The sequence below is a fragment of the Marmota flaviventris genome, chromosome 1, assembly GCF_047511675.1.
Source record: "Marmota flaviventris isolate mMarFla1 chromosome 1, mMarFla1.hap1, whole genome shotgun sequence".
Taxonomy (NCBI): Eukaryota; Metazoa; Chordata; class Mammalia; order Rodentia; family Sciuridae; genus Marmota; species Marmota flaviventris.
In genome coordinates this window covers 50,880,163-51,024,341 of record NC_092498.1, presented here as the reverse complement: position 1 = coordinate 51,024,341, position 144,179 = coordinate 50,880,163, and positions in this window count along the sequence as shown.

The window sequence follows — 144,179 nt, the reverse complement described above, 5'->3', positions numbered from 1 at the left end:
ATAACGTGACCAGGCCAAAGTTTCCTTTATGGAAAGTAGTTGATTTTCTATCCCTTAAACTATGCATCTGAGCAGTCAAAGACCAACATGCATTAAAGAAAGGAAAATAAAAAGTGGATCTGTCAGAAGATACAGGTACTTAACTAGAGAGTCAGAATTTCTCATCTACAAAACGGGATGAACTGGATCGGATATCTCAAGAGGAATAAATATCTCAAAGTGTTGTTGTCTAATGTAATGAACTAAAACAGATTTGTTGTAGTGCCTGGTTCATTGAAGTAGCTCAATAAATACCTTAACAGACAATTGGTACCAGGGATATAAATACATCTAATTCAAAAATACTGGCAAAAATACTCCGTATCTCGATTAATTAGGTGAGGAATACTACTTTGCTTTTTTAATCCACCAAGCACCAACATCTTCAGGTAATATTCATAAAAGTTTTTATTTTATTTTCTTAAAGAGTGACATCTTTAGAGGGCTGGGGTTGTAGCTCAGTGGTAGAACACTTGCCTAGCATGTGTGAGGCACTGGGTTTGATTCTCAGCAACACATAAAAATAAAATACAGGTACATTGACAACGAAAAAAATTATTCTAAAAAAAGAGTGACATCTTTAGAGCATTTCTGAACTCTATACTTCAGAATTCAATATACAGGAATATATGACTTATTGAAATATCAGTGAACATACACTGTGAAACTTAAAAATTTTGAAATTACCAACATTAAATTAACACATATCTTCTCAGGTTTTCTGATATCATCTTCTAATTGCTTTTGCTTAGAGAATAGGCAATACCTTTAGCCAATGTGTTACACTGATCCTTCTGACAAATATTCATTGAAAGCTACTTTGTGCTAGACATTCTTCAAAGCTCTTGGGATACATCAGTGAAGGAGTGAAGGAAACCAACAAAGATCACTACCCTGGTGGAGGTGGGATACTCCACATTACAGCAGTAATTAGACGATGTGAAGTGCTTCGAGAAGAAGAAAACAAGAAAATAGAAGGACCAAGGGTGTGGGAAATGGGATATGGATTACAATGTTAGCTAGAACAAGCATGGATATGGGCATAAGGGAAATGAAGATGGGGGAGATGCGGGGCATAACTTTGCAAAACAGTTAACAGAAATCATTTCAGGAAGTGCAAAAGCCTAAAGTAGGAGTGTGAATGTCAGATGTCAAATGGTGCTGCCAAATCATAAAACAGAAAAAGAGCAGAGGAAGGTAGCCTTGGAGAAGTAAAAGGATTCTAAGATGCCAAGAGCCTCACAGGCTACATAGGAACTAATTTTTACTCTGAATGAAATAGGCAGAGAAGCAACAAAAATTTAGGTTTCGTGAGAATCATTCTGATTACTGTATTGAAAGTAGTCTACAGAGTGTGGGGCCAAGGGTAAAAGTACAGGCCAGTTAGAAAACAATTAGAGGAGTTCAGAAAATGAATCTGATATGCAGCATGAAAATGCTTCTCGCTGGAAAACGCAGCAATAGATAAAGGAATGAAGACTGAAGAATGTGGAGATGTGAGCACATTTAAAGAACATTCACTTTATGAAATAAGAATGATAATTGGCTTTAAATATACTGGAAATAAAATATTTGACAGTAGCATCATAAAAGATGGAAAACTTCAGGGGTCCCAGCAAGTTTGGGCATTGAGAATAGTATTAGCAAATATTAGCCTTTAAGTCAAGGGACACTGTTATTAAGAGTGGCTGTAAACAACTACTAGTAAAATATCATGTAATCAATAACCTAATAGAGGAGAAAAGGAATAAATATTAATTCGAAAGAAAAAAAACAGAAAAATGTAGGAAATAATAGAAAACACATAAGATAGCAAATTTTAAACTCAAATGGTAATTAATTGGTCTACATATTCTAAATGTAAAATAAATAAATAGTACAATTAGAAGACTAGATTAGTCTGCTGGGGCTACTATACCAAACTACCACAGAGGAGGGGCTTAAACAAAAGGCATTTATTTCTCATAATTTCAGAGGCTGGAAGTCCAAGATGAAGGAGCCAAATTTAGCTTCAGCAAGATTCAACAACTGCCTGGCTGAATCCTCTCTTCTTACAGGCACACCAGTCATATTGGATTAGAACCTACCCCAGTGACTTAATTCTAACTTCTCTCTTTGAAGAAACTGTCTCCCAGTTGTGGTGGCACACTTTTGTAGTCACAGTAACTTGGGAGGCTGAGACAGGAAAATTGCAAGTTCAAGGCCAGCCTCAACAACTTAGTGAGACCCTGTATCCAAAAAGAAAAAAAAAAATGGCTGGGGATGTAGCTTAGTGGTAAAATACCCCTGGTTTCAATACCCAGTACCAAAAACAAAACAAAACAAAACAAAAAAACGAAATAATAATTACCTCACGCCCCGCCCCCCCCCAAAAAAATCCCAAAACCTATTCCTCAATACAATCCTGTTTTGAAGGACTAGGGATCAGAATTTCAACATGAATTGTTGGGGAAAAGTGATTCACTACATAGTAAAGACAAAAATGAAAAACAACTCATGCTTACAAGAGATAAGCTTTCAATATAAGGACAGAAAAAGAGTGAAGTTAATAGGCCATGTAAATGCTAATCTAAAACAAAAAGGTGAGAAATGCTGGCCTAGTTTACTAATTTGGAAATTGGGAGGTACAATGTTCCATTGGAATTGTCAGACATGAGTCCCTCAGAATTTTTTTAAATTCTATTTTAAAAGAAATCTGATTGTTAGCTCTTGAAACCCATTGTCATTGAGATTTCCAAGGACTAATCAACTCTTTTATTTTTAAATTAGAATCACCAGTGCCTTGGAAGTTTTCTTAGACAATATGATAATGGACATTCACTTTTACAATTTTGAGCACTGTTTGGGAAATGTTTTGAAAGATCCACCTCAGGCTAAAAGTTCTAAATTTAACATAAGTGCATTTTTTTTTATTCCAAAAATCAAGATTTTTCAAATAAAAAAAAAACAAGAAGAAATTCTGGCTTAGCTATCCTAACATCACAGCCCAATTCAAAGCAAAAACTTTATTGAAAACAGATGAAAATATTTATAATCACAAAGTCATTAGTCTATCAGAAAATCATCACATAGCTCTAATTCTATTTAAGTGTTAAGAACAAAAGCTGCAATCTTAAAGGAAAAGGTGTTTTTCCCCCCTCAAAGAGAATAAGTAGACAAAAACAGAAAAACAAAATACAGATTTGTACCACAATTAAAATTTTGACCAAATTAACTATATTGAACTTTATATACAAAAAAGTTATGTGTCAACAGCATGCTGGAAGCTGGAGGGGCTATTAGGAATAAGACATGTGTTCCAGTACCCAGATTCCAACTGGAGTAAAAGCAAGTGAAGATAGAGAGGCATGGGGAATGTGCTGCTGGAGGGTGTGAGCAGAAGATAAGGAAAGGCTTCATAATGGCTGAAGAGAGTTACCCAGGACAAATGAAAACCAGAGAGCAGGTGTTTGGAGAACTGAACCTCTAAATGAGAGAGTGTTCCAAGACCCAGGAGGGAGAGAAAATCTAAAGAACTAAAGACCCATGTGCTTGCAGGTACCGTGTCCTTAAAGTACATATCTTAAAGTCCTCCCTTCTAATGTGCTTATTAAACATTAGATTCTTCTTAATTATTGAGCTGGGATTTTGTGCCTTTGCAGGTCTTTAGAGCTGGTTGGCTTCTCCAGCCTGTGTTCTCTTTGACATCTGTGATTTTTTTTTCCTTGTGGCATATGGTGGAGAAGGAAACAGATTTACACTTTCCTCTTTGGCAGAAAAAGTCATTTTATTTTTTGATTCTAAACTGAAAATATTACATAATGACACTATTTAAATAGAGTAAAAAAATGTCCCTTTCCTTATCCATGATCCCCCACTTCCAAGTTACTCAAATTTACTTAACTGTTGACTATCACTTGGAATGCAAGAATAATTCAGTTCTCTCATCCTCCTCTCTAGAGAAATTTCTTTATTAACTCAAAGGTCACTATTAGAATTATATCAACTCATGGTCCAAATGTCTACATGTAGGTCATTCATTCAAACAGTTGTTTCTCTTTTGGGTGTCAAAAAGAAGAACATAATTGTGCTAGTCCTTTACCTGGCAGAACTGCATCCCATGGTCTGGAAACTCTTACAGTTCTCTCCAAATTCAGGAATGACTTCAATTAAGAAAGAGAGCCCAGGCTGCATAGCTATTGCACATATATGGTTTAGAGTATTTGCAATGTACAGGAGGGTTGTTAAGTTTTATAGAAACTAATAAAGAAACAAAATTGACCTTTTCAATGCTTTGCCACTGCTGCTATTAAGAAGTGTAGAGTCTGAAAATAGAACTGTCATTGCTATTATTAGGATATGAATATCTCTCTATGTTGACAGGTGGACAAAACACAATGTTTTGCAAGCATTTCCTGTAATTTAATTGATTGTTCAAAATGTGATACCTTGGCCTTGGGTTGCTAGTCAGAAAAATTACCTTGAAACTTATATTACTCTACTCTATGTAAGACCTAAGGACATAATAGAGATTGACAGTTCTATTGACCACATGGAAAAGAGTACGAATGAGAGAAATATCTGCCTGGTTTCTTCTTACTGTCTTTTTACTGAAGTATAGAGTCTGCCAGAGTTTTTATTATGGAGAACCTATTTGTCATTACTTGTCATCTGTGCTAGAGTAATTTAGTCAGTAATCAAATAAGCCTGTAAGTCATTTTTATTTATGTATATAATGGTGAAATATGAATGTCTTAAGGCAGAAAGAATAAAAATCACAAACTCTAGTTGGAGTCTATAAGAAATACAATCTTGTATGTACTCAATCTTTTATCTTACTCTAATTTTCAGTGGTTTGACCATCAACAGATAATTTTTCTGCCTTCTTTCTACTGTGGGCTGCCTCTCTCTCTTCAAATCACCTCTGTTTGGGGAGTTATTATCCCCCTTTTTAAGTGACTCTAGTAAAAAAAAATAGAAAATGTGGAGTCGGAAGTGAACCCAAGACATATGGATGGGGAAAAAAAGAAAAAAAATTACAATTTCTCAAAACTGTCCTTTGTTTTCCCATCAGTCCTGACCTTGAACTGAAATCTTAAAAAGGATTGAAAGCTTCAACCTGATGATTAAAACTGTGATATGTTTTTTACTAAACTTTCTATTGAAGAGCATTAGTAATGCCACTTAAGGCGAAAAAAAAGTGTTATGACAAAAAAAAATCATGCCATCAAAACAAAGCAAGTTAAAAGAGCCAAGGAACAATATTTTCTTCAGGAAGGAGCAGTCTGTTTCATTTCCTATCACCAGTAAATGCAGAAGATAAACATTTGTCATTGTATTTACAAAGAAATAAGCATTTTATTTACTAAGAAATAAAATAGAAAAATATTTCTGAAGAGCCTGGAGTTCTCCCGTATAATAGGTTGTATAATATTTCAAATAATATTTTTTTTTTTATTTTTTCCTAACATAAGAAGCTTTTGAATGCTAAATCAATAAGATTTTTCTCTTATTTTCTCACTAAAAGAGCATATCACCAGCATGCAGAACAGTGCATTGGCTCATTTGGCTCTGCATAAGCCCTTCTGCTCTAGAGGGAAGAAAGGCCCTTCTTTAGTTTACAGGAACAATATAAGTGGAAATTAAAGATGAAAAAAGACCATCTGCAAAGAGGCCTGCTAGGGCGGCAGGCTCATTATTTTCTGAGCTAGTAAACTCTGGCATCTTCTAGAACCCAGTCACTTCCTATTATGTATACCATACGTTCAAGTCTGAACACCAGGCAGAAACTGGATGCATGGAATATCTGTGGTTTACAGGGTTACAGAGAGTGTTCTATTTCCTGATTTCAGAAAAGCTGGAAAATCCTTCGGTGGCTTCTCCTTATCATGACTGCATACTGAAAATGTAAAAGATTAATATGCTCAACAGAAAAACCTGGGCTGTCAGTCTCTTGCCCTTGTCTGCCAGAGCCTTGAAATTAGGTCACGGCTGCCAGGGGAAATTCTGTCTCTCAGGGCACACACATGAACATGTAAACAGACCCAGAAAGAAGGAAACACCTCCTGAAGTACCCCAAACAGGGGAAATGATATGCACTATTACAATCATGTCAACTCATAGTTTGAAGATCTCTCAATATGGAACCAAGAGACATAGTTCTGAGTTCCACACCTCATTTCCCTTCTTTCCCTTGAAAAGAAATAAAAAGGAACAAACCTCTTTTCTAATTTTTCTAGCTATTCCCAGAACCTACTTGAATATTTAAAGTTTAAGTCTAGGATATCTCTTAATGAGATCAACTGCTGACAGTTTTAAAACATACTAAGTTTTAGGACTCTATCTTTGTGTATGGGATTAAGTTCCTGAAAGAGGTGTGTGTGTGTATGTGTGTGTGTGTGTGTGTGTGTGTGTGTAACATGCATAAGGTATGGTTTCTAATAATTGTACTTTACAGTGTTCAAAATAATGGATTATAATTTTAAGTAGTAAAACTGAAATAAATGTTAAAGTGCTTTGCTAAAATTTCATAAGTTTTAATGATTAAATAAAGTCTTTTATTTCTAAATTAATAATTATGAGAGAACTTACAGCTGAGAAATATTTTCCTTTGGAAAAAAGAATCAGTGCATAATTGTGGATAGAAAAGTGTTCAGGATCAAGCATTTAAATTTTGCTTATATATTTTGCTTTATATATATATTTAGTTGTTGATTGACCTTTATTTTGTTCATTTATTTGTATGCAGTGCTGAGAATTGAACCCAGTGCCTCAGACATTCTAAGCAAGTACTCTACCATTTGAGCCACAACCCCAGCCTGCTATTCATTTACTTTTTAACCTTAGACCTCAATTTGTTCATTTATAAAATAATTAGGTGTGAATGGTTAGAAATAAATGATTTGTAGGCCTTCTTCCACCTGTAAAACATTTAAAATATTTTACCTGAAAATAATGAAAGGCTATGTGTTGTGGTGCATGCCTAGAATCCTATTGACTTGGGAGACTGAGGCAAGAGGATCACAAGTTCAAAGCCAGCCTTGTCAACTTAGTAATACCCTGTGTCAAAAAACTAAAAGGAGGGAATGGATTTGTGGCTCAGTGATAGAGTGCTTGCCTCATATGTGTGAGGCCCTGGGTTCAATCCTCAGTACCACATATAAATAAACAAATGAAATAAAGTTATCATGTCCATCTACAACTACAAATTATTAAAAAAAAAAAAAAAACTAAAAGGGGCTGGGAGTATAGCTGGGTGGTAGAGTCCCCCTGAGTTCAAACCCCAGTACCATAAAGGAAGAAGGAAAGAAGGAAGGAAGGAATGGAGGGAGGGAAATCTGGGTGAACTATTAATTCATTAATTCATAAACACTTCAGCAAGACAGTTAAATATTGCCTTGCAAAATATAGAAGGCAGCCAAATAAAATTTAGATTTCAACTCCCTTTCTTTTGCCACAATAATTTATTGCACTTGTTTCCCATGCACAGTGGTAGAGCATTCATCACAGGGAGAGAAACAACTCCTTTATTTCAGGAAAGGGTCCTTGCATTCCTCAGAGCTGAGGAACTGCTGAATACATAGGTATTTAAAATACCTATGGACCACTAATTAAAAATCTGAAAACTCACATGATAAATGTATCAAAACATAAAATTCTGATTGAGGCTTTGGGTGACCACAGTTATATTAATTGATATGTTCTCGTTTAAGTCCATGGTTTGCAGGACTGTCACAACAACCAAAACCTAATTATTTTAAATGCCATCCCACTGTGCAATTTTGTTGGAGTAATATCATAGCAGCTCTCAATACTCCAAAGAAGGCTTTACAGTCTCGGGAGTCAACAATATATAGCATGGAAAAATAAATAAAAAACTTTAATGTTTAGTGTTACTTATTAGATACTGGTGACTCAGAAAAGAGGGACCTGCTTACATGTGAAATAATTATCTACAGAGTACACACTGAGATTCCCAGCCTGAAGAGAATTTCTAAACTTCCCTAAAAATAGATTTTTTATTTTGCTTAATTTTTATATTTTGTCCCCCAATAAAATTACTAAAAATCAATCATTGTTGACATGGTGCTTTCTTATTATTCCAAAACCTTTGCATAAAACTGGAAAACAAAGGGTGGAATTCTATCATATTTCCCGTGGAACATTTAGATTCAGATCTAAACAGATAACATTTAGACCTACATGTTACCTAGATTTCTAATACTTTCCTACTGTGTCTGTTAGAGACCATGACTTGTCCTAATTATTAAAAACCATTGGCTATGAATACCTCAAACTTCTCTAGTGCATGCAGTTTCCAATCAAGGGTTTGCAGAGTTCTCCTCATCCTATTCTCTCTTCCCTGAGCATACATGTCCAATAATCCTTTCTCCAGAAGCAGAGACCCAGAGTACATACAACAGGCTCTGTTTTCAGGGGTGATGGTTGGGATGGCTTTGGCTGATATTTACCCCACAGTGTGTGGTGAAGAGGGGGAACTGAGAACATCTACTGAGAATAAAGTCAGAATTGGAAACCATAGAGAAATAAATTATTCCTGAAGTGTTAGATGGAAGTGTAATCATTAAAACTCATATGAGACAAACTAATGGACACAAGTTCTAAATGCTGAGTAAAGGGTAGAGCCTGAGATAACAAAAGGGTTGACCAGTGGGTATGATTTTGCAGATAGAGAGGAATAGAAGTTCTGATGTGCTATTATATGATAGGGTGACTACAGAGAACCATGAGGTACTGTACATTTCAAAAACCAAGAAGAAAGGATTGGGGGGTTTTACTAAAAAGGAATGATAAATACTTGAGAAGATAGATATGTTTAAACTGATTTAAACATCATACAATGTATACATGTAATGAAAGATCACATGATACCTCATTCATAACGGTTATGCTTTTACATATCAGTTAAAATAAATTTAATTTTTAAAAGCAAAGATTTAATAGATTTTTTAAATGCAGTTGGGGAGATGTTGGTCAAAGGATATCCTTCAGTCATATAAGAACCACTTTAAGAGATCAATTGTACAACATGATTACTTGTAGTTAACAATGTACAGTATCGTGTCTTGAAATTACTAAGTAGATTTTAAGTGTTCTCATCACAACATGCAAAAAGATAAGTATGTGAGGCAATGTCTGTATTAATTAGCTCAACTTAGCCATTGCATAATGAATACATACTTCAAACATGTTGTATCCAATAAGTCCATGCAACTTTTTATTAACTAAAAATTAAATGAATTTTAAAACCCAAAGATGTGGAGGAGAATAGCAGTAGAAGCTTTATTTTTCTTTTTGGTGTGCATGTTTTATTATTTGCAGTACTGGAAATTGAACCCAAGAGAGTTCTCCCTCTAAACTTCATCCTCAGCCCTATTTTAAAATTTTTTTCAAGTCCAGAATATTGTTAATTTGCCCAGACTGGGCCCATACTTGTGGTACTCCTGCTTCAGTATCCTGAATAGCTGGGATTACATCTACCATTGTGCCTGGCCTGTTTCTTTCTTTCTTTCTCCCTTCCTTCCTTCCTTTTTTCCTTCCTTCCTTCTTCTCTTTTTCAATATAGAACTCCAACATCCTCATGATGGGTATTGATGCCCCATTAGGAACAGCACCATATTGGGGAATTTTGTCACCATCCAGAAAATGATAATCAGCAGGGACATTAATGTACACATAAGACTTTTTTCCCAATCATTTATATAATTTCACATCCTGTAATTTATCTGCTTCTGATGATGGATACTAAGATCTATTTATGGCAGGTAGCCCAGCTCTCCAGGGCCCATTAGGCCTGGGAGCATAATACAGAAAGTGAATATAATTATTAATATTTTGTTTTAATCATATCTCACAGTAGGCTTATGAGCAAATTGAAGAAATAAGCAGTAGATGTTAGAAAAGATTTGGGGTTCAGAGGTGTTGGGATGCCCACGAGCTAAGACTGCTCTTTAAGGACTCCATGCCACTTTCCAAATATTTTACAGGTCTGGTATCAGACTATTTTGTCATTCATCAATATCTCAGAGGAGAACAAAGTGACCTACTGAACTATATCAAATCTGGTGAAAACAGTTCACATGTCAAGTGACAGAATTAGGACATAAAATGCAAGGGTACAAAGGCTGAATTAAATAAACAAGAGAAATATAATAAGGAAAAGTATTAATTTTATATCTGAGTCCAAATGTTGTTTTCAAAATTAGCAGATTAAAAATAGACAATGTAGAACAGCTGATAGTTGCAAAAATGAATATTTAAGCTAGAAACTATAATATTATGTGGCTCCCTACAAAAGTATGGTTTTTTTCCCCTATATTATCTATATGACTTCACTCCTCTGCTCAAAACTGTATGCTAAGCAATGAATGGTTAAAACAAGAAAGAAATGTTCCCAGGTGATTCTATGAAGTATGAATCATTTATGAGTCAAGAGTCTTTCCTGAACACTAAGGATATCCTTGGTGACATCAAAGCATTTAAGAATCTGAGGAAGAGAACACACTCGTGATCTGTTCAGTTTGAAAGAGAATAGTACATGTTGGTCAACTTAGACCTTTTGTAATTAGCTCTCTCTAATACATGTAATGATATTTCATTTCATTGAGCGAACATTTCGTTTGAACAACCTGAATACTTCGTAGTGCTGGTGAGTCATAGGAGTGTGTATAATGAACTGTGGAACTCTTTCTTCTTCTTCTTCTTCTTCTTCTTCTTCTTCTTCTTCTTCTTCTTCTTCTTCTCTCTCTCTCTCTCTCTCTCTCTCTCTCTCTCTCTCGGATGTTTTTCCTCCTTGTCCTTGTGCTCCTTCATAACCTCCTCAAAAATTATAGAAAATATTTACAGTTAGGAATAAAGGGGAAAAAAGGTCCTAGTAGCTATTTTTGCCCTCAACTTCAAACTTGTCAAAGACTTCAAGAGATGGAAATAATAAGAAGAGAGCTAGTATCTGTTTTCTTTTAATAAACAGAAACAATAATAGTAAATATCACCAAGAAGCACCAATGACTCAACAAGGTGTATGTGTGGTCGGTGAATCCTTTTTTTTTTTTTTTTAATAGGGCCAAAATTTAGAATGAATCAGTCACAGAAAAGAAAATTAGAAAATCATACCTTCTCAAGTATGAAAGGGCATACACCCCCCGTCAATAATGATATCTACATTTGAAATTTGAGTTTCATGTGATTGGATTTTAAAAGTATAAAAATCCTTTGATATACTTTATGGCATTTATTTCTATATCCTGTGTATTTCTAACTTTTAAATTATAATTGAAAAGATTACAGTGAAAACCAACGTTCGTTCTTAAAATTCAAAAACGAAATATCTAGCAGCTAATTTGAACTTGCTATATACTTAATTTGCAATGGCTTATCTGTATATGTATCCATCATAGCTCTTGAAAAGCAATCACCCTATAATCTCATATGTATAAAATATCTGGACAGTAGGCATGAATCCAAAACCTGTTAATAGTTTTCTTACCAGGTGTGTGAATAGCACTTAAAAATATTCACCATCATTTTTTGCTTCGACTTAATTTTTATCAGATTTGCACATCTTCCTGTGTTTCCTATTCTTTAGCATGGTCATAAATACAACACAAGGCAAAAAGAGAGATGAAGCAAATTGCATCATGCCTTTCATTGAGGAGACTTAACAGGGAAACATTTCTGAAACATGGAACTTAGTTCCTTTGCCTCTACCTGGGAAGAAGCATGCATAGTCTCTTGCAGAAAGTAGAAGTCATTTTGACTACTGTGTATCATGTTACATGTAAAAATGTCAAACCTAACCCCCTTTGATCCAGTCTAGTCTTGGACACATGTTGATCTAAAGTAATGTGATACATTACTGAGCATCATGGAAAATGTAAATTGATGTCAAGAAGATATCTAATCAGTGATAACTAGTGTGATGATGAAATATAATGTTTAACTATTATTAGCCAGGTAGCAGAGATATGTTCTAATCTCTATAAAGTTAGAATGAAGGAAATCACTAGGCATATAATACTTCTTTCTTAGAGACAATTATATTTGATGAAAGGAAAGAATGTTAAAATTGATAGGTTAGAGTCTAATTTTGATTGCTTACTACATTTTAGAATGGAAAAGAGGAAAAACAGTGCTTATTGCATTTTTACTTTCTGATAATACCAAATAAATTATTATACAGGAGTTTAAGGTATAAAAACTAAAGAGAACAGCAATTTTTTAGAATACTAAAATCAGGTTCTTGAAGCTATAGTTACTAAATTAGCATAATTTATAAATTGTTCAAGAAAATGTATTTGAGAATAATGAATCTGCTGAAAAAGAAATCAGGATAACAATTCTAGTCATCATAATCTCAAAAAAATGTCTATAATAAATCTAACCAAGGTGAAAGACATCAACAATAAAAATTATAAAAACATTGAAAAAAGAAATTTAAGAAGACACTGGGAGATAGAAAGATCACCACGTTCTTAGATAGGCAGAATTAATATTGTGAAAATGGCCATATTACCAAAAGCAATATATGGATTCAACATAATCCCCATCAAAATACATGTGACATTTTTCACAGAACTAGAAAACAGTCCTAAAGTTCATATGGAAGAATAAAGGACCCAGAATAGCCAAACATTTCTGAGCAAAAAGAGAAATGTGAGTTATTACAATACTGGCATAATATATTCAAATTTAATACTTGAGTCATAGTAACAAAGCAGCATCAGAACATACACACTGACCAATGGAATGCAAGACATGGAAATGAGCCCACACAGATTCAGACACATTAATCTGACAAAGTCACCAAAGACATATACTGGAGAAAAGATGGTATTTTTAACAAATTGTGCTGGGAAAACTGAATAAGTGGAATAATGAAACTAGTTCCTATGTCTCATTCTGCACAAAAGTCAACTCAATGTGGATCAGTGATCTGAGAATTAGACCAGAAACTTTGTAACTGGTAGAAGAAAACATAGTGGTGGCATACAGACATAGGCAATGATTTCCTCAATAGAATGCTCAGGAAATAATTCCACAAATTAATAAATACAATGGTTTCAAGTTTAAAAGCTTCTGTACAGCCGAGAAAACATGACTTTCAAGTAAGAACTCACAGAATGGGAGAAAATCTTTGCAAGCTATTATCTGACACCTTTGTCAGAATAAGTGTTGAATTTGAATTAATATCCAGAATATTTAAAGAACTCAGTAAAATCTTCCACCCTAAAACAAATGATTCAATCAATGCATTGGCAAATGAACCAAATAGACATTTCTCAAAAGAAATGAAAATGGACAAAAATATATGAAAAATGATCAACATCTTTAACAATGAGGAAATTCAGATCAAAACTACATTGAGATATCATGTCATTCAAATTTAATGGCAGTCAAGAATAAAAGTAGTAATAAACGCTGGAGAAGATGTAGAGGAAAAGAAACACTTATATACTGTTAGTGGAATTGTAACTCAGTACAGGCACTATGGAAATCAGTAGAGAGGTTCCTCAGAAGACCAAGAATGGAACCACCATATATGATGCAGCTATACCACTTCTTGGTATTTTTTCAAAAGTTTTAAAGTCAGCATAACACCAAGATACATGTATATCTATCTCTTATAGTAGCACAATCCACAATAACAAACCTATGGAACCAGCTTAGGTGTTCATCAACAGATGAATGGACATAGAAAATGTGGCATATTTACAAAAATGGAGTTTTTTTCAACCACAAAGAAGTGTGAAATTATGTCATATTCGGGAAAATAGATGGCACTGGAGAACAACATGTGAGCAAAATAAGCCAGACTCTAGAAGTCAAGGGTCTTAAGTGTTTTCTCATATGTGAAACTGAGGTAGGATAAAATAAGTAAGGATAGGTAGAAATGAGAAAAAAGGGAAGGAAAAAGAGATTGTAACTATAAATTAAAAAAAAAAAAACCTTCATGAATGCACTCACCTTCATTCCTGAGACCTTTTTTCCTTTGGGCCAAAATTCTTAAATTTCCAACAAATATTAGAGTACTGTAAGTCCAGTTAATTAGTGCCTATATATGTTGTTATTTTACTGAGTGTGTTCTTAGTCTTATTAAAAGAAACCTAAAGTGATTGTTAAAGACCCTTGATATAAATATAGTCCAATTGCTGTACATTAACAAGATAGCATCAACTTGAAAATTTTGAGATGAACCAGACCACCATGGCCTGCCCTGTGCTCTACAGTCAAAGGAATTGAGTTCATTAGGCTAATACCACGGCTTATGCCTCTCCTGTTCATCATTTAAAAGGTTCCTTTAGAAGAAGCCCCAGACACTCCTTCTCCCTTTGAGGGTATACCCTGCTCTATTGTTTTTTTTTTTTTTGTTGTTGTTGTTTTGTTTTGTTTTTTCCTAAATACATCTCCTTGCTTTTACAAATTTGTCTCTACTGTGCCTCTTTTGACATACCTGAAATTCCTTTATGTGGTATAAGCCAAGAAATAGGGAGGGCTGAGCTATGGACCCCTTCTCACTTCTGGGGATCTTCTCAGATCTGATGCATAGAGAAAAGTGGATATAAGTGTTTATATATATATATATATATATGGATGAAATTGATCAAATTTACTAGCATGTATGAATATGTCACAATGAATCCTACTATTAGGTATAATCATCATGCACCAATAAAAAAAGAAAAAAAAGAATATATTCATATCAACTTAAATGGTAGTCATTAAGCTTTTTGATCTCAGGTTCCTTTCACACATTTAAAAATTACTGAGACCCCCTAAGGGCTTTGTTTATATGTGCTATATATACTTGTAAATACTATATTATGAGTTAAAACAGAAAATTTAAAAACATTTAATTTATTTCAAATAATATTAAACCTACTATATATCAATGAAATAATAAACTTATTTAAATACTATGTTTTCTAAAATGAAGAGTAGCAAAGGAAAGGTATTATTTTATATTTTTACATTCTTAAATTATGGCCTTATAGAAACCAGCTGGATCCTTATATCTACTTTGCATTTAAATGGCAGCAATATTATATGCCATGTAGTTTCCGGAATCTTCAAGAAAACAGTGAAAGGCAAAAGTCTTAATATTACTATGAAAATAGTTGTGACCTTATAGACTTTATTAAAGATTCATAGGGACCTCAGGGGATCCTGGACAATGTTTTGAGAATGGCTGGATCGGAGAGTTAAGTTAAATACATGATACCATGTTTTTAAGTATTAGGACCTAAATGATTTAAACATTTTAAAACATTAGAACACTGTGCAACAAACATTTCAAAACATCAATGGTTTATAATATTTTCTTTGGATTTCTCTAGTATCTTATGAGGAAAATATAATTCTTTGTCCCAAACCCAGTCCATTTTTTCTTTCTTTAAAGGCAAAGTTGGGAAGACCTCTTTTAAAATGTCTTATTTTCTTGGGCTTCTATAGTTGCAAATTAAATATTTAGTAAGAAATACATAGCAAAATGTGCTGTGAATTATGTATCACTTTCATAAATAGATTTTATCAATCATAATATCACCTCATGCTATTGAAAAACAATGTATAAAAAAGATGTTAACTTGGAACCTATGCAACACACCAAGCACAGAAGTATTTGCCAAAAGCCTGCAATAATTCTACAGTTCCCTAGGGTTTCCTGGTCACTGTGTTAGAAACCTCTGAACTAAATGATCCCTAAGATACTTGCTAAGACACAAACACACACACACACAGACACAATCTTCAATATCAGCTTTAATCCTGAAAAATTAAAGCTGCTTTGGACTTTATGAGAAAATGTGATGTATAAATTCTTTGGAAGAACACAGAATCACCAAATCACAAGTTACGACTCCATAAACCTAGTGATCTAACACTGGTGGTGGTCTTGCTGTATATCTCAATAGAAATTTTCCAAAAAGCTAAAGAATGCTACATATTACTAAAATACATTGTTAACATGAGAGATACCAAACAGGATAGAAAGAAAATGATAGAATTACTACATTCTATACTTTAATGCAGAAAAATTAATTGATGGAGACTTTCTTGTTTAGAAATGTTAAATTTTTCTGTCAATTTGTAAAGTCTAATAAGTCTTAGTACCTTCCCTTTTTGATTCCATTATGAGATTATGGATAAAAATCTTTTCTCTGCCCTTGACAATTCCACTTCTGAAAACATTTCAGGCTTTTTTTTTTCATTTAATAATCACAGAACAAATACCAATAAAAAGCCATGTTACTACCCATGAAATGACAACCAAAAATGGACTGGCCTCAAGGTTTCAGATATAGAGACACAGGCCCAGGTAAACCTCCTACATGCACAACAATAAGCTAGGTGTTAGTAGAAACATAAAATGGTATATTAAACACTCTCTGCACTCAAAGAATTTAAATCACAGTTAAGGAGATAAACATAAATAGTAATGCAACATAATTTGTAATTTATACAGGTTAACTTACCTTGTAGAATAAAATAAAATTTGTCATTATTTATACTTTATATAAATAAAAAGATAATTCATCATATATATAAGTAAGATAATTTGTAAGAACATAAATTGCAACATAAACAAAAATTAAATAAGTGATCCAGCAATTACAAAAGAAAGGAGAGCAATAGAAGTGATTACTACCCCCCAATGGTAAGAAAGACTTCCAGAAAAGGGTGGGAGCACCTTCTGCTGGTGTCAGTGGATGAGTACTACCTGGAGAGTCAATTTGTGAAACACCCATGATCAACAAGAAGAGGCTTCACACAGCCATTGCTTTGAATTATGTGCACTTCTTGGCAGATTGTGAGGGTCCAAAGGTGAAATGTGGTCTTCCAACTAGAAGGGCAGATACCTGGAAATGTAAGCTCTCCTCAGTCAGGAAGCAGACCTGATCCATGGTGATTCTCCTGAAGGTTCATACAGCTAAGTGTACAAATCCCCACATTGCTTTAGTTGATTGAATTGTGAACTTCAGAAACAGCCTATTCATCCATACAACAAAATGTGGGTGAAGACTAACATGCATATGAAATGATGCAGCTAGAACAATGAACCAAGTAGGCCAAACCCTAGCACTCAGCCTGGTAAGTAAGGGAGACAACAGAAAACAAATAAATAAGCTGCGGATTTTAGTAAGTCTACTGGAATAAAATTAATATATATATATATATATATATATATATATATATATATATATATATACATACATACATACACATACATACACATACATACATACACACTACGAGAGCCAGTAATAAGATGTTCAACATCACTAGTGATTAAAGAAATACAAATCAAAACTACTCTAAGATTTCCTCTCATCCAGTCAGAATGACAATTACCAAGAATATAGGCAAAAATAAATGTTGGCAAGGCTCTGAGGAAAAAGTTACACTCATACATTGCTGATGGGACTGCAAATTGGTGCAACCACTCTGAAAAGCTGTATGGAGATTCCTTAGAAATCTTGGACTGGCACCCCCATTTGACCCAGCTATGTTACTCCTCAGTTGATATGCAAAGGACTTAAAATCAGCATACTACAGTGACACATCCACATCCATGTTTATTAACAGATCAACTCACAATAGCTAAGCTATTGGACAGGGGTGAGTGGGGTGGGGGGATGGTAGGGGAGAGGAGATGGGAATGGGAAAGACAGTAGAATGAATTGGACATAATTTTCCTATGTTCATAGGCACCAATCTAGGTTTTGCCCTTCAACAGATGAATGGATAAAGAAAATGTAGTACATATACACAATGGAATATTATTCAGCCTTAAAGAAGAATGAAAGTATGGCATTTGCCTGGAAATTGATGGAACTGTACACTATGTGATATAAGCCAATCCCAAAGAATCAAAGGCTGAATGTTCTCTCTGATATATGGATGGTGACTTCCAATAGGCAGAGAGTAGGGGAGGAGAGAAGAGTGGATGTTCACCTGATTGGACAAGGGTGAGTGGGGGATAAGGGTGGGGAGATGGGAATGGGAAAGGCAGTAGAATGAATTGGACATAACTTTCCTATGTTCTTATATGAATACAGAACCAGTGTAACTCCACATCATGTATGTTGATGGGCAGATAGCTCAGAAAACATACCAAGTCCCAGTTTTGTCCAAATTAAAGAGTCTTTATTCTGACCAGCCAGGACTGCTTCCTACAGGACCAAGTTGTGTCTATAAGGAAACAGTCTTGAGCTTCAATATTTTAGGGTATTTAAAGGCAAAAACCACATCCAGGTTGACATAGCTACAAGTAAGCAGGGGTACAGAAGCTGAATTGAGCAGTTAGTGAAATACTGCAATGGGTACATTGGTATTTCCCTTGGGACTTTCCAGATTGGCATAGCAGCAGACAAGCAGAAGGGAAGTGGGTCAAAATGACCCTAGTGGAGTGCAAGTTAGAGAATGTTTAATAATGTCGAGACCATCAATCTCTAACAGGGTACATTGCCTAATAAAAATGAGAACCAAAGACAGAACAGTTTTACATAATATGAAAATGCCATTTTGTGTTGCCAAACATGCTATGCCAGGTAACTATTAGTGGGTACAGAGGCAGGTATTTCCCATGGGAGAAGCATTTCTTACATGATATGGAGTCAGGGTAAAATAGAGTCTGTTTGGTCATTGCCCATATAGCCTGGCCCATAACAATGTACAACCACAAAAATGGGAAGTTATATTCCATGTATGTAAGATACGTCAAAATACATTCTACTGTCATGTATAACTAAAAAGAACAAATAAAATAAAATACATAACACAAAAGCTTTATTATAGTTATTTGCTATGGTTTGAGTTGTGTCTCCTGACCTGAGATTTATGTGTTGAAGCCCCATGGCCCAATGTCATGGTATTGGAGACTAGACTTTAGGGAAGTACTTAGGTGAGGTCATGAGGGTGGAGGCCACATGATGGGATTAGTGCCCTTATAAAACTAGGAAGAGGTACCGAAGCTCGCTCTGTATCACAGAAAGTGATCTGCAATCCAGGATCTCAGATCTCTCAGAACTCAGATTTCTATCCTCCAGAACTGTGAGAAAATAAATTTTTGTCCTTTAATCCACATAGTCTATGATATTTTGTTAAGGCAACCAAAGGAAACTAATACTCTAACATGGTTATTACTATTATTCCAATTCTCTATTAATTATCAAAAGAGATCATAATCCTTCATCATTAAGGACTTCAGTATGCATTTTCTAAGAATAAATGATATATCTTCATCATACTACAATTTCAAAAATCCAGAAAATTTGCCACTGATGAAATTTTATAATATGTAGCTCATGTTGAAATTTTACCAATTTTCTCAATAATGTCCTTTATAGAAATTTCTTTTTTCAGTGCAGGATTATACATTTTATGTACCTGCATTGTGTTTTTATTATCCTTCAATCTGACCTTAACCTTTGTCCTTTATGACACTGATATTTTGATGATATCCTTCAATTTGAGATTTGTCTGGTCTCCCATAGTAGATTTAGATTATGTATTTTTTAAAATATAAAAGTAGCATTTTTCCCTTCCCAGTGCCTCCCATCTAAAGGCATCTAATAATAGTTCTCCCCACTTTAACAACGTTGATCACTTGGTTAAAAAGATGTTGTCAAGATTTTTCAGCTGCAGCAATTCTTTTGCTTTAACAATTACTAAACATCTTTGGGACCATGTAAATTTCAATATTCCTTAACCAAGTCTCAGCAAATGGTTTTAGCTTTCATTAATGATCGTGGTCTGAAGCAGTTATTCCTATGGTGGTTTCAGAGTAGCATTTTTCTAAATATTCTTAATTTGGAATGATAATTTTCTAAGTACATTTAATGTGTTTCCATTATTGAAAAGAAGAATGTTCTTATTTGCTTTGGAACTTAAATTGTAGGACTACTATAGTTTGAGTGAGCAGGGAAAGCTATGCAAAAAGATGAGAATTTCACTGAAGGAAAAGATGTGAACTGAAGGTTTAAAATAGTTCAGGAAAGAGCATTCTGAGCACAAGAAGCTGAAAGTGTGATATTCTTTTCTGCCCCAAATTTTGCAACAGAACTCTAATTTGTAAATTAAACACCTCAGAGAGAAGCTGTAAACATTTTTTTACAGAGCTTTATTTAAGTAGTTGATTACTTGAAAGCTAACCACTTTTTCCGAGGTAACAACCTGTGACCATTTGCCCAGGACAATTCCAATGTATGTCTACTTTTCTGGGAGTCATAATTAAAGCTCTTTCCCCCCACCCAGGGTCCTAATTTGAGTGACAATTATTATGATTACCTTTGACCATGAATTCTGTGCCTGCCAAGAGGAGATGTGGTTGTACCAATCATACATTAGTTCATACCAAACCACAGTTACTCAATAGGTTTCTTTTTTTGCATTCTGAAAACAAGATAGTCACCTTCCTGTTTTGTTCTTCATTGCATTATTTCCTAACTGTTACAACAAAAGTGTCTTCACCTCACCTTTATTTCTTTGGCTACATATTATACCCATTTCCTTATTTTATGGATACTATACTAAATACAAGCTTCATTTATGTAACTATCTGTTACATAAAGGCAGCCATGGCTACCTTATATATATAGAAAAATGCCTACAATGAAAAAAAAAGAATAAAAAAGCATCTGAAACTAATGTAAAAGAACAGCCTAAAAGGTATATTCAAATGTTTTCTTTTAGAATATAGTTCTCCGAATTTTATTCCAACATAACATCAGGATACTAAACAGCTATAACCTTAGTGAGTTAGGCAGCTTTCCATCACTATAACAATTTTTTGGGATAATCAACTTATAAAGAGAAAAGTTGGCTTGAAGTTTTGTAGGTTTTAGTCCATTATCAAATGATCTTTGAACCTGTGATGAGGCAGTGAATCATGGCAAACGTATGCAGCAGAACAAGATTGCTCACCTCATCACCAGAAGGAGAAAAAAAAAAAGAGGGCTCATAAAGGCCAGGGTCCCACCATCTCTGTCAGGGCATGAACCCAATGATCTACCTTCCTTCAATTATGCCCCATCTCAAATACTCCATCACCTCCAAGTAGTGCTATCCTGAGAACCAAATCCTTGACACTTGGTCCTGGAGTGATAACTACCCAAACAATAGTACCTGCAATAGGTTGCTTTACAGCGCATTGAAACTACAATGGTACAATTATGACTTAACCTTTCCTTCTTGATTTGCTTTAGGATTGGCATAAAGATACATGTATGAACAGGGTCAGATGAATGGCCTCTAAATCTTCTGTAAAAGTATAATTAAAATTACATCCTTTATAAGAACATGACATTTTTGTTATATCTTAGAATCAGCTAATATGTCTACCTTCTAGTGAATTAACATGCTTTCTTTTTTAGCTAATGAGATTAGTGTAGCTTAAGGTCTTTTTCCCTTTTATTTTGACTATCACAAATTTCAGAGAAAAGTTGTACTTTCAATGGTAGATATCTCCTCTTGCCAGTGTTCTGAATATTTTCCCTTCCTTCCTCTATTTCACAGTCTCATTATTTGTCTCTAATATTGTTGTATTTGTTGTAAAAATCTTTCTTGCAAATAATCAGGTATGTGAATTATAAATGAATTTGTGGTTCTAATTTTCACCTTTTGATGAGCTTATTATAACTAAGATGAAAATGTTTGTAATATCGTTGCTAATGTCCAACATAGAGATTAAAAACTTAGATATAATTATTAATAGGTAACTATCAATAAACTTGGTATAATATCAAATTATTGCCAGATTGCAAATCAATATTTGCTCTGAAATTGGACAGTGAGACAGTAAACATATGCCACAGAAGTTCAGTTTAATAAACTATGCTATAGCAATATATATATATATATATATATATATATATATATATATATATATATAATATATATATAATATTACATATATATATAATATATATTGAAAGCTGTAAACTGCAGCATCTATCTACACATATGCAGGAACTTTTTCAATAAGAAACATTCTTGAACAGTTTTATCATTACTTTACATAGTGCCACAGGGAAAAAGCATGGAGCAATTGTTTTATCTATTTCAGACATTAAACTGTGCATAGAGACTTACTGACCTGTGCAGAGGTTAGTAAACAGAATAATCCCATGTAAATGAAGCAGTGATAAGGTAGTAACTATGACTGAGTCTCATGGGAGCATCAGTTACTGTGGGCAACTTTCTCCTAATTGAGTGAGACCAAGAGGGCAAAGCCATTCGTTGAGCATGACCCTGGATTTGAGTCACTTCTGTAGGGCTCTCAAGAGACAGAACCAAACAAATTAGAGCATGGACAAAACGTCATGCAAAACCACTTTCATTTAAGATGAGTTCAAGTAGTGATTAAAGGCTGTGTGATAAGGAAGGGAACCAGAGCTGCAGATAAGTTTGGACTTCTCAACTCTGAGACCTTGAGACAAGCTCTCTGCAGTGAGCCTGGTCGAGAACCTTCAGACACAGGAAGGCATTCATGGGAGTGAAAACTCATTAGCCTGGGTAAAGAGAAATAAAGAGTTAGCTGAACTAGAAACTGTTCACACTTATTGTTTAGTCCAGATACTAAGATGTAACCATTTGCTTTTTAAATCTTATTTTGGGGCAGTGGTTCCTAAATTTTGCTGAAACTTAGAATGAATTAGTATATTTTAAAAATAGGTGATACCTAGATTCTACCCCAGATGGTGTTATTTAATTAATATGGGATGAGACCCGGGCACTGGCAGTTTTAAAAGCTCCCCTTGTGATTCCAATGTGCAGCAAAGTTTGGAAGACACTGTTATGGAGGATAGAAACACCTGCCTTATTGCTGGGAATCAACCTGCTCTTCCAGAATCCTGTAGCCTTCTCCCTGATTTGAGGGGCCCATCCATATTTTCACTAAGAGGGGAACCCTAAACTCTACCCATGCCATGCTAGTACATTTACTACATCTGTAAAATTTTGTTGACCTAACTTTACCTTCTGTCTTAGATTTTTTAAGGACTGATGTTTGGGAAGAAAGAAAATCTTTGCTACAAGTAAATTTGGGAGACATTGTATGAAAGAAAAAAATCAGTTCCACAACTATGAACAAGGACTTATAGAAGTGTTAGTAGTTACCACACTGAATCTCTGTAAAATTATTTACATTAAAAAAAATTATCTTCACAAATATAAATACACGTCAAGAAAAGCAGTACTCTTAGATTTGTTACCATTTGTAAGCAATTGGGTACCATGGCACAAAGCAACATATTTCTATCTATCATGTTAAAATATATATATATATATATATATATATATATATATATATATATATATATATATATATATATATAAATATATATATATAAAACCAGTATTGGTTTGAGCAAAATTAAGCAGATTTGTTTAAGTAAAAACCCTTATAATTAATCTTCTTAATTTTCCTCATTCTTAAGCAAGGTTATAGTTTATTAAAAACTCTTCAATGAAATGTGTACATCAAAGAATAAAAACAAGTGTGTGCAATAGTACTGGACCATTACATTTATCTGGCTGCACTGTCCTTGCCTTATGACTTCCCCACACCCAGATGTTCTTCCACTGAAATCTGCTGAGCTCTATGACAAGCCTTGGGATTGGCTCTGCTGAACCCTATCTGTTGTCTTAACCTCCCCAAATCACTGTTGTGCTAGTTGGCTTTCCATTCTGTAGCAAATAACCAACTGCTAAGGAGAAAAGCTTTGTTGTGGCTCATAGTTAGGAGGTTTCAGTCCAAACCTGTTGCTTTGGTTCTGTGGCAGGATGTACAGCCACAGTGGGTGGCAGAGAAAAGCTGTTCAAGATGAGAAAGAGAGAGAGAGAGAGAGAGAGAGAGAGAGAGAGACCTATTTCAAGGGCACACTCCCCAGGGACCTGAAGACTACCCACTAGGCTCCTCTTCTTAATGGTTCCAATATCTCCACTCCATCCTTTCAGTGACATTAAAGATCCAAACTATAGTAACTGTACACCATGAAACTTCCTTCTTATTGTAAGGTCAAGATCCTACGCTATGAACTCACTCACTTCTCTCCATGTAATTTCTTTGTCTTCACTGATCATCCCCTTTGGTGTTGTATCAGAAGTCATTTAAAAAAATAAAAGAAGTAGCTTGTTTTAAGGATACTGCATTGACACCCCCCCAACACACTTTAAATTTCTTAAGTCTCTTTTCAACATCTTGATTGGGCCATTTATCATGTTTCTTTTAAAATATTCAGTCACTTCTCTATTTTATCATGTTTACCAGTAAATGATATGACTGCCCTCAGCAAATTTAAATCATTTAAGTTATCATTCCAATTGTGACAGTTTTCTTACTCTCCCCATTACAAAAAAAGTCACTTTATGCCTCTTAAAAAATGTAGATTCTGCTGGGCACAGTGGTACATGCCTGCCAGTAATTCCAGAGGCTTGAGAGACTGAGGCAAGAGGATTATAAATTCAAGGCCAGCCTCATCGAATTAGCAAGGTACTGAGCCACTCAGGGAGAACCTGTCTCTAGATAAAATACAGTTAAAAGGGCGCTGTACATATGGTTCAGTAGTTAAATGCCCCTGGGTTCAATTCCCAGTACAAAAAAAATGTAGATTATGTGCCTTAATTCTTTTGTTCATTAAAATCTTAAAACCACCTGCACACTGGATTTTGTGACACAGAAAAACTAGGTGTCCTCTTCCCCCTCTTCCTTATCCTCCTCCTTGTCCTCATTCTCCTCCTCCTCTTCCTCTTCCTCCTCCTCCTACTCCATACAGAGATGAACCTATTTATCTCCCTAAAAATATTCTCTTAAACACTTATTTCTTCACTTTTCTTCAGATCCCCTTTCTTCATTCATCTCCAAGGATTTAACTCCTACTTCTTTATAAATAACTTCCAAACTGAAATGGCTAATTCCTTCCTGCTGTTGTATTTGTTTTTCCATTTGGTGTATTTCTTCTTTGAGAGCCTGCTGGCATTGGACATGTGCCATCTCTTTTTCTCTCTTCTTACTAGCTTCACTTTCTGACTACAATGTTTCTGATCATAGTATAATTCTCTGCCTAAATCAGATGCAAAAAATTAAATTATCTTCCTTTACCTCCCTCCTATTTCTACCCTGTTGGTTACTATGTCTTAATAATTCTAACTTTAACATATATTTTCATACATATCCTCAGTTTTCATTGTTATATCTTTAGTTTAGGTCTGTATTGGCTCTTGTCACAAATAGTGCTGAGAAACTAATTTATTTAATTTTCCTCCAAGCTATTCTATATATTTCTCCAATTAATTTTTTCAAAAGATATTTTGCCCTTCTGCTCTATTGCTCAAAAACCGCCCTAGCTCTCCATTTCCTATTGAGTAATAGATGGCTTCAATCCACCTTGCCAGTCTGATCACATACCATTTGTACGGAAGTTGAATTATTTTGAGAATGTTTCTTATAATTTCCTCTAATGTGGCTTAAAATGAACTAATCAAGTGCTTCTTCTTTCTTTCTCTACAAGTCAGGACACAGCTTAAACAAAATTATTTTATCAAAGAATCCCATTCTAATTCTTCACACCAATTCTGGAGCTCCTGAAATATGTTAGTGATACAATGTGACCTAAGCATGCTTTATTCCTTTTAGACATTTGCAAGCTCTTTACTCCACTGAAATTCAAACTCCTGAACTTCTGTAACACACGGTTTCTTATCCAAGGTATTTACTCCATGTGTTAGTCAGCTTTGTTACTGTAACAAAAAAAAATGGCCATATTCAATTTCTAAAAACAATATTCTTTTAGTTCATGGTATTAGAGGTTTCATTCTTATGACCATTTATTCCTTTTGCTTCTTGACCTATGACAAAGCAGCACATTATTGCATCATCATGGCAGAGAACATATTGGGGAAAATGTTGTTCATCTCATGGCCAGAAACACACACACACACACACACACACAAACACACACATACATGCACAGGAAGACACATAACACCTTGGGTATTAGCCCCAGTGACCTAATACCTCCAACTAAGCCCCACCTCTTAAAAGTTTCAGCATGTCCCAAAGCACCAAGCTGGGGACAAAGGCTTTAACACATGGGACTTTGATGAACAATGTAGATCTAAATTATAGTACTCCACAAATAATTTTATCATTGTTATTTGTATATGAAACAAAGAATTATTCATAAAATTATTGCTTTCACAGAATCTTTTGAACAGCAGATACTCAAGAAGTGTTTAAAGGCATTAATTTAATGATAAATTCTAACTAAATCAAATTCAACCTCTATTTATTTTTTAGAAATGAGTCAATGCCTTTTTTCCCCTCAACTTCTTTCTTACATTGATTATTTTTAAAAGACTAAAGTCATTCAAATTATTTATGGCTTTCTAATTTTCCCACCTGGTTTGGTGCAAGTCTTACCAAAACTTACTACTCTACATGTGTTAAATATAAAACTTTCGGGAAATCAAGAAAATGTTAATCCGACTTACATACTTCATATGCTAAACTTCAGTGTCCTTTAAGGTCTCTGTATTTCATTGATTTCTCAACTGTGCAAAATTATTAATTTTTAACAAATGTAAGTTCTAAAAAATGGAAAAACACAGCATTTCTTTAAATCCTTCCATGTAGAAATATTGTATTGTCACTAGAAACACACTAACATGACCCTCTAAAGTTGTTTTAAAAATAGAATTTAAAACAGGATCTTGGAGGCATATTTTCACATCTGTATTAATTGCAGAATTGTGAAATAAATAAAAAATTTTGGCATCATTTGGATATAGGGTCTAAAGGGGAAGAAATTGAAAATGAGTTCATAGGGCTGGGGTTGTGGCTCAAGTGGTAGCACACTCTTCTGGCATGCGTGCGGCCCAGGTTTGATCCTCAGCACCACATACAAACAAAGATGTTGTGTCTGCCGAAAACTAAAAATAAATAAATAAATAAAATATTTTAAAAAAAGTAAATGAGTTCATAAAAACAGTTTTGTCATTAATAAAAAAAAGATTAGAAAGAAGATGTAGATGAAATGTTGGAGGAAAGATAAATACATGATACACAAGAAGTTGCCTAATGCTCCAAATTATGTTTTGTAACTTGATAATGGCTCTGGAAAATCAATATATGTACAGGTAATGACAGAGATAGAATTATTGCAGAAGTATTTATAGTAGTCAAGAGGTCAAAAGCCTAAATGTTCATCAACAGATGAATAAATAAAGATAATGTGGTATTTTCATACAATGTCATGCTATTTCATTTTTAAAAAGAAGAAGATCATCTCATATGATACAATTTAGATAATATTCTCGAGTTTCATCTAAATTGTATCATATGAGATTTATTCATATGCTGATGAACATTTAGGGTCTTTTGATCTTTGACTACTATAAATAAGAACATTATGCTAGTGAGATAAGCCAGTCACAGAAGGACAAACAGTGCTGAAACAATTTTTATGAGACACCTCAGGTAGTCAAATCATAGAAGCAGAAGGTAGGTAGGGGGTAGAGGAGGGGAATGAGGAGTTGCTATACAATGAAAAGTCATGTGAGATGAAAAAGTTCTGGACATCTACTGTATAACAACATCGTGCATTAAAATTATAGTGCCTTAAAATTAAAATTATATTAAAATTCATAGTGCATTAAAATTATTAAGAAGGTATATCTCTTGTTATGTATTTTAACACAATACAAAAAGAAATGCTGACCACACTATTGCATCTCTGAAGAAATAGGTATTTCCTGGTTTACCTAGTCTTCATCTTTTTGAACTCAGGCAGAGTATAAGAATCATTAGTCTCAGTAGCCCCCCAGACATGCCTATGTAAGGAAAGGTAAGTCAAGAGTGTTTATTGTAGAAGAAAAAATAAATGCTAGGGGAGAAGAGGAAGAGATTAGGGAGAGAGATATGGGAAAACATAGAAGGAAAGACATTTAAGATTTTCCAAGAGTAGGCTATGATTTATAGTGTATTTTAAGGTAGTATTAAAATTTTCACAATCTCCTTAGTATATTACTGATCAACTATCCACAAATGTTTTTAATTGTCATTTTCATTTATCTATTGAAGTTTTATTTAATCAGTTTATATTCAAATGAATCAGATAAGTCCCAATCTTACCTAGATTATAATCCACAAAGAGAAGCTAACTAAATAAAAGGGCAGGATATAATAAATGCATTGTTTTAAAAGTTAAGTATAATTTCAGAGGTAAAGATAAACATTTATCTATAACACAATTGGGAAAATACAATTGGAGCAAGGATTTCAAAATTAAGATTCTAAATGTGGACAAAATTTCACTGTGTAGAAATGAGAAGTAGAGGATCTTCATGTTAGGGAAAAGAAGGGTAGGGAAGGATGAAGAAGATGAAAATCATGTTTGTAGAAATGCATTTCAGCCAAAACAAGTTTTCCTATGGAGAATCAGGGTGACGTAACATGTAAGTATATCTGTTTCTGGGGAGAATTAATCTGAATATATCAATAGTTTAGAAGAAAAAAACCAAGGTTACAGCAATTATTTGGCTAAAATAGTATTCAACCATGCATTAATTTTTTTAGAGAGAGAGAGAATTTATATATATATAGATAGATATAGATATAGATATAGATATAGATATTTATTTATTTTTGGTGGACACAACATCTCTATTTTATTTTTATGTGGTGCTGAGGATTGAACCCAGTGCCCTGTGCTTGCCAGGCTAGAGTGTTACCACTTGAGCCACATCCCCAGGCCCTGCATTAATTTTTTTATTTATCATATATTGCTAACTATTTACTATGTGCCAGACCTTATGGAAACTTTTTGTCCATTCAGAGAAATAATATATTGTAAAGGATTTGACTTATACTGGTGGAAATAGAAAGGAGAATGATCAGAAATAATGTGTAAGTGAAATAAATAAAATTAAAAATTTTGGCATCATTTGGATATAGGGTCTAAAGGGGAAGAAATTGAAAATGAGTTCATAGGGCTGGGGTTGTGGCTCAAGTGGTAGCACACTCTTCTGGCATGCGTGCGGCCCAGGTTTGATCCTCAGCACCACATACAAACAAAGATGTTGTGTCTGCCGAAAACTAAAAATAAATAAATAAATAAAATATTTTAAAAAAAGTAAATGAGTTCATAAAAACAGTTTTGTCATTAATAAAAAAAAGATTAGAAAGAAGATGTAGATGAAATGTTGGAGGAAAGATAAATACATGATACACAAGAAGTTGCCTAATGCTCCAAATTATGTTTTGTAACTTGATAATGGCTCTGGAAAATCAATATATGTACAGGTAATGACAGAGATAGAATTATTGCAGAAGTATTTATAGTAGTCAAGAGGTCAAAAGCCTAAATGTTCATCAACAGATGAATAAATAAAGATAATGTGGTATTTTCATACAATGTCATGCTATTTCATTTTTAAAAAGAAGAAGATCATCTCATATGATACAATTTAGATAATATTCTCGAGTTTCATCTAAATTGTATCATATGAGATTTATTCATATGCTGATGAACATTTAGGGTCTTTTGATCTTTGACTACTATAAATAAGAACATTATGCTAGTGAGATAAGCCAGTCACAGAAGGACAAACAGTGCTGAAACAATTTTTATGAGACACCTCAGGTAGTCAAATCATAGAAGCAGAAGGTAGGTAGGGGGTAGAGGAGGGGAATGAGGAGTTGCTATACAATGAAAAGTCATGTGAGATGAAAAAGTTCTGGACATCTACTGTATAACAACATCGTGCATTAAAATTATAGTGCCTTAAAATTAAAATTATATTAAAATTCATAGTGCATTAAAATTATTAAGAAGGTATATCTCTTGTTATGTATTTTAACACAATACAAAAAGAAATGCTGACCACACTATTGCATCTCTGAAGAAATAGGTATTTCCTGGTTTACCTAGTCTTCATCTTTTTGAACTCAGGCAGAGTATAAGAATCATTAGTCTCAGTAGCCCCCCAGACATGCCTATGTAAGGAAAGGTAAGTCAAGAGTGTTTATTGTAGAAGAAAAAATAAATGCTAGGGGAGAAGAGGAAGAGATTAGGGAGAGAGATATGGGAAAACATAGAAGGAAAGACATTTAAGATTTTCCAAGAGTAGGCTATGATTTATAGTGTATTTTAAGGTAGTATTAAAATTTTCACAATCTCCTTAGTATATTACTGATCAACTATCCACAAATGTTTTTAATTGTCATTTTCATTTATCTATTGAAGTTTTATTTAATCAGTTTATATTCAAATGAATCAGATAAGTCCCAATCTTACCTAGATTATAATCCACAAAGAGAAGCTAACTAAATAAAAGGGCAGGATATAATAAATGCATTGTTTTAAAAGTTAAGTATAATTTCAGAGGTAAAGATAAACATTTATCTATAACACAATTGGGAAAATACAATTGGAGCAAGGATTTCAAAATTAAGATTCTAAATGTGGACAAAATTTCACTGTGTAGAAATGAGAAGTAGAGGATCTTCATGTTAGGGAAAAGAAGGGTAGGGAAGGATGAAGAAGATGAAAATCATGTTTGTAGAAATGCATTTCAGCCAAAACAAGTTTTCCTATGGAGAATCAGGGTGACGTAACATGTAAGTATATCTGTTTCTGGGGAGAATTAATCTGAATATATCAATAGTTTAGAAGAAAAAAACCAAGGTTACAGCAATTATTTGGCTAAAATAGTATTCAACCATGCATTAATTTTTTTAGAGAGAGAGAGAATTTATATATATATAGATAGATATAGATATAGATATAGATATAGATATTTATTTATTTTTGGTGGACACAACATCTCTATTTTATTTTTATGTGGTGCTGAGGATTGAACCCAGTGCCCTGTGCTTGCCAGGCTAGAGTGTTACCACTTGAGCCACATCCCCAGGCCCTGCATTAATTTTTTTATTTATCATATATTGCTAACTATTTACTATGTGCCAGACCTTATGGAAACTTTTTGTCCATTCAGAGAAATAATATATTGTAAAGGATTTGACTTATACTGGTGGAAATAGAAAGGAGAATGATCAGAAATAATGTGTAAGTGAAATAAATAAAATTAAAAATTTTGGCATCATTTGGATATAGGGTCTAAAGGGGAAGAAATTGAAAATGAGTTCATAGGGCTGGGGTTGTGGCTCAAGTGGTAGCACACTCTTCTGGCATGCGTGCGGCCCAGGTTTGATCCTCAGCACCACATACAAACAAAGATGTTGTGTCTGCCGAAAACTAAAAATAAATAAATAAATAAAATATTTTAAAAAAAGTAAATGAGTTCATAAAAACAGTTTTGTCATTAATAAAAAAAAGATTAGAAAGAAGATGTAGATGAAATGTTGGAGGAAAGATAAATACATGATACACAAGAAGTTGCCTAATGCTCCAAATTATGTTTTGTAACTTGATAATGGCTCTGGAAAATCAATATATGTACAGGTAATGACAGAGATAGAATTATTGCAGAAGTATTTATAGTAGTCAAGAGGTCAAAAGCCTAAATGTTCATCAACAGATGAATAAATAAAGATAATGTGGTATTTTCATACAATGTCATGCTATTTCATTTTTAAAAAGAAGAAGATCATCTCATATGATACAATTTAGATAATATTCTCGAGTTTCATCTAAATTGTATCATATGAGATTTATTCATATGCTGATGAACATTTAGGGTCTTTTGATCTTTGACTACTATAAATAAGAACATTATGCTAGTGAGATAAGCCAGTCACAGAAGGACAAACAGTGCTGAAACAATTTTTATGAGACACCTCAGGTAGTCAAATCATAGAAGCAGAAGGTAGGTAGGGGGTAGAGGAGGGGAATGAGGAGTTGCTATACAATGAAAAGTCATGTGAGATGAAAAAGTTCTGGACATCTACTGTATAACAACATCGTGCATTAAAATTATAGTGCCTTAAAATTAAAATTATATTAAAATTCATAGTGCATTAAAATTATTAAGAAGGTATATCTCTTGTTATGTATTTTAACACAATACAAAAAGAAATGCTGACCACACTATTGCATCTCTGAAGAAATAGGTATTTCCTGGTTTACCTAGTCTTCATCTTTTTGAACTCAGGCAGAGTATAAGAATCATTAGTCTCAGTAGCCCCCCAGACATGCCTATGTAAGGAAAGGTAAGTCAAGAGTGTTTATTGTAGAAGAAAAAATAAATGCTAGGGGAGAAGAGGAAGAGATTAGGGAGAGAGATATGGGAAAACATAGAAGGAAAGACATTTAAGATTTTCCAAGAGTAGGCTATGATTTATAGTGTATTTTAAGGTAGTATTAAAATTTTCACAATCTCCTTAGTATATTACTGATCAACTATCCACAAATGTTTTTAATTGTCATTTTCATTTATCTATTGAAGTTTTATTTAATCAGTTTATATTCAAATGAATCAGATAAGTCCCAATCTTACCTAGATTATAATCCACAAAGAGAAGCTAACTAAATAAAAGGGCAGGATATAATAAATGCATTGTTTTAAAAGTTAAGTATAATTTCAGAGGTAAAGATAAACATTTATCTATAACACAATTGGGAAAATACAATTGGAGCAAGGATTTCAAAATTAAGATTCTAAATGTGGACAAAATTTCACTGTGTAGAAATGAGAAGTAGAGGATCTTCATGTTAGGGAAAAGAAGGGTAGGGAAGGATGAAGAAGATGAAAATCATGTTTGTAGAAATGCATTTCAGCCAAAACAAGTTTTCCTATGGAGAATCAGGGTGACGTAACATGTAAGTATATCTGTTTCTGGGGAGAATTAATCTGAATATATCAATAGTTTAGAAGAAAAAAACCAAGGTTACAGCAATTATTTGGCTAAAATAGTATTCAACCATGCATTAATTTTTTTAGAGAGAGAGAGAATTTATATATATATAGATAGATATAGATATAGATATAGATATAGATATAGATATTTATTTATTTTTGGTGGACACAACATCTCTATTTTATTTTTATGTGGTGCTGAGGATTGAACCCAGTGCCCTGTGCTTGCCAGGCTAGAGTGTTACCACTTGAGCCACATCCCCAGGCCCTGCATTAATTTTTTTATTTATCATATATTGCTAACTATTTACTATGTGCCAGACCTTATGGAAACTTTTTGTCCATTCAGAGAAATAATATATTGTAAAGGATTTGACTTATACTGGTGGAAATAGAAAGGAGAATGATCAGAAATAATGTGTAAGTGAAATAAATAAAATTAAAAATTTTGGCATCATTTGGATATAGGGTCTAAAGGGGAAGAAATTGAAAATGAGTTCATAGGGCTGGGGTTGTGGCTCAAGTGGTAGCACACTCTTCTGGCATGCGTGCGGCCCAGGTTTGATCCTCAGCACCACATACAAACAAAGATGTTGTGTCTGCCGAAAACTAAAAATAAATAAATAAATAAAATATTTTAAAAAAAGTAAATGAGTTCATAAAAACAGTTTTGTCATTAATAAAAAAAAGATTAGAAAGAAGATGTAGATGAAATGTTGGAGGAAAGATAAATACATGATACACAAGAAGTTGCCTAATGCTCCAAATTATGTTTTGTAACTTGATAATGGCTCTGGAAAATCAATATATGTACAGGTAATGACAGAGATAGAATTATTGCAGAAGTATTTATAGTAGTCAAGAGGTCAAAAGCCTAAATGTTCATCAACAGATGAATAAATAAAGATAATGTGGTATTTTCATACAATGTCATGCTATTTCATTTTTAAAAAGAAGAAGATCATCTCATATGATACAATTTAGATAATATTCTCGAGTTTCATCTAAATTGTATCATATGAGATTTATTCATATGCTGATGAACATTTAGGGTCTTTTGATCTTTGACTACTATAAATAAGAACATTATGCTAGTGAGATAAGCCAGTCACAGAAGGACAAACAGTGCTGAAACAATTTTTATGAGACACCTCAGGTAGTCAAATCATAGAAGCAGAAGGTAGGTAGGGGGTAGAGGAGGGGAATGAGGAGTTGCTATACAATGAAAAGTCATGTGAGATGAAAAAGTTCTGGACATCTACTGTATAACAACATCGTGCATTAAAATTATAGTGCCTTAAAATTAAAATTATATTAAAATTCATAGTGCATTAAAATTATTAAGAAGGTATATCTCTTGTTATGTATTTTAACACAATACAAAAAGAAATGCTGACCACACTATTGCATCTCTGAAGAAATAGGTATTTCCTGGTTTACCTAGTCTTCATCTTTTTGAACTCAGGCAGAGTATAAGAATCATTAGTCTCAGTAGCCCCCCAGACATGCCTATGTAAGGAAAGGTAAGTCAAGAGTGTTTATTGTAGAAGAAAAAATAAATGCTAGGGGAGAAGAGGAAGAGATTAGGGAGAGAGATATGGGAAAACATAGAAGGAAAGACATTTAAGATTTTCCAAGAGTAGGCTATGATTTATAGTGTATTTTAAGGTAGTATTAAAATTTTCACAATCTCCTTAGTATATTACTGATCAACTATCCACAAATGTTTTTAATTGTCATTTTCATTTATCTATTGAAGTTTTATTTAATCAGTTTATATTCAAATGAATCAGATAAGTCCCAATCTTACCTAGATTATAATCCACAAAGAGAAGCTAACTAAATAAAAGGGCAGGATATAATAAATGCATTGTTTTAAAAGTTAAGTATAATTTCAGAGGTAAAGATAAACATTTATCTATAACACAATTGGGAAAATACAATTGGAGCAAGGATTTCAAAATTAAGATTCTAAATGTGGACAAAATTTCACTGTGTAGAAATGAGAAGTAGAGGATCTTCATGTTAGGGAAAAGAAGGGTAGGGAAGGATGAAGAAGATGAAAATCATGTTTGTAGAAATGCATTTCAGCCAAAACAAGTTTTCCTATGGAGAATCAGGGTGACGTAACATGTAAGTATATCTGTTTCTGGGGAGAATTAATCTGAATATATCAATAGTTTAGAAGAAAAAAACCAAGGTTACAGCAATTATTTGGCTAAAATAGTATTCAACCATGCATTAATTTTTTTAGAGAGAGAGAGAATTTATATATATATAGATAGATATAGATATAGATATAGATATAGATATAGATATAGATATTTATTTATTTTTGGTGGACACAACATCTCTATTTTATTTTTATGTGGTGCTGAGGATTGAACCCAGTGCCCTGTGCTTGCCAGGCTAGAGTGTTACCACTTGAGCCACATCCCCAGGCCCTGCATTAATTTTTTTATTTATCATATATTGCTAACTATTTACTATGTGCCAGACCTTATGGAAACTTTTTGTCCATTCAGAGAAATAATATATTGTAAAGGATTTGACTTATACTGGTGGAAATAGAAAGGAGAATGATCAGAAATAATGTGTAAGTGAAATAAATAAAATTAAAAATTTTGGCATCATTTGGATATAGGGTCTAAAGGGGAAGAGATTGAAAATGAGTTCATAAAAACAGTTTTGTCATTAATAAAAAAAGATTAGAAAGAAGATATAGATGAAATGTTGGAGGAAAGATAAATACATGATACATAAGAAGTTGCTTAATGCTCCAAATTATGTTTTGTAACTTGATAATGGCTCTGGAAAATCAATATATACAGGTAATAACAGAGATAGATATATAAGTTGATAGATAAATCATACATCAAACCGGGTTTAGCATTTTGTTCTTTTAAAGGTTTCCAACTGGAAACACCCACAGCCCAATGCCTTGGCTGAGTCCCTAGTGAGTAAAATGTTCTTCCTTATAGGTTTATTTCTGTTAAGTCTATAAAAGGAGTGTGAATGTAAATCATCTTTTTCTCTTTGTTTGATTTTAAAGAAATCAGTTTTCAATGAGTCCTTCAAATGTTACAGCAATACTTCTTTTTGTAATTATATTTTTTAGCAAGAGAAATATGCTTCTTCATCCCAATATTAATGATGGTCAAGTGCTATGGTTCGGATATGAGGTATCCCACTAAAGTTTCTGTTAATGTAGGACTATTCAGAGGTAAATGATGAGATTACATAATCCACAATGAAGGAACTTGTATTGTTATTTGTATTCTTGATGATTGCCATCTGACTGGAGTGTGATGGAATCTCAGTGTAGTTTTAATTTGCATTTCTCTAATTGCTAGAGCTGAACACTTTTCTTATATTTTTTAACCATTCCTATTTCTTCTTCTGTGACGTGCTTGTTCAGTTCCTTTATCCATCTATTGATTGGGTTATTTGTGGTTTTTTATGTTAATTTTTTTGTGTTCTTTGTATATTCTGGAGGTCAATGCTCCATCTTACTCAGCCACTTCAATGTTTATAGCTGCTAAATTCACAATAATCAAGCTATGGAACCAACTTAAGTGTCCTTCAACAGATGAATGGATAAACAAAATGTGAGGTATATATACAACCATAAAGAAGACTTAAATTATGGCATTTGCCAGTAAATAGATGGAACTGGAGAATATCATGCCAAGTGAAATAAGCCAGTCCCATAAAACCAAAGACTGAATGTTCTGTCTGATGTGGATGCTAACCTAAAAAAAGGGAAAGTGGGGAGGAGAAGAATAGAAGTCCATTAGATTAGACAAAGGAGAATGAAGGGAAGGGAGTGGGGAGGAGAATAGGAAGGATGGTAGAATTAATTGGACATAACTTTCCCATCTTTATATTTGAGTACATGACCAGGAAAATTCTGCATCATGTACAACCACAAGAATATGGTCTTAATTAGTACAAGTTATACTCCATGTACGTATAATATGCCAAGACACACTCTCTACTGTCATGTATATCTAAAAAGAACAAATTTTTTAAAAAGAGAGATCAAATCTAAAATAAATAAATAAGCCAGACTTGGCAAGTTAAAGAGACCCTATAGACCATACCTCAAAATAAAAAAAAAATGAAAATAGTTGGGGATACATTTTAGTGGTAGAACACTCCTGAGTTTAATTCCCAGAGCTACAAGAGGGAGTGGGAGGGAGAAAGAAATTACTGTTAATTTTGTGTTTATGCCTATGTTTTAAATAATTCTTCTTTTATAGAGCAACATTCTGAAATATTTGCAAGTGAGATGATATAAGCCCTAAGGTTTAAAATGCTTCCAAAAAAAAAAAAGAAAGAAAGAAAAAGAAAAAGAAAAAAGAAAGAAAGAAAGAAAAAGAAAACTGGGATTGCAACAGTTGAAATAAAAAGGCTGAAGGTTGATGACTACACAGGTTGGGTGATGAGAGTCCATTTATATTAGTAAATTTGTTTATGCTTTAAATGTTTTCAATAATTTTTTATAAAAAAACTTGAGATGCAAATTAATGATTTCTAGCCTCATCTATAAAAAATAATAGTAATTTTATATCACTATTTGTAATTTCTCCTGCAACTATTGCCTCATTTACTTTTCACAATATCTTTTAAGGTCAACAACACTATTACCTCTATTATACTATAGGTCACAGAGACTATGAAACTTTCCTAAGACAACAACGCTATTATGAAATGAAAGTGAGACTCATATTTTACTCTTCCTATGCCAGATAAATAACTCAGTAATTATTCTCCATAAGGCAGCTCCAGGATTTTAAAAATGACTCAGAAGGTCAATTCTAGATTTTTTTGACATAGAAAACCAAGCCATGAATATTTATTAATGGGTTTTTTTTTTTTTACCAAATACCAATTTAATTGTATTTTAAAGGATTGTTTGTTTAATCTTTAAACATTAGTATCCTTAGTGTGGTTCTCTGCACTGCTTTTGAGATACTTTATACAATCATTTGCTAAGTAAGATTTTGAAATGTTGGCTGAAAGGGAATACTACTAATATTTCACTTAAAATATTGGTTTCAATTATGACTGACTTTATACAATAATCTTCCCAACTTAGTACTGCTTTTTAAACTTCATAGGAATTACCAAAAGAAATCGTGGTGTAAGCTCATCCTTTTAAAATTTAAAAGAACTATTTAAGTCCACTGGAGCAAGGCCAAAACCAGGCAGAAACTTGAGGGAAATCACCCCTGAAAGCATAAAGGTGCACTTCTAACCCACATTTATAAGATTTCCCCCTGAGTGAGAGCTTGCCTCAGTCTGTCCTACTAAAAAGCTAGAAATCAAATAATAAGCTGTAGCCCTGTGTGTTTTATAAATATATTTTTCTAGCTTGTGACCTGACTATGCATTTCCCAATTATATTTTCAGATAAACAACTTTAGATTTATAAGGTTTTTTCTTTTATGATCATTGCTTAGACAGAAAAAAAATTCAGGTCAATTTCTAGATTGTGAAGATATTTTACTGTGCTTTCTTATATAAGCATTGTTGTTTAGGTTTTAAGTATAGGTCTCTGACACATCACAAATTATTTTTTTTGTTATGTGAGATACTGATTGAGATGAATTTTTTCATATAATATCTAGTTGTTAAAAGAGTTTCATTGGTCATTAGCACTCTCATTATAAATCAATTGACTAAGTGTAGGAATATTTTTGGAATCTTTAATATTCCATTGATCTATTTGTCTACCCTATGGAATACCATACCAAGCACTGAAAACCATACATTTATACACTTGATTTATTCTTGGGGAAGTTGGATATAGAAAACTGTATTTGGGAATTTCTGGCCTCTCATGAACTACGCTTTGGCATTGTGACATTGACTTTCATGTAGGAACAGCTATTTGAAACTTAATAATATATTATGGAAATGTTAAGTGCAGTATACTCTCTCGCCTTTATAAGAAATTGCAGGAGAAATAGTTTACAAATTTCAATGCCCAGAAGAGTAATATGTCTTCTTAGTTAAGCATATACATTCATCTTCAAAGCTCTAGGGTTGTTCCATTAGGAAAAAAAAGAGATGAAATAGCTAAATTTTGTCAACTTGTCTCAATTCCAGGTGTCCATGTATCTGGTTAAATAAACTTCTGGGTGTGACTGTGAGGGTGTTTCCAGCAGAGATCAGCATTTGAACTGATAAACTGAGTGAAGCAGATCATGTTCCCAATGTGAGCAAGCACCATTTCATCTATTGACTAGTTCAGCTGGATATGGGCCTTCTCCTGGTTTTCAGGCCTTCAGACTGTAATATATACCACCACCTCTCAGGCTCCTAAACCTATGGATTATATCAATGGTTTTCCTAGGTCTCCATCTTGCAGACCAAAGATTGTGGGATCTCTCAGTCTCCATAAATTGTATTCACCAATGAATCCTTAGATAGATATAAAATTGATTCTGTTCTCTGGAGAATCCTGAGTAATACAAGAGAATATTTTATTGATCAACTCTAAGAAGTCCACATAAAGCCTTATTGTATGATCCTATCCTTGTGGACTGTCCTTACTCCAGATTGCACTTTATTTTTCAAATTTAATGTCAGTTTTGCCCCTCACTTTATTCCAGGCACATTGTATGGTCTCTGTCATGCAGAATATGACTTTTCTCCTTATCTCCATAACTGGGCTATGTTCCTTCCATGCCTGCAGTTTAAAGGTACAGATAAAGAGAATTTTAAAGGAAAAATGAAATGTGGCTCTAATTTTATACTATTAATCTGAGCAGAATCACTGAAGTTAAAGGATGCTGGATGAAACTTCAGAATTTAGCTTATGCTTTTTGTAGTGGTAGGAAGAAGGACCAGATGAGCTCTAGTCCCATTTATATGCAACAGAAAGTCCATACTGCACTACTTCCAACTTTTTCTTGGCAGAAGAGGTGATGCAGAATTCAGCAAACATCTTTCTCTGTCTCTTGTCTCCCAGTTCACATAGCCACCAAAATTAAAGAATAAGACATCTAACCCATATTCCCAGAAATATCAGCTGTAGGCTTCTTTCTAATGCAATGTCTGTTTCTCTTTCAGGAGTTATTGCTCTTTCTTTTATGGGTAAAAGTTATTGATTATCTTCTGTGTTCTTGGCATCACTCTAAGTGTTGGGGATACAAAAAGAAATAATGAATGGATCTGGAGAGGAAAGTGCCTGATTCTGTAATAGCGACAGTCATAACCTCTTGCTCTCTGTTCTTTCACACTCTGCAAATCAGCCACTTACTTTTTGTGAACTGACAATAACTCCTCTGAGATACCACTCAGGTAAGAGGAGACCTATAAAATGAAATGAAATGAATCCAACAATGACATTTCATCTAAGTCTATGAGGAAGGAACTATGAAGCCATGAACACTTAGTTCACTGAATTATAGTCTCTCTTAAGCCAAAGGGGGAAAGAAAGAAGTAAGTTTAAAGGACACATATGTCAAGGGAACACTTAAGGAGAAAAATAATGTTTTGAAGCACTATAATCCAATAAGTAATATTTTTCACATATTACATTTCTTTTAATTCCAATAAGCAAAATAATACCATATGGATGAGTACTATTAGGAACGTCAATGTACTATTCAACAATAGGAAAAAGCTGGGTTGTTATCCAAGGTTAGAGGCCAATGCATACACTGAAAATTGTTCCTTAGGAAAACTCCAAAGTTGGAAAGGAAAGTGTCACAGTGCCATGAGCCCGCCAAGCACAACTGCACTTCCTACTGCGGCTTGCCTCTTCATTGCTGGCGCATGACATCTTCCGGCTGACATCTCAGGGCAGCTGGTTTGACAGAGATGAGTTACATTGTAATCTACTTGTCAGAGATGAAGAACACAGGGAGCACAGTGAAGTTCAATTGCAAGAACAAATATAAAAGACAAACATATCCGGAATTAAAGCTGTTTATCTCAAAATTTTAAAACCCACCAAATCTAAAAATACCCAATGAGAAAATGAAGGTTTTTAAAACTACCTAGATTATTGAAAATAGATTTGTTTTAATGGATGCATCAAAACTCCTCTAGTGATATTTGAGTGTTAGCTTGTTTTGCAATTCATCCCTAGTTGCTCATGAATGCTAGAAAATAAAATTAAAACTAAAGTCTAATGATCATACTTTTTAAAAAGCTCACTTCATAAGACCAAAAGTATTATCAAAGAAAAGAAACTAATAGGATAGAATTAATGTTTAAGGTGATAAAAAGAATGAGTTTATTGAAGACAAAATTACTAAAAAATAAACGTGACATCAATTTAATAGTTAACTATTTTAAAAGTTACTAGGTTGAGTGGAAAATAAAACTAAAAACAGGAAGAAAAAACTATCTCCAGGAAATAATGTAGTACATATACTTTATCATGAATTTTGAAGAAGAGCTTGCTTGGTTCCCATCAGAAACAATTCACTTACATATTTAGGGTTTCTATCATTTATATGTTTAGAATAGCACAAAAGTGAATGTTTTAAACACACTGGGAATAATAACAAAAACCAAAATATTCGGGCATTAAATTTCCTGTGGCTATTCTTTATTCATAATCCCTCCCCTTCTTCTAGGTTGAAATTATTATTTGTAATAGCATTTTGAATATCAGATGAATCAGGGACAATGACAAAAATATCAAAATTAATATTTATTTCACATGAATATCTGCCAAAAGAAGAGCAATGAATTATCTCGAGTTTCTTCAAAGTCTTAGGGAAAAACATAGTACATAGAAACTGCTTATTAACATTAGTAGTCAATTCATACCAGAAATTTTCAAAAGATTGTTACTTCATGGCGAAATGGCTTTAAACTTAGTAGCCAATCATGTGACTTTAATGACAAATGTCTCGAGTGATTTTCATCCAATAATACTGTCACAACACTCAATGAGGCCAGGAAAAATCAGCTTGCATTCCATTTTTCTGAAGGAAATTCAGGTAGCTAATCTCAGAGTGTATTTTGAAAATGGAGAAAGTAACAAAAAGAAAAATATAACATCATCTGAGTTTAGCTTATGATATAAATTCATTAACTCATTGATTGCTACCTACTATGTGCCAAGAACCCTCCTAAGAACTGGAGATCCACAATAAGCGATATATTTCATCTGCCTTCAAGTAGACAGAGTAACGAAAGACACAGACCCAGGCCCAGAGGGTGCAATGGCAGAATGTGTACTGTAACTGCTCTCTGAGGAGAAGAGTGGAGAACCACAAACTAGGTTTCCAAAATTAGGTAAGACTTCTTCTTGACCTTCATTCTTAAGGTGAGATCAGAAAGGAAGTAGAGTCAAGTAGGTAGCAAAGCAGAAAAATCAGTATGATTTGACAGTTAACAAATGTCAAACACCAAGATCCTGAGGTAATATGCAAAATAATAGAGAATATATGTAAATGTTGTTAGAAATCTCAGTGTTTCCAAATATTCAATAATTGGGTGTGATGGTACAGAATATATGGTATGTGCATTTCTTGTAATATTTTATAAGTATGGAAATGAAAAAGATTGTAGAGGGTTGCACTTCCTTAAGCAGGATCTGGATTTCCAAGAATTCCCTGCTCTGTATAGTTCTGAGTTAGGAATGCCAGAAAAGTACATTTTGTATGCAATTTGGAAGGCAAAGCAAAGCTGTGGCAGACATATTGTTTCAAAAGGAAGAGCACTTGCTCATGGTGGTTCAGCTGCTGGTTTCCCCTGTTGACTGGATCAGCAGCCAGTCCATTGCTCCTACAGTTCAGTATTTCTCCATCAGCTTCTTCAAGTCCTGGGCTATGCATGTGTTTTGTTTGTCAGGGTGGATGGCAGTTTCTCTTTGCAGGTCAACTGCATCATCAAGGTTGGAGGCTGGGAGTCGAGAGAGATCAACAGGGGTCTAATCCAGCTTTCTAGGTGCAGCTTATCTTCAGCAGTTCACAGCTTGTCCTTTTTGCACCTCTACTTCTCAGCTATCCGTCTTTCTCAACAGCCTGCCCAGCTGCCTTCAGGCTCTTACCAGACACAGAGCAAGAACTTCCAAGAGACTGTTGATCTGCTTTCTCAGTTGCATGCGATGAAATCCCTATAGCAATTTCCTTCTTCTTATATATATGACACACACATATATATGCATATATAAATATATATATGACACATATATATGTGCATGCGTATACACTTTGTGGTTGAAGGATACTAGATATATATCTTTCTTTAATTAAACCCTGATGACTAAAATGATATTTTCATACATTATATGATAGTATTGAAAAAGCATTGTGTCATAATATGAAATTTTAAAAGTCAGTATGCAAAGTTTATGTAAATTCTTATTTCAATAGTTTAAATGTAAGTTCATCTAAAATTCATCAAAATATTATCTGTGCCTTTATTTTGATGGAGTGGGACAATGTATGAATTTTTGTCTTTAAATCTTTCAGTGTTTTCAACTTTTAAAAAATGAACATGCATTAATTTTATTCTTTAAATCAGTAACAAAATAGAAACTTGTTTTTGTGATAATAAATCTTTAGAACAAAGAAAAGACAGTCTCCTAACTATATGACTGTCTTTTCTTAATTCAGAAAAATGCTTCCTTGAGGGCTTTCTAAATGCTGATATTAAAAAACATAGAAGTATAAAGGATTGTAAACATTAGAGCCACATTTTCAACATGTTCTGCTAAGTCTCAGCCACCAAACTTCATGAATGCTAATGTGGAATACTGGGTCATATTCCCTAACATAATTCTCTGTCTTTCTCTATGGAGAAAGCACAGGTTTAAAAGATTTTTAGGCAAGTTCATTAAAAGCATGTGTTTGAAATAGAAATTTAAACTCTCACTAATAAATACTCATCCATCTTATGTCACACCTACAAACATATGGACTTTCAAAGAAATTTATTCCAATTTTTGAATAAATGTAAGAACTACCTAAGTATGTTTCACTTAAAATTACACGTATATATTCCCACAAGTTTGATCTTTAAAATAGATGTCCTTTTAAAAATACTAATGTTTATAGTCCTTTACATGTTTCTAGCAAGTCACCATTTACAAAGAATTTCCATAATTCCACAAGACTTTCTGTTTTCCAAAGATTAAAAAGGTCCAAAGTTAAAGTGATGAGGTTAGAGTCCTCATCCTATTACATCACCACCATCATCAATTGTATTAAATTCTCTACCTGATCATTTCTAGAACTTAGCTTCTTTGGCCCTTAAATATTAACACCTTTGGAAACCTCCATGAACTTTTCAACATCTCATAATACATTATTTTTTTGCTATCAGGCAGACCTGGTTATAGAGTTATTGGATACATAGGTATAAAATAATTGACAATATTAATAACACAAGAATATGAAGTCTTAGTAAATCAAAATAAATAAAACATTAGTATCATTAGAAAATGTAGAACACAAATATAAATAATTTCCCACTAGATTATGTCTACAGAGAATGCAAAAAAAATGATTTAACTGTATTTTATCAAATAATTACTTTTTCAAGTAGGAATAAGGAGAGTGTGTTTAGTTTTAGTGGAAGAGTTTGGGAATGTTCCTTATAGGGAATGTCCAGGATAACTGTACAAGTAAGATAAATCAGCATCACAGTATACTCACTTTCCAATGTATGAGACTTCCCATGGGTAAAACCCAGCCTATCAGCTGGATCATAGATGAGCTGAGAATTTGTTTTTTCGCTTTCAAATGATTGAAAACTAAAAGAATGATATTTGGGACATCTGAGAATTATTGAACATCCAAATTATAATACCCATTAAAAAAAAACTTCAAAGATATACAGCTCTGCTCATTGTAGAAGAATTGTCCCTGTTTGGAGCAATGAAGAACATAGTAATATCTTCTGCAAGTCACAGAGTTGTTTTGTAGATAAATGAAAAAATGTAAAGTTGATATAAAATTGCTATTTTTATCTGGTACAATACAGAAATAATTATTACATTGTAAAAATTATTTTCATGAACCTTTTTTTATATGAAGGGGTCAAAATACTCACTTAAACATAATTATTTTATGTAAATGGTTACTGTTGAGGGTAAAATCATATTGTGGAGCTAAATTGGATCTACCAAGATTCCCATCCTTTCCAGAGATTGGAAATCTTTCTTATTTCCTGTACAACTTTGTATCTTTCCTATGGAGGGAAGACAGATTAGTTCTGCAGACTCTCCCTCTCTCCTTCATGATCTAGATAAGATTGAAAAAGTCCCTATGGAAAGTATGACAAATAAAAAGGAAAAGAAATTATAATTAATGATATACTATCCCTTCTGTGTTACCCCTGAGGCTGAAAACACCTAGGAGAACTTAGAACTGCAGTGATGACAACCAGTAAACTCAATCTTTCAATGATCAATTTGCCACTGTACCACTGCTGAGCTGAAATAAAATGCCAAACTTGATGAGCCCCTCAGTTCCTTGTATTAACGATTATTTATGATTCATTGCTAGAGGTGCTGTGTTTTGGGGTTCTGCCCACATCACTCTTTTACAGAAGGCTGCAGACCAAAATTTTACATAAGCATATGGATTTCATTATAAATGTTTGCACACTTAAATTTATTAGAACTGTTATTTAATTTCCTGTATTTCTGCTATTAGTAGGCAGATTGTTTTAAAATGTTTTTAAGTTCACAATCAATAGTAATATTTACAGCTAATATTTTTGCATGCTTGCTAACTACTATTCATTGTTAAGCACTGAATTTTCATTACCTCCTTTATAACTTAAACAACCGTGTAATGGAGATGTCATTATCATTCACATTTTACACATGAGAAAGCAGAGTCTCACTGTTTAGTTTAATGCTCTCTTAGTTATTAGAGGTAAGGTAATTAATAGGCATTAGAGGCAAGATTGGAATCTATGCTTACCTAACAACCCAAAGTCTACACTGATCCATGATCAGGAGCCATCCTGCTCCTGATGCATGCAGACAAATAGCATGAAAAAAAATTACTTTACATAGATTTTTTTTCTGATGTCTATCTATATAATAATAGATATCAACATGAGTTATACATCTAGGATGTTGTAAGTCTGGGATGTTTTTGTAAAAAAGGGCTTTGGAACCAGGCTGATCTGGGATGACCTGAAACCATTAGACCCAGAATGCTCTGTACCTTATGTTACCTGCCCCTTTTAATATCCATTTATTTATTTGTAAAATAAGGTTGATGGTAACTACCTTGAGAATTTTTGTGTTAAACAATATATTACGATAGCTAGCCTCAAATAGGCTCAAGCTAATTTTTTCCTATCTATATTTTTTCAACCATCCATAACATTTTGTATAGAAAGACTGAACTCCAATCTGGATCATCCCTAAATATGAACAACACAATATTGTACTTTAAATTCTGACCTAGGGTTCATTAAATACTATAACAAAATTAGGGTTCCATAGTTTTTTTTAAAATCACACGAAAAGCATTGACCTTAAAATATTCTAATGTGGTAAAACTCAAGTCAACTGTTCTGAAAGTGTTATTACAAACAACAGTAGAAATTGTGGCAAAGGGAATCCTGAGGGAAAGAACAATCACAAACAACTAATGTGCAAGCAATTGATGTGCCAACAACACACAGGTGGAAAAAGGTGTTATTCAAAGCAATCCTCAAAGAACTGCTCAGAATAAGGCCAAGGGCAGACACTTGTGCTCCATGTGATTCAGATGTGTCTCTTTGTCCTGTATTTATGTGGTACGTGCCTGGACATTGAAAAGAGAGACAGTTCTCTAAAAACATCTTGGTAACTTCTTATACCCCATGGGTTCATGTACTCAAAACAAAAAGAAAAGCAAAAATAAAATCTAAAATATTACACATCAGGTTCCTAATGGTAGTTCACTGTTTCACTCACCAAGTGTAATTTTAGATCTTGATGACAGGAAAGTTTCAACATAGGAAATAAATACTAGTGTTGATTTACTGGTACTTCATTATTATTTGGAATATTAAGAAAATATGACTACGTAAAGGCATAATCAGAACACCAACAATTCAGGGATCTATGTTAACTGTTTTGAGGTTTTTTGTTGTTGTTTTGTTTTCTCTTTAATATTTTAAATAACTCAGCCTATGTCAGTTAATGTGGACAGTTTTCAGATGCTGGACATGAGCAACACCATGTATCCCAAACCAAGTAAATAATTTGATTTCTTTCAACATTTTCCATGGTGAAAGAAGCTTCAATATTCTGAAGCATAAGTTCAATATTCCTTCTTAAAAATGGTTGGATTTCCTGAAACCTTCTCAGTTTCATATAAGCAATCCTTAATTTTATATTAAAAGTATTTTATCTAACAAGGAGCATAGACTAAGTATTTATGTCTTGTTGACTTGTTGGTTATATTTTTATCACAGAGAGGTGAAAGAAAATATATTCTGAATATCCTATGTATGCACATAAAAGCACTTATACATACTATATATACATATATGTGTGTATATATAATAGTATTTCAAACAATCATAAAGTACCATACACCACAAATAAACACACACACACACACACGTTGAAAGAGAGAAAATACATTCCAAATCATATAAATATCTGTGCTAGAGGTGTACACATTTTTATACATGTGTTTAAGTGTGTGTGTGTGTGTGTGTGTGTGTATGTGTGTGTGTAGAGACACACTGATTTCCTGATTGGAAGAATTTCTAAAATTTAATTAAAATTATGAAATTGTAAGTAAATATTCTTAGAGAAAGAAAAGACTATTTATTAACTAAAACCATGAAATCTATTAACCTTTTCCTTACACTTTCTATTTAAAAAGTGTGTGTCAGCAGTCTATCACCAACAAAGCACTGTGGTTCTCTGAAAAGGTACAGACTTGGGGATTATAAAATGTGGGTTTTGCGCCCTGAACAGTCACCTAAATCAGTGAACCTGACCATGACCATGTCACTTCACTTCTCTGTCTCCTCGTATCCTCTCTCTCTCCCTGCCCCCTTCATAAAATTTTTTTGAAGAGAAAATAGAGATAAGATATATAAAATGCCTACCACATAAAAAGCACCAAACATATGAAAGCATAGGATGAAATACTTATAAAAATTACATTTGGGCTGTCTTCTTATTGGAGCCCTGATGAAGATGAAGGAGGAGACAGAACAGTAAGGAAGCAGAGCACAGCATTGGACAGACTTGTGAGCGGGAGGGAGCACTGGGTAGAACACACACTAAGCAAAGAGCGAGACTTTAGATTTATATCACAAATTACCAGTAACCATATTGCATGTATATACATGAAATGCCCCAATTAAAAGAAAATGTTTGCCAGACTGGTCCAATAATAAAACTCAGCCCCATGTTGCCTGTAAGAAGGTTGGCAAGGATATGAGTAATGGGAACCTTCATGCACTGCTAGTAGGAGTGTAAAATTAAACAATCAAGGATGCAATATGGTTTGGTGTTATGTTTTAAAACGAGACATAAGCCTATCCTTTGATGCAGCAATTCCCATTCCTTAGTATATACCAACAAATATGTGAGTGTGTATTTATCCATATCAGCAAAACACTGGGGGAAAACACTATAGTGTTAGAAATTAAGACCATGCTTACCTTGGAGAGAGTTAAATGGGAATTCTCACAGTATGTTCTTTTTTATTTTTCTTCCCCATGTTTATCATCTTTCAACAAGATAATTTGAAAAATAGATTATAATAATTAAATTGCTTGGTTTATGAAATGTTGCAGAAATATAATAAAAATACTATTGATAAATCAGAGCCTGTATTTTGTTTGAGTTGCTTGATGGGTATGGAGGTGGCCGTTCTTGTTTTAGTTAATTCATTGTTTCCACAAATGAAGCTGTCTTGCCTGAGATATCATGGCACATTTGGATAAGAGTCAAGTAAAGTTAAAAGTGCAGAAGATGACTCTATGCAACTGTATTTTTGTGTGTGAATGGAACTAAGTGGTCTTTGGACAAATGACTCTCTGGCTAGGTCTTATTGGTAGTATTAAACCAAAAGAGTGAAACAGGCAAGACAGTATTTACTGTCTACAGCTGGTCAGCAATACTGTACACTTCATGTATACCTAGCATATGGAGAAGTTGCCTGTAAGGCTGGAGCTGGACTCATGTTAAAGAAACTCCCATATCCTATGCTTTGTGAGAAGAAATAGTCTCAAATGAGCACGTTAACTGATAACTCATATATCCTTGCCTTGGCATAAATAACTAAGTAATATATTTTGAAAGGTTAAATAATTTTATTTCACTAAAAATAATTATTTTAACCATCTCTTTTAAAAACCTAATATTTTCCATAAAACCATTTTTAGCCTATCTTTTATAGGAGTGGGCCTGTCACTTTTTTTTTAAATACGAATGTGTCCCCATTGCTCTTCACAAAACCCTCTGGGCTTGCAGATGTTCCTAATAAACCTTAAATGACTATTCCTCTGCTAACAACCAAATTTTTTTCTCTTTTAGAAAAACAAAATAATACAAAACTGACATCTGTGATCACTGATAAGGATCACATAGATAGCCATTCTGTAATTGTCACTAATCTTTGAGTTAAGAAGTCATGGGCTTTGTGGCCAAATTTTGTGCAAAGTTAAGTGCTCCTGTCTTTTGCTGCCCATCAACCCCCCAGCAGGAAACACCCTGGTCTTAAACCCTGTAGGTTCTGGATTCACTTCTCTGGGTTTGAATAATTAATATAATATTTATTTTGGGTTTGGACAAGTGCTTAATGTTATATCTTTGGATTTCTCTATCTGTGAATTTAAAAATTGCCTAAAATTTTGTTGTGAAATTTAAAAAAGAAAATCCATGGCAAGTGTTTAAGACAGTCTGGCATTTAGCAAATGCCAAATAAATGCTAGATGCTATGTTTTTATTATCTTCCTCTATATGTTCTGTTCTTTGTAATAGGTTCAATTTATCAAACTTTATATTTCACTTTGCATGTGTAGATTAACAAAAATTTTTAAATATTTTTTTCTGGATTGATTAGGTGCTCTAACTAATTAGTTGAGATGTGTTTCAACTTTTTTGTTGATAAATAAAACAATATTTCCCTGAACTGCAAATTCTGATAAGGTGAGTATACTATGTTACTTAGCTTGCCTTCATGCATTCATTATTAAGAAAGTATCCATTATAAATGTCAAGGGATTTAGGAATAAATAGATCACAAATTGTATTCTGAAAAGCTCTTACAATATAGGGGAGGGAAATGAAATACAAAAACATTAAATATAAAAATTAATTAATTATAAAAAATTAAAAATACAATCAAGTGCCAAAAATATTTTACCAAATTAATAGAAAGAAAATAGATACATGAGGTGACAGAAATGGTATAAAAATTTATAACAACTGGTGAGTTTGCCTATTATGAATGGATATAGAGAATCCAAAACTAAAAACCATTGTTTTGAAAGCCCTCCTGCTTCTTCAGAACTCCACAGGCACTCTGCTTGGGATGGCTAGAACTCTAACCTGACTTGTCTTTTTTAAAATTTATTTAACTATCTCAACACTGCATGCTGCATTGGAGACATTGTGTAGAAAGAATTTACTACCTTATTCAGCATCTTTCCCTCTCATTTCTGGCAATAATTCCCTTGTAATGAAAAATTGGAAATGCAAACTGGCTCCAAACCTGGCCAAACAAGTAGCCAACTAAAGATGTGTCCTAACCCTATGCCCAAAGTTAAATTATTTTTGTGGTAAAATATACATGGCATAAAATGTTCTATCTTAACCATTTTAAGTGCACAGTTTTATGGCACTTTTTTTGTGGCCATTACCACCATCCATCTCTAGAACCTTTTCATAGCCCCAACCCAAACATTGTACCCATTAAAAATAAATTCCCCATTCTCTCCTCCTTCTGGCAATCACCATTGTGGTTTCTGTCTATACAAATTTGATTGCTACTCTAGGTAAGTAAAATTATACCACGGTTGTCCTTTGGGGACTGATTTATTTCATTTAGCATAATGTTTTCAAGGGTTATTCATGATGTAAAATGCATCAGAATTTCCTTCTTTTTTTAGGGTTGAATAATCTCCCATTATATCTATATACCACATTGTTTTTCTATGTGTGCTATTCATTTTATTTTATTTTGCAAGGGACAAAATGAACAAAAACATAATAGAAGTGAAACTTTCAAAATTAATTCTAGGCACTTAGAAAATGGATAATTACAAAAAAAACATGGATTATATCCTGGGTTTCCAGAACTGAAAAGGTATCCTGAAATAAATTTTACATAATAGCCATAAGTAGCCGGCAGCACTATCTGCACAGTGTTGACAGTGAGCTAAAGAGCTACACAGTAGAGATTAAAAGAAAGCCTCCCTGAAGTCTTTTCTCCCACACTTTGACCTTGCTCTACATGTTATTTATCCACTCATCTGTCAATGGACACTTGGGTTGCTTCCACATTCAGCTATTGTGAATGTGAATATGAATATCAGTATACAAATATCTGTTCCAGTCTTGGTTTGCATTTCTTTTACATATATTCCCAGAAGTGGATTTGCTAAATCATATAGTAATTCTATTTTATTTTTTTGTGGTCCTGCTATAACATTTTCCACTGTTATTGCACCCTTATAAAATCCCCCACGATGGGCAAAGATAGCAATTCTCCAGATCCTCACCAGCGCTTGCTAATTTCTGTATTGGTTTTAGGAACAGCTATCCTAATGGGGATGTAATAAAATATGTGTGATAAAGGCAGAGACAATGTAACTTTTCAGACATCCATATACCTGTTACTTGTATATATTCTATACTAATGTTTTGATATTTGTATAATTCAGTATTTGGTTATTATTATTATTTTATCTATTTGGTCTTATTTTTCATTATTCTAGAGTCACTGTGTAATTTTACTATATGAAATAGTCCCTTTCTTTTTTCATGATATGTTAGAACAAGAAGGACTTTGAAGTTCTCCTCTTACTAATCCACTTTGTGGTCTTGAAATACCCAGGACCAGGAAAGACAGAAGCAAAAAGGAGGCTCCTGATTTTTAATCTCCTGCTTGGGGCTTTTCGCTCTTCACCATGATTGCTTCCAAATACTCAATGTACATAATTAAGTGCAGATGGGGGTACATAGGCTTGGGAAGCAAAAGACAACAAATATAATTTTGTTAGCTTGTTATTTAGCAAATATCTCTATTGAAAGAAAGAAAATTTTGATGCATAATTAGATCTTTACCTTTGTGGAACACACAGGCATCAGCCTGAAGTTCAAATGTATTCTACATGTAGGTGCATGGAGGTGATAAGGCATATTTAATTGATTTGAAAGTTTTCATTAAAATACTGTCAGGCTCATTCATAATGCTTTGGCTGTGACTGAAAGGAGAGTAACAGTCCTGAATTACATTCCACTACAGCTCATATTTCAGTTGATAAATCCCAGTTCTTTCTTGACCCACCCTTCGAAGATTGTCTTTCACTTCCTCACTAAATTCACTGAAGTGACACTAAACTACCGCATCCATCTTTCACTGCCTCTCCACTGCTGTCATGAATCTCCATTTCCCTCCTGAGAGGTTGACATTTTGGTGGCCTCCTCTTCTGCAATAATAATGCTCTCTCATCCTCTTATGATCAGAATTTCTGGTGATGCCCATCTGCATAGCAAAACCCACATAACAAGTTTGTACCTTCTTTAATCTCATAAGTAGGCACTGATTTTTTTTTTAATGACTCTTTGTGTGCCTCAACCTGGAAGGGCAATGTCATGTCCTTTTGATGTTGGCCACACACTGTTCCATTTCCCTGAAAAGTCCATTTTTAACCACAGGCAGGTGGCCTTATCATTGGAGTGCTGTTTGCCTTAATGTTTGAGAGAAGCAGGGAGCTTCCCTTGGGCTCCTCACTTGTATCTTGGCATTAAGAGCTAAATTGGGTGAGCTCAGTTATGTCAGTTCCAAACTTAAGGATGAGTGAAAAAATGGTTTTCTATAGGAAAGTAATGTGTACTTGAAAAATAAGTTATTTGTCTTATATTTTATGAGAAAAACAAAGATCACCTTTGTTTTGAGAACCTAATTTCACATGCTGGTAACAGAACTGATTTGGATTGATGAGAACAAAGTGTTTGCTCTTACAACTGAAGTAATTTCCTCTGAGAATCTTAAATTTAATGATTAATTTTCCACTGGTTTTCAAACAACTTGTTTGCATGATTCCTTGATTCTCTATTATGCTCTTAAGAAAATATTTTCTCTTAACTAATATGAATATCCAAGGGAAAAGGACAATTAGTGCTGGTGTGCAAAACACTGGAATTCTAATAAGTACTTTATTGTTCTGTGTTTAAACCAGTGTTCAAAGTGAATGGGCACACTCAGATTGACTTGAGTATAATCTATATTTATATTCAGAAGTATTTTTAAGTTATTATATCTCTAAATCAAAGATAATAAAAATGGAAACATTTTTCAGTTTTTGAAGAGATCAAATTGTTTTACTTAAATAAGACAGTTTTCTCTGCCCACATTAATAAAACTGTTATTTGAAATTTATCTATTTTTCAGGAATGATTCTTTTCTTATTGTTGGATTTTGAAACTAATCCACATTCAACCTTCCTGGAAAATATGAAATTTTAATGTTGAGAACAGTCTTCTGTCCTATCCTAATTAGAATATCTGGAGTAGTTAATGAAGGCAAAAGGCAAAATACCACTCTTTCCCCTGGAGCTAAACATTGCGTGTCCTCATGCCTGAGACTTTGCATTCTTGGGTCAACTCTGCCCTTTCCTCCATCCTCTGGTAACCACCGTATTGCTGTCTGCTCCTATGAGCTGAACATTTTTAGATTCCACAGGTGAGTGAGCTCATGCAGGATTCGTCTCTCTGTTCTGGCTATTTCACTTTAGCATCATGTCTTCCAGACTCATCAGTGTTGTCACTAATGATAGAATGTTCTTTTTGAAATATGAATAGCATTCCACTATGTGTGTGTGTGTGTGTGTGTGTGTGACATGTCCTTTATTCATTCATCTGATAACAGACAGCTAGGTTTCTTCCATATTTTAGCTATTGTGAATAAAGCTTCAGTGGACATGGGGAATGCAGATATCTCTTGGGAATACTTGTGTATTTTTCAAAATTAGAAAGAGTAGATTTTAAATATTTTCACAACTAAAAAAAAAAAGAAAAGGAAGTGAGGTGATTTATTAATTGATTTAATCATTCCACAATGCAAACATATAGCAAAGCATCACATTTTACTTCTTGAATGTATAATATAGACAATTGTTATTTTTCAATTAATAAAAATTAATTTTTACTAAAATAAAAGTGAAAAGTTATTTTTTTAAAAGGGAAGAGTGTGTATGTTTATATGAGCAGGGCACAGTTGATTACAGAGTGGTACCTTTGGAGTGTCACTGCTCATCACAGAAGGGATCAATCTAACAGATGAGATAAGAAAGAACCAGGAATGTAACCCTAGCACCATAGAGTCCAAGCACACTATGAGCCAGTAAGATTCCAAAGTCACTTACACAGTCCCTGTTCTGATGGCTCTTGTGGTCTTGCTGTTCCTCTTTCAGTTTGCAAAGTCTACTACATTGGGGGACTTTGGATCTAACATCATGATCCTGAATCAGAAACACTATTAATTAAATACATTCTCCATGCCAGCCTTGTTGTAGTCACACTATTATGTATCATGTTTGAAGACGTGTACATTTTTAATTTGTTCTAATTAGTTATACATGCTAGCAGAATGCATTTCAACTCATTGTACACCAATGGAGTCTCGCCAGCTGCCCACCCTGGCCAGATGAGCTGGTTCAAAGGATCTGGCGGCAACATTAAACTAAGAAAATGGCAAAGAAATCTCACAACACACAGAGGTAGGTTTTTCAGGCTAAGGGTGGCACTGCTCTGCAACCTCAAGGGTCCTCTTCCACTCTGGAAAGCAAGAGAGCGGGTGCACCCAGAACCCTTCTATTTATTAGGGAAAAGACCTTCAATAGAATATTCCACCCAAATAAGGCAGAAGATATTATTTCAAAAGGAGGAGGGGGGGATCTCATTAGGTAATGCTCAAGCCCAGAGCTGAGGCACTTCCTTGCCAATCAGAGGTAAAGGCCACTTGCTTCACGCAGCAGGGGGCACTGGATGACAGTCCAATACCGCCTTTACTCAGGGCTGGGGGAAGGGTGTTCTTAGCTCCTGAGCAGGGAAGCCCCCGGCAATACAATGGTGCACAACTTCTCATTTCTCTGACTCTGCACAATGCAGGGTCACACTGTTTGTGCAATCATACAAGTACATAGGGTAATAATGTCCGTCTCCCTCCCCCATCCTTCCCATCCCCGCACACACTTCCTTTCCTCCCCTCACTCCACTCTATCCAATCCAAAGTTCCTCCATTCTTCCCTAGCCACCCCTCCAATTATGGATCAGCATCCCCATATCAGAGAAAATGTTGGCCTTTGATTTTGAGGATTGGCTTATTTTGCTTAGCATGATATTCTCCAGCTCCATGCATTTACTGGCAAATGACATAATTTCATTCTCTAAGGCTGAGGATTATTCCATTGTGTATATGTACCACACTTTCTTTAGTCATTCATCTGTTCCATATGGGTGTCACTTTGATATGCTGGTCTTAAGTACTTTGGGTATAAGTTGAAGAGTGAGATAGCTGGGTCAATGGTGTTTCCATTTCAAGTTTTCTGAGGAAGCTCCATACCACTTTTCATAATGGTTTCATCAATTTGCAGTCCCACGAGCAATGTCTGAGTGTACCTTTTCCTCTACATCCTAGATGACATTTATTGTTACTTGTATTCTTAATAATTGCCATTCTGACTGGAGTGAGATGAAATCTTACAGTAGTTTTGATTTTCATTTCTCCAATTGATAGAGATGTTGAACATATTTCATGTATTTATTGATGATTGTATTTCTTCTTCTGTGAATTATCTGTTCAGTTCCTTAGCCCATTTATTGGTTATTATTAGTGGTGAGGTTTTTATATTATAAAAAATTAATCAATGCTGTTAATTAATGCTATATTTGAGGTGCATCAAGTCAAAGTGGATTAAAGACTAGGCACTGAAACAGAGGCCCTGTGCCTAAGATGAGAAAAAGTAGGCCCAAACCTTTACACCATGTCAGCTTAGGAACTGACTTCCTTAACAAGATTCCTAAAGCTCAAGAAGTAAAATCAAGAATCAATAAATGGATGGAATCAAACTAAAAAGCTTCTTCTTAGTAAAAGAAACAATAATGTGAAGAGAGAGCCTACATACTGGGAGAAAATTTCTATGGAAATGTTTCTCAGAATTAAGGAATATATATGGTAAATCTACAGAAGGAGCTATGACTAACAAAGCATTCTCTTATGTCTCATCCCTGAGATTTGTCCTTGGATACTACTCATCCAGATCCTCTTGCAGCCCTAGGAACAGGCAAAGCTGAGGTTTCAGTTTCTGTCCTATAGATTGCCTATAAAAATCACTTGACTTTTGCCCATATATTTTTTGAACATTTTATGAGAGTGACAAAGGATAACATTTTGCACAGAAAATAAATAAAAAATAAACTTCTGCTTATTGAAGCTTTGAGGTAAAATAAAGAAAGTAAAGGGAAAAAAGGGAGGGGAAAAATATAATGGTTATAGGAAACACATACATTGCTAGGGTTGGGGAAATTAACATTGATATTAAGTTGTTATACTGTTTTTTACTGTTATACTATTTTTTAACCTTAAGATATCACTCAAAGTGCTTAACTTCTGTTGCTTATCCTCACTGGCTTAGAGCCAGAAAAGTTTAATTCAGAGTTATCCATTTAATAAATCTACCAAAAATTTTGGTTATTTGATTGCTTATTTTAGTATCCAACTATTTCAATAAGAAATGTCAGAATACACTATAAAATTATTTCCTGCATAATAAAAAATGTCTAATTTCTCAATGCATACCCCATTTATATATGAAAGGTCAAAATGCATTGTTGCATTTGACAGTTGTCCTGAAATTCAAGAAAATATTGAAATTTATGTAGCTGTATGTGTTATTTAAGCCACAGATAAGTATTTTTTTAAATACCACTAGCTAGCAATCATTGATTTATTTACTTGTTTATTCAATACAAGTTTATTAGAGTCTCCTTTATACTAGGCATGGCACTGAATTCTTGGAACATGAAGATGAAAGAATATATTATAAATTTCTAGTCTAGGATGGGTGAGAAGTCAATGATGTAAGCAGCAATGGAAGCATAGAGCTATTATTCTTACCTTAGAAGTGTTGTAGGGAAAAGCAGAACCAAAACTGGTCTAGTGTAAAGACATCTAAGGGGAGCATAGTGTAGAAAAGACATAATCTGACACCTGAACCATGAGTGTCAGTAAGTTCAATATGGTTTAGGAGTGGGATAAGGAGAGCAAGTAAAGCAGGTCCTAAAGTGAAGTCAGTCTGTGAGCTTGGGGTGCATCTAGGAACTACACAAGGTAATTGGACCACAGCACAATGATTGTGGAATGGCAAAGGTGAGGCAGGACACTGGAGAGCCTTATAAGCCCTAGCTATTAAGGAGGGCTTATAAGGCAGTCATGCCTTATTTTTTCCTTTGACTTTTGTTTTATTTTTAACTTTTAAAAAATATAGTATGAGATCTATCCACCTAAATAGTTCTTAAATGAATAGTGCATTATCATTAACTATTAGCACAATAGGAGTTTTACAAGATCATTATTAGATATATTTAGAGTCTTACCAGCTTGATCATTTTTCTTGCATGCCTGTCTGTCACTCCATTGATCACCAGGGCTTCTTCAGCTAATATTACAGAACCCAGATACCTTCCCCATCTTAAGGTGCTGGATATTGCATTTATCACAGATTTAAAAAATACTTTGTAGACATTTCTTAATGAATTCACTTAGGAATTTTTGTATTTATTATTTAAATATTAATGCTTGAGAAACATAATAATCTTTAAAATAAAAAGACTCTAGGGGAAGAGGCCAAGAAATTAAGGTGCCAACTAATTTTGCCTAATTATATTGGCCCTGGGAGGCTGATTAGTATAATGTGTGAATGTTTCTAGGCAGGAAAACATGATGGTCCTTTATGGCCTCAGGAATTGCAAAATATGCATGTGTTCAAACTTAGAAGAAACAGAATTTGAGGGCTTATAAGGCAGTCATGCCTTATTTTTTCCTTTGACTTTTGTTTTATTTTTAACTTTTAAAAAATATAGCATGAGATCTATGCAAGTCTGTTAACTGATTTTAAAAATGGGAACACAAACTCAAGAGGTTTGCTTTGCTGTTCTGCTAAGGAGGTTGGGTCTCATAGTCCTTGGAAATTGTTAATTTGGAGAATCACCCTCAAGTCTGGCATCAGGACCATGCAGAAAACTTAACTCAGTTCATACAGGAAACAACAGCTCTGTCAACACACTCACAGACCCAACTGTGCATTGGAAACCTCTAGAGCTCCCCATCTTCTCAGAGAGTTCAATTGTGTGAGCAGTGTTTTGTAGGATATTCTATTCTATCTTCTGAGATAGAGTTTCCCACCATGTCAATTTGCTCCCAACTCCCTATCTCTATAAGTGGCATATCCTCTTTTTCTCAGGATTGAAACTATATTTTGGACTATCTTTAACCTCTTTTATTCCTGTACCCTAGAAGGGAGCAAAAATTTTTCATTGTTCATGATAACCCATTTCCATTCTTCCAGGAGTCAATGTACTCCATGGTCTTTTTAACTGTTATGGTCTGGATGTGAGATATCCCCCCAAAAGCTCATGTGTGAGACAATGTAAGAAGTTGTAGAGGAGATATGAATAGGTTATAAAAGCCTTAATTCAATCAGTGAATTAATCCCATCACTGGATTTACTAAGTAGAAACTGAAGACCTGTAGGTTGTGGCTAGAGGAGGTATGTTATGGGGAACATGCATTTGGGGTTTACATATTTTATCTGGTGAGTGGAATTTTTCTGCTTTCTGATCATCATGTGAGCCACTTCCCTCTGCCATGATGTTCAGCCTTACCTCAATCCTCAAGGAATGGAGTCAGCTGTTTATAGACTCAGACCTCTGAAAACGTGAGCTCTGAAATAAACTTTCCTCCTCTACAATTGTTCTGATCAGGTCTTTTAGTCATAGCAGTGAAAAAGATGACTAATAAATTAAAATTCCTCTGAAATGCTGCATGGCTTCCAGATTGAAGGAAAACATAATAGCCATCTCTGAAGAGTTGTGGAACAGAAGTGAAAGAATGATTGTTGCTTGGATGGCAATGAGATGACTGAACAGCCAAGCTTCCCATTACAGCAGTGGTTCAACATCAGGTATCCATCCACATGACAGATGGGACCTCTTATCTCCTTCCTTCAAGTGGAACTCAGGTGATCCTGTCAGGGAAAAGGAAGAAGCTATCTTTACATTGAAAGTACAGTTAGATTTGAATCTGGTATTCTATGATTGCTTGACAAAACCATCAGAGATCTATAAATTTACTTGAAGTTTAAATAGATTAGTAAAAAATTCACAGCAGAACTAAATAAATAAAAGGAAAACATGGACACATGTTCAGTAATGTTTTAAAATAACTTTTGGCCCAACGCATCTGATTTAGGTACTAACTTTAGAACAATTAAAATTAAACACATATGTTCCATTCATCTGCTTATTACATCCTGGATATAATACTCAGAGTTTAATCAGTTATAATTTAGTCAATGCCCACCTTCCCATTTGACACAGTTTCTGACTATCTCTTTATCAAAGAATAACTCTTCCCACATTTTAGGACTTTAAATTATTTGTTTAAACTGTATAAATTAAATGTACAGATCTTTGTTATGGGAGAATTTCATTTTTTAGTTACTGTTTTGAAAAAGAATATTAATTAAATGTTTACCATATACCAAGGTACACAAAATAGATATGGAATTTACTGACTTTATGTGAATTTCTGCAAAACTTTTTGAAGCTCCTTTTCTCCATCTGGAAAATTCTCCTAATAGTCCACCATCTATACTACCACGAGTTGTTCTTTCAAAACATAAGGCAGGTTGCATCACTGCCCCAGCTAAATTACTTTGGGGTTCCATTGACAATAGAATAAAACCCAATCACCTGTTTCACTGTCTGGTTTCATTCCAACCTCATGACATAACACCCTCCTTGGTGTTTTGTTCCAGCCACCATGACTAAGCCCTAGAGATTTGAGCACACTTATTCTTCCAGGTCTTAGCATGAGCTATCCTTGATCTTCAATACACTTTCTCCTCTTTCAACTTTTACTTTAGTGAATAGAATATATATTGAGGACACTTACAATTAACATAATATTTATTTCTCCTTTTTTAAAGAATAAATAAGTTTATCTCCAGTGTTCAAGTTTTAATAATCTAGTTTGTGTTTGTCCTCCCAATACTCTAGAGAAGATGGGCTGTGTCAAGACAGATGATCACTGGGTATTCGAAGATGAAAGATGTGGGAGAATGACTTTACAGAGAGAATTCAAGTTAACAAAATATTATAGCAGCCCAAGAAGGTGTCCAGCTTTTTCTTCTAGGGCTGATCGTATCATTCCAGAGGTTATAAGCGTCATCTTCTTCAGGTCCTGACCTTCCACATATGTACCTATTTTTGCCTCTATCTGCACCTCTTTTCCATAAATATTTGTTAACTAGTATTGTGCTTAATTTCTGCCTTACCCACTAGCCTGCTAGTTCTTAAGAATAGTTGGCCCAAAAGAAAGTTCTTAAAGTGATTTAATCAACAATAGCAAGCTACAACTCAATAGGAAATAAAGATGTCTTCCTCTGTGCCCTGTATTGTAACAGGAAGTGGGTGATGAAGGAGGGACTACAATTGAGATAACTCTCCATGGAGTGCAGAACTAACTGTATATTTGTTGGGGGTTGGGCAGACTATTTTTAAATAAAGGAATATAGGATGGCACTACTTGTAATAAGGATATAATATGATGGTGATATTATGAAGTCATATTCAGTGCTATACATAAGAGTAACTTTGTCTTAAGGGATACTAGGTGGATAAAATGAGATAAAGGCAATATAATCTGTCGGAAAAACATGTATGCAGGCATGAGTGCATAAATGTACATGTCTTCAACTACTTTGGTATTTGATTTGTTCTTTTTCTAGAGCTTTTAGATGTAATGCCAGGTCATTTACTTGTTGACTTTTTATCTTTTTAATGAATTAGCTCAGCAATGAATTTTCCTCTTAGCACTGCCTTTGTAGTGTGCCAGAATAAAATCCCAATGCTATTCTTCATATGACAGAATTGCCAAAGCAACTCTTAGCAAGAAAAATTAAGCAGGAGGCATCACAATACCAGAACTTAAACTGTAATACAGAGCTCTAGTAACAAAAATGGCATAGAATTGACACTGACATAGACTTATAGACCAATGGTACAGAATAGAGGACACAGAGACAAACTCACATAAATATGGTTATGTCATACTAGACAAATGTGCCAGAAACATACATTGCAGAAGAGATAGCCTCTTAAAAAAATGGTGCTGGGAAAACTGGAAATCCATATGCAGAAAAAAAAAATAAATTAAGCCTTTATCTCACCCTGCACAAAACTCAACTCAAAGTGGATCAAGTACCTAGGAATTAGACCAGAGACCCTGCACCTAACATAAAAAAAGTAGCCCTAAATCTTCATTATGTCAGCTTAGAACCTGATTTCCTTACCATGACTCCTAAAGCACAAGAAATAAAATCAGAATCAATAAATGGAATGGATTCAAACTAAAAAGCTTCTTCTCAACAAAGGAAACAATCAACCAACAATGTGAAGAAAAAGCCTACAGAATGGGAGAAAATCTATACCACATGCCCCTCAAATAGAGCACTAATCTCCAGTATATATAAAAAAAAACTCAAAAAAATGTAACACACACACACACACACACACAAAGAAAAACAACTAACCCAATCAATAAATAGGCTAAGGAACTGAACAGACAATTCACAGAAGTACAATTGATGAACAAATATATGAAAAAAATGTTCAACATGTCTAGCAACTAGAGAAATGCAAATCAAAACTACTCTAATTTCATCTCACTCCAGTCAGAATGGCAATTATCAAGAATACAAGCAACAATAAATGTTGGCAAGGATGTGGGGGTAAAGGTACACTTAGACATTGCTGGTGGGACTGCAATTTGGTGCATTATGAAAAGTGTTATGGAGATTCCTCAGAAAACTTGAAGTGGAATACCATTTGACCCAGCTATCTCACTCCTCAATTTATACCCAAAGGACTTAAAATCAGCACACCACTGTGACACAGGCACATCAATGTTTATAGCAGTTCAACTCACGAAAGCTAAACTATGGAACCAACCTAGGTGTCCTTTAATAAATAAATGGATAAAGAAAAATGTGGCATACATACACGATGGAATATTACTCAGACTTAGAGAAGAATGAAATAATGGCATTTGCTGGAAAATGGATGGAGCTGGAGAATATCATGCTAAGCAAAATAAGTCAATCCCCAAAAACCAAAGGATGAATATTTTTTTGATATGCAGATAGATGCTGATTCACAATAAGGGGGATACTAGGGAAGAATAGAGGTACTTTGGATTGGACAGAGGGGAGTGAAATGAGAGGAGAGAGAATGGGAGTAGGAAGGACAATAGAATGAATCGAACATTATTTCCCTATGTGCATATATGATTACACAACTGGTGTGATTCTACATCATGTATAACCAGAAGAATGAGAAGTTATACTCCATTTATGTATGATGGGTCAAAATGCACTCTACTGTCATGTATAACTAATTAGAACAATTTTTTGTTTAAACAAGAAGTATTCCCATAGAAAATGGTCTGTCCATGGAGATCTCCTTGTCATAGAAGGATGTGAGAGTTGGAAATTGATTGAGAGTGATAAAAGTTAAAGACAAGGAGCAAACAGTAGTGTGAAAATGGGAATGTAGGTCAAGTAACTGAGAGGTCACAATGTTAGAAGAATTGTCTACATGAATATTGAATTTCATTATGGATATGAAAGATAAAATTATAAACAGTGTCAATGTTTGAAATTTAGATACTTTTGGACGAGAAAGAAGGTGGTCTAAAGGTCAGAGGCATAAGTAGAAGTGGATGGCATAGTTGTGAAAAATATTTGTATATGATTAAGTTCAACATCCATCTAAGAAGATATGAAAATAATTCAGACAGATCTCTTTGTGCAGACAGTGTATGGCACACATTTGGGAGGTAACAAGGTCTCTTCAATAACTCCATCTATTTCGCAGAGAAAGGGAATGACTATAATATTTCAGGCTCAATCTAATAACTCAGTTGAGTTCTGCTTAGGGGATTGGAGATGGTATTCCAAATTGTGGGACATTTGAATTGGTCCTTGAATAATAAGACTTGTTGATTATATTCTCCTTCTTTCATACCTTTTAGGTATTTTTCTAAAATCTTGGTAATGAACAATTTTCCTGCTCTTTGAATTCCTTAAGGCTCCCTTCTGGTTCTTCATAACTGGAATTATTTTTTAAAGGTTACTCAGAGTGTCATTTCTTAATGATAGTCTATTCCCATTCTGAAAATCACCCTATTTGCCTGTACCTTCCTACATTAAGGCCTTTGCAAATGCCAGCTTTTCATTGTTTGCTCAGCTAACTCCTCCTTCTCTTTCAAGGCCCAACTCAAAATATGCCTTTCCTAACTTCTCAGACTCCATCGGGGACAGCATACCGTAAATGGACTTGTAGCATGTGCTTCTCCTCCTAGCATTTATCAGCACTTGAACTAGATATTTAGTGGAGTTCTTTTTAGTTATATTCTGTCTTGACCATCATCTTCCCAAGACTAAGCACAATACTTTGCATGGAGTAGGTGCTCAATAATTACTGAATTGATAGATGAATTAATAGTTTTATGTAAGAAATACTATTTACTCCTTAAAATTATGTAATTACGTTTTTTAAATCATAGAGAAATTGTAGCAAATGTATCATTGGACTGGGGATGTAGCTCAGTGGTAGAACACTTTCCCAGAACACACATGGTCCTTGGTTCATCCCCAGAACCCCCAGCCACATATACATGTTGAGAAGGAAAGAAAGCAAATGCACTGATTTGCTTAACAAAACAAAAAATCAGATGTCAAAATATCTACAAAATGTTAAAAATGATTATTTCTAAATTATTCCTATTTCTTAAATGAAAAGGAATAATTTAATCACATTCTTTTTATCATAATTGCTTATATTTTCTATGATTAACATTATTTCAAAACTAAAATAAAATCCCTCAACCTCTTTGGTTCATACTTTTTAGAATCCCTTATCTTCATTTGTTTTAGACCTTTTATTTACTTGAGCATGTAAAATGTTCTTTCCAAATATCTAACATACTACTACTGCCATCTTTTTCTGAAAGCTCCACAGTTTCCAAAATTTTCTTATCTTTCTTAGCTTATTTGACCTGCACAAAGACTTCAGGATGTAAGCAGAATAAGTCTCTCCCTCTCTTTACAGATGGATTTGTGAATATATCATTATATCAATGTTTAATAATGTCTTCCTCTTCTAACACTATATTTTCCCAAGTTTCCTATCATTAAAGCATATTTACTAATTGTTTCTGAATCAAGGAAGGTGGGTACCCATTTTACTTTACCTCCTCTTTAAGGAGGGAGGTTGCTATGAAAGCAGGTCAAGACCATTACCTATGCTCCACTTTAACCATCATGTAGGAGCTATTTAAAGAGTTGAAATTCCCATGACTACTCTCCATTCATTCATTCAATAAGCACTTTCTGAATACTTAAAATATGCTATGCACATCATAAGAGTGAAGTGTTTTCCCTGGCTTCATGAAATTTGCAGCTTTAAACACATGAAATATAAATCTTAAAAAAAAAAAAAAAAAAAAAAAAAACTGGAAAAAGTCCAGATGCAACAAAAGTAAACAATAAAGGAGGCTTCCCTTAGATTGAGAGGATGTGTAAAGGACTTTGTGCAGCATATGTGAGTATTATCCAGGGGAAGAGTGGGAAGAAAGGGCATTTCAATCAGAGAGATAGCATGAGGAAACATCCTGAGGCAAGGACGTAGGCACATTTGAGGAACTGTCAGAAGAGGTGAGTGGAACAGGAATAAGAGCAGGAATGTTGCAAATGGAGTAGGAAAAATAAAACAATCCTCTTCCTTTACAATTATTGAGCTTTTGCTGCTGTCTTAGTCTATCCATGCTGCAATCACAGAATACCACAGACCACATAATTTATAAGTGATAGAAATGTATTTCCCATTGTTCTGGAGGCTGAGAAATTCAAGATCAAGGCTATGAAAGTCTGGTGTCTATTGTCTGGTGAGGGCTTCTGTCTGTTTCCAAGATGGCACATTGAATGCTGTTTCCTCAGGGGGATGATGCTCTGGCCTCCCCTGGTAGAAGAGCTGAATAGAACAATAGAACACCCCAGGCCTTTGTATAAGGGTCCTAATCCCACCACCAGTGCTCTGCCTCAGGACTTAATCACCTCCTAAAGGCTGCACCTTTCAGTGCAATCACATTGGCAAATAAGTTTCCACATCTGAACATTGGGGATGGATGCAAACCACAGAAGTCACATTCAAGGATTCAGACTGTGATGGATCAGCCTTCGTTATAATGAATAGCCTTCATCAGAAGCCCTTTCTTTCAAGTCCTGGTAAAAACTTTAAGACAGAAGTTATCTGCTTACAATAAAAATCTAACTTCACCTTGCTTATTATTCTGTACAATGCACAGAAAAAATTGTGATGGTTATTGTAATGTAAGAGAGTCCTTTTTAACTGAAAATTATTAAATTGTTCTTATTTAAACTTATACAAGTTCCTAGAATATTATCTTTATGATTCTATTGCTATAGCTGATAATAGGTAAGTTTTTAAGTAAGGTATCAGGCAATTTACTTATGAATGATTGAAATAGTAGAATTGGAAATTTAAATTGTCATGGAAATTCCAAAGCTAAAGAATTGCATAGCAGATTGTTAGAATGTAAGAAATACTAACCAATTATTTCTTCAACTTTGGAGTTTCTTTTATTAGACATCTTATCCTATATCATCCATATTCCTTTTTTGGTCATGACAGGGCCATTCAGCAAGGAAGCTATGGGTCCCTTAAGAGAGTGCATCTAATCTGGATGAAAGAGCTAGACAGAGAGTAATTTCTATATAACAGAATTCATGTAAGAGACAAGGTTCCCAAGGGAAGAAATGCAGAAGCTGCTTACCTCAGGGAGAAGGAACCCATTTCTGTACCTTGAAAAAAGAAACCAGGAAAGGGAAAGATAATAATACAATCAAAGAAATGTGGATGTCACCAGAGGCCTACATGGAAGTTGAACTTCAAGAAAACAGGGGGATTGTTATAATCAATTTATGCACTCATTTGTGCATTTGTTAGTGGAGAAAAATGTTCATTGGATTGGATTCAAAGACAATGTGGGAGAGTTTATAAACACAAATTTTCAGGGAAACAAATCAAAATTAAACACACATATTTAAATACTTAACTGGATCAGAATTTTTTAGACTATAAAATGACTTCAGGTTTTGGACATATTGTCAAAACAACATATTAGAAAATTTAGACTGAAATGCATCAATGTTAGGCTAACTGGGGGATTTTGAAGGCACACACATATACATAATAAATTTTGCTTTGATTATATTTGTTATGATGCTTTTGATTAAAACACAATATTTTTTTATAAGAAATGTATATGTCCAAAGACTACAGATGCCTTGTGAAGATTTATGCTCTAAGAATATAAACATATAATCTTCTTAACATACCCATTTATTCTTTGGGAATCAATTCTAGTTAAACTCCTGAGTCTTGATAAGTCAGTTTTAGGCATCCTATTGGAATGCTCTAGGGCTCTGTGATAAATGTCTTCAATATATATGTTTTAAGGAAAACTGTCTCTACAAATACTACAAAAATATTATATAGATCATTTGATTAAAGGTAGCTGAATTAATTCTATACTAACAGAAGCCTGGATTTCCCTACTTATAAAATTATAACATGTCTATAAATTTTTAAATTAATTTCTATGGAATACTGCCCATATTGTAATATTTTCCTTCAGGAAATATTAACCCAAGTCTTCTCTATCATGTGTATCTTACCTGCCTCAATTGATAAAAATCTGTTTTTAGAAATGACATCACTCCAGATGCCTTACATGTGTTCTCCCTAGAGTCATTATTCATGAGGACAGAAGATCCAAGGAAGTACATGTAAGGCTGAGTCTTATGAAAATCACTAGAGCCAATTATTCATGCAGCACTGGCTAAACTATCAGCAGTGCCATTACATTTTGGAGAGAAGGCTGAACTTTTAAAAAATTTCTGATTATGTCCATTTCTAATTAATGACTGTAGAAAGTTATTAGCATACACTAAAAAAGTAGGAACATGGATCAATAATGGTGCACTTTCAGTAAGCTTATATTTCTTAATTCCCTATTTTTCTACTTCTTACATCAGAAGAGATAAATGCTCTCAGCACTTAAATTAGAAATCTTGTTAGGGTCTGTTTAACATTGTTTTGCCATTTGACTTTGGCATTTTAACTAGTAAGACATTTTCTCATGAATCCTACTGTGTTAGTTATGCCACAAACCTTGGGTAATTAGCCTAGCGGGCTTGGTTGATTAGAGAACAGCAATTGTAGTGTGAATAAAGTCTTTAAATCTCTCAGTTATCTCAGTCCTGAGGGCACAGTCCACATTGAATTAACAGCAAGTTTTCTCATCATGTAGACCTATAGTTTCAAGGTAAACCAGTTGAGAAAATGACAATGACATCCTCAAACCCATTAGCATTCGAAAAAAGTAAACTGTTCAAACATTCTCTTGGCAGTAAGTGGAAAGCTATCTTTACATAGACTAGGAAGTGGTCAGTTATTGGTGTCACAGTTTATTTTAGTTAGACCAACTAATAATCAATTGTTTTTCCTGTATAATCATGTGTCTGTTAAAATACATTTATGGGGAAGAAGGATAGAAAAATGAGAAAGATACTACCTTAGGGTAAGGCTCATTTTAAGGTAAATGGGAGGGAACATAGGGAAGGTCTCTTCATCTTAAAGGACCCCAAGGGCTTGAAAGAATGAATGAGTGATTTATCCACTTTCACAAGGATTATAAGGAGACAAATAACTGAGTGTCTATGATGTTTCATTTTATGTGTCAAATTTGGTTTGACCATGGTACCCAGATTATGTGACCAAACACTATTTTCAATGCTTCTATGAAGGTGTTTTTGATGAAATTAACTTTTCATGAGAGTTATCCAACCCTCTGATGTCCTGCTATTCTTATTCAACTGCTCATTCTGTAAAACACATCTCGAGCTCGACTTAACCATGATCTTTTCCTTCTCAAAATACTTTTCTCTTTAGTCCTAACCGTCTGGACCACACGATTTAGTGTTGAGTCCCACAGGGTTTGTTCTTTCATATGAAAAATAGGCAGAAAGACTTGGAAAGGGTTCCTGAGTATCTGTGTCCTCCAGGAATTAAATAGACAAATGGTGGCCACTGAAGGACTGAGGACAATAGGAAATATGATGATAGAAGCTTAGGTAATCTAGACTGTTTCCTGAATACTTTGATTATAGTGCCAGACATGAGGAATCTGGAGACTGTTGGGGTCACTGGCATGTCCCCTACTCCAACAACTGACAGCGTCATGTCTTAGGATGTGATAGAACGAAACGTTGAAATTCCTCTTTCAGGGCTGCCCCCAAGTGATCTTGAATCTTGATTTAGAGGGAGGGACAAGAAAGATGCAACTTTAAAGGGTCTTGACTTCTAAAGTGAGGAGATCTCCGAGAGCTGAGAATTTATGTTCCTGTCAAAAGTAGAACAAAAGTATCACTGACAGTTTGGAGTCAATTTCCCAAAGGAAGGTAAAAATGGAGAACATTTTGAGGGACTTTATTAAGTCCTTGGAAGTGCTGAAGAAAAGACGATACTTTTCAAAGTTCGAAGTGTGGTACAGGTCGAAGGAGCTGCAATGGGATCTTGAGAGTCCAGCAGAAAGCCAGTGAGGTGGCTTGGACATGGACAGGACGTGGAGGTAGGTGGAGCAGGAGGTGGTAGGGTGAAGGGGTTTCCCACTAGAGGGAGCGCTCAGCCACACCCATCACTGTAGAATCAGTCCTGGCTGGTAGGGATTACAGGGAAGGATCAAGTTTGTAAGGACCCAAAGTGGGTACAATATGATGTAAACTCAGACAAAAGTGGGAGTGGGGGAATACTGACAACATTTATAGACCACTTCCATGCAAATGCAGTGAGCTCCTGGGGAGATGAGGCGGCCCCAGGGGTGGATGCCATGGATTTCTGTTCTTGAAAAGATTCCTTCTCAGAGAGGGAAAATGCTTTCAAAGCCTAGCACTTCCTTCCAGCTCTGTGATTCCAGATGTTTATAAGGCAGCATTAAATGAAAAGCAGCAATTTATCCAGTGCTCTCTTGTCTCACTTTTAGGAAAATAGAGCTTTCTTTCTTCACTTGTATTCATCTCTTGTAGGGAAAATGAGGCATGATTACTGAAGTGTTTCTGAAAGAGTTCCATCATGTTGCACTTAGAAATCCTTTGGGTAGAATTCAGTAAGAGATGTGCAGGAGGAAACTCACTTTTCAAAATGTGCCTTATTTTTATGCTGTTCATGTAGATCACTTAGTATCAGTAATCTATGGCTCACAGACGTTCATGCCATGTTATCTAATGCCATAAACAGGCAGTTCATTCCAACTTGCTTTCTGGTTTTGCTGTTTTTAGAATAATTTGCTCTGAAGGGACAAGTAATCACCTCTAGCAGTGGTTATTGTTCTTCATCGGTCTCTGATTGTGAGACTCAATATTGTGGCAGAAGTCATTGACCACAACTCAAACAGAGAAACAGGAGTAGTCTTAGACACAACAAGGTGTTAAATTTTGTCTGAACACCATCATGTCTCCAATTAACTCTGTATCTTCCCCATAAAATACACATACTGAGGCTATGAAATATTTCATAGAACATAGACAATTTGAAACACTATTATTTTAGAAAAAAACTAATAAGCTTTTGGAAAAAAAATAGAAAAAATTTGTAAAAGTTTAAAGAAGGTAAATCCCCTGAAGATTACAACTAGCAAACCATTTTTAATGTATAAGAGCTTAAATAATATTGATTATAAATGTATAGATATTTGCATTTTCCTGAGGTTATCTTCCATCTCATGCACTCTCCTTTTACTCTGTCATTTCCTTTGATAAATCCAGCTGCCATGTTCTGAGATGCCATCTGGTCCAAGATCTTGCAATGAATTGAACCTTATTGAAAACAGAACTAAGGAGCACAACTTGCATGTAGAATTCTAGGATGAATGCAGTCTGGCCAATGCCTTCACATATTGTGAGAGACACTGAGCTGGAGAACTCAGCTAAGCTGTGCTCAGATTCCTGACCCATAGAAGCAGAAAGATGATAAATGTTCTTTCAAGTCTCTAAGTTTTGGCACAATTTGTTATACAACTATGGATATATTATGTAATTAGTAAATTATAACACTACATAAAATGATTCTAGTGGATATTAATCTCTCTCATCTGTGAATGATAGCACTCAATTTGTGAGTTAATTACGAATTGTCTTGCATTGTTTACTTAGTGTTAAGTGGTCATCTTCAGATGGTGTTTGGCAGAGTCCCAAGGTGTTGTGTGTGCATGAATATGTTTTGTGTGTGGTGTGGGTGTTTGGGGGAAAGATTAAATAAGAAAGTTAAGTGGGAGCTACTATGGGCCATTTTCCCACCTTAATGAGAGCAGTTCCTCTTTTACTTGTTAACTATGTTAGAATTTGGCATAATGCTTCACTGGGGATAAGAAGTGCTATTTTTAAAAGTTTGAAAACTAGTGACTGGTTTCATGCTGTTATGTCTTGTTCACTACTAAACTTAAAACAATATAGGCTTCATAAGGATCAGGAATCATTAGACGTTTTTAAGAAGTCTGAAATTTTCCTTCAGGTATCTGAATCTAAAATTTCTAACCTAGTACTCTTAAATTTCATTTTATAAAATATGCTTGGTTAAGTAAAGTAAAACCAAATGTCTCTAAATCAGGCAACAGTATTTCCATTTTACAACTAGTGAATGTGATTAGCATGACAATAAATTTAGGGAACAAAATTGGTTCTATGTCTGAATGTCCATTTAAATCATAAAATAATAGAATTTCAGAATTGAAAGAGATCATAAAGATTATCATCACTTAAAACACTCACCCGATGATTTAACCTTCCTATAAGCTCTTTATCAAGTTTATTAGTCTGTTCTTGAAAAAAAAATCCTGTGATACTAGATTAGAGTCTTAAAATGAAAGTTCACAACTTGGACTTTCATTTATTCTTCTTCACTGCTTGTGCAAATTTTTAAAAGTGTTGCTCTATTTCTATCCTTTCCCATTTCCTCACCCTTTCTCACCTTACTCAACGTTTTGTACCATGTCTTCCATTTATAACCCCCACAGTTATAAAAGTCTTGCTAAGATCAACTATGATTTTTTATAATAATACTATGTCTGACACTATGCTGTTTCAACATTTGAAGACCCAATCACCAAGATGTTGTACTTTATTAGGTATTGAAGATAAGAGGATGTGAAAGCCAAAAAGAATTTCAAAGTGCTTAAATTTAATGATAGCGTTCTGACTTTTATTTATCCAAATCACAAGGAAATTTCTAGAATGCTTGCTTAGATTTCACCTCTCTTTAATATTTCTTAGACCTTGTTGTGATAACTGGTGTACTTTGTAGGCAGAGAACCAAAAAAAAAAAAAAAAAGAAGAAGAAGTTTGCTAACAAGAGAGAAAAAAATCAGTAGAAACATAAGAAAGGAATGAAGGAGGGAAAGGGGGAATTTTTAAATTGACTTTTAAAGATAAAAAATGACAAGAGAAAGATTTGGGCATAGCTATGATATGTGAATGCCTTGATTAACAGTATGAACAATGGAAGAGATGTTATAGTGTGTAGTTACCAATTGTACCTTCTTTGTAGTTGTAAAGGAATCACCAGAGAAAACTGAAAGATGAGAATTGTCAATTGCTTTATTAGTAACCTATGCACTCTTTTCATATCATTAATACTGAAACTTGTAGCATCCTAAGGCTTATTCAGGTAATATTATCAGTATTCAGTTCAAAGGTAAAAGTGTCAATTGGTCCTGTTCTTTCTACTCTTTCCTCTTTTGGCCATATCCCTTCACCTTGGTCACAAAGGTTTGGGGGCAAAGACCATGGCTACTCAGAGCCATAACCCTTAAATTCCAAGTATACTGAACCCTGCAACACTCTGTCCAAATGCTGTCTCCTCCATTTCAAATCTGTGTGGATATCTTCTTATGATCATAGCCTCCAGAGAGTGAGCATCATAATTGTATTGCTCTAAGAATGGAAAGAGCTCACTGATAATTTAATGCATTCACAACACTATGATTGATATAGCTGGATTTGTAGCAACCATTTTATCTTTGGTTTTTATATATGTCTCATATCTTTCCAGTATCTCTATTCTTCCCTTACTGCTTTCTTTTCTTTCTTTTTCTTGGTGGTGGGGGGAAGGGGGGTGGGTACCAGGGATTGAAATCAGAGGCAAGTTGACCATTCAGTCACATCCCAGACATATTTTCTATTTTATTTAGAAACAGAGTCTCACTGAGTTACTTAGCACCTTGCTTTTGCTGAGTCCACTTTAAACTCAGGATCCTCTTCTTGCCTCATCCTCCCAAAACTCTGGGATTACAGGCATGAACCACTGTGTCTGGCTCCTTACTGCTTTCTTTGACATTAAATGAATATTTTTTAATGTATTATGTAAAATTTTTAAATGAATTTTTTACTATATTTGAGGGTATTTTTGTTTTAGTTTTTTTTTAAACTGTTTTCTAGAGTTTACAATATGTTCTTTTAATCATCAGAATTGATTTTAGATTTATAATAGCTTAATTTCAGTGACATTCAGAAACATTTCTCCTATACACCTTTCCTTTTCCCCACCTTTGTGACATTACTGTTATGCATATTGCATCTCTTAATGTTATAAATCCAAATATATATTGTTATAATTATTCCTATATTATCTGTACTAATTTTATTAGTCACAACTTTGCTTCCAACTACCTCTTTTGTGTTGTTATTAACCAATATATTACACTTCTGTGTGGTACAGACCCAATAACACCTCATTTTATACACCTGTTTTTAAAACAAGTTGGAAGGAAGGAGAAGTCTGTCATGGTGGTGCAAGCCTTAATCCCAGCTACAAGAGAGACTGAGCCAGGAGGATTGTGAATAGAAAGCCAGCCTCAACAACTTAGTGATGCCCTAAGCAACTCAGTGAGACCCTGTCTCTAAGTGAAATATAAAATTATCTGGGGATGTGGATCAGTGTTTAAGTACCCCTGGGTTCAATCCCTGGCACCCAAAAAGAAAAGAAAGGAGAAATAATGCATTTATACTATTTTTAAAACAATTGCATAATTTTCTATGTTGGAAGTCTTTGTTATTCTCTTTGTAGCGTCAAATTGCCACCTTTTGTCATAGATGTTTTCCTACAGAACTTTCATATTTCTTATAAATTTGGTGTGCTAGTGACAAATTCCCTCTATTTTGCTTATTTGGTAATATCTTTACTTTTTCTTCATTTTTTTTAAAGATACACTTCTTGGATATAGGATTTTGTTAGACAAATTTGATGTTTTTATCTCACTTCTTAACATGAATGCATAATCCCACTGCCTTCAGATCTCCATTGTTTCCACTGGGAAGTCAGATGTTAATCTTATAGTTTCATTGTGACAAGTTGTTTTCTTTTTGCTTCTTTCAAGATTTATTACCTTTCCTTGACTTTCAGCATTTTCTACTAATATATGTTTGTGTATTGAAGTTTGTTTATCCTACATGGATGTGAAAATATTTTTAACAAATATGTAAAGTTTACAACGATTATTTCATAGAATATATTATCAGCCCCTTTCTCTTTTTCTGAATGACTCCTTATTTTCTTTTTTTTTTCTTTTAGGAACTGAGCAAATAGTGGATGGACTAGGCAGAGCCTAAGGTAGCTACCCTTACTCATTGTGGAGCCACCAGATTGTGAGCAAGAATGAAAGGGAGTCCCATTTCACCACCATATCTATTTCAAACTTTATTTAAATAGGTAGTTGAAGCAGAATGAGAAATGATATGTCTTATTCCTCCAGGAAGAAAACCTTTTGATTTGGGGCTGGAGTGAGAGGAAATTCTTTTAAAAATGAACAGCTTTTAAGGACTTTTAAACAGAAGACAGATAAGATCAAATTTGCATCTTACAGAATTTTTTTAACAATTAAATAAGCTAATGCAAATTTTTGGATGCTTTAGCATCTGTCTGTGCCTCTCAACCTTCTGTACTATTCTCCATTGATGAACCAGATAATGATTTAATAGGAAAATAATAGAAAGTAGAGATGATTTTTTTTACAACATTATATTAGAAAAGACAAAAAAATAAATAATTAAAAAGGAAGGAGAAAATTCCATTAGTAAACCAGATCTGGGAAATGCTGTAGTATATTTCTGTCTTTTATATTCACAGTGCACTTTAGGGAAAAAACTCCCAAAGGTACTAAAAGGAAAAAAAAATGTTGAATTGTGTTTATCCATTATTCTCAAACTTGTTCACTAGTAAGGCCCTTCTTTTTTGAGTATCATTATGAATTGTCCTAGTGAGTTCTGTAATGAAAATGAAATATTTTGAAATAAATTTAAAAGATAAGTTGTAAATGTATATTCCACAAAATAGTCATGCTTCACTAAAACTGGAATAGACAACTATGCTTAATATTAATTATAAGGAAAATGTATACTTGGGGAAAATAAAATAACAATATACCTTTTGAGCTATCTGAAAGAAAAGCAATGACTTGTTTTAGTAACATTTATTTGAAATTCTTTAATAGTGTTACATTTTTAGTGTTTGGTGATTAACTTTCAAATATGGTCCAGAAATAGTATCTGAAGATCAAGGGTATTTGTTTAATTGGAATCATTTTACATAAAAAACATAATAATAGATTTTATATGACACAAAAGCTAACCCTGTCCTTGTTTTCAAAGGAGGAAATTTGTTAAAGCTTTAAGAAACATTAGTATCATTAGTATGAGCATACTTATATTCAAAGTAAATATTTTAAAGGGCGACATATTTTTTTGTCATTTGAAAATCAATCTAGGAGATTACTGAATGAAAGAAAGACCCATGATGTAGACAAACACTACTCACCTCCTTCCATATCCAAGGAAAAATACAAGGTATCAAAGTATACAAAATTCAGAAAAGAATATGTAAATAAAATAACGTTCCATGTCACAATCCCCAGCCTTATGTGAAAAAAGCACTTCTATTTAAGAAGATGCAGTATGAGTCTAGAGAGGGTCTTCCTTCATAAAAACTAAGGAGGGCAACTCAAACTTAATGAAAACTGTAGATTCCCAATAATAAGAAGACTCGCTAGCCACTGAGATGGGGGGTCCCAAACCAACATGAATTTAGCAAGAAATGCCACTAGAGAGTCCAGTGGGGCAGCACAGAGTCACAGAGAAGGTGAGATCAAAGCCCAACTAATGGCCACTGGTCATTCCTGCGATCTCTAACCTGCACAAGGAGAATTGCATAAGAAGCTCAGTGAAGGAAAAGGTATGGGATATACTGTGACTTCAGTGTGAGTCAAGATTCTCCAAATGCCAAAGTTATCTACCAAACAAAATAAAAAACACAGCTCATGGGTCTGTTCTGAGAAAAAGCTATTCAGTAACTCAAATTACCCTTCTCCCTCCCATGCCCAAAACAGGTGCATTAGAATAACAAGTAAAAATAAATGAATTTCAAATAAATGCTATACTTTAGGGATTAGTGTTGTGAGCATGTTAATTTCTGAGTTGTAAGGAGTGTACTGTGGCCATGTATGATGATGGCATTCAGGATAACAGAAAAAAGTACATATAGGAGCCACTGCTCTATAAATCTAAAATTATTACAAAACATTTTTTTCTGAAAGAATTAACTCTTTATATGTGTTACATCATTGATGAATCTCAAAATTATTATGCAGAGTGAAAGAAGTCAAATAGAAACTAGTCCATATTTATGATTATGTAAAACTTCAGGAAAGACAAATGATTTTATAGTTTCAGGAGATTAATGGTTACCTTGGGAAGAGTGCAGAAGAACATCAAATGGTAGAAGGTAATACTTCCAAAGGGATAGGAAGAAACTTTGGAGAAGGATGAATATATTCATTATCTTGATTTTGATGACAGTTTTACAAATATGTGTATATATCAAATCTTACTTTTTAAATATATGCATATATTATGTTGATTATATCTTAATAAAGCTGTTTTTGAAATAGTTCATTTACATATTTCTTGCAGGTTATAAACATTATAGACAATGGAATGTTTATGCAGAGCTAAAGAAAAAAATAATATAACCAGTATAAAAAATCCATATTAAGAATAAGCAAAAGGAAAGTAAATGTGTAGGACTAAATATTGTTGCACTGAAGATGAAAGTTATGTCCATTTACCGAACAGAACATCTACATAGAAGGAAATAGAAGCATCTATGTGAGGTTTTCTAAGAGCTTCCTAGCTTTTACAAGCTCAACTAAATTTGAGTATTTATTTACTGGCAAAGCTTATACCAAGAGATGAAGATGAAATTTAAAACCCATATCATGAATCTTTAAACAAAGACCATCTCCTGCAAAGAAAATAAAAAGAAAGAAAAGAAACAGAAAATAGAGACAAAGAAATTTATCATGAAATAATGTTTGTCAGAGGTTAAATTGAGGGAAGAAATTAAAATAATATTTCAACTAGATATTATATAGGAGGTATATGTGGGGTGCATTTATCAAATACCAAATACTAAGATGTGGTTTTGGCCTTTATGGATTTAGGGAACTAATTGTGATAAAACCAACTTCTTTCATCAGTGCATCATTTTGAAATTGTTTTGCACGATTCTAAGTATTTGAATCTTAATAGTACACAACATTCCAGAAGATAGTTTTTAAGAGCATCAAAGGCCCTTAGTTTAGTGGATGGTTCCAATCTTTCAAAAAGGGTCCTCCCTAACAACAGGAAATATACTGAAGAGAAGATGGTGCACCAAACACTAAAATATTTCTAGAAAGATGGGACTTTGTCTAGAAGTCAGAGGGCCATTAGTAAGAGAAATGATAGATTATTTTTTAAGAAATCACACTGTGTCAGTCAACTCACTGAGATGACTTGAACTCTCCATCCAGAACATCTAGTTTTATTCTAATTGAGCTATTGAGTTTGAGGATAAAGAAATAATCCATGGAACATCCAGGGAGAAAATGTAAAGTATGTTCAATAGGGCCCCAAAACAAAGCTTTACTTATATTTCTCTATATTAAACACAAGGTCAGAAAACACAGAACAACAGCTATTTATATAACAGCTTATTAAGTAAGTTATAAGGGAAAGAAAATATGCGGAAGGCATGCATTCCAGTCAAGTTACAATTTAAGTATAAGGGCAAAAGTGAACTTTTTTTTTTTTAATTTTTATTGTGGGTTGTTCAAAACATTACAAATTTCTTGACATATCATATTCCACACTTTGATTCAAGTGGGTTATGAACTCCCACCTTCACCCCATACACAGATTGCAGAATCACATCAGTTACACATCCATTGATTTACAAATTGCCATACTAGTGTCTGTTGTGCTCCACTGCCTTTCCCATCCTCCACCCTCCCCCCTCCCCACCTCTCCCCTCCCCTCCCCTCCTCTCTCTCTACCTCCTCCACTGTATAACCCTGAGGGTCTCCTTCCATTTCCATGCAATTTCCCTTCTCTCTCCCTTTCCCTCCCACCTCTCATCCCTGTTTAATGTTAATCTTCTTCTCCTGCTCTTCGACCCTACTCTGTTCTTAGTTACTCTCCTTATATCAAAGAAGACATTTGGCATTTGTTTTTTAGGGATTGGCTAGCTTCACTTAGCATAATCTGCTCTAATGCCATCCATTTCCCTGTAAATTCTATGATTTTGTCATTTTTTAATGCAGAGTAATACTCCATTGTGTATAAATGCCACATTTTTTTTATCCATTCGTCTATTGAAGGGCATCTAGGTTGGTTCCACAGTCTTGCTATTGTGAACTGTGCTGCTATGAACATCGATGTAGCAGCGTCCCTGTAGCATGCTCTTTTTAGGTCTTTAGGGAATAGACCAAGAAGGGGAATAGCTGGGTCAAATGGTGGCTCCATTCCCAGCTTCCCAAGAAATCTCCATACTGCTTTCCAAATTGGCTGCACCAATTTGCAGTCCCACCAGCAATGTACAAGTGTACCCTTTTCCCCACATCCTCGCCAGCACTTGTTGTTGTTTGACTTCCTAATGGCTGCCAATCTTACTGGAGTGAGATGGTATCTTAGGGTGGTTTTGATTTGCATTTCTCTGACAGCTAGAGATGGTGAGCATTTTTTCATGTACTTGTTGATTGACTGTATGTCCTCCTCTGAGAAGTGTCTGTTCAGGTCCTTGGCCCATTTGTTGATTGGGTTGTTTGTTTTCTTATTGTCTAATTTTTTGAGTTCTTTGTATACTCTGGATATTAGGGCTCTATCTGAAGTGTGAGGAGTAAAGATTTGTTCCCAGGGTGTAGGCTCCCTATTTACCTCTCTTATTGTTTCTTTTGCTGAGAAAAAACTTTTTAGTTTGAGTAAGTCCCATTTGTTGATTCTAGTTATTAACTTTTGTGCTATGGGTGTCCTATTGAGGAATTTGGAGCCCGACCCCACAGTATGTAGATCGTAGCCAACTTTTTCTTCTATCAGACGGCGTGTCTTGAAAGACTTATACAATGAAAACTACAGAACCCTAAAGAGAGAAATAGAAGAAGATCTTAGAAGATGGAAAAATATACCCTGTTCATGGATAGGCAGAACTAACATCATCAAAATGGCGATATTACCAAAAGTTCTCTATAGGTTTAATGCAATGCCAATCAAAATCCCAATGGCATTTCTTGTAGAAATAGAGAAAGCAATCATGAAATTCATATGGAAAAATAAAAGACCCAGAATAGCAAAAACAATGCTAAGCAGGAAGTGTGAATCAGGCGGTATAGCGATACCAGACTTCAAACTATACTACAGAGCAATAGTAACAAAAACAGCATGGTACTGGTACCAAAACAGGCGGGTGGACCAATGGTACAGAATAGAGGACACAGAAACCAATCCACAAAACTACAACTATCTTATATTTGATAAAGGGGCTAAAAGCATGCAATGGAGGAAGGATAGCATCTTCAACAAATGGTGCTGGGAAAACTGGAAATCCATATGCAACAAAATGAAACTGAATCCCTTTCTCTCGCCATGCACAAAAGTTAATTCAAAATGGATCAAGGAGCTTGATATCAAAAGTGAACTTTTGATGCCTAGCAAAATTAGGGACAATGCTGAAGTGCATGAGATGATAGCATTGATACCACATCACTGTTGATACAAATCTTAATATTCTCAGACATAATGTTCATCACACCTCTCCACTATAAGTTGACTCTTTGATCCACCCTTTTACATTCTACTCTTTGATCAGAACTCACTATATGCACAGCTCCTGGAATGGAAAGGTAGACTTCATCTTTTGAGAGCACAAATCATTTGGAACTCCTGAATGGAAATTTTCTCTATTATTTCCCTACTTAATATTTTTTACATTTATTTATAACCATATGGATTGGTTTTATTTTATATTATAATTGAATTCTACTTCATTTTTTATCACTCAAATTATTCTAGCTTTGGCTAGTTCTTCTGGTTCTTCTGGTTGGTTCCTAAGTACCTTTGACCAACTCCCCATCATTGTGGTTTTGTGAGTGTATTTTGGGAGATGCTTAATTACTTTCTGGCACTACAAGTTTCTCCAAGATCATCTTTTATAACCCCCTACCCAATTCTAGAATTATTTCTTCAAGGATCCCTGGATACTTTTATTGGCATGAGGAACCAATACTTGGTGTGAAGTGTCATGATTATGATGGAGTGCCATTACTACTCATCCCTCTCAGCTAAAAGAGCAAGGGAGAAACTGTGTACACTAACCCATAAATGGACTCATATCTATAAATATTTCTATATATAACTATCTGACTTTATATTAAGACACACATGACTTAAAACTGATGTCTAACTCTGTAGATTATTCTAACCTTCTATTTCTGCAGAACAGAAACTTTTCATTCTAACAGTAAAAAATCCGGTTCCTATGATTTCATATCCTTAGATTCTTAGTTCCAGTGCACATTTATAGTGATTTCAAAACCGTTAACTCATACCACATTTAAAAAAACCTATCAACTACTTTATAGTATTTTCATTTTTAGTTTCTTTTATTCTTAATCTTATAGAAGGCATTCATTTCAAAAATTATTTAGATGAGCAGATTTTTCCCTACACCCTTCACTGAGATTGTTCATATATTTGCAATACAGTTAAGTCTTTTTTCACAAATGGTATTCTATATATGATCCCTTAGTCTCCTCAATGATATTTTTATGTGAATACAATACAATTCACTCTTTGTGCTATAAGTTCTGTGGGTTTTAACTACTACATAATCTCATATATCATTGTTATAGCATTAGAATAGTTTCACCACCCTAAAAAATTCCCTGTGCTTCCCTATCAACCTATACTCCATTGGATATCTTTTTGATGCTAACTTCTTTAGTTTTCTATTTTCTCGATATAAAAAATAGCTGTCATTTTTGTTCAAAATTAAGTCACTAATCTTTTTTAATAAGGCCTGTTTCTTCAAATTTGCATCATTAAGGAAACTATCAGAATGGAATGGCATACTTGGGAAGAGTGTACAATATATTTAAAATGAAGGAACATGCTCTATTTCAACAGTATAAGTTCTAAACTGAATATATTGTCTCTGGGTAACCAAAGCAGCATTCTGTAAATACTGGAAATTTTAGGGGGAAAATGAATGAATGAGATTTAAAGGTTTTACTGTCTTCTTGTATTGCTGCTTATACATACTATTATTGATCATTACTCTCTGTAAAGTATCTGAAGCAGATTGCAATATTGCCAGAATTTTATTTCCAATTGCCATGTTTCTTTCAACAAAATACAGGGAAAAAAAATAAAGAACATTCCCTACATTTTTAAATCAAATTGTCTGTGATTTTGTTTTCCCTCTATATCAACAATTAAGATTTTTTTTTTACTCTAACTTTAGGGGAAAGAAAACTTCCAAATTGATATTAGTACCTTAAACGAAAGGCTCCTATTATTTGAAAACTCAACCTATGGACATTTTACTTCTAGATTCCTGATGCTTTTTCGTTATAAAAACTTTGAATAATATTATATTTTGAATAATTACAAAATAAAGAATAAAGAACTCAATAAGAGAACAAACAACCCAATCAACAAATGGGCCAAGGACCTGAACAGACACTTCTCAGAGGAGGACATACAATCAATCAACAAGTACATGAAAAAATGCTCACCATCTCTAGCAGTCAGAGAAATGCAAATCAAAACCACCCTAAGATACCATCTCACTCCAGTAAGATTGGCAGCCATTAGGAAGTCAAACAACAACAAGTGCTGGCGAGGATGTGGGGAAAAGGGTACACTTGTACATTGCTGGTGGGACTGCAAATTGGTGCAGCCAATGTGGAAAGCAGTATGGAGATTTCTTGGAAAGCTGGGAATGGAGCCACCATTTGACCCAGCTATTCCCCTTCTGGGTCTATTCCCTAAAGACCTAAATAGAGCATGCTACAGGGACACTGCTACATCGATGTTCATAGCAGCACAATTCACAATAGCTAGACTGTGGAACCAACCTAGATGCCCTTCAATGGATGAATGGATAAAAAAAATGTGGCATTTATACACAATGGAGTATTACTCTGCATTAAAAAATGACAAAATCATAGAATTTACAGGGAAATGGATGGCATTAGAGCAGATTATGCTAAGTGAAGCTAGCCAATCCCTAAAAAACAAATGCCAAATGTCTTCTTTGATATAAGGAGAGTAACTAAGAACAGAGTAGGGTCGAAGAGCATGAGAAGAAGATTAACATTAAACAGGGATGAGAGGTGGGAGGGAAAGGGAGAGAGAAGGGAAAATGCATGGAAATGGAAGGAGACCCTCAGAGTTATACAAAAGTACATACAAGAGGAAGTGAGGGGAAGGGGAAAAATAATACAAGGGGGACAAACGAATGTCAGTAGAGGGGGCAGAGAGAGAAGAGGGGAGGGGAGGGGAGGGGAGGGGTGATAGTAGAGGATAGGAAAGGCAGCAGAATACAACAGACACTAGTATGGCAATATGTAAATCAATGGATGTGTAACTGATGTGATTCTGCAATCTGTATATGGGGTAAAAATGGGAGCTCATAACCCACTTGAATCAAATTGTGAAATATGATATATCAAGAACTATGTAATGTTTTGAACAGCCAACAATAAAAAATTAAAAAAAAAAAGAACTCAATTAGAAATTTTCACTAATATCTTTCTCATTGCAGTGGTCATCATTGTCAACAGAGCACTTTATTTTATCTCTTATGTGACTGCTATGGTCTGGATAAAGTTTGAGAGTGTCCCAAAAGGAGCCATGTACTGAAATTTAAAGCTTATTGTGCAGTATTTAGAGTGAAAATTCATGTGACAATTATATTTAGCAGTGGGGACTTTAGCAAGTGTTTAGGTCTAAACAAGGTGATCAAGGTAAAGCCCCAGTGATTGAACTCCAGTGACATTATAAGAGGGAGAGAGGAGAGAAGAGATGCACACACATGTGGACTCCTTGCCTCTTTCCTTGCAGTGCCCTGTGCCATCTCAGTTTCTGCCTCCATGAAGGCCAGATGTGACACCTCAACATTGGGCCAGAACTGTAAGCCAAAATAAAAAAAAAAATCTCTTCTTTATAATTTACTGAATCTTTGTTGCATTACTAACAACAGAAAATGAACTAACACAATTACAGTGGTTACCTTGTATTATGATTATTTCTGCACAAATATTTGATTGAACAAACATTCATGAAGGCAAGATATGGCTACATATTTCATTAGGAGCTGGAGCTATGTAAAGATACTAAGACACAGTTTCTGTAATGAAGGAACTTTCAATTTAGTAGGATTAATTCATATATGATATGTTAAAGTGCTAGTACTTAAAATTTTTGAAAGGATTTTCAAAAGAAAGACTAAAGAGACAGTATTAATAATTTCACTTACTATCCCAAGTCCATTAGTTCATAATTACTCTTCAATCAATGTATTTATCTGCTTCCATGTTATTCCACTGAAAGTACTTTCATAAGATTGAAAGTGTTAGTCAGCTAATCGTCACTGTGACCAAAATACATGATGATGTTATTGGACTCTTTCAGTATAGTTCAGGAAATATTTTGGTCAAAATTGAGGGGACATTTCATTCTTAATGTGCTCTAAATTAATTACTATTTTATAAAGCAACTCAGAACACTTAGGGAATATTATTACTCAAATATTTTGTGGTGTTACTACTGATTGAAACAAAATCCCTTTGTTTTATAATGAAAGTAACAATAAATGTTAACTATCACCACAGTGTTAGTTAACTATCACTATACAGCTGTTGAAGTCTTTCAGTCCTAAAGGTTTAAGCAGAATCAGAACCTCTAACTACCTCCCTCTTTTCCAAAGACTAGGCATAATGAAATTTACTGTCACTCTGCATCCATAAAAGACTATTCACTCTTTAGAATGTACCAGTTTCCTAGTTTGCATCCAAGATGACGGTTAGTCAGCTTTGCATTGCTTTGACCAAAACACCTGGCAAGAGCAATTTAGAGGAGGAAAATTATTTTTTGGCTCACGATTTCAAAGTTCTGAGTTCGTGGTCAGTCAACTACTTTGCTCTGGGCCTGAGGTGAGGCAGAACATCATGGTGGAGGAAAGCTGTTCAGCTCATAGCAGAAGAAGTTATACCCCTCTAGGCCATGCCCCCAGTAATCTACTTCTTCTAAGTCCCACTATCCAGGAGTCCAGTCAGCTACCCATGGATTAATCCATTGATGAGGTCAGAGTCCTCATGATCTAATCACTGTCTCAAAGCACCATCTCTGAACACAGGAAACTGTGAGGAACATTCCAGATGCAAGGCACAATGATGAGTGAGAAAGACACCAAGTAATTATAACTTTTCTTTTTTTCATTTTATGGGTAATTTGAACTTCCTCTGTTTTTAAAAGATATACTTAACATTTTTAAATGAGTAAAACTTCTCCTTACATGTTTTAGAATTCAAAAACATTGAAGAACAACTTCTACTGTTATTTCCTTTTGTTATAATTTATATTAAGTATCTCACAGAGTGACCCACAATTTAATATTCCATGCTCTCAGAAGGGAAATAATGTCAAATGGTCTGTTAAAGCAATTTGGTTCAATTTCTCTGCACTTTCCTGGTTTTTCCTTGTCCTTTGATCACCTATGAAATATAGCTCCTTCTCTCAGTTTTATCCTTTACCTTCTTCTCTTGAGATGTAATCCAGGAATCCACTTTTCTTTTTTACTCAGACTTTTTATGCTTCTCTATGTCTTCCCCAGTTCCCTCATCTGAAGTCTTTCCTGTTTCCAACTACCTAGAGGGCATCACTGGACACCTCTTGATTATCTCAAACCAAGTCATTATCTTTCCCTCAATTCTGCCTCTCCTGTTATATTCATAACCTTGTTTAATGATCTCCCCTTATTTCAGAAAAAGTTGGCAACTCCTCCTTCATTCTGTTTCAGGAGGCAACATGGCCTCATATGAAGTCAGGCAGAATTGAACTTGAATTAGATATCCACTAGTTATTGTATAACTTGGATAAAATAGCTAATTTTTGAAAAAATCTCTTAAACAGAAAAAAAAGATATTTACTTTGTAAGATTGTTGTGACTATTAGATGAAATACATGGAGTACCTAGAACAGTGCATGCTATGTGGTAGGTCCTAAGAAATATTAGTTATTGCATTAATCAACTGATTATATCTATATATCTATATATGTCTTATATATAATTGTTGTGTATATATATATTTATATATATATATATATATATATATATATATATATATATATATATATATATACATGTGTCTCTATTGTACTTTAATGTTTTATTTTCTGAGCCCCATAATACCTAGATGGTGGAGCCTCTTCATATAAGAGTTAAATAAGTATTTATAGCATGAAGTACTCTACTGCAACTGAAAATAGGATTCAAATGATCAGTGTATGGTCCCACAGTCCTTATATTGCTGCTTTTTTGTTCTTTGTTCAGCATCTTCAGCTGCTCCCTTTGGGGCCTTTTCTGTTTGTGTTCTGTCTCTTTAGCAAGGATGTACTTGGATAATGATGAAAGCCTCAGTGTGCATCTTTATTATCTATCCTTTAAAGTGTTCTCTCAGAATTTCTCATGTATAATTCTTAAAGAGTGTGATGATTTTGAGACCTGAGCTGAAAGGTACTTTTGCTTCTCAAAGGATTGATTTAGTCTTATGTTTTTTTCAAAGAATGATTTTTATACAAATTCTGTTTGAGTGAAATTGTGGTTGTTGTCAATAACCTGAAAATGATATTTAAATCTTGAAAAGAGGAACAATCAATTAACTACTCCCCAAATAATCCCTATGTGTGGAGTCATGCTAGATAATAGGTTTCAAAACTCAATAATGTTCATAAAATAATCAGAATACAACTAAGCAGTAGTTCATGAGGTTTTTGTTTTGTTTTGTTTTGTTTTTCCATCGCTTGCAATCTGATTTCAAAATAGAACTCTGGTACTACAGGAAGCTACATCAGTGAAGATGAACTGGTCCAATATTTCAATTGGACTCGACCTAGTCATGATATTTATACAGAAGAAGATAAAAGGAGGATATTTCCAGACTGTCAACAGAGTGAATCAGTGAAGGGAAAGGAAGCCAAGTGCGGCATTCATCGAAGGATTAGTGGACTTCACTTGGATAGGTGGGCGCTCATGTGTGTAAGCACAGTAGCCAGAGGCTGGGAGCTAATTGGTAGGTGGGGTGGGAGCAAGGAATAGATGACCTTGAAAATCAAACAGAGGACTGCAATCTATGGATTAAGTAACAGAAATGCTGAAGCTAAGCAGGCTGAAGAATGTGCCTTCAAGAGTCACCTTGCCATCTAATGGACTGAATATAAGGAAGGCTTAATGCCCTTAGAAGAATAGGCTAAATCTGAATAACGCTTCAAAGGACTACACAGGAGAGAGAAACAGAAAGGAGGCACTTACTTCTCCAACCTATAAAATGATGTTTCTATTGACTATCAAGATGCAGAGTTAAAACTATATTTATTGTTCTTGTTTGGTTTTCTGGTTTTTGTTTGTTGTTGTTAACAGTTGTTTTGGAAAGGGGACAATACAAACTTGGTCTTAGACAAATCAACAGGAATGATGATAGAATAGTGGGTAGAAAAGCCTAGATAGAATACAGTGAGAAATACAGTTGAGCAGCAGTGAATCATATGGGAGAATGATTTGAACACAAAGCCATAGCGAATGCCATCAAAGTGAACAGGAGGCAGGAGAGAGGCTGTTCATTTTGAAACAGAACCATTGTAACATCAGCTTCTGTAAACCGAACCTGTGGTTGTTTCTTATCCTCAAACTCCCATCAGTAGTGAGTCCTTCGCAAGGAAATATGTTCTAAAAGTACCTCCATGTATTTAATGATTTGGGTGAGTGTGAATTTCTGAATTTTTATCTCTTAAAAGTATTACATAAGAGGAGTAGGATATAGCTCAGTAGGTAGAGTGCTTGCCTCTCATGCACAAGGCCCTGCGTTCAATTCCCAGCACCACACACACACACACACACACACAATATGGAAGAGGTGGGCTCTCACAGCCCACTGAAATGTAACGGATAAGAAAACCTTATATAGTTCAATTATATAATGAAATAAAATCATGTTTAATACTATTGTATCTCTCTAGAAAAGAGCTAGAATGAACAACATCCAAGACAAGTCAAACCATTCTCCAAACAAATGCCTTTAGTATGCCCTCCACATTTAGACAAAAGAATTCCAAAAATAAAAGATCATTTCAAAATTCTTTGTATTATTGTTATTGCCAAAGAAAAAAATCAGAAAAACTAGAAACATGCCCTTGATTTCCTTAATGAAATGCAAAACAGATGCATATATTACTAATTTTACAGGTCTTTTTAACAATTACATTTGTTGTTCAAAAAAGCAGAGTTGAAGAATACCTTTTTATTAATTTGGGGGGTGTGGTACCAGGGGTTGAACTCATGGGCACTCAAACACTGAGCCATATCCCCAGCCTTATTTTGTATTTTATTTAGAGACTGGGTCTCACTACATTGCTTAGCACCTCAATTTTGCTGAGGCTGGCTTTGAACTCACCGGTGTCCTGCCCCAGCTTCCCATGCTGCTGGAATTACAGGTGTGCACCACTGTATCTGGCTTTCATTTATTCTTGTATCTATTTTATCTATGGACTTCAGTGAGTGGGACATAAAGACAATTTATGTCTTTTAAATTTTTAACTAACATAATTGAGAAATAGTTAGTTTTTCAATTGTTCAATGACACATAATAAATAGAGATATTGACAGACTAAAGTGACATTTCAATACATGTATAAAACGTGCAATGATTGTGTCAGGCTAATTAGTATACCAATCACTTCAAACATTTATCATTTCTTTGTGTTGGGAACATTCAAAATCTTCTCTTCTAGCTAGATTGAAATAGATGATAAATGACTATGAAGTATAATTACCCTACTGTGCTATAGAACTCTAGAACTTCATCCTACTACCTAGCTGTATTTTTGTACTCATTAGCCCACGCTTGTGTATCCTCAGTCTCTACCCTCTCCAGCCTCCCATAACCACTTTCAACTCTGCTTCTGTGGAATCAACTTTTTTACCTTTCACATATAAGTAAGAAACTGTGTTATTTGTCCCTCTGTTCCTGGCTTATTTCACTTAATGTGAAATATACAGGCTCATTGATGTTGACAGGATTTCATTCCTTTTTATGGATAATTATATTCCATCATGCATGTATTCCACACAGATAAAGGTTTAGCTTTAAAAAGAATGTTAATGATCAGGTGTGCCAAAATGTGTTTTCTTTTTTAAAAAAATATTTCATTGGTTTGTGTTGTTGTTGTTGTTGGTTGTAGTACTGGGGATTGAACCCAGAACCTTGCACATGCTAGGTGAGCACTTTACCATTGAACTACATTCCCAGCTCTGTGTCAATATTTTAAATAAAAACAAATACTATTTATTTTATTAAGTGTAAGGCCTCTAAATTCAGTTCTTGTTATTATTCTAGGAGATCCAATCTACCTCTAAATATATGTTCATTTATTTATTCTAATTTTTATCTTTCCAGCCTTCATAGGAGCTTCAACTTTTCATGAATATTTTTTTAAATATGCATACACTTTGCACCCCGTTATTTATCTCTCCTTTGAATCTACATGATTTTCTTACCATTTAATCATATTTTTATTATCCTTCAATATACTCTATGTGGATATGCATTACAGATGTATACAAATATGTTTGCATATGTATATATACATAATACATACAGAAGATAGATGGTAGATAGATCATGTAGAGTTACATATACAGAGTATTGTATTTATTTATGCTTACTATGTGCAGGCCCTAACACATCCATAATATTTTTCAGTCCTCTCAATAATGCTATAAGTTGGTCATTAATACTATTTTTATTTATACAAAAGCAATGGGCATTTAGAGAAGTTAAGTGAGTTTCACACAATTCCACAGCTAGTATTGAGAAGTGAAGGTGGAATTAGAAATTCAGATGCTCTGAATCTGAAGCCTGATTAGGTAGCAACTATAGATTTTGAGGACACAGGAACCTGTATGTCTCACAGAGCAATTATATTAAGTGCTTAATAAATGTACTTTGGAAATAGGAATGAATAACTTTGTGCAAGGGACTTAGTGAAATAACTTTTAGTCTTCAGATTTTTTTTTTAATACATAAAATCTCAGAACAGATCCTGTGTTTACTTAGATACATGCAAATCAAATTATCTAGGCGACAGCATATTAACATTAATATTGCTGTTGGCATTCCAGCTTGTCAGCCTCTATGTCAAACTGAGACTCAAAATAGCATTTGTAAAGATTATCACTGCAACAGGCAGGCAGGGTCTGTCACTTCAATGCAGGTAATCAAATCATCAATTGCTTGGTAAGGTAAGTTGAACTGCTATTTACTCCACTTACATTTTTTACACGTAGGAAATGATTTTTGCAAGTGTAAGTTACCATACCTTGTGGGGTGAAATAAGTGGATATTAGAAAAAGCCAAACTAGACAGCATTTTTATAATTGATGAAATACTTACCCTTAGTTTAGTGTGGGGAATGTTGGGCATTCACAAGGCCCTGGAGAGGGAATCATAATAGCAACAGAAAAAAAGGAACCTTTCAAAGCCTCATCTAAAACCAGAAAGACAACTACTAACACCATCATTTTGAATTCTTAAAAATAATAATGGTAGGCCTTAGGAGGTATGTTTCCCATTTGGAATAGGATGGACTTTAACTTTTTCTCAAGTTCATCCAATTGTAATTCTCTTTTCCCTTGACATCTAGACCAGCTCCTTCTTCCTCCAGTGCCTCCATCCTTTGCCCTGGATACTCTCACTTCTCTTCATTCCTGTGTCAATTACAAATTTACTATACAGGTTTTTCTACTTTATCCTTATGGACTTTTATGTGAAAACCATTTTATTTAACAATACATTTGTAATCTAAAAAGATACATATGCTGTCAAATGGTATATACACAGTAAGAATTTATCCATATAATAAAACTTTTATGACCTCAAAGCATTTACCTGTTTCATGGTTTCCTTCTCTAGCTCACACTCAGGACTTCCTGGGTGCTGTGAATCCTGGGTGCACTGCCCACATCCCCTCTCTGAACTGAATCTTCATTTCCATAGATGCAGAGAGTGTTGTCTGCTGATAGCTGGCAGCTTAGACTCTTCTTAGACATGACCTTTGGCTGGAGGGGGGTGTCTCGCTATCATATGCCTCTTTGCTGGCAGTTCCTATCAATGACTAGTGAATATGGGATCTAAAGGCCTGGACTTCTTGCTTTAATCCAGAACATCTCTGAAGAGTCATCTAAATTTTACAGCCTAAGACCTGTAATTGCAGCACCTTCTTCTTCACCTGATCCTACTCTGTCACTTCTTCTTCAGCTGATCCTACTCTGTCACTTCTTCTTCACCTGATCCTGCTCTGTCACTTCTTCTCAATTATTCACCAATGAACGTCCTGCACTCAGATCTTCATCTCAGAACCTATTTCCCAAGAAACCAAACTTAAAATGCTAAAAATCTGTTATCGTGATTTAAAAAAATATATTTTTCAATACATCCTTTTATGAGTGTTTCTCATTCTCAATCAGGGATTTTTCTCATGGTTTTATTTTGGGTATAGTCAATGAGCATCACCCCTCAGGAGAAATTCTGAAGACCAAACAGTCACCATCTTTTTCATTCTTTCTAATTCCACTGTCAGAGTGAAGAACATCACCATATTTTTTTCTCCTGGTCCCTTACCAAACTAGCACATATCCTCTTCCACCAGCAAATCCCAAACTCACTCCAGATGTCTAGGTCACCTTAGAAACTTATAAGTTTTCTGTGACATTTAAAAATTTGGAAACACCTGAAAGATCTAATTCAAGCCATTCTCATGAGGTTGAACTTTGACTAAACCACCTTCTTTAGGCCATGTGTTATAACAGAGTGATCCTGAATATTCTCCTGTGAGACTGTTACATGCTCATGTTACAGTATTGGTTTGGCTGGTGGGCAAGATGTCACACCCACTACAGTAAAGAGGAGTTTCTTCTGAAGGATTTGGAAATTCAAATTCTCAGTAACCCTGAATATATACAGATCTTGGGACCCTGAATAAGGACATTTTTTTTTTCTTGGTGGGTCTTAAAAAGGAGGAAGGGACTTTCTCTTTAGATCTCAGTTTTCTGCCTGTGTTTTAAGGAGTTTATGTGTTATATTCCTCAGGACAGAGGACAGTGTACACTGCTCTCTGACACAAGATAACAGCCCAACAGCTACATGGAGAGACATTCCATGTAGAAGACATTCAAGGGCTGAGATGAGAGGCTTGGACCCAGCTGCAGCGTGGGGAAAAGCAGGGCGAGGTCTGCATTCATGCTTAAACTAAGATGATAGAAGAACAGTCGTCTTGAGGATGGTTTTGGAAAGCAGTGGTCTGAGAAAGGCCCAGAACCCTGGAACAGCAGAAAGGAATGAAGCAGTGTTCCATGAAGGAAATGGGAAGTGACAATTTGGAGATTTGAAACAACAGGGCAGAAAGCTGTGGTCAGCAACCTGGTGTCAGTCAATGCCAACAACACAGTCTGCAGCACAAGCTGATATGGGACTCTTCTGATATTCTCCTCTGAAGTATGTGAAAGATACGACAGAGAAGAGAGACTTTGGGGAAGATGCTGCATGTTTTCTACCAGGCCTATTAGAGCCCACAACCAATGGACTAAAAATTCAATTGACTTTACTTGTGCTCCCAGACTGGTGGAATCTGAGCATTCATGTGGCTCATATGCCTTCCTAAACTAATGCAGTTTTAATTATTCTCCCCACCACTGACAAACAGTTCTATGCAATTTTTTTTAAATTCAGTATTGTATATCTCAGTCAGGCATAAAACAAAATTATCTCTTGAGTCACCCCTTGGACATCAACCTATAGAACCTAGCTGAGAAAAAAAAAAACATAAAGGATAAAGGATGTGTCATAATATATGGCAGTAAAGGAACACCCTGGAATTTTTGTGAGCTGTGGACAGCCAGGGGCTACAGCTTTGTGGTTTAGGGTGGAAGCTTATAATGACCCCTACTTTTCTCTACAGTAAAAGCATGATCATTGTCAGCCCCAATAGCCAGGCCACAAGGCCTTTCTCCCATTTACTAGCACCTGCCTTTGACATGTCGAAAGCCATCCAATATATAAAGGTAGAGAAGAAGTACACAATTTTGGTTTTATGCACTAGTGAAATATAATGCTGTCAGTTGTTCTTTTTATTTTCTTCAAGTAAAGATGACAGAGGAAAAAAAAATATCAGGTAGTAGCATAATTATTTCATAAGACATTTGATATTTTAATACAGAAACATAGAAAAGAATTCATCTAAGAGAAAACTGCTATTTTTTAAACTAATGAATTTTAAATATTTATAAATGATTTTATTTTATTTCTATTTATTTCAATTTTCATTTAGACTTGAGACAATAAAAACTTTAGTGTGAATTAGCAGCAGTTTTGAGACAGTTTAGGGAAGCATGGGTTCTACCATGTGGATTCGGATGGAAGGAGCTTTGGAATAATGCTCTCCCACATTACCTGTTAATGTTATGTGCCTCCTCCTTCAGAAGAATAGGGGAACTCTAAGTCTTATCACAGTAACAAATCTCCAATGGCAGCCATTCCAAGTAGTCTTTCAGAGATGACGTCTCATTTTATTAATTCAATCAACAAATGTATGTTCCGATCATTGTGCTTTAAAACAAGGACCTTTAGTGCATACATGCACTTTTGAAGAAGGCAGACCTGCCAAAAAAGCCTCTGGGAGTCGAGCAAAGCCATCAACCAGCTCAATTTATGCTTCCACTCAAAAGTTACAAGCATGACTAAAAACTTCTCACTAGAGGGCCTCAATTTTTTATTTTTCTTTTTTTTTCCAGAAAGAAAATGATAGACTAGAACTGGATTATCTCCAAGGCCTGGTGCAATACTAAAATATTATGGTTCTGCAGACACACAGCATCAGAACTTGATGATATTTATGATCCTAGTTGGATTTGTCCCAGGATGCACTGCAGAACAGCAGCCAAGTTGAAGAATACCATCATAATTATCTTTCCAACACTGTATATGATTACCATCCCAGGGAAAACAAATTAAGGCAGAAATTTGAGAGCATAAGAAATTTCGGAGATGGAAGACCATGTGTCTCCTACAGTGGTGCTATGGATGCACAGTGCTCCAAAACTTGTTCCCCTCTCATTTCTTTCTGTTTCACCTGCTTTTGTTTGCTCAAGGAGGTGGTCTCCTGCCCCTAGTTGTATTTGTTGCTTGTGACAAAGCTTTAAACCTTTTACAATAAAAGGGCACAAATAACAAGCAATAAGTATTCATAAAGAGGCATGAAAACCCAACATAAACGGGAAAGGAAAAAGCTTCATTCTGCATTTGAACAAATTTTACTCTTGAGCCCAGGAGACAATACTAAAGCACTTTTCCTTTCTTACCAATAAAGCCACTGAGACTGCAGTGGCGAATGTTAGCATCTGGCAATTGTAGTGCATTAGAGAAATGGACGCACCCCTTGCCTCCTGATGTATGCTTTCACCTTTGCTAAGCCTTACAATTAAGCACAGGGATAAAAGCACCTTCAAGATGAATTCCATTTTTTTTCTCCTCATCCCTTTATCTGACTGTATTATGGAAAAATAAAACACTTCTTTTTTCTTTTTTCATTTAAAATTAGGCCAAAGTCTGGTGAACTGGAAATAGAGAGAACATACATGGAAGATCTTATCTTTAGGGTGGACCTTCTATGTCTGATGTGTTCTGTTTCCACATAAGTAGATGTAGGGTAATGATTACGGTCTATTTCTGCTTTGTTGCCTGGGGAGAAATAGCAATAGCAGAAAAAAACACAAATGTCTCAGTAATGTTTTAGATAGAGAGGGAGTAAAATAGAAGTAGGCAACTTTTTAAAAATATTAGATTCATAATTGAATATCAATACAGAGCTACATGCAGAAAATAGTGCTTGTCAGATATCTGTTAATTCATTTATAGGAAAATTCAAAGTAGCATTGATTATGTTAACTACCAGAGCCATATTAGCAAAAGACACTCTGCACAGCTCTTAAACCACGTGACTTATACAAATAGGCAAGAACCTAAGTGAATGTTGAAACAAAGGAATTGTGCTTTCCTATATGTATGTGGATACATAAAAAGAAAGAGAACACATATGTGTGAGAGAGAAAGGAGAGGCAGAGAGAGAAAGAAGGAAGACACAGTATATACATGGTAAGAAATAAATAAAAATTATTTTGGAATTTTGTTTCATAATCCATCTAGTTCATAGAAAGCATGCAAGTATCAATATCGCCAACAAATTAAGAGTTTTTTCCCTAGAATATAAGCATATTTACCATCTAATTAAATAAAAATTTTTAAGAGTTAAAAATAAAAAGGTGCTTGGCTTCAAAGTGATAGATCCTCTAGTAAACAGAGCACATTCCATTCCTAACACATCACTTGCATTTCTTTGTTAAGGTTCTGTTACTTCAAATTACTGACATGACTTTTCTTCTCTTGTTGGGCCAGCAGCAGTACAGATGCATATAAACGAAAAGTTTAGAGGGCAACCGTTTTTTTTAGAAGTATGCCAGGAGTAACTATCTGAACTAACAACATTTAGACTAACTGTACTATCTGAATTAACAACACTCAGAAATCCAAACTAATAAAATAACTAATGAAACAGTCATATTCAGCAGAAATTGACATTTCAATTTCGAGCATAAAGACCTAGAATATTTCTTGAATTTCCTCTATGATATCCAGTTGTGCAGCCAGGGACTAATACTTAAAACCATTACCCAAAATTGCTTTGTGAAGTTATCACTGCTACACAATCAAACGTATAGGTATTATATTTAGGATCTAGTGGTTTGGGTTGATAAGATGCAAATAAAACACATCATCTTGCAACTTAAATATTGAGGTTCCTAGTTTAGAATATGGTTATCTCCCTGTACAGTAAAATTTCTGGTGATTTAAGAAGTAAAGTGGAACCATTATGACAGGTAACACATCTTGCAGGGCATTTTTAAAGGGACTGTAATTGCACCCACCTTGCCAAAGCAGAAATGCCTTGGAAAGCCTTTTCCTTATAGAGATATTAACTGAGATTTTCTCCTTATTTCTAATATCCATGGTTTTCTCAGATACACCCTAAATCCGCCAGTCCTTCTTGCCTTACATTGCTTTTTGAGTGAAACCATTATGAAATGATTAATGAGGCTCAGTTTTGTTCTTTTTCTTTTTATCCACTTGCAGAATAAACTAAGATCAGTGCTCAATTTCTTTTTGCTTTATATGTTCTCAAGTTCCATCACACCTTGAATACATTTAAATCATTTCTCCTGAAATGTATCACTGGTGTCTATGTCACAAGTAAAGTGAGATTCAAGAACTTAACTTACAGGTCAATGAATTACATCTCAAATTCCTAATTATGCCTTCTTGTTGAAATATGAGAAAGCTATCTAGAAGAACTTAATATGGTATAGTCACGCTAAACTTGCACAGTTCGCACATTTTTTTAGTCCTTTCAATTTGACACCAGAGCAACTACTAGCTTAATACCTTACACTAAATCATTTCTGATATTTATATGCCAATAGAAATCTCTATAATACTAAAATCACTGTGGTAGCTTTTTAAGTAGTAATATCGAGAACCCCATCCTAGACCAACTAAATCATAATCCTTAATGGGGATGTGTTCAAGATTTTAGTACTTTGGAAAATTCCCCAGGTGACATAAATGTGCAGGTAGAAATGATTGTTTTAGGATAGAAAAGGCTAATTTGTGAAGCAATGATTCTTATTCTCAAGAATGGAGATATATCGATGTTGTCATTAATGTTATTATCATTCATCTGCAGAGTAGTCTTTAGTATATTGAAGAAAGAATCTTCAATATGAGAGGAGGGATCACGATGTCATGGATTCTTCCAAGATATCTATGAAGTACCATAATTATACCCAAGGAGGCAAACTTCTAAAGCTAGATGTGCAAATTCCCCCTCCCCCAGGCCCTCAACTTTTGTTTTGTTTTGTTTAATTGGTACTGGAGATCAAACCCAGAGCCACTGTAACACTAAACTCTATCTCTAGTCCTTTCTTTTTTAAAATTTGTTTTGTTTTGTTTTGAGATGGGGGTGTCTCTAAACTGCCTAGGCTGACCTTGAACTTGTAATCTTTCTGTTATAGCCTCCAGAGTTGCTGGGATTAGAGGCATGCATCACCACGCCCAGAGCAAGATATCTTTTTATTTAGTCAGGTGGTAAGCACCTTCCAATCTTAACCAGAGTACCACTCACTAGACTATGTTTATTAATGGACTTCCTGACTATATATTATTATAAACAGAAAAATGGCCTTACCAAGGTGTAACAATCCTCAAAATTTGTAGATATGTTGCCCATGTTGCAAAAGGGAGTTTACTGAAGTCACTAAATTAGGAATCACAAGATAGGAAAATTATCTTGAATTATCAAAGTAACTCCAATTTGATCATGAAGGTCCTTATAAATGAAAGAAGGATTTGAAAATGCCACACTGCTTCAAAGAAAAAGGGGCATGAGCCAAAGGATTCGGGCCTCCTATATAAGCTGGAAGAGATTGAAGAATGAGGAATAGAAACAATAGGGAGAAGTGAATGAACAGGAAAGTTGAAATATTATAAGTAAAAAAAAATAGTAAACATAATAATAAATAATCCTGTACAGGAAAGGGGTAAAAGTAATTCCTATTTAGACAGCTCAGATACAAATGAAGCAGTAGTAGCAAGTCCTAAGATATTAAAGCTGTACCTGTCCACTCAGCCATCATTCAGCAACACTACAGTGGTATATAGCACTTGTGTTTTGCTTCAAGAATGACTCCCAACTTAAAAGCATCCAGGACTACTGTAAGTACCTGGTCTTCGTGCAAATTAATCTTCCCATCTCCAGATGTGTTCAGAGAGAGAGCTCACTGGAAATTACACCAACACTGGAAAAGCTGATAACCCTGCCCCCTTATATACACACCTAGTCAGTCCCAGCTGTAACTATATGGTGATGTGAAGAGGAAACGCTTTGTGCATAATTTGGGCCAGAATGGAAACACTCGCCTAATCCAATCTCATCCTTGCTAGAGAAATAGTACAGGAAGTGATGTTAGGGATAGAACTCTCCAAGTAACTACATCCAATTCAACATTTGAAATAGGAAGGGAAAGAAGATGGTGTGTGTATGTGTATTTGTGTACGCACGCATGCGTGGCTGGGAGGTCATGCTCCCACCCTTTCTAAGTAGTTAAAATATTTTTAGAAATGTGTCTCCCCTATTTCTTCCTTTTTTTCTTTTCTCCATCTTACTTGTCTCCTGCCTCTGGACTCTATATTCATAACGACTATTAAATATGCAGCTGGACCTGGAATTGAGCATGGCTCCAGCCAAGAGGACATGAATCTCAATCTAAAATTTTGAAGGTGGTTATTTATATATATGTTTACATATTCAACATCTCCCATCTTACTCTATTGCCTTCTGAATAATTGTTGTACCCATCTCTCCTGAAAAATTATGAACTATTTGAAAGAAAAACATAGGTTTATACTTGTACCCTGCCACACCCAACAATTCTAACACATGGCTTAAGTCTTCATTGAATGCCTATTCATGTAGCAACCCCAAAGTCCTCAGAGGTTGAAGTTTAGATTGGTTTTGGTGTTGGGGCATCAAGCATAAAAGGGGATTTCAAGTTTCCTCCAGTAAATGAATATTAGAGTCAATCATGGGTTTTGTGCTTTCTTCTTCAGCAAATTTGTAACTTTCATATTTCTAAAACAAAAATGCTTTCCCATGTGGCAAGGACTCTCATCATGCTTTCCCTGGGAAAAAAAAAAAAACAATATTGAAGCATGGCATGCCCATCATGCATGAATCCAATATTTTTATCCTAAGATAGTATGATTTAGCAAAATGGCTGCTGTTCTGATGTAGTTAAAAATTTATCAGTTGGAATATATGAAACAGTGAAAGTAATATAAATGGGGATCATAATTTCTTTATTTCCTTCCTGCTTAGTTATAATGGCACATAAAAACCTAAAGGGAATTAGGATGTACAGACAACCAGGGACTGATAGTTACTGATTCCAAGTTATTAACTCATGGGATTTTGTATCTACACAATCGTTTAGAAATTATTTTGTTCCATTTATTTATTTTACAGATGATGAAATAAAAACTGTCATGAAACCAGTAAGTTGACTATGGGCTGATTCTTTTTTAGTTAAAACCCAGATGGTTTGCTGTGTAATAAACTACTCCAAATCTTAGTTGCATCATTTCTTTCTCTCATGGTTCTGCAAATGTTGTGCTCAGTTTGGGGTTCCTCTTAAAAGTGCAACCATGTAACACTGAGGCTGGGGTCATCTGCAAGCTTCTTTATTCACAGTTTGTACCTGGGCTGTCACAGATGGAAAGCTGGAGGCTGGTCAGGAGTCTGCTCCTCCTCATGTGTCTGGTTTGGGCTTCTCTGCAGCACTGAGTCTCAGGGTTGCCTTACTTGTATGGTGGGTGACTTCCCGAGAACAAGTGTTTCAAACGACCACTATAAAAACTACATTGTGTTGCTGAGAGCCACGGCCGAGTCTGTATGGCCCCTGGCATTTTGCCAACAGTATTGATTGACAGGCGAGGCATTACTATCCGCCTCTGCTGCAACTTTTGAGTTCTCGCACTACTTTGGAGTTCTCCTGGGGATTTCCGGGGATTCCCCGAGTGTTCCCATTGGTTCAGGAAGTGCAGGAGGAGGGATTTTCCAGGAGAGATATTTCCGGGGGGGGGGGGGGGGGGGGGGGGTTCCTGGACAAGCAGCGTGGCTTTCGGGAGGATTCCCGGGAGCTGTGTGAAGTGTTTTCCTGCAGTTCAAAAATAAAGTTTGTTCCTGGCTCGTGATTTGTGCCCAGCCAAACTGCGGCATTGTGCAGCAATAAAAAATGACAAAATCATAGAATTTGCAGGGAAATGGATGGCATTAGAGCAGATTATGCTAAGTGAAGCTAGCCAATCCTTAAAAAACAAATGCCAAATGTCTTCTTTGATATAAAGAGAGCAACTAATAACAGAACAGGGAGGAAGAGCATGAGGAAAAGATTAACATTAAACAAAGACGAGTGGGGGGAGAGAAAGGGAGAGAGAAGGGAAAGCATATGGAAATGGTAGGAGACCCTCAATGTTACACAAAATTACATAGAAGAGGATGTGAGGGGAAAGGGGGAGGAAACAAGGGAGAGAATTGAACAACAGCAGATGAGGTAGAGAGGGATGATGGGAGGGGAGGGGAGGGGGGATAGTAGGGGAAAGGAAAGGTAGCAGAAAACAACAGTCACTAATATGCCATTATGTAAAAATGTGAGTGTGTAACCGATGTGATTCTGCAATTTGTATTTGGGGTAAAAATGGGAGTTCATAACCCAATTGAGTCAAATGTATGAAAGATGATATATCATGAGCTTTGTAATGTTTCGAACAACCAATAAAAAATATATATAAAAAAAAAAAAACTACATTGCTTTTTCTAGCTTCACTACACATTCAGCATGCTGGCACACACCTATAATCCCAGCATCTCTACTCAGGTTCAAAGCCAGCCTCAGCAATTTAAGGAGGCCCTAAGCAACTTAGCGAGCCTCTGTCACAAAAAATAAAAAGGGCTGGGGATGTGGCTCAATGGTTCAGTGTCCCTGGGTTCAATCCTGAAACAAAAAAAAAGAAGAAGAAGAAAAAATAGTCCCAGAATCCCAAAATGCTACTTCTTTTATATAAGATTTTGTACTCTTTTCTACAGGACAAAAGAATATTGGTCAATCCATCAGTTGAGATTCCATCTTTCAATGCAGAAAAGCAGAGAATTTGTGGCCACCTTTAATCTACTTTTTTGCATATAGCTAAAGACATTATTTACATACTCAAGGCTAGTAATGGCAAAACAGTCAAAAAAACAAAAACAAAAACAAAACAAAAAAGAGCAGTTTGTCTAGATATGAGATATTTCCCAAGCCCAAATGATACAAAGACCATTCCAGTTATATAAGTCCTAACATGGCCTACTTATTTACCTTTATTAATGCACATAAACTTAGGCCAAAAGTATAGTTTTCCTGGGCTTTTAAATGGAATTCTTTCCTCTTTTATAATTATAGACCCATTAGCTCACTAGACATTTAATATAGAATGTATGCCATTTCCTCCTAGATAAATTGGAGTCTTCTCCAATCAATGTTCTACACTGGGAGCTGCCAAGTTACAATATTTCTTCTATTAAAATGTTATATTTTTAACAACTCACAGAAAATCTGTAACAAACAAAAAAGCTAGTTGGCACATTTTTTTTCTCCAGCTTTGTACTCAAAACTAGGCTGTGAAGTATAAAAGTAATAATAACGAGAACATTAAGAAACAGACAAAAATATGTGCTTTTCTCTGGTTAATAATAATATGTGTCTATTATATTTCCACACATTTTTATCCACCAAAAACAGAATTGATTTTTATAATAAAACAATGAAGTTTAAAAAGAATAGTTGTAGATACATTTTCAAGACTTTCCCTCCATAGCAGACTCACTCCTTGCTGTAGTCTCTATATTTAACTATTTTCTCTATGATTACCAAGTATTAAAATAAGTTTCATGTAATAAATGAAACTGAAATTCACACATCATAACCTGCTTACTTTGGAGATTAGAGTATATATTATATGGTTCAGCACAAGATATTTTGTAAATGGTTTACTAAGACCAAGAGTCATAGTTAAGATGACCAAGTTGTGTATGTTTTAAAATTCTGTTCAGACTCTGTAGCATACAAATTTGAAATCGTAATCACTACTTTGAAAATGTGTTTTAAACATCCCAAATGATTTTTGTTTGTTTGTTTTGTACCAGAGATTGAACCCATGGGCACTTAACCACTAAACCAGATTCCCAGCCCTTTTTATTTTATTTATTTATTTGGAGACAGCATCTCACTATGTTGCCTAGGGCCTCACTAAGTTGCTCAGGGAGGCCTAGAACATACAATTCTCCTGCCTCATCCTCCCAAGTTGCTGAGATTACAGGCATACATCACTACACCTGGCTTCAAATGATCTCTTGAGCATTTTCTTAGAACTGTACATAATGACTTTTCAGTTCATGCCCAAGCAGAACTAGCGGAGCTTTCTGGTAAGACCTATGCCAAGAAAGAATATTTAGATTGTGAACACTTAGAGCTTTCCCTTGATGCAGCACTAAGGAGCTATACTTAAAGCAACTCTCTAGCCCAGTTCTTTTTTTTATAATTCTTTATTTATTTATTCATTTATTTTTTAGTCATACATGACAGCAGAATGAATTTTGACATATAATACATACATGGAATGTACATACATCAATCATATTGTCAATTCTATTCTGCTGCCCTTCCTATCCTCCTTACTCCTCCCCTCCTCTCCAATCCTTTCTCTCTATCCAATCTAATATGACACATTTTTTTTCTTTTTCTCATTACAACATCATATATGTATTCTGTATAATAATGAGGGTCTCCTTCCATCTTCGTGCAACTCCCCTTCTCCCTCTTTTTCCCTCCCACCTATCTTCCCTATTCAGTGGTAGTCTTCTTCTCATGCTCTTCTTCCCTATCCCATTTCGAGTCACCCCTCCCCCCCTTATATCAGAGAAGACATTCGGCATTTGTTTTTTAGGGATTGGCTAACTTCACTTAGCATAATCTGCTGTAATGCCATCCATTTGCCTGCAAATGCCATGATCTTGTTATTTTTTAGTTCCAGTCCAATTCTTATGAAAAACTTAGTTAGAAAAATAAGATTCATTAACCTGACTGACTGGCCATCCCTGAGAGATCAGAGGTCCAGAGCCCCACCCCTTCCATCCTTTGTCCCCTCCTTCTGAAGAGCAAAATATGATTATAAAACTGTGTTTTCAGTGATGAGACATCATAGGATCTGATAAGGAAAGCTTTATGCAGGTTTTTGTACTAGTTGTCATCTACATGTCTTTCTTCTTAACACAGTTGTGGTTTTCCTCAAGAACCACTTAAGTCATTCATTGTGAATTGTGTGAGTTTGTGTTTTTCTACCTCATGGGTTCCAGAAAACCAAGAATGAAATGTATACTTCTCCTGAAGAAGGGTTTAGAATACTATTATAGTTTGGATGTGAGGTGTCCCCCAAAAACTCACATGTGAGACAATGCAAGAAGGTTCGGAGGAGAAATGATTGGGTTGTGAGAGTCTTAACCCATTCAGTGAATTGTTTCCCAGCTAGGGATTAACTGAGTGGTAACTGAAGTGGTATGGTTTGGCTAGAGGAGGTGGAAACTGGGGGCAGAGCTTTGGGGCATATTTGTATTTGGCAAGTGGAGACCTCTCTCTGCTTCTTGATTTTCATCTGCCAAATTCTTCTGCCATGATTCTCTGCCTTACCTCAAGCCCCAAGGAATGAAGCAAGCCTTGCACTAAGACCTCTGAAACTGTGCGCTCTTAAATCATCTTTTCCTCCTATGCAATTACTCTGAATGGGTCCTTTAGTCACAGCAGCAAAATACCTGACTAAAACAAATATTGTACTGGTCATTTGATGCAATAGGCTTACTCTCAGCTTCCTTTTAGTTATCTGTCCTCATTTTCTTTGTCTCGGCCTCACTAAATTTTGACATTATATGTTCATGGTTTTCAATATTGTATCTTTATAAATTGTACTAAATGCTTTTTGGAAAAAGATTGTTGAATAAATTCATTAAGCCAAATACTCCTAATTCTGACCAACCATGTGATCAAAGCATGCTCTTGATCCCAAAATGAAACATGGCAAGAGTCATTGATTAGAAGCATTAACCCAAACCATACTGTCCATCCTATGGAGTTCTGCTTTGGTAGTTGTATGTCATTTGGACCACACCATTTTCACCATTCTGAAATAGTATAGAAAATGTAAGTATGTGTACATTTGTTTGATTTTAAAGAATTTGGTAGTTTATATTTCAATGCTGCTTTCTTGTAAATATTACTCCTTTGAATATTTAAATGTGAAATGTTATTAAATTTAAAATTGTTATCATTTTAGGCCATTCATCATTCTTTTCATGCTTCTATGGTAAAGCAAATGAAGGATGTTTCAATTGAGTTTCTTTAATCATTCCATTTGAAGTTATTTGAATAAAAAACATAATTAAAGAGCTGCTAAATGAAGTCACCATGCTCTACTATATTCCATATTTGCTTAAAAAAAACGTAGTAAAATGCAAAATGCAGCACTTTATAATGTTACCAAACTGAACTCCTCTATCATTTTTCATCTTCAATCATGTTTTCAGTATTTCAGTGGTAAAATAAGCAATACCCATTGATGGATGATCAGAGATTGGTGGACATTATTTAACTTGAAATACATGCCAATTTTAACGATTACTCACTTTGAAGATTGCAGAGTTGGAGGTACTGAGCACAAAAACTCTGGAGACTTTCATTCCCAGAAATAGTTCTTAGGCTATTAGCCTGATGAGAATTTTTTTATTATTCAATTGTATAACATTACTATATCAAGAATTTGTAAGGTACTGCATCAAAAGCATTTAGAAGTCATTTGTTCTCATAATACTAAAGATCTTTGCAAACTTATGTCCATAACTCTTTTGCCAGACAGAAATTCTATAAAAATATAAAACTAATTTAGTCATGGTTTTCTTGCCAGTGAGAGATAAAACAACAGAATTACTTTTTATGGAGTTTGAATTCCAGGGAACTGTGTGCTATGTGTTTCTATAGACTTCACCTAGTCACATCAGGAAAGGCCTATCCTTAGCCTCTGAAGTGGAGGGAGAAGGGTCCAGCACTATATTTCCTCTGGTGTATGTTTAGCACATCTCATATACAGAAGCATTTGTCACAGAATGTCCCATAATCTGAAATACAAATTAAGTATCAGTATGTTTCCATGTGTTCTATCTTGCTTTGGTCCTGATATAAAACCAGAGATAATGTATTGCAAGTATAATTATTTTATAAGTAAGAAAGAGAATATGAACTACTGCCAGAAAACATTTTCAGCTGAAAAGAACCTGAAAAAATTTGTTTATCGACTAAAGCACATTTTTTTTCAATTCCAGAATATAGTACTAGTTACCTATAGGAAAAGAACATATTTTAAAAGATGGTGTTTTAAAGGAACCTTTTTCAACTAAGGAAAGAAAAGTTTCTCTGAGATTCCTAAAGAAGAAAATCTTCTAAAGGAAAAACATTTGACACTTCCAAAGTCTTATCCTATGCTGATTTCATATCTTCCAGGATTCCCAGGGGTCAGAAACCACAAGAAAGGAATGATAGCGATCTTGGGACACCACCACCATCACCTCCATCACCATCTCAAGAGGCAGCAGCCTCCATCTTGGAACACAGGCCAGGGCCTAGAAGTCCACTATCAAGGTGCCTGCAGGTTTGGTCACACCTGAGGTCTTCCTGCTGGGTGTGCTAATAGCAACCATCTTGCTGCTTCTTCACATAGTCACTTCTTTATGTGAGCACATCCCTGGTAGTTTCTCTAATTGCAAATTAAAACAACATTGAGATCTTGGGCCTGCAACATAATGGAGCCTACAGAAACTGAAACCCATATCTATGAGTTTGCACCTCGGTCTGTGTGGACCTGTCTGAGTCTAGCAATCCTGTGGAAAGTCAACAACTGGGAGCATTTCACAATGGGGCGGCCGGGGGGCGGGGCGGGGTGAAAGAGCCAGGCTCTCCCAAGCTCTGCAAACCCTGAAGCACGGCAGGTGGACTGGGCTGGTTACAGTGAGTTGGAAGGTTGGAAGACAGTGTGAGGGCATCTTGCTCTCATCTCACCTAGGCAGAAGGAGGGGGCACCCACTAGGCTCCTGGGGCCTAATAAGGGCAGCACTCACTGGGCCCCATCACCAGCCTGCTCCTAGACTCCTACCCAAGTCTGGCATCTACCAATCCCCTGGTCCCGCCAGGTCCGGCACTCAAAAGGGCCCTCAGACTTCCCAATCGCCAGTCTCCCAACCCCTTTCTAGCCACCAGTCTGGACTAGCACTCACAGCTATGTCACTGGCCCACACACTCATTGCCTTGATCCATCCATACAGAACATCTCTCCATGAGAGGCCCACAGGTCCCAGGGATTAGCCCTCAGGACCATCATGGAGATGTGCCTGACTGGGAATTCTAAAGGCAGGGGCAGGAGAGATTGAGTTTGGAGACTAAATTAGAGACCAGGAATTGTGAGGTCCACGGCAATGTAAGAGACTAAGAACAGGCTCCTACATCACATGAGTGGAACCAAAAGGAGATTCTTGGGGTACAGCCTTCCAACATATACTGGCAATTGCTATACCGCACCTCCAGGAATTCAGCCTCCAGAACTAACCCTCTCACCTAGGAACACTCACCATCCCAAATGTGGAGCTACCATCAAACTCCAGATAACACCACCTATCAGCTGATAAGGTAAACTCCAATGGAAACAATTGTTTAATTTTCCATAGAAATTTTTTTTTCTCTCTCTCTCAAAACTCCACCATTTTGAAACCAAATACTTTTCATGCATCAGTTTATTGGGGACTAGGATGTCTGAATAGTATATTTTGTTGTATATTCTCTCATTTTAAATTTTTTAATTTTAATTTTTTTCTTACTTTATATATATATTTTCCTGTAACTTATCTATTTTCCTGCAATCTCTTTCTCTCTTTACTCCTGCTAGCAGCCAACCTTTATTGATTTGTCTTTCACTATTCTTATAATATTTTACTTTTATGTTCTCTCCTTCTTCCTCATAAACATCATATCCTATACCACTCTGTTCTCTCTGTGTCCATCATTAAAAATTGTAAATGCTTTTTCAAACTTACTGTTTACATTATAGACAATAATTGAAACATCATTTTTGTTTGTAATAACAATACTTTAGACATCTTAATAGGAGCTATTGGTTTAAGGCTATATTTTGTTTGCATTGGGTGCTGTTAATATTGGTCTCCTCCTTAAAGGTGAGGTACTAGAAACCTTCAGGGACACTATAAGTCTATAGGGTAGAACTCTATATGCCTCATATCTGCACTGCTAGATGGGAAGACATACAAGCAACATGAAAAAACAAGGGAATAAAGTGTCCCAAGATGCTCCAATAATAGAATCCATTGACAACAGAGTAGAAGAAATGTCAGAGAAGGAGTTGAGAATGTACTTAGTTAAACTGATTCGTTTAATAAGTGTAAACATTGCTAAGGAGGGAAATCAGAGATAAATTTCAGAAGATGAAAAGCACTTTAATAAAGAGACACAGATTCTGAGTAGAAATACATGAAATAAAGGAATCAATAAACCAAATTAAAAATTACAACAAAACCACACCAGGTTACATTATAATGAGATTGACTAACATACAAAATAAGAATAGAATTTTAAAGGCCACAAGAGAAAAAATCAAATTACATATAGGGGGAAACCAATTTGGATCTCAGCTGATTTCTTAAACAAGGACATAAAAGCCAGAAGGTCCTGGAATAACACATTCCAATCTCTGAAAGAAAATGGATGCCAACCAAAAATTTGGAATCCAGCAAAATTAAGTTTCAGATGTAAAAATGAAATTAAAACCTTCTATGATAAACAAATGTTAAAATAATTCAAAACTAGAAAGCCTGCACTACACAATATTCTCAACAAAATAGTCCATAAAGATGAAATTTTCAAAAATTGAAAACCAGCAAAGGGAGGAACCACACTAAAGGAATAGTCAATCAAAGAGTAAACAAAGTCAAATTAAAGCCAGAAATAAAACAAAATGACCAGGAATACAAATTTCATCTCAATTATAACCTTAAATATTAGTGGCTTAAACTCATCAATTCAAAGACATAAACTGGCAGATTGCGATTAAGAGACAAGACCCAACAATATGCTGTCTCCAAAAGACTCGCCTCATAGGCAAAAATATCCACAGACTAAGGATAAAAGGATGGGAAAATACATATATTTCACATGGATCACTTAAACAAGCAAGGGTTTTCATCCTCATATCAGATAAAGTGAACTTCAAGGCAAAGCTAATCAGAAGGAACAAAGGACATTTCATACTGCTTAAGGTAATCATACATCAACAAGACATAACAATTGTAATATTTATTCCCCAAACAATTAAGCATCTATATACATCAAACTAACTCTCCTTCAAGGATCAAATAGATCACAACACAATAATACTGGGTGACTTTAACACACCACCTTTCTCACTACTGGATGGATCTTTCAAACAAAAACTAGATAAACAAACTATAGAACTAAACATTACAATCAATAATTTCAACTTAACAGACATATATAAAATATTTCATCCATCAATGAGCAAATAAATTTTATTCTCAGCAGCACACAGATACTTCTCTAAAATAAATCACATTTTATGTCACAAGGCAACTCTAAACAAATACAAAAAAATAGAGATAATACCCTAAAATCTATCAGATTACAATGGAATTAAATTAGAAATCAACAATAGAATTTAAAATAGAAGTTATTAATCTAACACCTGGAGACTAAATAATACATTATTGAATGATGAATGGATAGCAGAAGAAACTGAGGATGCAATTTAAAAACATACTTAGAAGTGAATGAGAATAGTGATACAACATCTCTGGGACACTATGAAGGCACTGTTCAGAGGAAAGTTCATTGAATGCATTGAGCTCATTCATTAAAAGAATGGAAAGTCAATGAATAAATGATCTAACATTACATCTCAAAGCCCCAGAAAAAAAATCAACATCAAAAGCAGTAGAAGACAGGAAATTATTAAAATCAGAGCTGAAATCAATGAAATTGAAACAAAAGCAACAATTCAAAAAAATTGACAAAACAAAAAGTTTGTTCTTTGAAAAGCTAAATAAATTTGGTGAACCCTTAACCTCACTAATGAAGAGAGAGAACTCAAATTACTAAAATTTGTTATGAAAAAGGAACTATCGCAACGGACACTACTGAAATACAGAAGACAATCAAAAACTATTTTAAAAATTTAAACTTTAAATCTTGAAGACCTGAAAATTTCTAGAGACAAAAGCTACACAAACCGAATCAAGAGGACACACACAATTTAAACAGATCATTTTCAAACAATGAAATAGAAGATGCCATCAAATACCAATCAAGAAAAGCCCAAGTTCTACAAAACCTTCAGAGAAGAATTAATACCAGTACTTCTCAAATTACTCCATGATTTAGAAAAGGAGGGAATGCTTTCAAACTCATTCTATGAGGCTAGTATCAGTCTGGTACCAAAATCAGAAAAAAAAAAAAAAAAAAAAACATTAAGGAAAGAAAACTTCACACCAATATCCCTGATGAACATAGATGCAAAAATTCTCAATAAAATTCTGGCAAATAGTATGCAAAAAAGTGTTTAAACAAACAAACAAAAAGGAATGCTAGGGACACCCACTGCTTCATTTATTTTCCCACATGTTGAAGATAGAAGAGACTGATGTAACTCTTCCTTCTCTTACCCAGATGCTTTCTTAGTTCCTTTTCTGATCAAATTGTCTGGAACCTTAATACATTGCTCCCTTCTTGGTGATTATTTTTCTTCCTTAGAGATTTCTCATTCCTACTCAAATTGGTTTAATAAATAGTCTAGTATCCATTTGATGAATGGACATGAAGGTATGAAGCAATAAAGACAAACATATGGGTGTCCACTTCCTAGTCATTTTGTCTATAACAACAACCAATTATTTATACTAATAGCATCAGTGTAAGAGATTTTGAGACAATGAGTTGGGAAAGATTTTTTAAATAAAAATTGGCATTACATAATTGAAAACAGGACTATTTCATGATAATGTTAACCCTTTATTTTGCTCAGATTATCAGAAGGAAGAAGCTATTAGGTTTCATTGTTTCATTGTTACAAGGTATACCCTGAATTTCCTAAATTCCTTACCACCATAGGATCTCAAGCCTTTGTGAAATGAAAACAAACAAAAACTCTTCATAAAACTGCTATGAATGCTCACTCTTGACTCTTCAAAACAAATTAAAAATTGAATTTGATATAGAATGGCCTCAAGTATACAAAAAGAGAAATATGTGTTAAATATAAGCTGCTGCTTTGAAATTTGTTTAAATTGTGAAATAATTAAATACTGCATAAACTATGCTGGTGAAACAAAAGTTCCTCGTCCTCCTCTGTGTCACTAGCAACGCTTGCATTATTTAGTGAAAAAGAATTCCCTCAACGACCCAGCCAAGTAACGTGCACTCATCAAGCAAAACCAGAAAAGGAGGGAGTGATATTTCATCCTTGATTTCAGCACATATTGTAGAACAAGGAGGCCTGCACAACCTGCTCCTGTAACAGAAGAGCAGAGATCTGTCCATGGTACTTGAGCACTTCACTCCTTCATTAAGAGCATGCAAGCCAGTTAATCTCTTGGTGCTTTTTAATAATCACAAAAGATGATGCATTAACCCTCTGTGCCTCTGTTAGTGCTGAGAATATACATAAAAATAGTAAACTGGAAGTACTTTTTCAGTTGTACAACAATTATAAAATGTTATAAATTTCATTTCAGAGTAAGTACCTCTATTCAAGTGTACTTAGCTTATTTAAGTAGAATCACAAAGATGTGCCACATTTCAAATTATCAAAGGGCTATTAACCATTTATTGTCTACTTTTTTCTATGTGCCTAGTATTTTAATCAAAAGATTTCATTGTTTCATCTCCAAAATAGAAAAAAAAAGTTAAAGAGACTCAAACAACACAAGTGTAAAGACTCTCAAAATGAGTACTTCTAATGCTAATTTTAAATGCAGTATCTATAAGCATTGAAATACAAATGACTCTGAAATACCCTTTTTTGTTTGTTATTAAAATAAAAACACATAAAAAACAGAATTTAAAGAATAGTCTCCATCTTCTGCAAAATATTACTTAGATCAATATTTATACTGCTTAAATACAATATTCCAAATGATAAGCGGTAACTCTCATACAGATACAAAACAAGAAAGTGAAAAGATTTTATTTAATTCATTAATTAGTGAGGAAATTAGAACTAGGCAGTTATGTACAAAGGCAACTGGAATTGCAGAAATACATTTGCTAGTATTACCTTCTCTTATAGGGTAATAAAATGTAAAGCTTAGAATCATCTTTTCTACAGAGTATAAATCACCTTAGAGAAGAATAATTTTCAATAAACCTTAATATTTTGTCCCTACAGAGTTATAAATCATGTTAGCAACTGAAAAACAAGCAGAGTTGCATGCCCTATAAATCAGTTAATCCCCCCAAATATCTACTAGACCATGCCCAGAAGTCCACCCAAAGAATATCCAGGAAATTGCCCAATTTTTAGTCTGATAAATTTTTCTTGACATTATCTATGAAACAAAAGGTTTTTAAAAAGTGTAACTTATGGACTCTTCCTTTTTTTAAAAAAATGTTTTTAGTTTTAAATACAAGTTTAAACCTCATTGATTAAGAAATTAGAATCTTTCATTGTTACAAGGTATACCCTGAATTTCCTAAAAGGTTTTAGGAACAAATTATTTTAAAAGTCCCTATAAAGCATTAATTTTAAAAAAGAAACTATAAATAGATAGAAGTAAGACCATGAGAATTCAGTAATGGAGACAAGTAGAGTTAGGAGGGAAGGGAAAGGAAAAGTACTGATAATTGAAGTGGGACAAATTATATTCCATGCATGTACAGTTGTGTCACAATAAACCTCAAGATTATGTATAACTATAGTGCACTAATAAAAATATTAAAAGGTCCCTATAATGACCACTTTAAGATGATTAAAACTGAGCCTTTCCAGGAAATAATTCATGAAATCAAGCATGCTGACATGGGACTTTATCTCAGATAAAGGTTTTGTTACTCTGGCTGTTATCACTGGTTTATTTTGTATTTTATATTTGTCTTGGGTTAAAATGTAATTTGCATTTGGTTTTAAATCTGCCTTTCCTTAAATCTTCCATTCCATGTGATTTTTGATTACATTTATACAGGTCAATAACTTCAATTTCATTTGTGTTTCCAGTTGCCTCAAACAGCACAATTAATTGGCTTGGCTTTCTCTCCTGCTGGAAAGTAAACTCCATGCAGCAGGGGTGTTCTCTTACTCAGTGCTGAACCCCCAGTGAACCTGCTGAGGGTAGGGGTTCAATAAACATCTGCTAACTGAGTGAATGTGTTGGCTATGCTGCAATCTGAATAGTTTCCCATAGAGCCAACTTTTCAACATTCAACTTTTATTCAATAAATAATATTTAATATTTTCAGTCACTCACATTATTGTAATGCAGGCATACAGTTCATAATTGAATAATCAAAGAGGTAAGCACATCGATGCACAAAAAGTTAACTTCCTTCTGCATTTTTTTTTCTGGTGAGGACAGGGATAAGCTTGATGCTCAGTAACCAAAATTAAATATTTTTAATAATCATCTGTCTTTAATGAGTAATGCAAATCAAATCACTTGCTTATTGCATAACCCCTTCACAAGGTAAAAAAAAATGCATAAGAAAATAATGAAAACTTTTAAAATCCTTGCTTCTTCCTTTATCAGAATTTGGTTTAAAAGGAAAGAAAATATGAACAACTAAGACAAAAAAGACAAAGACTTTTGTTTTTTATTAAATCTAATGAATACCATGAAATCAGGACAAAGATAAGTCAGTGCTTCATAATTTTGCATGTCGTATATGATAATTGAGATTTTGAATTCAAAATGACAGCACTTAACTTCTACAAGATTTTCAGATTTTTAAAAAAATATTAAGTTCAACAGGTTAGTTAGGAATGTTGAAAAGCACTCTAATATTCCAGAAGCATAAAAATACTTGCTTTAATAACTCTGAGTAATCCTGCAATCTGTACATGTGGAAAAATAAGAATTCATACCCCATTTGAATCAAATGTAGGATATGTCAAGATCATTGTAATGTTTTGAGCAACTATTAAAAAAAAATAACTCTAAGTAACCAAGAGTCTATACATGTAAAATCCCATTCCTTTAGCATCCATCTAATCCTGCCTGAGACAGACTTAAATGTGCATGTAACAAAGGTAAATTTTTTCTTTTTGTAGTTAAAAATATTTCTTCAAGGTATGCATCACATATTCTTTTGTGTTAGGAATGATAGTGTTATTCTTGTCAAAATGACTCATGCTCACTGTAAAGAATAAAATAAAATACACAAAATACAATGGAACAGAAATAATCTTTATTAATATTACATAGTCTCCATTCCAGAAATTGTACTATATACAATGCATATGGACAAGATGGACAGACATAAATAATTTCATAAGACTTCAATCATATTCCAATTCTACTTTGTAATAAAAGTATTTTAATTTCTGAGTTAAACAGAAGGAAGGGAGACTGCAAGTCAAATTAGAAGAATGTGAACTTCACATAAATGTATCTTTACTACAGAAGACATTATTTTCTATTCTAGGAAGAGTAGTGTGCTTATGTTCAAAGTCAGGTACTCGTGACAGTGGGAAATGGGGAAGAAATAAAGGTCATTCCAAAGGCATGTGCAACTTGCATTGTGGGAACTTGGTTCTGTACTCTTGGCTGAGTCAAATGTCCGAGAGACCCTCAGGGTGCAGATCTTTTCAAATGACTTAGAATCAAGACTTGGTGAGAGTTGTTTAGCCCCAAGTGCTTTGTCGGCATCTCCCCACCAGCTATTTCTGCTCTCCCTCATCTGAAATAGGCAAAAAAGGGAGAAAATTACCTCAGTCACCTTTCTGTAAATAACAGACTATTTATGAGATTTTTCAGGTTGCTGTCAAGTCACCCAGATGGCTTCTAGAAGGTGGTTGTAGAAGTGAGAGTGAGTCTGCTCTGAATCTTTGGACTCTGCCCTCATTACCACCTCATGAGATTTAAGGCACCTGGTTAAGACACTTCTCTGTATGTACAGCTGGTACATCTCATTTTTATTATGTAAAGGTATTTTTCTTTTCATTACAAATTGACCACTGGGCTGGTTGTAGCTCAGTGGTATAGTGCTTGCCTAGCATGTGTGAGGCATTGGGTTTGACCATCAGCACCACATAAAAAATAAATAATAAATAAAATGTCTATTAACAACTAAAAAATTGACTATATATATATATATATATATATATATATATACACACACATATATATATATATGTGTGTGTGTGTATGCATACACATATATGTATCTTTATGTGTATATATATGTAAGTGCATATATGTATATATGTATGCATGTATATACATACATATGTGTATAAGCATGTATTTTCATCTAAAATATATATGTATACATACATATACACACATGTGTGCATACACATGTATGTACACATACATATATGTGTATATAAGTACACATACAAATGCCTATAGGTTGAAGGTAACTGTATATATGTATACTCCACCAGTTCTGACTACATTGTATCAATAGCTAATGAAATTAACTAACAAATACACATATTTGAATCATTCTGACAGTTCTTTTAGGTGGGATGAGAAACAGGAATGGATTTTTAAATTAATTTTTATAAACATCTTAGAGTTTAATCTTTTCTATAGAAATAGGAAAAAGTCATATCAATATAATTAGCATTATTGTAGGTAACAGTGTTAATTTTTTAATCACACAGAGATGAAAGGATGACTCTAGCTATAGATTGGGAAGTTTATGAAAGGGCATTCCTAGGCATTAGCTTAGTCTCAGACATGGTGAACAAGGGAGGACACTCTTTCAGATGGGTTGCCTAAGCTATTTCACAAGTCAGAAGAACTTGAAAAATATTTACTGATTGATTAAAGCTCATAACTTAAACTTCTGGCACTTCATAGATCCTAAAACTCTGATGATCTAATTATATTTTCCAAGTCACTGAAAAATGTATGTCAAGTAGCCTTATTTTCATGTAGCACAGAAGCCCCTCTACACAATCACTATTATTGGAATTTTTCTGTGACCCTGGGCATGCTTGCTACATCCTATTCATCACTGCAAGCAAATAATCAACCTGTTCCCTGTGGTTTACCAGAGAAGCACTGGCTGTACTGAGGAGAGAGAGGCAAAGATCGTGAGGGCGTTATTAATAATGATTAATTATTTATTATAGTGCTGACATCTCCCTGATGGAGATGGCACAGACTCAGAGACAGACTGCACTCTGCCTCAAGGACTGACTTCTAAGTGAGATAAGAAATTCAGACATGAAATAAGCCGCATCACACAGGAGGTTGTAGCTTATGATTTCAGAACTACTTTGGCATAAGTTTCATTTTGAAAAGTTATGACGGCACATTCTATACTGGTGATAAATGGCCTTCCAATCAAGCAAAATTTAGATACAATGCAATATATCCTCTTATCATAACAACTTGAAATACGAACATCTGTATTAAATTACACCATTGTTTTGACTACAGTGTTGAAGATGGCATTTGATTGATGTCTTTTGTTTCTTCCTCACTTGACGTCATTTTTATCTGAAATGAGAGTGGGTTTCATTAATGCAGTTTATAAGCCTAAGGTAAACGTTGGTCCTAGACAGGCTGAAAATAATATTCCAGCCTCTTTGCCTTAGCAATTTCTGCCACAACTTCTGTGATAGCAACATAAAAGCCATGGAAGGACTCTAGGAACCTTTGGAAACAAGATTCTGCAAGGAAAAGTGCTGGGCCAAAGAAATGAGTTTTCTTAGGAAATCTTCTGTAGGTATCCTGGCTCAGTTACACCTGAATGAATAACTCTCATAGACATTTTAGGATTTGGGGAAGAGGGATGAGGATGGCATAGAGACAATAGAAAAGCAGAAGAGCTGTCATTCTTAAACCTGCTGAACTGTCCTGGAGTAGATTGGAAATGTGCATAGAGACCTTTAAAGACCCCCTCCCCATTAGAGGAGCTGTGGTCCTCCAAATGGAAACCACGCCCCTATTTTATATTTTTTCCAATCTTCTTGATCTAAATCCATTCTCCAAACTGCCCTTGGAAATAGCTAAGAATTGGTGATGAAAAGAGTACTATTGAAAATATGACCTTGACAAGAAGATGCATTATCAGCAACAGCAAAATAGATGGACCAATCATGCAGCTGGACATTCCAGAATGACCACTGAAATCTTGTGTCATTCTTTGGCCTTGCTATGTTCCCTTTCTCTAGCATGAAATGGAGATCAGCTTCTTGATCATCAAGAATGCTTAGACTACTGACTGGAGAGAGTCATAGATAAGCTATTGCTGCCAAAGTCAAACATATCTTTGGAGCTCAAATATTTCAAAGCTACTGATTGTTTGCTCATCTGTAAGCTATAGCCATTCAAAGGACATAATCTGAAGCCATGAAAATGGCATTTTGATTTCTTTCCCCTGCTATACCACTGACACTTCATTCTATGTTCCCTTTGAATCTTGTCACCTGGAAACTAAATGGATCACATCTTGTTGGGTTGTCTGGGTGAGCTATCACTCCCATCAAAGCACTTCTCTGTGCCATGTTTTAAAGCCAAACTTTGCCATCTCTGCCTTACATCTCAAGTCTACTACAGCATCAACCCTCTAATTGCAGTAATTATTTCCATGGCCAACTCTGTCCTTAGCAACTGTCATTTCTCTCTAAGGCTTTCTCTACATTGTGAAAATTCAGTTGAGCTGCATTTGATCCAGTTCTAATTCCACCTCAATGGACTTTCTTGATAAAATGCTAAATTACTTTTAAGGGGAGAGATGTTAGAGTACTGCAGCCCCTTATAAGAAAATGTTAACATGAGTTTCTCACAATAAAGGAACCATGCGATCAGTTTTTAAAAATTTTTGATATTTAATAGTTGTAAAATCTGTGCGTGTTGCCATGTTTTTGAGCACAGAGATTTCCTTTTTCTGACCCATGCATGATTGCATATATTTCTAAGAGCACATTAATTCACATTAATATACAATTTTAGCTTTTAAAATAATTAAAGTGACAACCGATTGAGAGTGAAGACTAAGATTTATTGAGTACCAAAAGATCATTTTGTTATTGGCTTTAAATAAAGATTTTAAAGGATTTTCTTACAATCTCATGAAATAGAGAAGATTAGGGCTATAGCTTTAAAATAGTAAAAGTTGCATAAAATTGACCTTGGAAAAAATGATGTTTTCATGGCAGAAAGACCTTCTATTATATGTTGTGATCTATCAAGAACCACAGAGAGATTTTCCAAAACACAATGTAGCAGCAGAATTTATCAATATTTGACAAAGGTTGTTTTCATTACAGGACTGAAATTACTGTGAAGTCAGGCTTGGCTTCGAAACCTTACCCTTAGGGATTGTTTAATAATACAGGTAATAGAACAGCATAGACCATTTTCACCATCCCTGATATTTCCCTCTTTCTTCCCTTAGCCATTTTCTAATTCCTCAGTGGAACAACTTGTCCATTTTTTTTCACCATAAATTAATTGTGTGTTCAGCTTCTTCTGTTCAGCATAAGGTCTGTGAATTTCATCTAAGTTGTTACATATATGAGTAATTTTATTGCTAAGAAATATCTATCTTTTACATTAAATGTGAGTCTAATATAATGTGCTCATCCACTTACTTGCTCATGGATTCTTGAGTTGCTTCCAGATTTGAGCTAATAAAACTAAAGATATTATGAATATTCTTGTGAAGGCTTTTGTTCTGTGACTCTGTGTGATTGCTTTTCTACATTAAGTACTCAAAAGTTAGATTACTGGGTCATAGTAGAGTTATATGTGTAAGATAATAAATTGCCAAACAGTTTTCCTATGTGGGTGAGTGATTTTAGTTTTTAGTTCCACTAGTCACATGGAAGATTCCAGTTTTTCTAGTACTCACCAATATTTAATATTATATGCCTTTTTTAATTTTACTGATTCTAAAGATAGAGAGGTATCTTATTATGGCTTTAGTTTGCATTCCACTGGTCACTTATATATCTTATTTTATAAAATGTCTTTTCCAAGCCAATTTTATGATATTATCTTTTTAAATATTAAATTGTACCTATTCTTCATACATCTAGATACATATTCTTTTTCAAATATATGTATTCTGAATAGTTCCCTATTGTTTGGCTGGCTTTTTCATTTCCTAATGGTGATCAAAAATGGCTGATCAAAAATGTTTCATTTTATGAAGTACAATTTATGACTTTTTAAATGTTCTGCTCAGAAACTGTTTCTTATTCCAAGGTTCTAAAAATGTTCACTTATGCTCTCTTCTAAAAGATTGAAATTTAACTTTTAAGTTTAGGTTTGTGGAAATTGCATTGCAACTTTGTTGTTATTTTTTAAATATGCAAATGATGCAATAAAAAGGCTTTTCTATGAAATGCACAAACTGAGTGGGAGTTGTTAAGAGTATCTGTGTGGAGATTAGCAACATCGAAAGACAAGTTTATATGCAAAAAAAAAAAAAAAAAAAAAGTCCTGGTTGTGAAAATCTATCTTTATCAGATACCCAAAATAGTTTTACAGTGGATATTATTTTGATATCCTTTATAGAGAACCTGGAAGTTAGTGGATGATTCAAAGCCAGAAATCCTGGATGTGCTTCTTGGTTTTGTTAAAAGCACCTCCTGTGGTATGGCCTGGAATGTTTCATCTTCATTACCACAAGGAGGCACCACTTCATGTTGGCTCATGTCTGTAATCCTAGCAACTCAGGAGGCTGAGGCAGGAGGATTGTAAGTTCAAGGCTACCCTCAACAACTTAGTGAGACTCTGTCTCAAGATAAAGAAAGAAAGAAAGAAAGAAAGGAAGGAAGGAAGGAAGAAAGAAAGAAAGAAAATTAGCTGAGGATATGGCTCAATGGTAAAGTGCCTCTGAGTTAATCCTCAGTACCCCAAATAAATAAATATAAATAAAATAATTAGGATTATGATGTAATCAATCAAATTTAGTATGGAGAAATTTACTGGCTAGCTAGCCATTCCTACATCCCTGTCCCGGTACAACTACTCAAAAATATCCAAGCAACACTTCTACATAATGTATTTTGAGCCAGATAGCTATCCTATGAAATAACCAGAGCACATGGTATCACCACTTTACAGAAAACAAAGAAGTCTTCTGAAAGATGTTAAGCTACTAAAGGTTCCACGAGGTTAGTGGTGTAGGTTAAAAACTCAGTGAAAAAACAAAGACTTGAACTCACATTTGTCAACATTAAAATGTTCTCTCTCTGTAACAGACAGCATAAATCCATTTAAATTGAAATATGAGAACTAAAGTTTCTGACTTAGTCCTCTGTGCTTGGAGAGTTGTTTTTATCAACATCCATCATTGTGGTACACAGCTGTACTTAATTCCATCAACATTTGTATTTGAAAATTAATGCATCTGGTGTTTGAGTATTTATTCCCTACAACAGTCTTCTATACAGGGAATATAAAGTAATATAAATTATAACCTTGAACTTTGTGGATTATTTTCCCACAGAAATAATTATAATATTTGGGTTATACAACAAGTTTTACAAAAATGGTCAAATCAGTCAGAATTATAACAATTCAGACAAAAGAAAGTTTACTTCTGAATGCCATGAGGCTATGTCATTGAGATGAGTGAGGGATCTGTCCTTATGTTGATAGGACTTCAAAAACTGTTTGTATTCCCATAAAAACTAAACAAAATTTTTATGAGTTGAATTATTTGCTACAAAATTTGAATCTAATTGAACATCACAATTTTAATCCTTTCTCGATTCTGTAAAAATGCCATATGGAAGTTTGTAAATTGCTCTGATTATTGGTTTTGCTATAATTATTCTCAAAAAAATGGGTGGAGAGGGATATTATAACAAAATAGATTTTCAAGACAGAAAGAATTGAGAAGAGTTATTTTAGTTACTAACTATGCGACTTTCACAAGGATCTCTTTGCCTTAAATCTTTTCTTTATAAAACAGTAAAAATAATGTCTACTCTGAACCATAAATGTAAGAACTATAAATGATACATGTAAAATAACTGGCACATATTAACTCCTCAGTAAATGGCAACTATTATTACAAATTAATCCATTTAAACTTTAAATATTAACAGCACAGGTAATCAGCAAATAGATTCTTGTAATGATTATTAGCTTTGTAGTACTGCATAGAAATGATTTTCTAGATATTGACTTAAGGATAAAATACAATAAGATGAGTCTTCTCTTCCAATTTCCATCCACACCCAAGCACAAAAAAGACAGAAATTAGTGGACTTTAAGACAATGAATACATGAGTGTGTAAATAGTGCCAAAATGGTCTGAGGGCAGAAAAGCCAAATACATACTTCTGAAAGTGGACAATAAATCTCTATAAAAGATCAAAATATCATCCCAACAAATATATCTAAAGTGAGAGTTAGATTGGTAAGTCATGATTGCCAAACTCCCCCAATTTTGCCACTTATCTCTCGTACTATGTACATTCCCCAACGGGAAAACATCACAGAACATGAAGCAAAGCTAAGGAACATCACATCAGTATCTGGAGGTACAGCTTCAAAACCCAGCCTCCTTTGGTTTTGAAGAGTATAATACTATAAAAATCTTCTGAGACTTGATTTTCTTTTTCAATCATCAAAAAACTAAAATTTATCCATGATTATATAAAAGTAGAACAATCATTTTCATTGCTGTGCAATATTTTACTATAATTATGCATTCTTATTTTGATAGGCATATGGGTTGTTTCTAATGCTTGTTATCATGAACAAAGCTGCTAAGAATAATTTTATTATATTCTGGTACATAGTGTAAATGTTTTTCTTGGAAATATATAGGAGTCCTAACATTATAGTAAATGCAGATATTCAACTTTAAAAATTAAATTCAAATTGTTTTCCAAATTTATCATCCTAATATACATGTCCCCACCAGCAATGGAAAAAAGGATATTGATACATATGCCCTTCAACACTTTTTAATTTCATAATTTTTAATTTTAGGTAATTAAAAGAGTGATAAATTCTTTCTCACTGTGGTTTTATTTAATCTTACTTACTACAGTGTAATAAAATGACTTTATGTCTGTCATGAGAAATCCTCTTTCTTCTTGAGATATATTCAAACTATTTTTAGTTGCTGCTGTTTTACAGATGTTTTGAAATGAATCAAATTTCTCAAGTTATTCAACTTTCTCAATTTTATTATTTTCGATGGAAGAAATACTGAATCTCTCAATTATTTAAGGAGAATTGATATTCTCATAATATTAAACCTGCTTTTCCACTGATGTGATTATAATTTACTTATAACTTATTTAACATTTTTTAGTAAAGTCATACTTATGCATCTTTTGTTGCATTTACTACCAGAAGACACTTCTATTAACTTACTAAGGCTACCCCTACAGTGCAAAGGAGACTGGGTGATGTGAACAGCAGAAATACATTTCCTCACAGTCCTGGATGATAGAATTCCAAGCAGAATTAAGGCATTGGCAAGGTTGGCTTCATCCTGGGGCCTCTTTCCTCAGCTTGAACATGACTGACTGCTCTCTTTATCTTTACACAGTCCTTCCCTGATGGGTCTGTGCCCTGATCTCTTCTTCTTATAAGGTCGCCAAACATATGGGAGCAGGGCCCAACCATACAACCCCCTTTAACCTAAATTGCCTATTTGAAGCTCCTATTTCCAAACACAAATACAATCAGAAGTATTAGAGGTGAAGACTTCAACACATGAATTTTAGAAGAACCCAGTTCAGTCCATTACAATGCTGGATGTACTCAACTACAAATAAGTGCTCTCAAAAACATTTTTCTAATTGTTATTGCTATACATTGACCTTATTTCCAAGCATATTTTATACTCCTATTTTTAAAAAATTTCATTTTGTTTAATTTTTTCTTTTCCAATTCTTTAATTGCTTGCTGTTTTCTTATTACACTGTCTAAAAGCTCAAGGCAGTGTTGAAAAAGAACTGGGAAGAGTATAATCCTTATCTTTTTCCTGACTATTTAACAAAGAATGTTTTCTTCTTCTCCCCATTTAGCATGATACTTATTATAGATTCTTTCTGCATGACCTTTATTGAGTTAAAGTTCCTATTACTGGTTTCCTAAGAGTTCTTATGAATTGGTATTGAGTTTTATCAGAAGAAACAGTAAGAGGTGTTATGTCCCCATTGTTAACATGCTATTGATTTATATTTTCTCCATTAGTCTAACTCTGGAGTTAGACTAACTGGCTCCAAAGAGCAAAGCGTTATCCATTTGTGCAACTTATCCACCTGAAAAGACAAATGCTTAAGGGAGAAGTATATCCTTATGATTTCCCTATGGAAATAGCATCTTTGTAAGCTAAAGAGTAAATTAAAAAAATAAAAAGTAAATAAAAAGCTGAGACAACTCAGACTCTTCAAGTAAGATATTCATATTCTACTACTTGATATAATGATTTGAGAATGTGGATTCTACTTCTGAAAGCCCCTCTTTATCACTTACTAGCTGTGGAACTTAAGGAATCAATTTTACCTTTCTGTACCTCAATGTAAAAAGTCACTTAAGGTGATAAGGTATGGATCCCATAAGATTATTTCAAAATGGAGTCAAAATTCTTAAGCTCCTTCAAACTGAACCTGATACATAAGTGCTTGATGAATGTCAACTGCCATTATTTCTGAAGTGGTCATGTGATAGGCAGGAATGAGTCCAAATTAAAAACAAACAAACAAACAAAAAACTCATTTCAAATGAGTCCATATACCTAACACTGAAATGGTGATGCATCCAGTGATCCTTTCTCTGAGGGCTAGTGGAGTTAGGGTTGTATAATCAGAACATTAAAGAGAGTGTTCCAGGATCCTTACTGCCATCTCTGGATACCACACTTTCCAATGACTGTCAGCTGTCACAAGAGGTAAAAAGAGGGGGATGGCTCTACTCAAACCCATTTTCATTTTATAAAAAGCCATATGGACTGATGACAGGGATGCCTCTACTCACGACATCAACATATTGTCATAGCACATCCTGATGGTTTGAGAGGTTATCAGTTGCTGAGTGCGGGGAAGGGCCTGGAAGAAGACAGTCTGGATGTTTTCCCAGGCACAATTTCTTAGCAGATGTTGAAGTCTCTGAGAAACTTTGATCGGTTGTCAGTATGTGAAGAAATCAGTGCAAGGTGGACAGTCTGTAAAAAGAAAATGAGATTATTCCCACCAATAGTTTATAAGCACATTTCAGAACCATAGAAAGGAAAAGAATAAACTGATCATTTCCCAGAGTGTGATTTCTTCCAGGCCCTAAACCTATGACCTGCAACCATTTACAACTAAATTGGTGTCTTTAATACGGGAACTTGAGGCATCTCAAGATGTAGCAAATGTTCCAGATAAACGCCCTCAGAGATGGGCATGTCACTTAGAAGACTTTCCCCATGAATAACATTACTGACACATGCCCTGACAAGGTCTGCCAGATATTTACCATCTCAAGTAGAAGACAGGCCATCTGGTACCAGAGCAAATAGTCTCAGATCACTACAGAAAAAAGACAAGATTTTTCTCCAATTGAAATAGGTAAAACAAAGAACAAAAGGTAAAACTTTGATCTTCAAAATATTTTTCCACTGAAGTTACCAAGTGTAATTTTGATAGGAAGAAATGTTTTCTCAGGTATAAAATGATCTAATCATTCTACTGGGATAACTTGAGATGGTCAACTTTCTCTTAGTCTATTGAGTAGGTAGCACAGAAACTTATATTTATCTGGAACCAGGTAGTGAAAGTGAACTGATACATACATCCATTGATCAAGAACTTGGGTGGGAGGTGTGGCTCAGTGGTAGAGCACTTGCCTAGCATGTATGAGGCCCTTAATTTGATCCCCAGGATCATAAAAAACAAATAAAATGAATTATGGGTCAAGTACAAAGTTAAATGTTAGAGACAAAAAGATTGTAATCCTGCCAGATGTGGGGGCATGTGCCAGTGACCCCAACTGCTCAGGAGGCTGAGGCAGGAGGATTACCAAGTTTTAGGCCAGCCTGGACAACTTAGTAAGACTCTGTCTCAAAATAAAATGTTAAAAATTAGGACGGGAATGTAGCTCAATAATAAATACTTACCCAGCATGTGGGAAGCCCTATGTTCAAACCCCAATAGGAAAAAAAAAATCACAAGGTTTTCACTTAAAGATCTTGTGATACAGTACAGGAAATACACAAAGAGATCATTGAAAATAGTGCACAAGAAATGGGAACATTCACACAGAGGGTGATAGAGGAAAGGAGCATTTCAGGCTGAGTCACCAAAGATGGCATCTAGGTTGGGAAACAGGTTCACCTCACATAACTACTGCAGGATTGGTCTAGTTTTCATAAGAACAAAATTTTTCTTTCAAAATTATTCTTTCCTTCAAATTCTCTGGGTTTTGTCCCATGTTGATTACTTCATCCAAAAGCTCATTAAATAATTATTCTCTAAGAAGTAATAATTTGAAATGATAGTTTGGGGCAAAGATCCACAAGTTTATTCAACATAAAAGTCAGTCATCAGAGACCAATGTGGAAGAAATTTTACCTGTGTGCCATGGCCATGCTCTGAGAAACATAAAACACTTTTCCTTGGATATGAATTTGAATGAGTCTGGGTGAAAAAGTTTGGATTCTCTGTGACTCTTTGTAGGAAATTGTGCACATGTACTTTTTCCATAGGCATCAAAGCCCTCTTGTGTTTAGCTTTTATTTTGACCTAAATGTGATTTTTCTGTGCCACAACTGTTTTTAAGTTCAGTGTGCAAGACAATTGTTAAGACGCATTAAGCTTGCAAAATTAATGAGACCGTGTAGAAAAAAGAATCAACATTCAAGAGTGATTCTTTCATACTCTCCCATCTCCAGCATTTATCATCATGTGTCTTCATCAATTTAGCAGATTCAATAAATTTTTGCTACATTTTATTATATAGATATGCAATATATGCTTCTTTACTTTTGTTTATATGAACTGATTGATTGCTAGTGTCTTATCTCTAAAAATTTCCAACTGTGAAAATTGCTGGATTATCTGATGTTGGGATAGAAGGCATTCACAGAGAAAGCTTACCTTAATTGTAACAACTCTTCATTAAATAGCATTGCTTTCTGGAGAAAAATTGTAATTGTTAAGTAAAAAGGAAGAGTACATACCTAATCTAAGTCTTAGAACATTCTTTGGATTAAGACAGGCAAATATAGTCTTCAAATGTACACAGAGAAGTATAAGAGTGAGGAGAATATTTAAGGATGTGGAGACAGTTTAGGAAAAAAATCATATTTTTTTAAAAAAGAGGACAAAGGAAGATCTGATTATTATTCCTGAGAGTATGTTTTCCCAATTTCAACCTTCTAAATATCACTTTTAAAACAATATAGTAAATGCACTTTGAAGACAGAAATTGTACACAGACAAGATAAAAGGCAAAGGAAAGGGGATTTTTCTTTAATCACTGTCAAGATGTCTCCATCTGATGCAACAGCAAATCAAGCCTCCTTGCATGACAATATAGGCTCAGCACAACTTGGCCCAGCCTGGTTGTGAGAGAGTTCACCTTTCTCCACACACCAGTAGCCTGACCAGCTCCATGCCTCATTCTGTTCAAGCTCGCCCCTCAGTCTGGAAGGATACTACCTCTCTGGTGTCAGCTGAAATCCAGGTTATTTCTATACTCACGCTTGTTCTATGAAGCCTTTCCTGAGGGAGCATCACTCCCTTATGTTTCCATGCCCCTACCTGCTTGCATCTTCATTTTAAATTTTACATCAGTGGGAATGAATTATTGTTTCGTGGTGTGTGCATGTGTCATTTCCCTTGAAACTGCAAAAACCCTCGAGGACAGAACTGTTCCTTCCTTTTCTTATCCCTCAAGACATAGAACACAGCATCTGGCATAGAGTACATCCCCTTCCATCCTGTTAATTGGATTGACATTCTTGCTAATGTTTCCCCAACACAAGAAGGGTGGATTATAAAATTAAGTGGATTTCTTCTCACCCTGCCCCTCCTAACAGAAAGGATCCTCTCCAAGACCACCCAACACCCCTCTTTCACCATTCTGCCTCATCTGCACTATTCTGCTTTGCCTCTCCCCTCCTTCTTTCCTCTTACCCTTTCCTCCAGGGACCTAAAAAAGTTTCATCAGGATTATTGACAGAACATTAGCCTTATTATTTTCCTCTTCACTCATGTAAGCCACTTTCAGTAACTACATCGATGTCGTCTTGGTTTCTTCCCCAATCTTTGTCTCCCACAGATTTTGACGTGTTTCCACATGCCCATCAGGACAGCAAGCAGGTCAGCGTGAGAGAGAGACGAGTCTTGCCTCAACCTCATGGTTCTGCTCTCAGGTAGAGGCCCATACCCCAGGACTTGTGTGTTCACACATCATTTTACCATATCATTCTCATATGGCATCCTGCTAAACACATTTTTATCACTAATTATTCTTTCAATCATTTATTTCTTTTGCTAAAGTCTAATTGCAGATTCTTGTGTGGACCCAGAGAGTGCCTGCCTCCACTGTTAACAGCCCTTACCACATATAGGAAAAGAGGAGCCTCCTGGGACAGCAACTAGAATTATGTCAGTGGCTGAAGTTTGGGAATATTTCTGCATAGGTCCAAGGCATCCGTCACCTACCTGAAGAGTGTGATACTGGGTCAAATCCAAAGAGGAAACCCAGCCTCAAGCCGACAGGTTTAGAAAGAAGCTGCGCTAGTCTTGTCCCCAGTGTATACGCTCCCTGAAAAGAGAGGGAAAAAAATAATATATTTGTTATTTTCTCTTATTTATATTAACATGACCTTTGTATTTTCAATGGGGAGAAAGAGACAAAGGGAGGGAGCAGATAAGGAGTCTATGACGCAGGCAGAAAGAAATAGAAGCCTGTAGCATGGAGTGAGCCCCTTGTGAGTTTTCTCTGCAGCCTGAAACAGAAGCCCTGCTCACCTCTCATGAACCCAGTTCTACTAAGTGGAGTTGGGTCAAAGACTGAGAGCTCATTTTTTATCCATTCAAGTAACTCAGAAAATCCCCAGAGCACATTACCCCAGCAGAAATTTAATAAGGTCAGTTTCAAAGACAGTTTAGGGGAGTTGCTGGCACAAAGCTCTTCTCTGGCTTTCCAGGACCATTCAGTGTCTCGGTGGAGATATTTGTGCAGCAGAATCCACGCTTTCTGCTAGACACAAAGCATTGATTGTGGCCACTTCTGAGCAGGGAATGGGACCTGGTTAAATGCAGCTGGATCCCTCTGATTTTTAGCCAGGTCATATTCAATCTTTTAAGAAGATGTTTTAGAAGAAGAGACCATGGAGAGATGATATTTAAATAAGCAAAGTCTTTTATGCTAACCTTCTTCCAGGAAAAACCTTAAAAACTTCATTCATGCACCCTTAAGGCAAGAACTAAAGAACATGTATATCTTACTAGATTTAATTCTTCATGAGAATTAAGACAATGATGATTAAAATTAGTATAACACCTCCCTCTCCCCCCCCCCCACACACACACAAAAAGTGGTTTTGGTTTTTCTTAAAGATTATATTTCCCTTCTGCTTTAAAACTTAGGTCAACTATAATCAGAATAATATATATAATCTGAATGTTGTAGGATAAAGAGCCCCTCATGTCAGAGAACACACTCCAGTTCCTGAACTCCCTTGAAATTAAGCTGTTATTAGCAGATACAGATGTTCAAAATTTTTATTCATTTGTCAATGGAAGAAACAGAATATTATGGGCAGGCTTGAAGCCCTATAGAGGAAAAGGATTTATACATTTTTACTCCTTATACCCAAATCTCACAAAACCACAAATACATATTTAGAACTGTCCTTAACTTCAAAGCCAAAGATAAAGTAAGTACATGAAAAAATACTTCAAAGAAGGAAGAGGATAAAAATTTGCTCCATACAAAAGCTATTTGCTCTTTTCTTTTTACTACCATGTTTCATAACAGTGTAGAGTCCCTGTCTTGGACAATGCTCAACCACATCAGCCCTTTCCCACCTTTCAGAGTTGGAATATGGCCCCTGAAGGAAATCTAGGCAATGTCCCCCCAAAGAACACATATGTTCTTCGTCTTGCTTCGATCACATCTGAGTTTTTCCCTCTCAAGCTGAGAATCTTTTATTTTACCTGCTATCATCTTTGTCTCAAAGTGACACTTATTCTAACTCTCTAAATCCTCTCCCCCCATTCCTCCCGGTTGACCAATGCATACACTCGATGCCACTTAGTAATTACTAACTATAGACAATCACTCTACCTGACTACCCCCCTACCCAGAGAAACTAGGATAGACAGTTAGTTATCCTAGAAAGGGGGTGAGGAATGGAAACTTCTACAGTGCAGGCATTAAGTAAGAATACATTTTCAGAAAGACGACAAGCCATATAAAGAAAAAGCCTTATGATCAGCCCATGACACTTACGTCTAAAGACTGGTCAATAAATGCAGCAGCAGAAAGTAGCAGATGACTTGGGAGATATGTGGCTTTTTTTAAAATCTGTTACAAGAAGGAAGGAATAGTCCTGAGTATATGTGTCCCTCTGTGTGTGTGTGTGCTTCCATGAACAGGTGTACTCCAGATGGGGAGAGGGAGAAGTCAGATCAGTGGTTGAAATAACTTGATGTCAGACCCTTACCCAGTTATGTGGGCTGCAGAGGAGCCTCTTGAGTGGCAGTCTTGTTGCACATTGACTTAGTGACTTAGGTCAGATTTCATGGAGGTGGAGCCTATCACAGAGACTCAGGTAGATATGATTTGACAAGTTGGTGCTCTATAATTAAATCCCTGTGGTGTTGGTGTAACTTCCCTGAAGTGTCTGCACAAGGTAGCAATCTTCTAGGAAAGATTCCTACTGTAAACTATCAACCGAGAGTTGATAGAAGTTGAAAGACCCCTCATAGAGGGGACTTCCTGGGTGGTCCTGCACCAACAGGATATATTACATCCAGCAAAGCCTACCCACTGAACTTCCAAAATACACATACCAGGGTTCCACCTGAAAGATTATTTTTAGAAAGTCTCAAGTATTACCTGGGCATCTGTATCTCCTAAATGCCCACCCTGTAGCTCTGATGGGCAGCCAAGATGGAGAACCACTATACTAAAAAGAGAGCAGAGCCAGAGCTGAGGACTGTTTTTATGAAATGCCAGTGGAGATTCTAGGTGTAAGCATTACTATGTGAAGGTCCAGAAAACAAAATCCAGCTCAGAAACTAAGAATAAGCCATATTCTACCAATTTCTTTGTGAGAAACTTTTGGACGAGGCTCTGAGAACACTGCAGAATACCTACAGAGGACCTCTGAGAAGCAGCAGAATCCAGATAACTCCTGCATTAGCAGGAGAGTCAAGACTTCTCTGCAAATGACCATGGCTGGGGATTAGATGAGGGGAAAAGCAGACATGACTTGTGTGCCTATGCACCAGTAAGACATCTACAGGGTCTTCCAGAAATAATGAATGGAGATTTGAATCATACAAGAAGGAGTTAGGAGATATTATAATTTAATGTTAGCATGACCCCATTTTCATTTTCAGTTCAACAGATCTTGAGCCACTCAAGGTTCTGCAATATTTTGACAACAGAAATAATCAAACAAACAGAAACTTCTGAACTCACAAGGCCTATAAAAATGGTTATGTACATTATGGCATGTCCATAAAATGGAATACTATTCAACCACCAAAAATCAAGTTGACTGGGCATGGTGGTGCATGCCTGTGATCCCAGTGGCTCTGAAGACTGAGGCAGGAGGATTGTAAGTTCAAAGGCAGACTCACCAAAACCAAGGTGCTAAGTAATTCAGTGAGACACTGTCTCTAAATTAAAAAATACAAAAAAAGGCTGGGGATGTGGCTCAGTTGTTGAGTGCCCCTGAGTTCAATTCTTGGTACCCCCTCCCAAAAAAATCAAGTTGTATAAGTATGGTAACTATAGCTAATAACAATGTATCATATATTTGATATATGATAAGACTATATTTTAAGTGTTCTCATTCCCCCAAAATGTGGCAAATATGTGAAATAATGTATATGTTAAGATTTAGCATGTTTGAATAAGTCATTCCACAGTGATACACATACCAAAGCACATGCCATATACCATAAACGTGCAAATTGTGTCAATAAAAACTGTGCTAAGCATTAAAAAAATCATGTTATGCAATATGTACAATAATATTTATTGACATAGGTAAATGTTCCTTATATAATTTTAAAATGAAAAACAGCTCACAATGTTCTATAATATGTCAAAATCTGAATACTTATCATTTCTGGAATCATAAATAAATTTTGCCTTTTCCAGGTTATCTTTATTTAATATGTATTATTTTAGCAATTTAAAATATAATTTTATAAGTTACAGAAGGACAAAGCCTGTGTACTTTCCCACAGTCAGAATATTGACTGTCTTCAATATTGACTCTCAGCCAGGCTATCCTGATGATGCCTCCAAAATTCAGCTCCTGTAGATGCATGCAGACTTCTATTGCAAAGGAAGTAGCTGCCTGGTCCTGGAGCTACCTTAGTGTGCAGGTGAAGTCACTAGTCATCTTTTCTAGGACTGGTTTATGGTCTAAGGCAGATGAGAAATATTTTTGAATAAAACTGAGAAGAATGGATATCGCTACGCACCCAGAAAGATGCAGAATTTGGAAAATGAATTAATTCCATGTAAGGTCTCAATCCTTCTCCTCTCCTATTTTTCTTTAGAAAATTACTTATATTACTTTGGAAAAGTAATTTTGATATAAACAACTACAAGTTGGCCTATATGATCTCAGTTATTTTGAGTTACATAGAACAGGTAATTCTGATGTATTCCCTCAATACAGAGAGTTATAAAAACATTCAGAAAAGAAAGAAAGGCAAGGCAACTAACAAAGATGAAGAGTAAGAATAGCATTGGATTTCTCACCTTAAACATTGGCAGCTAGAAGAGCCTGAAAAATCGTTTCCCTAAAAGTGCTGCAATTGAATTATTTTTAATCAAGAATTATAGGACAGGGCTGGGGTTGTGGTTCAGTGGTAGAGTGCTTGCCTAGCATGTGTGAGGCACTGGGTTCGATTCTCAGCTCCATATATAAATAAATGAATAAAATAAAGGCTCATTAACATCTAAAAAATATTTTAAAAAAGAACATAGAACAGTGGTAGAGCACTTACCTAGAATGTGTGAGGCCCCGGGTCCAATCCTCAGCACTGCATTTAAAAAAGTAAATTAAATAAAAGATCCATTGACAACTAAAGAATATTTAAATAAAATTATAGAACCTTAGGGCTATTGATCATGTGAAGTTAGAATATGCTAAATTATGTAGGCAAAATTTAAAAATATTTCTCATGCACCATTTCTCAGAAAGCTATTAGATGGTATGCTTTACCAACATAAGGAATAAACCAGAGAAGAAGGCATGGGAATCAAGAAACCACCATTCCAATGCAGGAAGAGTCAAGAGGCAGTCTTTGAACTGTCGTGTGGTCACACCAACACTTCATTAAGTCTGGTGAGCAATGAGTTCCAAAGCTGCAGGAGGGCAAAGGGCTCAAGGAGCTGGGTGTCCAAACAGAAATGCAATTAATAAATGATCTGAGAAACAATTTCAGATTTCCTCATGGTGGCATACAGCCCACATATTCAGAGAATTAAATCAATGTGTAAAATAAGCCCATTATCTCCAGGAAAATATAGAAAGTCATTCAGAGAACAATAATCATAAAATATTATTTTGCTCAAAGGAAAAAATATTTAAATTATAACCAGAAAAAAAGATGCCTTTGGGTTTTACCAAAATCTTTTTCATAAGAATAATGGTAGAATACAAGACCAACAAATGAGACCAAATCCTAAGCTCTCATAATGAGAATCCAATGATAATTCCTAAAATTGATGAGTCAATAAACTGAAGCAACCAACACTGTTTACATCCATAGAACTGAATACCAGAAGGAACAGCTAAAGAATTGAAAGCCTTTTCCATGGGGTGACATTGAAGGGTCTAAAGAGAGCAAGACTCATAATGCTTTTTATAACTCTTAGCAAGATATAACTTTGAAAATTGTTTTCTCCCAATATTTTCATCAAATAAAAATTAATTCAGAATTAAAAGATTCTTCAGTGCTCCCCTCTGTCAAATCATTAAAGAAAACAATCGTATTTGCTTTTTTTCCACATCAATACAAACTTAAAGTTTTCATTTTATTCTTAAGATTTTTATCCACAGAGACCAAATATATTTCTGCCTGGCCATTGAGTTTGCTCAGTGGATTAAAAATATTGGCAAAAGAGGCTGAGGCAGGAGGATTGCAAGTTAGAGGCCAGCCTGGACAATTTAGTGAGACCCTGTCTCAAAAAAAAAAAAAAAAAAAAAAAAAAAAGCTGGGGATGTAACTCAGGAGTAGAGCTCTTGCCTACCATGCATCATGCATGAGACCTTGAGTTCAATCCCCAGCACTGGAAAACAAAACAAAAAAAAAAACAGCAACCAAAAAGAAAACTGCATGATAAAAATCCAGGACAAAGAAAGTAAAATAGTACAATACAAAAGAAAAATAGTGAATATTCTTTCTGTATCAATAATATATTTGATAAATTATTTATACTACCTGGCAAGCAAACTTGAACATAAAAGAGTAATGTTGGAACTTGTTGTCCACAGAATTACAAATAATCTGGAAGAGTTGAAAATAAACAATGTACCTTAAGAACACTAACATTTTGCATAGAAATTAGCCAGGGTTGATTAGAGAGGTGTGGATAGCTAAAACCTGCAAGATAGATAAAAGCACACACCACTGACATTTCCAAACAAGGAAAACACCTACACTGACACTGAACCTACCTACAGGTCTTGATGCCACTCGTCTACCTTGTTTAAGATTCACTGGAACGAACAAATCTACACGTGTATTGGAATTTAGAAGCTGACTATATGAATCAGAAGCAAAGCCAGCAAAAATGCCACAAGGTTCAGAATTTTGTGCTCAGGAGTAAATTTTACAATAAATACAAATGAAGAATGTTTTGACTTCCCAGACATCTGAAAGGGGCTGTATCCCAAAGCTATACATATTCAAATTTTTTGAGAATTGTAAGAGGAGCTAAAGGATAATGAGAACCATATATGATTTTGCAGCAGTGCTAATTTGAGAATGCAATTTTTGTACAAAATGCAGCTCTATTTTACAAGGACTTCTGAAAGTCATTTTGGACATAACATTATAGGAGCTACCTTATCTGCAGGGTTAACTACTTCTGTAATTATTATATCAGCACAGATGCCACTACATGACAATTTTCTCGGTAGCATGTTAAAAAGTAATTTTAAATAATTAATATTTTCTCTCTTATTATGTATATGTCACTCATCTTAAAAGTAGCACATCCTCCTTATATTCAGCCAAAAAAAATGGTATAAAAAAGTCAAGTGCAGTCATGCACAGGTTTTGATTTGCTGTCAGTGCAAGTGTAAAAATGTTAATTTCTGCCTTCAAAACAGAGGGAATATAAGTCAATTAAGATCTTGTGTAACTGAATATGGCACTTTGTATAACTGAATATTATATTCACAAAACAATGGTGGTTTAGACAAGACAGACACTTATAGTGTTCCACAGAAAAGAATTCAATAATAGGGAGGCAAGAGTTAATAAGGTGGATTCTTCTCAAGCTCCACAAAGATACGGCTCTACCATTCCTCAGCTGAGCAAGATTGCTGCAAGTACTCCAGCAGTCACATTCATATTCTAGGTAATGGGTTGGAGAAAAGGGGCAAGAAAGCAGAGGAACATCCCAAATTTTCCATATAAAATTTCATCCTACATGACTCCACCTAGTACAAAGAAGGCTGGACAATGCAGTCTTTTCAAAGTGGTCTGTGCCCAGATGGGAAACATGGTTCTTTCTCTGAGAAAGGAAACAAGGGATACTAGGAAAGACCACTTACCACAACTACTACATCATGCATGCATAGAAGCTTCTCTAAACTGTCAGACAGTAATAATCATTGTCATTCCAAAAAAAGCTCCTATAGCATACCTGCATATATGCAAATCACTTGCATATTCTTTAATGAGATTTTCCTCACTGCTATCTTTTCTCTCACCTATCAAGTGATCGCTTTATGCTAAAAGCATATTTGCATTGTCAGGTTTCCATTTATTTCTATAAATTTTAACTTTGAAAGAAATGGAGAACTTCTTTTAGTAACTTACTGTGCTGGGTTTCAAAATGCCATTGCAACTTACAGGGCTAACAAATGTTTGACAAATCTTCAGTGTACAAAATACATGGAGAAAATGAATACTTTCTTTCTGTTTTGCTTTGCTATAAAATATGAACCCCTCGTACAGATAACTGTCAGGGCATTTTCTCTTCTCCACATGGCACTGGAGAGTTTCTGCACGTGGTTGGATTCTCTACGTAGCAAGGAGTAAGCAGGGCCTGGGCTGTAGGAAGCCCAAGCTTCATCTGACATATTATAAGCTCAGTGTGTATGTTCTCTACTGAGTACTTGCTAATACAAATTTGGCTCAGTGGCTACCAGGACGGTAGATATTCTAAGACTTTCTAATGCAGCCACAGTCTTTGTGGTTCAATGATGACAGGAAAAACCTCTAATTTAGAGCAGCCCCCAATCTAATTAACCCAACAGCACCAGCTAATGCACTGGTGATTTCCACAGTGTGAAAACCAGTTCATAACCTACTTCAGTGAGTGTTGATCTTTATTAAAATTTTAACATAAATTTTTAAATAATGAAATCAGACATTTGCAGGCACTCCAAAGCATCAACAATTCTAGGAATTCAGTTAAAGTAAATGCCCGAGTTCCAGGTAATAAGAGGTGTGGCGCCCACTGAGGTTTCCCTTTGGTTATTTGTGATCTGATCTTCCTCACAACAATCCTATACAGCATTGCAATCCCCATTTTAGTGCTGTTTTTCCTCTGCCATTTATTTAAGCAAATAAGTAGTTTGAAGCTAAGAGATAGACATAACTTGGGCCGGTATCATCCAGAGTTAGTGAAGAAATATTAAGAGAAGACAGGACTTCCGGCTCCCTACTGTCCACTATCTGCTCTCAAAATTACCTTAGCACTTTGTAAACATGCAGTCATGGGTTTCAAACCAAAGGGCCTTTCTCACTGCCAACAGGGGGCTTGGCTTGATGCTTTTCTACTTCATGGAGACACAGGCATGCCAAGTGGTCACACCAAATAGAATAGCTCATTATGAGTTCAGTGGTCTCAGCCACATTCCTCTCCAGGTGAGTTGGTGGAGGAAAATAATCATCAAAATCTAACTTTAGTGTCCCTGTGTTGCTGCTTTCAATAGACAAGCTGCACACGGGATAATTGTCCTTGCAGTTGAAGATCTCCTGAATGTTATTGCCAGGTTCTTGGATGCAAAGTGCTGTGAAACACATTGCTCCAGTCCACCAGGCCCAATGTTGGGGTGCTGGAGGTGAAAGATACTTGTGACCAGATGTTCTTAGAGGACAGCAGGTTGGAAAACAAATGTTACTGATTTTCAGTAACCACACACACAGTATCACACGAGTGCTCACGTATCTTAGGACTACAAAAGAACCCTCACCTTTTTGTTCTGAAGCTGCCAAGAAATACATACAAAAGTTAAACAGCTTCCTGACCCCATGGCTATCAGGAGGCTCTGCTGTTAGTAAACTGACACAACCATTTGTCCAAATGACATTTATGCTATGGAAAACCATGATATTTTGGCACCCCATAACCTCAGCCTTAGAGAAAAAAAGTGGTTCCAAGAATAAAAATCAAGAGGAAATTTCATATATCCAAGCAAAGAAAATTCCTACTGGCCAACAGGGAAACCCCCCCCCCCCCGGCAACCCCAATTTAAAAACTTTCTACAGAGTTGTTCCTTTGGGGAGAATAATTATAATGGAGGATGTTTCTTTAACCCAAGGTCAGAGTTCCTTTTGTTAATAGGGAGCCAGGGAATTCTGGGAGACACGGAGGGAAGCCAGTCCACCCTGCCCCTCCAGTTAGGATGGGAAAAGCATGCTCAGCTGCTCTGAGGGTAGAGATGCTGCAAGTGGAACACAATGGAACTATGGCCTTCATCCCAGAATAAAGCAGGAGATAGCTGTGCAGTGAAAAAAACCAGAGGTCTCAGACAGCAGCTGTAGAAAGAGGGTCTAAAACTAGCAATGGGTGGAACAGGGAAGCAGAGGCCAACCAGAACTGAGAGGATCCTCAGTGGATATACTCAGAGGGCTCCAGGGAAAACACAATATTTTGTGCATCCATTTTATCAGCAGCCTTGTAAAATATCTCATGAGCCAGGGTTAATAATAGAGCTGATTTTAGCATTAGGGTTTTAGGGAAAAGCATTCTAACTTGCAGCAATAGAATTTGAAGCATGTATACTTGCATATATATTTTCTTTCCATAATTTATAAGTACCGTGAGCTCACATATAAAAGCTTTCTATTGAAGTCCTGCATTGTAATTGACAAAATAATTCTGCAGGGAGAAAGAAAGTATCTGCTGAGTTTAACCTAGTAGTCATCCAAATAACAAGTCAAAATCTCTGTAACATTCACAGAAACGTGGAGAGGAAATTCCTGTGGTAGTTGGGGTAGAGGGTAGGCTTTACCTATATATGATATTCAGATAAGTCTCTGCTTATATTTTGGTTAAAGTGAGACATATCACTGGAGAAAACAGAAGCCGCAGCTGGTTTTCCATTGAAGCAACCATAGCTGAGCAGCAATTTAATAAGCTGGCCTGTCAGAGAACTGTAGGATATATTTTGATAGAAGAAAGTAACCTTCAGAGTTTGGGAGAAGTTTTCAGATAGAAAAGTGTTTTTTGCCAGAAACATAATATTAAGTTAGAAAAGATCTGTAATATCTGCCATCCATCTGTACTTGGGGAAAATACAGAAAGCTAAGTAATAAAGGTGAGAGAGCCCAAGCTGCATGGAGATGGTGAGGGGGCTCCGCAAGGAACTGAGGAAGGAGTCCCTCAAGCACTGACAGGTAGTCCAAGGGCACACAGACAGGCATCCTAATAAGAAGAGTTGCCCAGGAGGCCGCATGCAGAAAGCTTTGGAAATGCCAAGCCCACACAAGAAATAATTCCAAGAGCATTTCCTTAGAGTTGTACAGTATATTAAACACACTGGAGTTTTAAATAAAAATCAAGTAACAAAAGGTTATGAGATCCTTTATTCTACTGAAGAAACATTGGCTCAGAGAAGTTAAGTGACTTGTTCAAAGTCACGGAAAATGACCAGCTGAAGCACCAAGTATTGGTGTATTCACTATTTAATGATACTCAGTGCTTAAAAAAGGACAAATCTCTTTATGCTTAGAAATGTATAAAAAACAAATATTAGCTTTGTGGACAGTCTCCTCAATTAGCCAAATTAAATGGCTTTAATTACCTTATTAAAGCCTCCTTTTTAGAGGACACCATCAAGGCCCTCTTTGGCAGGGGATGGGCTTCTGAATGGAAGTTGGTCAGCTTTTTAAAAAGCTAAAGTTGTCTCCTGCTATGCCTTTTAGTCAGAAGAGGATTTGAATACTGGTAGAGGTGGCCTATACACCCAGCCTGCACAGGCTGGGAGCACCTGGCCTGGGCTGGGCTTCAATTAGCAGGCAGAGGGGCGCCCCTTGAGCTGTCTGTGTGACTGACTTTACTATTAACATGAGGCACCTGGGACACTTGTTATCCTTGCCTTATTTCTCAAGTTCCTGTTCATCAAATGGAAAAGAGGGGTGCTGCTCACTGAGGACCCACTCAAAAACACCAGCCTACCACAATGTTTTCATCCCTAGCACAAGTGCCACTGAAACTTCTGAGCCAGACACCACGCGTGGGAAAGATGGAGTGAGTCACTTGAGTCAACCTGCATGAAAAAGGTTCTTCACCCTATCTCTAAAACATCTCCTCAAAAGGCTGGCAGAGACACCACAACAATGCAGACTGCCCAGAGACTTGGGAAGATGAGCCCAGTTTAGAGCGGCTTCTCCCTTACCTTACAGATACCAAAAGAAATCTCACAGAAGATAAAGAGACTGGTGCCTCCAAAGGCCTGCTTAGGACAGGACTTTCAGAATTAGACTTGAAAGCTCTTAGAATTCATGGGAAGAAAGAAAATGCTGTATTCTAGCAGTGAGTGTGAATGAGAAGTAGTTAGGTCTTTATATAGACTACAGCTGAGATCTACAGCATTTCAGTTCTTGAAAGTGAAGTGGTTCTGTGTTGCTGGAGACTCCAGGAAGCAGCAAGCCCCAGAGAAAGCAAGTATACATATTCTCCATAGAGAGACAACATCACAATGGACCTTAGATCATTTCCACAAACCGTTTTCCAATTACAAGGGCCAACATATTTTTTTTTTAAAAAGCACAGAATAATTTGATAGACAAATATTCACAATAGATAAATGATCAAAAATAGGGATTGACAATTATAAATGTTCAATTATGAAAATACGCTCAGAATCTCAATCATGAAAATATATTCAGAATTTCTAGTAAATGAGGAAATAAATATAAATGAAGAATGAGATAACAGTTCACCCACTAGGTTGTTATAAGTCTAAGAATGCTATCATTTCTCTTATTGGTAGTGATATAGGAAAATTTGAATTCAGAAACAAATAAACTGGAGGTAGAAATATTAACTTATTACAGGGTTCATTGAAAACAATTATTCAGTATATATTAAAATTAAAAATATACTTTCTGCTTGCTCCATCCTGCTTGTGGGACTCTGTCAGAGAAATAAAACTATTAATGTGTAAAAACATGTTTTCAGTGTTTATTGCTACTGAAAAAAAAGATAGAGAAAAAAAGTGTTATTTCTTATTCAGTGCTTTAGTCCATTTTTTGTTGACAGTAACACAACACCACAGACTGGATGAGTTATAAAGATAAAGAGGTTGATTTGGGCTCACAGTTCTGAAGGTACAAGGCTAGAGTCCTGAGGCGGTGCAAGGTACCACAGGGCAAAATGCCAGTGTGCGCACATGTGTGTGCCTCTCTGGTCTTTCTCTGTCTTCTAGTACCATGGAGATTCAACATGGGGGCTCTAACCAAATAATTTAACCTAATCCTAATTACTGCCCAAGGGACCCACTAAGTAGCCTATTAATACCTTGCAACAGGATTAAATTTCAACAAATGAACCCTGGAAGAACATACTCAAACCATATTCAAACATGAAAATGTACTCAGTAATACTTAGTCAACAGAAAAAGTTACCAGATTATATAAGCCAGAGGGTCGTTTCACAGAATACCCTGCCCTCTGTAGTTGCACATTAGAGTTGATCACAAGTCAAAATTTCTCAAGACTTGAAAACCAGAAAGAAATGATAGTCATCCCATTCTGAAGGTCTCTCTAGGTAGCCAAGTCCCAATATAATTCATGACATCAACACAAATGCACATGATGTGAGTGATTGAGGGGACTTCTTGTTAGCAAGGACAACTTGTAGTCCCATATTGACCTCAACTCTCATGGAATCCTCTCTTTATCTTCTCTGCCCCACCACCCACCAAGGACAGGGGCTTGTGCAACTCCGAAGTGAAGGTCATCAGCTTTTCATTCTAGCTCACACAGAGAACTAAGGTTAGAGAGATGAAATGCAAGCGCGGGTCCCAGTTTGACCTCATAGGTTCTAGCTGTTCTTTATGATTATCCATTTTCCCTTACTGTGCCTTGTTTCATTTCCAACTTCACTTTTCCTAACTACTGACCTTTCTCACCTATATGAACTCTGAACTCAGACCATATGTGGAGATAATATTATCTTGAGCATCCACAAATGCATTGGGTCTAGTCCTTATGATCATTTTATTTTTCCAAATCTCTTATGGTCATTCTGATCAAACTCCCTCTGACACTCTCATTAACAGAAAATTGTCTGAAGAAATAAAAAAAACAGATAAAAACAATGACTGCAAAAACTTATGACATTAAATTTATGCAAAATTATGTGTATATATAGCATGTAAAGAAACTAGACTTTTAAGGAAATTATATGGACAGGAATTGAAATATTTTCCTTCTATATTCCAGAGTATAATATTATACTTGTACATCTATGTTTATCTTTTTCTGAGAACACTTCTCAAAGGGACAAATGGTAAATGTTCAATATCTTTTTTCCCTCTTTCTAAAAATTTTATCTGTATCCCTAAGAACTCATCCAATAGGGGAAATTCAAGTTTTAAGTGCTCTTAAAATATGCAATTTGAGGATGTTCTTTTAATGAAAACAATAGAGAGAAAGGTTTGACATATATCAGGGAGAAAAAATTGTGTAAGAATTATAAACTTTAAAAATGGAAAGACATCAAAAAATTCAGAAAAGTAATATGGAAATTTTATTAACTAAATGTCTTACATTTTTCTAGGTTATTTTGGGGACACATGTTCTCATTAACTTTTCATAGATGTCAGTTTAATATTTAAAATGGGAAAAAATAAGTAGTTAAGTTTTTGCTTTAGCATAATTGAAAATTTGCTAATTATTTTTTGATGGGTTAGCTTCAAATTTATTATCATAATTTTTATTATGTCATATAATTTTTTAATTATTGATTTGAGAAATTATGTATCAAATTTTTTATACTTGAACAATATGTTAATTTTATTTATTTATTTATTTATTTATTATTTATTTTGCAGTACTAGGGATTAAACCCAGAACCCTGAACATGTTACACAAACAGTCTAGCTCTGAATTATGTCCATACCCTATTTTATTTTATTTTGAGACAGGATTTTGCTAAGTTGCTAAGCCTTACCTTGAACTTGTGATCCTCCTATTCCAGCCTTTCAATTAGCTGGGACTATGGGTACATACCACTGTACCAGGAACACAAAATTTTAAAGAGTATATAAGTGATAATCTTTTAGGTCATATCAGAATATGCTGTGTTGTGACTGATGAGGTACACTGAATTAACGGTGTTCACAATCAGGTTATTGCTGTTGTCATGGGGTGTGTTTACTTAGGAGGTCAGTCAGTTCCTCCACCTGGACAGCTTAACAACATCTAGGCATAACATGACTATAAGCCACAAATGTTAAATTCCCTTAATCTCCATCTTACGTTCATTACCAACTAACTTTTCCTTAGCATTATCTCAAACATGCCATGATCACTCCAATGTTACCCACATAATGTAAGTGTGACCAAATGACTGTCAGAAAATAGAAATTGCATTAATAACTGTGTTCAGTGTTTTACTTCTATAAATTTTACTAAATATGTGGACACGTTTTGAAGACTCCTCTTGAAATGGACAATGAACATAAAGTTTCTAAAGTGTTATTAACTTCATAGTAAATCATAATGAAATTTCTGTCCATTATCAGCAATAGTAGAAACTGAGACTCAGCACAAGTGGACAAACTCCTGATCCACAATTTATTTTTTATTCCTTTTTATTTTTACCCAAACCTGTTAGGCAAACAGTCTACCACTGAACAATAGAAAATGAGCAATTTCTTTAATACAGGAGTATTTTGTCTCGCTTTCTTTTTTCCTCTTTTTTCCTTTTTTAACAAGTCAGCAAAGCATATTGAAGTTTCAGGATCCTGTTAATTATTAGAAATAAATCTTGGAAGCCACATGGTACAATGAAAGGACATACTGGGCAGAAGTGGTGTAAGAAATGTGGGTCGATAAATCAACTAACCATCAATTAATTTTCATAAGTCAATTTCTCTGGATTTTCCTTCTCACCTGCAAAATGAAGACTTCACAAGATTTTCACTGATGTCCTTTTCTCTGCTGAAAATGTTGTAACTATGTGTGTAATTCCACAGGGAAACTTCTTAGTTTCCTAGTCTACCTCCCTGGCTTGCTTTATTTATTTATTTGTTTGTTTGTTTATTTATTTGTTTTTACTTTTTGGTCCAGGGTGGGAACACATACTCTATTTTCAATATTGAGGATGGCCTTAGGCCTGAGCCTAAGCAACACCATTTTAAAAACTCCAGTTTAAAACCTGCTGTCTCACCAGGCACACCCACAGAGCCCTCCAGTATGGCCTCAAACAAGTTACTTCCCCTCACCCTGATAAAAAGAGTGAAGCCCCTGACAGGCTGTCCTTGCCTGATAGGAGGAAAAGGCAAGAAGATCAGGGTGGAGACCACCAGACCAGATGTTTCTGACCCCAGGGTAAATGATGTCACTGAGTGATAGCTGATAAGGATTGAAAGGGGGGTCAAAAGCCCCCAGTTTTAGTATAAATAATAGAGTGAATGAACAGGGATTCAGCCAGCCAAAACAAGGATGCACTTGAGCTGGAGAGCCTCATGAGGACTTGACAGCCCATCACTTGTCATCTCTCCTGAGCCTCTAGGTGATCCTCACCGCTCTCAAACTCTACCACCTCATCTGGACCTTGGTGAGAGCTGGAACTTCTAAGACTCTCTCCTCAATCGGCCAGGAAAAGCCTGCCTTGCTTCTGGACCTGGTCACTGTGGTCTGAGTGAGTGTGCATCTGCTTCCTAAGGCTTAAGACTTTTGATCTGACATTTGAACTTAGCATGTAGAGGGAATGTGTGTCAGGAGCCTGTCATGATTAAGTGTGTTTTGCAATGCTTAGAATTAATCTAGAATTGTTTGTTGTGAATTGATTATGTCTATTGCAGTGCCTAGCATTAAGGATTGTCATTTTCTTGATTAAGAACCTATAGAATAAAATTGTATTAAGTAATTTGAGTGAATAAAGCATTGAAAGGGGCAGAAGCATGTGGACATTCTTTATGTCTCCCCTCAACTGCATAGGACGCAATTTTGCCCCCTCGCGACACTTAACAATTAAAAAAAATTAAGACACAGTGGTTTTACATATTTATGGGTTACATTATGGTGATTCAATATGTGTATGGGATATGTTATGTGTAATAATCAAATTAGGGTAATGTTTTACTCAGGTGTTTCATTGGTGTGGCCCAAAGAACCCATAAGAGCAACATAGAGGAGAAAAAGTTTACTTGGGGGTCATGATTTTAGAGGTCTCAATGCACAGATGACTAACTCCAGAGCTCTGGGGCCAAGGTGAGGAGGAGCATCTTGGCAGAAAGACATGATGGAGGAAAGCAGCTCTGGACAAGGCAACCAGGAAGCAAAAAACTCTCTCACCAGGCATAAAATACAAATCCCAAAGGCATACCCAGGTAGGGTGTAATCTACCACCTCCAGCCACACCCTACCTGCCTATAGTTACTGTAAAGTTAATCCACATCAGTGAATTAATCCACTAATTAGGTTAACACTCTCATAAGTCAATCATGTCACCTCTTAAAATTCTTGCATTGTCTCATACATGAGCTTTTGGGGAATACCTAATATTTAAGCCATAACTGATTAAAAAATTTGTCTGTTCAGCCATTAATTATTTTTATGTGTTGAGAATTTCATACTCTTCTAGTCCTTCAAAATATATCAGATTTTTTGATAGGTACAGCTCCATTATACACAGTGGTGAGTTTCTATATGGCATATTAGCACATATATAGAAACACAATTTGCTCAATTTCACTCCCCAATACATCACCCCTCCTCTGCTCTTCCCCCATCCCTTTCTTCTACTTACTGTTCACACTTCTGTTTCCAGGGCTTCCTCCCTACTCCCCCCTTTTCATTCCTCTAGCTAACATACATGAGGAAAAACAGATAACACTTCTCAGTCCACTCTGATCCATTTTATCCACTTTTTAATTTTTCTTATACATCTCACTCCAAAAAAATATCCTTGAGATTTTCTTTAATCATCTTAAGCTATGATAGTATTACCTTCTGAGAAACTGATGTGACTCCATTTTTGAAAAGCTTCTACCTCAAAGCCTGTCCAAGGAAGGGGGCAAGACCCTTGTCCTTGGAAAAACCCACAGAGCACTCCTAGGTACATACCCACCCTGCTGAGTTGTTTGTCTGCAAATAACAGAAGAGATCTCTGGCGCCAGTTGTCCCTGACTCAGTTAGGCTAGGTGAGGAGCCATAGCAACCCCCTAGCAACCACCAATCAGCATGAGACAGGGAAAATACCTGGGATGTCGATGACCCCCCAGTAGTTTATGGTGGTTAATAACATGTTGGGAAACCATGTAGTTTAGCATGTACACCCCTCATGGCTTAAACCAATTAGTTCAAACGAATCCCCCTCTTGTACTAACCAATCACCCCTACCCAACTTGTTCCTGCCAGTGAATGTGCTAATCAATGTTAAGAGTTGTTGTTTGACTTTCCCGCGGTATGGAATGATTTGCTGTGTGATGTTGTGACGCATAGAGAATTCCCCAAAAACCTATAAAATCTCACTGAACAAAGGACCAGGACTTACTCACTGGGACTGATGCATCGGAAATGGTTGTGAGTCCAGTCTCGAGCTTGCAATAAAGGCATTACACTTCTTTCTTCTTAGAAAATTAAAGAATTCTACAACCCAGGAAATTTCTAGTAAGCATTAGTCGTTCTGTGCTTACAGCACATTTTATGTATTATATATTCAATATATGATTCCCTAGAAGCTGAACACAAAGAAAATATCTCCATGGCATATTTATTTTGAGGACAAAGTTCTTTCCATGTACTTGGCAGAGGAAAAATTGCCTTTTATTTTATTAAGTTGTTGCACTTGAAGCAAATAATAAAAAGGCTGTTTGCTTTATTTACACTGTGGCCATTGCAAGAGACAACCCAAGGGACACAATTTGCTCTTCTCAAATTGCCCTGGGTGATGTAGCTTAATTAGAAGCAGCAGGCATATTACCATTTAAAACTAAATGAAAACAAGACTATCTAGGAAGCACAGGGCATCCACTCATCCACCTCAGACAGCTACCACTGCCTTATACCTGGAAGGCTACTACCAGAGAAGGCTACTACCAATACCCATTCCTGGAATTTAGACCTCACTCAGCACAGTATAAATTGAACAGCTACCATGACATTCCTGTAGAATGGGATCCGAGTATTGGAGGGTTTCTGATCAAAACTTTTTGGCAGCCTAGCAACCAATTTACATAATGGAAATGTAGTTCACTTGATTAATTAACACTGAAATTTGTTATCAACTTCTTTAGA